The sequence below is a fragment of the Meles meles genome, chromosome 7, assembly GCF_922984935.1.
Source record: "Meles meles chromosome 7, mMelMel3.1 paternal haplotype, whole genome shotgun sequence".
Taxonomy (NCBI): Eukaryota; Metazoa; Chordata; class Mammalia; order Carnivora; family Mustelidae; genus Meles; species Meles meles.
Window position 1 is genome coordinate 127,889,149 of NC_060072.1, and position 144,179 is coordinate 128,033,327.

At 40.1% G+C, this 144,179-nt stretch overlaps 1 protein-coding gene across 3 annotated transcripts; it reads left to right on the forward strand.

Annotated features, from left to right (window-relative positions):
• The first annotated feature begins 3,068 nt into the window (after window positions 1-3,068).
• Window positions 3,069-82,338, forward strand: SLC39A12 (solute carrier family 39 member 12). Of its 3 annotated transcripts, none has more exons than XM_046012776.1 (13): window positions 3,069-3,155; window positions 4,094-4,436; window positions 12,591-12,872; window positions 16,660-16,867; window positions 32,362-32,534; window positions 36,042-36,213; window positions 40,459-40,631; window positions 43,419-43,571; window positions 46,534-46,644; window positions 49,178-49,244; window positions 53,523-53,681; window positions 55,183-55,370; window positions 81,805-82,338. In XM_046012776.1, exons 2-13 carry the CDS (start codon window positions 4,179-4,181, stop codon window positions 81,931-81,933), a joined length of 2,073 nt encoding a protein of 690 aa, XP_045868732.1. In that variant the 5' UTR covers window positions 3,069-3,155; window positions 4,094-4,178; the 3' UTR covers window positions 81,934-82,338. The 3 variants fall into 3 exon arrangements, with proteins under 3 accessions (XP_045868732.1, XP_045868734.1, XP_045868733.1); XM_046012778.1 differs by having other exon boundaries at window positions 55,183-55,244; XM_046012777.1 differs by lacking the exon at window positions 46,534-46,644.
• Window positions 82,339-144,179: the final 61,841 nt, after the last annotated feature.

Consider the following 144,179-nt stretch of genomic DNA (forward strand, 5'->3'; position numbering starts at 1 on the left):
AGGCCCAGAGGCAGCTCAGAAAGGTAAGACCTCCTATTACTGCCAGAGCTGGTCCCACAGTGGGTAGGCAAGATGCTGGAGAAGAAGGGCAGAAACAAAAAAAAGCCAAAATTTGTTGGCTTTTTCCACCAGAAACAAAGCCAAAATATGCTGGAAAATTGTTGAAATAAATATAGAAATCTGTGATGATTATGGAAGTGAATGATGATCCTTAAAGTTGTGCAATGCCCAACCTTCAGAACTGTACAGGGCAGCCCTGAACTAGACCCACAAGATGGCTTTACTCTGGTGTCAGTCTCTTAAGTCGCTGTCATTTATTTCACGTTTCCTGATGGGCCTCTTTAAATTCTTTCTAGTTCAAGGCAGGGTAGACATGTAAATATATTATAAGGCCTAAAGAAGAAGTTTGAAACACAGGCCATACCAAAAAGAAAAGACTCAGAACTGAAGGAAAGACTGGTCAAGTACCACCTTCTCTCCCACTTCCTGTCTGCTACATCTTCCTGTGAGAATGCAAAGTGTCTGTATATCAAGACACTTTGCATCAGGTAAGTGTGGTCTCAAATGGGGCCAAATGCCTCGTAACTATCAATCAGGAGTAAATTAGCTCCTTCTTTGTGCAGCGGGCTAGCTAACATCTGAAACTCATTACCCCTAGAGGTTGGTTTGGATTGCAAATACAAGCTTTTTTTTTTTTTTTTAAGATTTTTATTTATTTATTTGACAGACAGAGATCACAAGTAGGCAGAGAGGCAGGCAGAGAGAGGAGGAAGCAGGCTCCCTGCTCGATCCCAGGACCCTGGGATCATGACCTGAGCTGAAGGCAGAGGCTTTAACCCACTGAGCCACCCAGGCACCCCCAAATACAAGCATGTTTAAGGAAAGTTGGTTTCAGGCAGGCTGCACTCAGGCAGTTAAAGCTACAACCCGGAGTCAGGTCAGAAGTTCAAGCCACTGGGTTCTGCTAAGTGTTCTGTTCCTTTATGACTCCGGCTTTTCTCTTGCTGGCCCTCCGCAGCTTGGCCTTACTTAGCGACTACATCTTGGGCTTCTGCCTGCCCCACCTGAACGCCGTGTCCCCAGACAGGGACAGGACCGTGGCTGGGGGTCGACTGTGGGGTGCTGCAACCCCTGGGGACAAACAGGCTTGGCCATGTGACATTGGGAGGCAGTTGTTTATCCAGTGGGGAAGTTGTGCGGTGCTGGGTAGGCTGGCGCAGGTAGTGGGAACAGCTGAGAGCTATTAGGAGGGCATCTGTAGCCTTGGAGAGCCTGAGACAAGATAACGCACAGAGGAATCGGGAAAAGTCCCAGAGGCTCAGAAGGGCCACTGTCCTGGGACCCTAGGTTAGAGCAAGTCGAGACCAGGTTCTTCTGTATCCCACAGGTCACTCGGTAAGATTTGGGCAGGGAGCACAGATTTTAGGACCTACTAATTAGTGCAGGGCGGAGAACCGCCAGCTTAATTCCAGAAACAAGGTCATGCGGAGGTACTGAAAGGTAGCACGTGCTGGGAGGCCCGTCATGTTTTGGACTTTGCCGTAGACACCAATCCCTGAGACAGATAAGGCTGAGGTGGTTCCCCAGTGGGGGTGGCCACAGGCCAAGAGCCTGAGCTGCTGGGAGCTTTGTCCGTGCTCCTCTGCCCCAAGTCCACTCCCTTCTCTGCACTGACTCAGGGCCCCAGCTGGGGAGCCCTGACCACCTCCTCACTCCTCTCCCTGCTGGACTGATGATTCTCTCTCTCTCTCTCTCTCTCTTTTTTTTTTAAAGATTTTATGTATTTATCAGAGTATAAGCAGGGGAGCACCAGGCAGAGGGAGAAACAGGCTCCCTTCTGAGCAAGGAGTCTGATGCAGGACTGGATCCCAGGACCCGGAATCATGACCTGAGCCAAAGGCAGACGCTTAACCAACTGAGCCACTCAGGCACCCCCGGACTGATGATCCTGGACACTGACTCCTGCTCAGCTCACCAGAGGGCTCAGGAGAAACAAGCCAAGTCTCTTCCCTTGACAGTTGAGGTAAATCCACCTGCTCTGGGATGTGTGTCACTGGAGAGAAGCTGGGCATTTCTAGGAGCTTTTGCCCTCCGTTTCCATAAGGGTCACAGCATTCTCTCAGGTTGTCTCCTGCTGTTGCTCCCAGCTCTCACATCGTTAGTGATGGAGAAGACTTTCTCCATCATTTCCTTTCTCTTTTCATTTCCTCTGCCCCCATGCCAAGAAGCCCCACTCCCTCCGCACCCTCCTCACCCCGACCCCGGAACTGAACTCAGGACCTCGTCCCTTCCCTGCATCCTTCGGCATCACGTGGTGTTTCATGTACCGTGGGCCCCATACACGTACTTTGTCCATTTTGAAATCGTAGATTTAACCTTCTCTTACCTCCTCCACAATTTAGCACTTTGTTCTCTCAGTCGTTGCTTTGCTAATAATTTGTCTGGAACGTGTTTCACAGGGTCTTGGGATCCTTACATCATCGCTTCTACTGCAGACTCTGGGATCAGAACATATATAGGCTAATTCAAGTTCCCCACTCACTTCCTAGGTAAGAACTTTATGCCTCCAACAAATACTTTTCTTCTTGCTGGAAGAGCTCTTTTTACGGATTTTCAAGTGCCTTAAGTCTTTTTAAACCCCTGCACCTTATGTAATGAAGGGCTTTATAGAGCTTATCTTTTCAACAAATCTTTGGCTTGAGTGTGGCTAAAACAGTTACAGAATCAACTGGAAAGGAAAAAAAAAAAGATCTTGATCTAACACTAAAGCCTTTCCATTCTGCAAGGTGAAATCCTTTGACCTAGATCTGTCCCTTAAAAGGCAAGGGACTGGTAAGAAATTCTAAGTTTTTCTTTGACTTTTAAGAGCATTCGTAAATACTGATATAAAAAGTCAGGTTCACCAGCCAGTTTTATTTGATTTTCCTGAAAATCTGCCAGACAGAAAGTTCTCATTTTTATCCACCTTCATTGTTACCCCCAGAGCAGCTCTCTCCATAGCAACTGAAAACCTCTCTGGGTTGAAATAATCCTCTCCAGCTCCCAGTGCACAGTCAAGGAATTTTAAAAACAGGACTTTGTAACCACAAAGTACTCTCCAAGATTTAAAAGGCCACGGAGCTCCAGATAAATAATCATTTATCTTTCTCCTAACGGTAAGCACCACATTTAGAAATGTTTGTCTCATTCTCTGTCATTTTTTAAATGCTAACATAAGAATCTTAAACTCTCTGTTTTCTTAACCATAGAAGTAATCCCAATATCCCCTCTACTACCCCACAGTCATTATTACCTCATCTCTGGGCTGAGATCTGACATGAGATGCTGTTAACATTTTGCATTCCTTAGGCAATTGGGTGAAAGGATTATTATTATTTTCTTTTTTCTTTCTTTCTTTTTTTTTTTTTTTGTAGAAAGCTGATTGGCTCTCAAGTTGTCCCTCATGCCTTTAGTGACCATTAAGTTTGTGGATTTATGACGGCTCTTGAGGTCTTGAAACCCTGGGCTTTTTCTGCTAGTTGGTACTTTTAATAAACTAAAACCTAAAAAACTACCAGCGTCTAAAAAATGAAAAATGAACAGTGAATGTTTTCTTCTAGTATCCTTCCTTAACAAAAACCGTCCCATTCCATGTGATATGGGTAATTTATGGAAATGTATTTTCTGTTTGTTTTTTATTTACTTACTTGAGCGATGAGGACCACCCAGCCATGAGAGTTCTACTCTAGGATGGGAAAAAAAAAAACAAAACAAAACAGCGAATTTCCTGTCTGGGTCCTAGGACTGGTACCACCTGCAGGATGAAGAGAGAAACTTCTTCCTAATTCAGTTCCTCTGCTGAGTTGAGAGAGGCAATCGCACAAACTTCTTGGCTGTTCTACAGTTTGAACTAAGTGCACAGCCCTGAGCCCTGCCTGCTGTTTGCAGTTACAAATGACCTACAGACACCCCCCACCAACCTCCCTACCCCCGCCCCCCGCTGCTGTTCAGAACCGGCTGACCACTGCAAATCAGCTTAGCCGCCCCCTTAATGAATCCTTTCAAACACGTTGCAGGCGGAATAATTAAAGCCTTAATTTTTTCCCTTTACCAGAGAAATTCCTCCCATTACAAGTTTACACCGACAGCAAGCCACCCGACTCCATCACACAGGGTCTCCAGGTAAAGGAAGGGTGGAAATGTTCTGGACAAAGCTTCCAATATTGGGGGTGCCCGTGTTCCTTTTCCTCGGCCTTGTTCCCTCTACTGAGACGGAAAGACCCTCCACGCAGGACAGCGGCGGCCCCTGGAGCCCCGACCATCTGACGGAAGTACTACGAGCTCTGTCTGCTGGTGACCCCCCACCCCAGAACCATTCGAGAAGCCTCATCAAAACCTTGCTGGAGAAAACTGGCTGCCCGCGGAGGAGAAATGGAATGCAAGGAGATTGCAGCCTGGTTAGTGCAATAGGATACGGGGTCAGGTACCGGTGCGTGTTCCAAAGAGAGCCATGGCTTCTCCGGCCCTTTACTTCGCTAAAGGAAAATCAAGACGTGGTACCCAGGTGGGCGGCGCGCTGCGGTGTGATAAAGCCCGCAGCTAGGGTACTGCGAGTCACTCACTCAGCATCCTCCATACAGCAATTCAAAACACGGGGATTTTCGTTTATTAAAACAGTAAAGTTTCAGGGGCGCCTGGGTGGCTCGGTGGGTTAAAACAGTAAAGTTTCTTGAAGCCTTTCTGCAACCCTCCAGCATGTGGAGGGGTATTTAGCTGCAAGTTGGAGCTTTTAGTTCTCTCTTCTTTCTGATTTACTGTTTTATTTTATTTTATTTTACTTTACTTTACATTACTTTATTTTACTTATTTTATTTTATTTATGTTATGTTATGTTATGTTATGTTATGCTATGTTATTTATTTTTTGTCGTTGTGGGGAACTTGTCCTTCACTGGTTAGACACTCTTTGTTTGGGGGAGCAGGATGATAGTGATAAGATATTTTTCTAATGCTGAATTTTTGAAGTACTTCATCCTGGGTGTTGATTGGTGTTTTCTAGAATGTTGCATGGTGGGTCGTTCATGAATTGGATAATCATCCTCTCAAAAATGACACATCTGACTGGCGCCTGCGTGAGGCAGTCGGTTGAGTCTCGGTTTCTTGGTCTCAGCTCAGGTCTTGATCTCAGTGTCATCGGATCGAGCCCCATGTCAGGCTTGGCGTTGAGGTGCGGAGTTTGCTTGAAATTCCTTCTTCCTCTGCCCTTCCTGCTTGTTCTGTCTTTCTCTCTAAAATAAGTAATTTTTTTTTTAATGACACATCTAACCTGGGGAAGAGAAGTACTGTACATGGAGCTAAAATGAAGCCTGTGGCTCGCAGAGCTGGGCTCCCAGCTTTCCCCTGGTCTGCCCCATGGCCCTCAAGCTCTGTCCGCTCCTCAGCATTGTCTGGGCAGCTTTCCCCAAACATCATGCTGGGGCTTCTTCCTCCCTCCGTGAAAGAGATTTAACTTGCCTGGAATGGAATTTTTAAAAAATCCTCTGCAGGCTGCTTTCATGTAAAATCCACCTTAATGGAAAGTCAGCATTTAACGTAAAATCAGAAAGTCTCCATCAAGGAGTAGGGACCCACAGAGTTAGGAGCCAATATTGTCAGAGGATAGCAAACAAGAACAAACAAAAACACCATTCACCATCCCTTTCCTGATTGATGAGATTTTTTCCCCCAGAATGAACCTACAAATAAATAAATAAATAAGCAAATAACTGCCTCCAGCCAAAAAAAAAAAAAAAAAAAAAGAGAGAGAGAGAGAGAGAGAGAAAGAAAAAAATTTGGCAGACTTTCTCAATCATGCTTCATTCTAGGGGAAACATTTCCTGGCCAAGTGTTTTGTTTTTTGTTTTGTGTGTGTGTATATGTGTTTGTTTTTCTTTTTCTTTTTTTTTTCATGACAGAGGGTCTTACTAATAGAATTTTTTCTCTGCTCTGTGCAAACAATAAATAATTTGATAATTAGTGAAACTCCCAAAGGCTCCCAGAGAAAACATGTGTTAAAATAGGCAACTCATCTGTAATGACATTAATTTATATATATAGCAACATAAGACTTCCCCATGGAAATAACTCGGAGTCATATCTTATTAATGTCCTCTGAGAATTTGCTTCAGGGAAATGTTCTCCTCTAATGACATAAAGTGCCTTATTAAGGCTGGTTGAATATTCGTCTTGCTAGGGCGAATGTAAACACGCAAAATTGTTCTCCTGTTTTTTTTGAGGGGCGGAGAAATTGTTTTGCACTTTTTGTTTTCTGTGACATTACCAAGCATTTGACCAATTTAGCTTCTGTTTGAGCTATTTCCTTTCCTAGGAAGTGAAACCCTTGTCTTGAATAGCCCTCTTGCTGCAGCTCTTTCTCTGTGGAAAAGACGGAGGTTAAAAAAAAAAGAAAGAAAGAAAAGAAAAAGAAAAAAGAAAGAAAGGAAAGACAAAAAAGAAAGAAAGAAAAAAAGGGGCAAATTTCCACTTGACCTGCTCACAAAGCTACACTTCACCTGAGCTCCCCATAAGATCCCATGAAATCTCTCCTTGTCATTCATAAAAAAGCCAGGGAGAAACAGTGCCCTGTTGGTTTGACAAACAGTCACATTTTGGCACAAGCCACAGGGCTTCAGCTCGTTCTTGAATCTTGTATGTCTTTTTGGAGACTTTGTCCATTTAGAGGCAGCATTTGTATTAGAAATTCTTTGGTAAATAAAATCTTAAAAAAGAAAAGAAAGAAATTCTGTGGTAAAAAGAGGGCAAGGGGGTAAGTTCATATCCTTAAATGTCTGGGGAAAAAAGAGGGAAGTAGGTTTCTTAAATTTGTGAGGAGAAAAAAAATGTCCCCAAATTTATTTCATGCTTAGATAAAAACTGAATGTGTGTGTGTGTGTGTGTGTGTGTGTGTGTGTGAATCTGCAGTGTCTGAAAACACTGTGCATTTAAAAATAAATTCATTCAAGCTTTAGCCTTTGAAAATGGATAGTCTTGCCTGATCATGGCCTTTTTAGCTTCTTTTAATGAGAAGGTTAGAATGGAGTTTTAATGAATTTAATGAGGGATTAAGTAACTCTAAGCGAATAAATTCCACTTCAGTTATGGTGGGAACCATGACCCTACACGGATTCCAGACATGGTGAAGGGATAAGAACCCAGTGTCTGGGGTCAGCCGGCACTGGGCCCAAATCCTTGTTCTGGTACCTTCTAGTTGTTAGGACATGTTGAACCTCAGCTCCCTCATCTATAAGACCCCAGTGCTGGTTATCTCCTCAGGGAGCTGTGTGTGAGGACCACATGGCCATGAGCTGGGGCACAACAGCTCAAGCTCTTTCTGTCCCCTCACATTTCCTGTGCATCATGGATATGTCCATCCTCTTTTCCCAGGGACCCTGGAGTGGTGCTGGTGAGAAATGAGATAATCCTCAGCACCCCCCTCCTGCCCTGTCCCCAGACTTCCCCCGCCCTCCGTCCCAGGGGCTTGGGGGTTTTATCCAAGATCTCTAGAAGATTCTCAGACACCTTCAAGGTAGAGAACCACAGGTTTAAGGTCCTGCATTTAATTCAGTGCCCCCTCCCCCATTTGTCATTTCTGTCCCAGGATAAACAGGGAAAAGCTCAAACTCTATCTTATTGATCTAACAGGTTTTTCTTATCTCAGGAAGACTTATCTCTGTCAGTCAGAAATATCACAGAATCTGGTATAGACCCACAAAAAGCCAGTACCTGCCATCAGCCAACATTCTTCCAACTCTTGGTTTGGCAGGAAAAAGAAGAAATATAATTTCCCTCTTAGAGTCTATTATAAGCCCCCCCCTCCAAAAAAGAGACCTTATAAAAATCTAAGAACTTGAAAAAGGCCAGTGGATTTATCTGTAACAATAATCAAACTTAAACACCTTTGGATCTAAAATCTTTGAAGTTTATCTACAAGTATGACAACTGCCCTGTTAATGCAGAAGAAAGATTTCCTAATGTTTCTATCACTGAGGCTTTTCTAGCATCAGCAACCAACAAAACTAAATGAGGCGGCTGGGGAAGGTGATCTGATTTGCCTATAGGAATCCAGAACCTGTTTATTTTCCCTTTGAAACCTGATTGCTTCCACCTGACAAGAAACCAAAGGGAAATTGACAGATTATTCCTGAATGAGTCCATTCTTCTTTAACAAAGAATCACTTCACCCGAGTTAACTCCTTAGACGGATCTTGTTGCCTATGAGGTGGAAGTATTTGCAAATTTTTACTAGACATCATTTCCCAAACACAACCCAGCCACTGCTAAAAGCTCTAACAACAGATCTAGTGATGATGAATTAGAAAGTCCAGTCTCCCATGCACGCCGGTAGAGCTTTCTGTCCTGTCCGTGTCTGTTAGATCTCCTGATGTTCCCAAGAGTAGTCTTTCCTCAAGTCACTGCCCTCCATATACAGGTAACTTCTTAAAAGTCCAATATCATAAAAAAGCAAAACGTTGTCAGTCCACGGTCGCTGGGTTCCCCACTGAGCTTTATTCAAGCAGGCGTCAGAAAATTAAAGCAAGGTTAGGGAACTTCTGTTCATTCGAGATGAAGGAAATCTCTCATCAGACAGAATGAGCTGTTCCACTACTATTTCGACATTTTCAGTCAGAAATCAATTTACGTTCCCCATTCTATGCTTTTCACAAACCATATCTCACCCTCATCTCTGCTGCCCCAGGCCACATCCCTCCTCTTCCTTTTTTTCTTTTTCTTTTTTTGTTTTTAGATTTTATTTCTTTATTTGACACAGAGAGAGATCACAAGTAGGCAGAGCAGCAAGCAGAAGGGGGAGGGAAGCAGGCTCCCTGCTGAGCAAAGAGCCCAATGTAGGGCTCGATCCCAGGACCCTGAGATCATGACCCGAGCGGAAGGCAGAGGCTTAACCCACTGAGCCACCCAGGCACCCCATCCCTCCTCTTCCTATCCTAGAGGGTACATTGAGGAGGAGCCATGAATGGAGAAGGGTCTTGGGCACCCTGGATGGGAGATGGGACGAAGTGTGGCCATGTACTCTGCTATGTGCTGTCAACCAAACCCTGGCCATGTGTGCCTGGTCCTGTGGCCTCATGGAAGTGCTATTTCTTGTTCCACTGGCACTTTGTCCGACATACAGACTCATCAAACAACCGGAACAGCACTTGACAGTCTGTCAGCAAGAAATCATTCAGTCTTCTTGTGGTGCTATGTCCTTATTGATTTATATCTTTCTATCTATATATATCAATATATATATTTATATATATATCAATATATATTTTTATATATATTGTTTATACCTCCCTTGGTATTCTTTTTTTTTAAGATCTTATTTATTTATTTGAGAGAGAGAGCACAAGCAGGGGAAGGGACAGAGGGAGAGGGAGAACAGAGGGCTCCCCACTGAGCTGGAAGCCATACATGGGACTCGATCCCAGGACCTCAGAATCATGATCTGAGCCAAAGGCGGATGCTTAACCCACTGAACCACCAATCCATTGGTCTCCTAATTGACCTTTTTTTCTATCAAACAGGAGGGAGAGGAAATTACTGGTCAAAAGGGCTGCACATGAAGTACTTGGTGGGTCTACAGCTTATGTTCTTCATGGCACAAAACCAAGGAATAAGAGAATAAAGCCTATCCTTGGCAGAGGGGGAATTAAGATTGGGCAGTATTAGCTCTGTGACCTCAGGTACATTGCTTAGACTTTCTTAGACTTGGTTCTCACATATTCTATAGTTATACCTTCCTTGTAGAAGAAAGACATAACTCACGCTGGATTCTGTGCATTGCCCTTGCGTACTGCACAGAAATGTACCCATTATTACCCATTACCCATATAGTAATGTACCCATTATTCACTGTGAGTTAATTGGGTAAGTGGTATTTTCAGTGCTTAACATTATGCAGAAATATTTGGTGGGTTATCAAATGGGCTGGAGACATTTTGTTTTTCCATTTAAAATAGTGGAATAATATTCTCACCATCAAAAAACAGATTATCTGACTTTTTTTTTCCCAGAACCAATTAGATTTGGGTTTTTTTCTCTAGACTTTATTTATTTGACAGACACAGAGCACAAGCAGGGGGAGCAGCAGGCAGAGGAAGAAGTAGACTCACCACTTAGCAGGGAGCCTGATACGGAGCTCAGTTCCACGACCCTGGGATCATGACCTGAGCCAAAGGCAGATGCTTAACTGACTGAGCCACCCAGGCACCTACCAGCTAGAAACATGTACTGGGGAATGCTTGAATACCTAAGGTGCTTAGCAGTGTCCTGGGCACATGGCTTGATTACACTTTTGTTTCAACTGATTCACCTCCTTGAGTCTTGGTGTCGGCTCCGCCAACAGCTACCAACCCATGAACTTTTCTTGTGGGCTGATCAAGAAACAGAAAAGGGCTGGGTTGGTTTCAGTGGTGAAGCTTTATGGCCACATCGAGTTGGTCTTGTTGGGAAGCCTGTTTGCTGAGTTCTTATCCCGGGGTAGCTGAGCTGGGGCGAGGACGGAATCTGCATGGCTCGTGAAGAATGTGACGAATGCTTTGCTTTAGAAACAGACGACATGTTTCTTCTTGACTCAGACGGTATGTCCCAGAAGTTCCCCGGTGGGACACCCAGCACACATGGAATTAGGACGCCTGAAGCTTCCACCTCAGAGAGTAGATTAAAAGATATTCTCGTAAACTGTCCTGCCGTGGGAAAAAAAAAAAATCCCTCTGGGACTCAGGACAGGCATCCCTCCATGGCTTGACTCTGAGGCTGAGGCTATGCCATGGGCTGCTTCTGGTATCCTAGGAGAATTCTTTTTTTTTTTTTTTCAAGATTATATTTATTTATTTGACAGAGAGAGATCACAAGTAGGCAGAGAGGCAGGCAGAGAGAGAGGGGGAAGCAGGAGAGCCTGATGCGGGGCTCGATCCCAGGACCCTGAGATCATGACCTGAGCCGAAGGCAGAAGCTTTAACCCACTGAGCCACCCAGGCGCTCCCTCCTAGGAGAATTCTTAAGAGTGCCTCACTGTCTTTGAAGTAAGGCAGCTCCTATCTTGTCAGGAGAGTTTCCCTTCCACAACTCTGTGTGTATCTTTTTTTCTCATCGTCCCATCGCATTACCCAAAACACCTTCTGCCACGTAAACTTCCCAGATGAGCTGAGCCGGGCGTCGGGCTGTGTGTGTGAAACAAAGAAATCATCGTGGAGGTATTTTTAAGCCATTCTCTTAGGTAGGGTAAAGGCGAGGCAGATGGCGTTCATCATGGCTTTTCACACCTCCTAAGAGCCAGGCATTGTGCTCGATGCTGAGGACAGAACTGCACACAGACAAAACTTGGCCCAATGGACCACGTGTTCTCGGGGGAAGAGAGAAAATAAACATGGAGAGAAAGCAGTTTTAGAATACTAGGGCCACAAAGAAAATAAACCTGTTCTATGCTAAGGCTGCCACTAGCCCCACGTGACTGTTGGCCATTTGATACGTGGTTCATCTGAATTGAGACCTGCTGGGAGGTGTAAAGTGCACACCAGATTTTGAAGACTTAAGCCCGACAAAAAGAATGTCAGACCTGTACCCCTGGGGATAAAAATACATTATATGTTTATTAAAAAAAAAAATTTGGAAGGGGAGGCGAACCATAAAAGACTATGGACTCTGGAAAACAACCTGAGGGTTTTGAAGGGTCAGGGGTGGGAGGTTGGGGGAACAGGTGGTGGGTAATGGGGAGGGCACATTTTGCATGGAGCACTGGGTGTTGTGCAAAAACAATGAATACTGTTACGCTGAAAAAATAAATAAAAGGGGAAAAAATAAATAAAAAAAAAGAATGTCAAATAGCTCATGGATAATTTTTAAAAATTTGGATGGCATGTCGAAGTAATCTTACTTTGCATGTATATTTCAAAAAGGGACGGTATTAGATACGTTATTAAAGTTAATTTGCTTTCTCAAAAGTGGCTACTAGAAAGTTTAAAGTGACGTGTGGCTCACCTCTGTGGCTTGGGTCCTGTTTCCATTGAATGGCGCCACACTGGAGAACGTGGGGCAGGGTTTGGGATTTCCTATTCTAGAGAGGGTGTTCAGGAAAGCATCCCCAAGGGGGTGTCACTTTAAGCTAGATCCGAGAAATGAGGGGGAAGAAGACCTGATGCGTGGTGGGACTGATGGAAAATCACAGGGGCAGAAAGTTAACGAGAGGTGGGAAGAGGCTAAGGGAAGGGAAGGGAGGGAGGAAGGCAAGAGCCAGACCGATGAGAAAGTTGTGTAGAGCTTGGATGTCATTCTAAGTGCAATGGACATTCCTTTAAAAGCCAAAGAATCAACTGCTTTTACTCCAGGCAGCATATGGAGAACTGGAGATAGAACGACTCCTCCCCGAGAGTAAGGGCTCCCCAGGAGGGCATCCTTGATATATGAAAGTCCAACCTGGATTATCTCATTTGAAGCTGACTATTGGGGCTGCCCACCTTCCCTTCCTGTTCATAAAATAATAAGCAGGGGAGATCCAGTGGTCGTTAGAGTTCTAGGACTATTCACTAAGCTTTGTTTCTACTTGTGTTTTATTTTGTGTTTTTGAAACAGTGCTTTGAACCAGATGCCCTGTTGCTAATAGCTGGGGGAGATTTCGAGGAGCAGCTCCGAGAGGAAGTGGTCCAGAGAGCTTCCCTTCTCCTCCTCTATTACATTATTCATCAGGAAGAGATCTGTTCTTCCAAGCTCAATATGAGTAATCGAGAGTATAAATTTTACCTACACAGCCTCCTCAGCCTCAGGCAGGACGAAGACTCCTATTTCCTTTCACAGAACGAGACAGAAGATATCTTGGCATTCACCAGGCAGTACTTTGACACTTCTCGAAGCCAGGTAAGAAGGGCCAAGGTGCCAGCTGGCTTTGCTCCTGAGATACAGTCCCTGAGCCTTGTTTCCTGTCACTTATTTATCCCCAAGACAGTCAAGGACTCTTAAGAGAAGGCTTTGTGGCTTTTAGTTATGGGATGTTAAGTGATGTCATTTAAAATTCTGAGTATAAAAGGGGGAGATGGGATGACTAATGATTGTAAAATGAGTTCTAGCCAGAAGGTGGGTGGGTGGGTCGGTGGGTGGGCAGGAAAGCCAGGTGACCGGGCAGCGCTCTTCTCCTGAACATGAAAGTGGGTGATTCACAGCTCCTGATCAGTCTCCAAGCACTGACCCACGTCAGGGAGGGCACCGTGCCTATTTGCCTTGCCTTCTGGCCAGGGAAAAAGAAGGCGGAACCATCTGAGGGAGAGGAATTTATCATTAGTTACTTCACCGGAGAAACAGCTTGCAAAAAGCATTATTCATGACCATCAGCCCAGACCATATCTCTTCTGCAGCTTTTGATTACTGCTGCTTCTGTTCAAGGGGTCTCGGGAAGTGGTTTTCTCCTCTCAGGGGTCCCGCTATGAGGAACAAAGCTCTTGGTCCCTTCTGGCCTTCATTACTGTTCCAGCAAAAGCTGGCCTTTCAATTACCTTTATCAGCTTTGCAGTGGGAAGTCTGAGTGGATAAAGTGCTCTGAATATAAAAAAAAAGAAAAAAAAATTTAAGCCACATTTTCTTGAAGAATTGTGCAACCACCTGTGCAGTTTGAAGAGAGTTGTGAATCATTTTTTTTTTCCTCTTGAATTTTTCATTGACGTGTGTCTTTGAGCTGCTGTAACAAAAATATAATAGACTGGGTAGCTTCTACACAATAGAAATTTACTTCTCACAGTTGTGGAGTCGGGCGCGAGTCCCCATCCTGGTTCAAAAGATACCATCTCCTCATATAGCGGAAGGAGTAGAGAAGCCCTCTGAGGTCTCTCTTATAAGGGCACTAATCCCATTCATGATGGCTTCGCCCTCATGACCCAGTCAACTCCCAAAGGCCCCACCTCCTAATACCCTCACAGTAGGTGGTAGGATTTCAACATATGAATTTGGATGAGGGGGACGCAGTCATTCAGTCTACAGGGAAGTATGTAGGTATATTTGATTTTGGACCTCAATTCTGGCTCCTGGGAGCCCAGAGGTTTCTGTGCAATCATGCTGTGGCCTAACGACCAGCAAACATATCCTCCAGTTTGTTGTAAAAATGTTTAATTCTCGTGTGATTGGCACACAGATGGAAAGACTGCTTCTTAAAGACTGTGTGGGCATCACTCTGGTAACTCTCATCTCATGAATCTCAAAATAGGGCCATATTTTTGTTTCCACTTCCAATTGAGAAAATGGGTTCCTTTCTGGAATTCAGTTTCTGCTTAAATAAGGAAATAGGCCCACATATAATTTCTTCAGTGCAACATCTATATGATACAAGATCAGTTCAAATTAGCCACTAGGATTTTAGTCATCCCATCTGTTACTGCCTTTTGATGCAGATAAAGTGGGAATGAAAACCCAGCACTTAAAAGCAGATGGTGTGTATATGTTCAACGCAGATTTCTTGTTATCCAACAGATACTGCAAATTCCTGGGCTTCCAAGTGCATGTGAGATTAAACATTCCTAGAGCAGAATAAAATAATTCAGTATTATGTGTAGGCCTACTTTCTCCATCTCTTCAGTCAAGAAGAATTAAGAGCTCTTGTTGAGTTGTTAGGCATTTAGAGCTTTTGTCTCCTGGAGGATGGCAATGTCATCCTTTAACCCATTCACTTGGGCTGGAATTCCCTCAGGAATCCTTAGTCAAGTCAACCGAGATTTTACAGGAGGCCAGTTGGCCTCTCACTGGAGGATTCCACTGTATCCAACTAGAGAGTATGAGGTCACAGAAGGTGCTGGTAGACCATGCCCACCACTGCCAGCAGGTAGGTCTTGATCTACACAGGATTGGGCCTCCATAGGTGAAGCCACTAACAGGTGCTCTAGGTGGGCCTTCACCAGCTCATCAACAAACAGCTCTGCACTGGAGGACCCTAATGTAGCCACCCTCCCTAGTGGCCCAGAACGTTAATATCCCTCCAGTCCTTCATTCTCTTTTGTCCAACTACCGTTGATCTCCTTGACTTAATCTCTTGCTCCCACCTCTCTCTGTTCTTTCTACTGTTGGCTATTTCCATGATGAATAAACAGGGATCTGTACAGACTTCTCCACTAGCCCTGACTCTTCCATGAGGGAATAGTGGAAAGTATTACCATACTACATTTGACAAACCCAGAAACCTGAGCCATTTTTAACTCTTCGGACTCCTTCACATTTTCTTCCAAATCCTTTGTAACATTCCTCAAATACATCCATTTTCCCATCTCTAGTGCTATCATCTGAGGTCAAGAAATACCTTGGGTTAATCAATAACTTCTTAACTATACTCCTGCTCTTAAATTCCAGCCCTGGCAATTTATTCACTACTTTGCCACCAGAGCGACATTTCTATAACATACCTTATTGTATAATTCTTTTGTTTCTAATATTGACAGCTTCCATGGAGTCTTTAGGGGAAAAGTTTTCATAGCACTGGGTATAAGATTCTTGTCACCTTCTTCAGCTTACTGTCTATCCGATGCACAGCTAGACACTGGGTCCAACAATAATAGTAACGAAGACTAGCTGACTGTGTCCTATGTAGCAACTACTATATTAAGAATTTCTCATGCGTTAGCTCATCTAATCTTAATAACTTTTGTGGTGGGCAGCATTGTCCTTTTTTACCAATAAGAGTATGAAGGTTGGCAAAGTTAATCATTTTGCCCAAGGTCACTCAGTTACAAATAACAGAGATAATATTAAAGCCTTATCTGTCTATCCCAAGCACTATGCTATGGAACTCACTTTAATGATATGAAAGTCCCCTCATCATCCTTGGTTTCCATTTATTTCTAGTATAAGAGGAAGAGTATTTAAGAGCTTAGGCTATGGAGTCCTATCTGAATGTACAGTGGGACTCAGTTATTAGCCCAGTGATCTGTGTAAAGAGTATCCACTGCACAGAACTCTGGGAGAACGTAGAGAGAGCATAATGTAATGGACTTAGCATAGTGTCTGGCACACAATAGGCACTCAATAAATGTTTAAATGAGTGAATGGGTATTCTAGTGGAATGCAAGGCAAGAGCCTTGCCTTTCAGACACTCATCGTTTCATTGAAGAAAATTGATGTACACATGGAAAAGATCCTAAGTCCAATGGAATTTTAAAAAACACAGACTGTGATAACTTTGATTTGTACTTAGCACTCATTGAATTTAAAACCAAAGGCAAAGGTGAAAAGAGAAGTTTCCTATGATGACACAATGCAACTGAGCCAGTATGAAGTCAGGGTCAGGAATATATATTTGAAAGTCATTCCCCTGCAGGCTCTACTTGAAGTTGGAGAGAAACAATTCCCCAACTGGAAGGGTGTGAACACTAAGAACAAGGGATCTTCTTGGAGAAAACCCATCTCTGAAGGAATAATGAGAAAGGTTAGGTAAATAAGACCAGTAGGATGGTAGTTAGAAATTCCAGTGTCAGGATGAATAAAAGAAACAAGAATTTTCCAAACAGAATTCTGAGACGAGAGAATGAGGGTAGTCATGTTCCTACAAGCAGTTCAGACCTCTATAAGGTAAAGAACTATTTCTTGTCTTTTGGGGGAAATCCTAGAGATATTTTAATCAAAGTAACTTCAGAGGTTCAAACTTTTCTTTTTACTGTGTATCTGATTTCAGTGTATGGAAACCAAAATGCTGCAGGAAAAATCTGGAATATTGAGCAGTGACGGTGCTGATGAAAATACACTTCCTCAGTTAGCAGCGACAATCATCGCTCTGTCCCTCCAAGGTGTTTGTCTGGGGCAAAGAAACTTGCCTTCCCCAGACTATTTTACAGAATATATTTTCAGTTTTTTGAATAGTACAAATACTCTCCACCTCTCAGGTGAGGATGCGTTTCATGAATTTAACTACTAAGTCATACCTACTTAATGAATTGTGCCTAAAAGAAAGACTGATGCTTTTTGAAGACTAAATTTGTTCAGGTATGTTCTAAACACCATTTCATTTTACCATGCAGTAAGACAGCTCAGACCTTTTCAAGGCAAACATGCTATTGTCTTCATGTGGTGATGGAGAAAAAATAGGGACTTGACCCATTTATTGATGATATTATGGATATAAAACCAAGGGAGATTTTTTTATGACCTGCTGTAAGTACTAAGGAACACTTTTCTACTTGGTACATAGTCCTGAGCCAGGGGACGCATAATATTGTGAAGAGTGATGAAAGGGTATGCCGAATGATGCAAGAACCCTGGTAGTGTTTCCTTATAACCATAACAGTAAACTATTTAATTTTAAGTAAAAATAATGTGAACTATCCAATCTGGCTACATTCATGACTGGCAGCTTTTTTGAGCTCTAAGATAAAACAGGATGTTAGGAATGGACTCAGAATGTTTGTCTCGCACATTTCTTTGTCCTTGACAAGATATTAAAAATGAAATGAGTTTTATTCATTAAATTGTATTCATTAAAAATGAAATGAATTTTAATTTTTTAAAATTATTTTTATTAACATACAGTGTATTATTTGCCCCAGGGGTACAGGTCTATGAATCATCAGGCTTACACATTTCACAGCCCTCACCATAGCACATACGCTCTGCAATGTCCATAACCCAAACACACTATCCCTACCCCCCCAGCAACCCTGTTTGTTTTGTAAGCTTAAGAGTCTTTTATGATTTGTCTCCCTCCCAATCCCATCTTGTTTCATTTTTTCCTCCCCAACCCCCCACAACCTCTGCACTGCCTCTCAAATTCCTCACATCAATGAGATCATATGATAATTGTCTTTCTCTGATGGACTTACTTCACTCAGCATAATATCCTCTAGTTCCATCCATGTTGTTTCAAATGGCAAGATTTCATTTCTTTTGATGGGTTCATAGTATTCTGGTGTGTGTGTGTGTGTCTCTGTGTGTGTGTGTGTGTCTGTGTGTGTGTGTTTATCTTCTTTATCCCATTCATCTGTTGATGGATATCTAAGTTCTTTCCATAGTTTGGCTATTGTAGACATTGCTGCTATAAACATTTGGGTGCATGTGCACCTTTAGATCACTACATTTGTATCTTTACGGTAAATAACCAGTAGTGCAATTGCTGGGTCGTAGGGTAGCTCTATTTTCAACTTTTTGAGGAAGCTCCATGCTGTTTTCCAGAGTGGCTGCACCAGCTTGCATTCCCATCAACAGTGTAGGAAGGTTCCCCTTTCTCTGCATCTTCTCCAACATCTGTCATTTCCTGACTTGTTAGTTTTAGCCATTCTGACTGGTGTGAGGTGGGATCTCATTGTGGTTTTGATTTGTAATTCCCTTATGGTGAGTGATGTGGAGCACTTTTTCATGTGTCTGTTGGCCATCTGGATGTCTTCTTTGCATAAATGTCTGTTCATGTCCTCTGCCCATTTCTTGATGGATTATTTGTTCTTTGGGTGTTGAGTTTGATAAGTTCTTTATAGATTTTATATACTAGCCCTTTATCTGATATATCATTTGTGAATATCTTCTCCCTTTCTGTCAGTTGGGTTTGTTGACTGTTTCCTTCACTGTGCAAAAGCTTTTGATCTTGATGAAATCCCAATAGTTCAATTTTTCCCCTAGCATCCCTTGCCTTTGGTGATGTTTCTAGGAAGAAGTTGCTGCAGCTGAGGTTGAAGACATTGATGGCTGTGTTCTCCTCAAGGATTTTGATGGATTCCTTTCTCACATTGAGGTCCTTCATCCATTTTGAGTCTATTTGTGTGTGTGGTGTAAGGAAATGGTCCAGTTTCACTCTTCTGCATGTGGCTATCCGATATTCCCAACACCATTTGTTGAAGAGACTGTCTTTTTTCCATTAGACATTCTTTCCTGCTTTGTCAAAGATTAGTTGACCATAGAGTTGAGGGTCTATTTCTGGGCTCTCTATTCTGTTCCATTGATCTATGTGCCTGTGTCTGTGCCAGTACCATACTGTCTTGATGATTACAGATTTGTAATAAATTTTGAAGTCTTGAATTCTGAGGCCACCAACTTTGGCTCTCTTTTTCAAAATTCTTCTGGCTATTCAGGGCCTTTTCTGGTTCCATATAAATTTTGGGATTATCTGTTCCATTTCTTTGAAAAAAATGGATGGTATTTTGATAAGGATTACATTAAATGTATAGATTGTTTTAGGTAGCATAGATATTTTCATAATACTTGCTCTTCCAAACCATGAGCATGGAACATTTTTCCATTTTTTGTGTCTTCCTCAATTTCTTTCATGAGTACTTTATAGTTTTCTGAGTATAAATTCTTTGCCTCTTTTGTTAGGTTTACTCCTAAGTATCTTATGGTTTTGGGTGCAGTTGTAAATGGGATCAACTCCTTAATTTCTCTTTCTTCTGTCTTGCTGTTGGTGTATAGAAATGCAACTGATTTCTGTGCATTGATTTTGTATCCTGACACTTTACTGAATTCCTGTATGAGTTCTAGCAGATTTGGAGTGGAGTCTTTCAGGTTTTCCATGTAAAGTATCATATCATCTTCAAAGAGTGGGAGTTTGACTTCTTTGCCGATTTGGATGCCTTTAATTTCTTTTTGTTGTCTGATTGCTGAGTCTAGGACTTTTAGTACTATGTTGAACAGCAGTGGTGATAGTGGACAGTGGATACTGACCTTAGGGGAAAAGCTCTGTTTTTCTCCATTGAGAATGATATTCACTGTGGGTTTTTCATAGGTGGTTTTTGTGATATTGAGGTATGTAACCTCTATCCCTACACTTTGAAGAGTTTTGATCAGGAAAGGATGCTGTACTTTGTCAAATGCTTTTTCAGCATCTATTGAGAGTATCACAGGGTCCTAGTTTTTGTTAATTTCTTCTACTATTCTTTTGGTTTCTATTTCATTGTTTTCTGCTCTGATCTTTATTTCTCTTCTGCTGCTGGGTTTAGGCTTCCTTTGCTGTTCTTTCTCCAGCTCCTTTAGGTGTAGGGTTAGATTGTGTACTTGAGACTTTTCTTGTTTCCTGAGAAAGGCTTGTATCACTATATACTTTCCTCTCATGACCACCTTTGCTGGGTCCCAAAGATTTTGAACCATTGTGTTTTCATTTTTATTTGTTTCCATGAATTTTTTTAAATTCTTCTTTAATTTCCTGGTTGACCCGTTCATTCTTTAGTAGGATGCTCTTTAGTCTCCATGTATTTGAGTTCTTTCCAACTTTCCTCTTGTGGTTGAGTTCTAGTTTCAGAGCATTGTGGTCTGAAAATGTGCAAGGAAGGATCCCAGTATTTTGGTAATGGTTGAGACCTGACTTGTGACCCAGGATGTGATCTATTCTGGAGAATGTTCCATGTGCACTAGAGAAGAATGTGTATTCTGTTGCTTTGGGATGGAATATATCTGTGATAGCCATCTGGTCCAGTGTGTCACTTAAAGCCTTTATTTCCTTGTTGATCATTTGCTTATATGATCTGTCCATTTCAGCGAGGGGGTTGTTAAAGTCCCCTACTATTATTGTATTATTGTCGATGTGTTTCTTTGATTTTGTTATTAATTGGTTTATATAATTTGCTGCTCCCATGTTAGGGGCATAGACATTTAAATTTGTTTGATCTTATCAGACATACCCTTTAAGTATGATATAGTATCCTTCCTCATCTCTTATTCTAGTCTTAGGTTTAAAATCTAATTTATCTGATACAAGATTGCCACTCAGGTTTCTTTTGATGTCCATTAGCATGGTAAATTTTTTCCCTCCCCCACACTTTAAATCTGGAGGTGTCTTTGGGTCTAAAATGAGTTTCTTGCAGACAGCATATCTATGGGTCTTGTTTGTTTGTTGTTGTTGTTGTTGTTGTTGTTGTTTTTTAATCCATTCTTATACCCTGTGTCTTTTGATTGGGGCATTTAGCCCATTTACATTCGGGGTAACTATTGAAAGAGATGAATTTAGTACCATTGTATTGCCTGTAAGGTGACCATTACTGTAATTTGTCTCTCTTCCTTTCTGGTCTATTACTTTTAGGCTCTCTCTTTGCTTAGAGGTCCCCTTTCAATGTTTCCTGTAGGGCTGGTTTGGTGTTTGCAAATTCTTTTAATTTTTGTTTGTCCTGGAAGCTTATTATATCTGCTTCTATTTTCAATGACAGCCTAGCTGGATATAGTATTCTTGGCTGCATATTTTTCTCATTTAATGTTCTAAATATATCATGCCAGTCCTTTCTGGCCTGCCAGATCTCTGTGGATAGGTCTGTGGCCAATCTAATATTTCTACTATTGTATGCTACAGCCCTCCTGTCTCGAGCTGCTTTCAGGATTTTCTCTAAGACTTGTAAGTTTTAATATTAGATGATGGGTTGTGGACCAATTTTTATTGATCTTGAGGGGGGTTCTCTGTACCACCTAGATTTTGATGCTTGTTTTCTTTGCCATCTTAGGGAAATTCTCTGCTATAATTTTGTCTAACATACCTTCTTCCCCCCCTCTCTTTCTTATTCTGGGGTCCCAATTATTCTAATATTGTTTTATCTTACAGTATCAGTTATCTCTTGAATTCTCCACTCATGGTCCAATAGTTGTTTGTCTCTCTCTTTTGCTCAGCTTCTTTATTCTCTTTCATTTGGTCTTAAATATCACTAATATTCTGTTATGCCTCATTATGCTTGAAGAACAGTGGCCCAACTGTGCTTCAGATCACAGTTGAAGGTAACTCCTAGCTGAATACCCCTCCTTGGCTCTGTCTCTGCCACCAGCTTATCGGCTCTGATACCTGAGGGCTCTGCCACACTCAGGCACCCCTGGTCTTTCTGTGACCCTGCAGGTCCTGAGATCACACTGTCCCCACGAGGGTACCACCCCTCACTTAACCTCTGGAGCAATGTACCTCAGTAGAGCAGACTTCTAAAAGTTCTGATTTTGTGCTCCACTGCTCTCTCACTTGCCAGGAGCCGCTCCTCCCCATCTGTCTTCCCGTATGTTGCCTCAGATTCACTTCTCCACATATCCTACCTTCCAGAAAGTGGTCGCTTTTCTATTCCTAGAATTGCTACTCTTCTTTTCTATCTCCTTTTGAGTTTGCAGGGGTTAGGAATGGTTTGATAACTATATAGCTGAACTCCTGGGACCTAATGGTATTTCAGTCCTTTACTCCTCCAGCATCTTGCTTACCTCTGAATTTTAATTTTTTTAAAGACGCATTTGTTTATTTTAGCAAGTGAGAAAGAGAGTGAGTGGGGAGGGGGTCAGAGAGAGAATGTCAGTCATACTACCTGCTGAGCATGGAGTCTGACTTGGGACTTGATCCCACAACCCATGAGATCATGGGCAACTGAACCATCCAGGTGCCCCAGAAATGACATTTTAAAAATCTGTATCAAATTTTTACACCAGGGGCATCTGGAATGTTACAAAAGAGCTGGTGCTCCTTCCAATACACTTCCTCTTGGGAAGTCACAACATAAAGGGAGATGTGAATTTACCAAGGGACCAACAATACCTGTGATTTGAGTAAGCCTCCCAACTCTGAAGGAAGGGCTCGAGAGCTGGAACCATACAGTTCAGTATTGAACTTTCCTTGGACATGTTTGCCCAACAATTTGAATGATAGATATGGTTTTCTACAGTTCACTTGCACTTTTTGTGAAAAGTCAAAATATAATTAAATCATGCTACCCAGCTTTCATGCATAGGAAATAAGCCAGGGAAAGACATATTGAGCAGAGAATCAGTTTGAGGTGGGAAGTAGGAGTTGGGAAATTTTAACAGTGTAGTTCCTGTTGCTGCTGGAGGAGTGCAAATGATTCCATTTTTCAAATGATGCAAAAATGTACACCATTTGAAGTCTTGACCACTCTAAGAAACAGGAGACTGTCAGACCACAATACAGAAGACAGAGGCAAGTTGTGTGAATATTGATCATTGTGGATCTTGGTTAAAAAAACCAAGTAACTGTTCATGAGAGCTGTGTAGTATCAACTATTTGAACAAAAACCAGCCACTTCAGTGTTTGAGCAGTCAGAGTTCAACTTCAGACTGCCATTCCATCTCAGTTCCATTAGGCAGTTTAGAAGCCATGAGGCATTTTCTCTCACAGCTGTCCCTGAGCTAGGGCACTGTAGCTACTGATTATATCTTGGGTGGGAACAAAGTATGCTAGTTTCAAGTGTTTTTTGTTTGTTTGTTTGTTTTTTCATTTAAAATCCAGCATAGTGAACACAACAGTGTTATATTAGTTTCTGTGTGCAATATAGTGATTCCATTCTATGCATTACTCAGGGCTCACCATGATAAATACATTCTTCATTCGTTTCAACTATTTCACCCATCCCCCCACCCACCTCCCCTCTGGTAACCATCTATTTGCTCTTTACAGTTAAGAGTCTGTTTTTTGGTTTGTCTACTTCTCTCTCTCTCTCTCCCCCCCTCTTTTTCTCCTTTACTTATTTGTTTTGTTTCTTAAATTCCGCTTATGAGTGAAATCAAATGGTATTTGTCTTTCTTTGACTGACTTCATTTTGCATTATATTCTCTAGCTTCATCCAGACTGTTGCAAATAGCAAGATTTTGTTTTCTTATGGCTGAGTAATATTCCATTTTATATATACTATATCTCTTTTATCCATTCATCTACCAGTGGACACTTGGGCAGTTTCCATAGTTTGGGTATTATAAATAATACTGCAATAAACATAGGAGTACATATAACCTTTTGAATTAATGTTTTCAAAGTCTTTGGATAAATATCCAGGAGTGTGATTACTGGATTTTATGGCAGTCCTGTTTTTAATTTTTTGAGGAATCTGCATACTGTTTTCCAGAGTGGCTGCACCAATCTGCATTCCTACCAACAGTGCACAAGGGCTCCCTTTTTCTCTATATCCTTGCCAACATTTGCTATTTCTTGTATTTTTATTTTAGCCATTCTGACCCATGTGAGGTGTTACCTTATTATGGTTTTGATTGCGTTTCCCTGATATGAGTGATGTTGAGCATCTTTTCATGTGTCTATTGGCCATCTGGATGTCTTCTGTGGAGAAATATCTGTTTACTTATTCTGCCCATTTTTATTTAGATTATTTGGGGTTTTTTGGTGTCAAGTTGTATAAAGTCTTCATGTATTTTGGACACTAATCATTTTTGGATTTTCATTTACAAATATCTTCTTCTATTCAGTAGGTTGTCTTTTAGTTTTGTTGATTGTTACTTTTGCTATGCAGGAGCTTTTTATTTTGATGTAGTCCCAATAGTTCACTTTTGTTTTTCTTTCCCTTGCTCCAGGAGACATTTCTAGGAAAATGCTGCTATGACCAATGTCAGAGAAATTACTACCTGTGCTCTCTGTTAGGATTTTTATGATTTTAGATCTCACCTTTATGTCCTTAATCAATTTTGAGTTTATTATTGTTCATGGTATAAGGAAGTGGTCCAATTTCATTCTTTTGCATATAACTGGCCAGTTTTCTCAAGACCATTTGTTGAGGAAACTATTTCCCATTGCATATTCAAACCTCCTTTGTTGATTAGTTGACCATTACCATACTCTTCTGAATATTGCAGCTTTGTAACTATAACTTGAAATATGGAAATGTGATGCCTCCAGTTCTCTTGTTCTTTTTCAAGATTGCTTTGGCTATCAGGGTGTTTGGTGGTTCCATACACATTTTAGGATTGCTTTTTCCAGTTCTGTGAAAAATGCTCTTGATATTTTGATAGGGATTGCATTAAATCTATAAATCGCTTTGGCTAGTATAGACATTTGAACAATATTTTGTCTTCTAATCCATGAGCATGGAGTATCTTTCCATTTGTTTGTGTCATGTTCAGTTTTTTTCACCAATATTTTATAGTTTTCAGAACATAGGTCTTTTATTGGTTAAATTTTTTCCTAGGTTATTTGGTTAAATTTATTCCTAGGTATTTTATTATTTTTGGTGCAATTGTAGGATTATTATCTTAATTTCTCTTTCTGCTGTTTTATTACTAGTGTACAGAAATGCAACAGATTTCTGTATATTGATTTTGTATCCTGCAAACTTGCTGAATTCATATCAGTTCTAGGAGTTTTTTGGTGGAGTCTTTAAGGTTTCTATATATAGCATCATCTCATCTTCAAAGAGTGAAAGTTTTACTTCTTCCTTACCAATTTAGATACCATTTTTCCTTTATCTTCTCTTATAGTGCTTGAATAAATGTTGAATAAAAGTGGTGGGAGTGAGCATCTTTATCTTCTTCTTGACCTGAGAGGAAAAGCTCTCAGTTTTTCCCTCATTGAGGATGATGTCAGCTGTGGGTTTTTTATATATGACCTTTATTATGTTGAGGTATGTTCCCTCTAAACCTACTTTGTTGATCATTTTTATATGAGTGTGTATTTTGCTTTTTTCAAATGCTTTCTCTGCATCTGTTGGACAGATCATATGGTTTTTATCCTTCTTCTTGTTGATGTGATATATAACATTTGAACCACCCATGCATCCCAGGAATAAATCCTATTTGATCATGGTGAATGATTTTTTAAATATTTCTTTATCTGAAAGAGAGAAAGAGTGTGTGTGGGGGGGGAGGGATGAGGAAGAGGGAGAGAGTCTCAAGCAGACTCTCCACTGAGCGTGGAGCCTGACATAGGAGTCAGTCTCATGACCATGAGATCATGAACTGCGCCAAAACCAAGAGTCAGATGCTCAAACAACTGAGCCACCCAGACACCCCAGGAAATGATTTTTTAAATGTACTGTTGGAATCAGTGTGCTAATATTTTGTTGAGAAGTTTTGCATCTATGTTCATCAGAGATACTGATCTGTAGTTCTCTTTTTTGTGGTGTCTTTATTTGGCTTTAGTAACAGGATAATGCTGGCCTCATAGAGTGTATTTGGAAGCTTCTCTTTCTTTTCTAGTTTTGAGAATATTCTTTGAGAAGAATAGATATTAACTCTTCTTTAAATGTTTGGTAGAATTCACCTGTGAGGTTCTCTGGTCTTAGACTTTCATTTGTTGGATGTTGTTTTATTTTGAGGGAGAGAGAGAGGTAGGGGCAGAGGGAAAGGAAGAGAGAGAGTCTTAAGCAGGCCATGGAGCCTGGTATGGGGCTTGATCTTACAACTCTGAGATTATCACCTGAGCTGAAATCTAGTTGGACACTCAACCAACTGAGCCAACCAGTCCCTGGGAAGTTTTTTGAATATTGATTCAATTTCAGTGCTAGTAATCAATCTGTTCAAATTTTCAATTTCTTCCTGATTCCATTTTGTTAGGTTATATGTTTCTAGGAATTTATCCTTTTTTTTTTTTAAAGATTTTATTTATTTATTTGACAGAGAGAGAGATCACAAGTAGGCAGAGAGGCAGGCAGAGAGAGAGGAGGAAGCAGGCTCCCTGTGGAGCAGAGAGCCCGATGCGGGGCTCGATCCCAGGACCCTGAGATCATGACCTGAGCCGAAGGCAGCAGCTTAATCCACTGAGCCACCCAGGCGCCCCGAATTTATCCATTTTTTTCTAGGTTATCCAATTTTTTGCTATATGATTTTTCATAATATTCTCTTATAATCTTTCATATGTCTGTGGCGTCAATTGTTATTTCTATTCTTTCATTTCTGATTTTTTAAATTTGAGTCCTCTTTTTCTTTTTTCAAGAGTCTCACAAAAGGTTTACCAGTTTTGTTGATATTTTCAAAGAACCAGCTTCTGGTTTCATTGATCTGTTCTGTTGGTTTTTTAATTTCTATTTTGCTTATTTCTGCCTTAATCTTTATTATTTCCTTCCTTCTCCTGGTTTTGGGTTTTGTTTATTTTTCTTTTTCTTGTGTCATTAAGTGTAAGGTTTAGCTATTTATATGAGATTTTTTTCATGCTTCTTGAGGTAGGCCTATATTGTTATAAAATTCCCCCTTAGAACAGCTTTTGTTGCATCTCAGAGATTTTCGACCATCCTGTTTTCATTTTTAGCTGCTTTCATGTATTTTTTAAATTTCTTCTTTGATTTCTTGGTTGATCTATTCACTGTGTGGTAGTGTGTTATTTAATTTCCATGCATTTTTGCTTTTTCTAGATTTCTTATGGTGACTGATTTCTAGTTTCATAGCATTGTGTTCAGAAAATATGCATGGTATGACTTGTATCTTTTTTAATTTGCTGAGACTTCTTTAGTGATTATATGTAATCCACTCTACAGAATGTTCCATGTGCACTTGCAAATACTATGTGTTCTGCTATTTTAGCATAGAATGTTCTGAATAGACGTTAGAACCTGCTGGTTCAGTATGTCAAACTAAGTCACTATTTCCTTGTTGATTTTCTGTTTGGACCATCTGTCCATTAGGTAAGTAGGGTGTTAAAGTCCCCTACTATTTTTGTATTACAATCAATTACTTCCTTTACGCTTATTATTAATAATTTTATGTATTTGGGTGCTACCATGTCAGGTGGATAATACTTACAATTCTTATATCATCTTGTTGGATTGCCCCTTAATGATTCTTCAGTGTCCTTTGTCTTTTGTCACAGTCTCTGTTTTAAAGTCATTTTAGGACAGCTCGATGGCTCAGTCAGTTAAACTTCTGCCTTCAGCTCAGGTCATGATCTCAGGGTCCCGCATTGGGCTCCCTGCTCCGCGGGGAGTCTGTTTTATCCTCTGCCCTTCCTCCCACTCATTCTCTTTGTCCCTCAAATAAGTAAATAAAATCTTTTTAAAAAATAAAATAAAGTAATTTTATCTGAAATAAGTATTGCTCCCTAGACTTTTTTTTTTTTCAAATCCATTCACATGATAAATGTTTCTTCATTCCTTCACTTTCAATCTGCTTGTGTTCTTTAGGTCTGAAATGACTCTCTCATAGGCAGCATATAGATGGGTCTTGCTTTTTCATTCATTCTGTCATCCTGCCTTTCAACTGCAGCATTTTGTCCATTTACATTCAAAGTAATTATTGATATGTGTATTTATAGCCATTTTGTTACTCATTTTATGGTTGTTTTTGTAGTTCTTCTCTGTTCTTCTTTTCTCTTACTCTCTTCTCACATTTAGTTGGCTTTCTGTAGCAATAAGATTTCTTTCCCTTCATTCTTTGCATATCTATTACTGATTTTTGATTTGTGGTTACCATTCATTTTGTATATAACATGTTCTATATATAACAGTCTATATTAAGCTGATGGTTGATCAAGTTTGAGCCCTTTCTTTACTCTTCTCCCTGCCCTCACATTTTAGGTATATGGTGTCTTACTTTATATCCTTTTATTTTGTGAGTCCTTTGAATGATTTTTATAGATATACTTATTTTTATTGCTTTTGTGCTTCCTAGTTTTCTTACTATTACTTATGGTTTTTCCTTGCCAAGCAGAGAGTCCCCTTTAACATTTCTGGTAATACTGGTTTAGTGGTCATGGATTCCTTTAATTTTTGTATGATGGGGAAACTTTATCTCTCTTTCTATTCTGAATGATAACCTTGCTGGATAGAGTATTTTTGGTTGCAGTTTTTTTTTTTTTCTTTCAGCATTTTGAATATGTCACTTTCTTCTGGCCTACAAAGTTTCTGCTGAAAAATTAACTAATAGCCTTTTTGGTTTCCTCTGTATGTAACTGTTTTCTTATTTCTTGTTGGTCTTCAAATTCTCTCTTTACCACTACTTTTTGCTATATCAGTTACTGTGGACCTCCCTGAGTTGATTTTGTTGGGGGGTCCTTGTGCCTCCTGGGTTTAGATTTCTTTTTCCTTCCCCACATTTGAGAATTTTTCAGTAATTATTTCTCCAAATAAGTTTTCTTCTCCCCTTTCTTTCTCTTCTCCTTCTGAAAGCCTTATGATGCAAATGTTATTACATTGGATGATGTTGCTGAGTTCCCTAAGTATGTTTTCATCTTGAAAAAAAATTTTTTTCCTCTCAGCTATTGAACTTGATTGCATTACCCTGTCTTCCAGGTCAGTAATCCATTCTCTCTTTTCTCAGTCTACTATTAACCCCACCTGGTGTGGTTTTAATTTCATTTATTGATTTCTTCATCTATCTTCTTTTCTCTTTTGAGAGGGAGAGAGAGAAGGAGGGGAGGGGCAGAGGGGAATTGAGAGAGAGAATCTAAAGCAGGCTCCACACCTAACTCAGAGACTGACACAGGACTTGATCTTACAACCCTCAGATCATGACCTGACCTGAAATCAAGAGTCAGACCCTTAACCAACTGAGCCACCCAGGTGCCCCTCTGATGGGTTCTTTTATGTTTTCTATCTCTTTCTTAAGGGTCACACTGATGTCCTTCACTCTTTTCTCAAGTCCTTTGAGTGTCTTTATGACTACTACTTTAAATTCTCTATCAGGCATATTACTTATCTCCATTTTGCTTAGGTCTCTTGTTGTGATTTTGTCCTCTAGGTTATAGAGGTAGTCATCCATATTTTCTTCCAATATTTGTACGTTATAATTTCTGATTCATTTTGGATTAATTATGGTGTATGCTGTGAGGAATAAATCTTTATTTTTTCTATATGGCCACACATTTTTTAAAATACTTCTTATTTTAAATGCAGTGGAAATTATTTCCTCCACTGATCTGAGATTCCTCTTCTATATAATACATTGACAAATGTAATAAAATATATTTCTATTTCCTATTCTGTTGGTCAACTTATCTATTTATGTGCCAGTATCATACTCTCTTACTTACAGTTTTATTAATTAGTATATTAGTATATAATATTTAAAATATTAGTATATTTTAATGTCTGGTAGAGCTAGCTTTCTTCATTGCTCTTCTCTTCAGCATATTCCTGGCTTTTTTTTTCCTTCCTAACAGACATCACCAAAATGTCAAGCTGGAAAGAAAAACATTGTGATAATTTATTGTGATGTATATACACACACACATATAAAATAACTTAGGGAGAAAATGACACTTATAAGATATTACATCTTTATATCTATGAATATATGTCTCCATTGCTCATGTCTACAGGTGTGTTTTTTTGGAGTTCTTTATTATTTTACTCATAGGTTTTAGACATTTTCTATTATATTTGTATTTAGGTGTTTAGCTTTCTTTTGGCTGTCTTAAATGGGGTATTTTCTTAAATTATATTTTCTAACTTGTCTTTGTGTATACAAAGGGTTTTATTTCTATGGACTAATTTTATAACCTGTTCCATCATTAAATCTTTTGTTTTATTTTTGCATTTTTTAGAGTTTTCAGGTATATATAACCATATCATCTTTAAATAGCTGTAGTTTTGCCTCTTGCTTTCCAATTCTTGTGTCTACTTTCTTATCTAGTTACATTGGTTGTTAATAACCCCAATATAATGGTAAATAGTACCGAGGACAGTCTGCATCCTTATCATGTTTCTTACTTTGAAAGAAAAGTCTGTAGTGTTTCCCCCATTGAGTTTAGAGAATAAATGAGAAAAATATAAATTGGTCTTTTATATTAGCCCACATACTTATATTTCTAGTGCTCTTCATTTCTTCCTATACAGATTCAACTTACTGTTTAAATAATATCTTTTCAGCCTGAAGAACTTCACTTAGTGTTTCTTATAAGGCAAGTCTTCTCTCAATGAATTCTCCCATTTATTGTTTATCTGGGAATTATTTTATTTCACCATCATGTCTGAAGAGTTGTTTTACTGGATATAGAATTCTTGGTTGACAGTTTTTTCTTTTAGCACGTTGAGTATAACATTTCACTACTTTCTGGCCTCTGTTGTTCAGATGGGAAGTCAAGTACTATTTGTACTGATAATTCCTTATATGTGATAAGTCATTTCTCTGTTGCTGCTTTCAAGATTTATCTTTTTCTTTGACTTTCATCCATTTTGCCTCAATGTGTCCGGGTATGGATCTTTTTGTATTTATCCTACTTGATGTCTGCTAAACTTCTTGAACATGTAGATTAAGGTTTTATGTCAAATTTGAGTAATTTTGATGTTTTTCCCCCAATATTTTCTACATCTTTCTCTTCTGTGATTGTCATTACATGTAAATTGGTATGCTTGCTCTTGTCCCATAGGTTTCTGAATTTATTCTTTTTAAAAATCTTTTCTCGGGGCGCCTGGGTGGCTCAGTGGGTTGAAGCCTCTGCCTTTGGCTCAGGTCATGATCCCAGGGTCCTGGGATCGAGCCCCACATCGGGCGCTCTGCTCCGCAGGGAGCCTGCTTCCTCCTCTCTCTCTGCCTGCCTCTCTGCCTAGTCATGATTTCTCTCTGTCAAATAAATAAAATATTTTTTAAAAAAAATCTTTTCTCCCCTCATTCTTCAGTCTGGATTGTTTCTATTAATCTATCTCTACTCTCAGTAATTCTTCCTTTTATCATTTCAAATATCATCCAAATTGAGCTCCATTCATGATTTTTTCATTTCACTTATTGTATTCAACACCAGAATTTCAATCTGGACTTTTATGTAATTTTGAATTTCTTATTTCTTCTATTCATTGACTTCTTATTGTCACACTTTAATTCTTTAAATATGAGTTTCTTTAGTTCTTTAAGCCTGCTTATAATACCTGCTTTGAAGTCTTTTTCTGTTAAATCCAACATCTGGGAATACTCAGAGACCTTTCTGTTGACTGCTTTCCTCTCTGATTCTGAATCACACTTTCCCATTTTTTTGGCAAGTCTTCTATTTTTTTTTTCACTGAAAGCCAGTCATTTAAAATGAAATATTATAGTAACTCAAGTTTGTAATTTCTCTTATTATTCAGGAAAATACTAGGGACATTGTTTTCACAAGCAAGAAGATGGATAAATAAAAAAAATTAACCATTGTATTTAATTATTCTCTGTATCAATCAGTTTTTTAGAAGTCTAGAGCTCTACTAAGGGAAACTAAACTGTAATCTGTAAACTGGCAACCATACCACAGTAGCATTAGCAAACAAAGTCAGCTTGTCTCTACAATCTCAGATCCCTTTTATTTCCTTTATTATTTCTTCATGAACAAACCCTTAAAAAGAAAATATTTTTCTTAACTTAATCAAAGGAAATAGTTATATATAGTTGTAGTTAATCTACTAAGGATGCCTGTAGCACCTCAAAAAAATAAATTTCGTAAGGACTAGTCCAGTTCTATCTTTTGTTTGCATTTTTATAGAGGTCATCTAGAAAAAGAAATAGTTTGCTCAAGAGAAGGTATCTCTTTGGAGGAATGGCCTTTTTTATCATCCCTGGGAGATAAAAATGGTAGGAACTTCTTTGTAAGGCTGATTTAGCTCCACAGCTTAGTGTAAATCTTGTGAGGCAATCAATACTCACATGAAGTATAAATATTCTTTTATTATTGTCCAGAGTAATATCTTGACTTTTCATTGGAACCAAATTTATTTAGCAAAATTTCTGTACTTTGGCCATAAGAAATTGTGATGATCCTGAGATTGACTTATCTTTATTCTATGTGACACCAGATTTTGTGTGAAATTTCTAGAACTAGACCATCTCCTCAACATTCTCTGGACCAAAAGTACCTGTATCAGGAAAGGTAAAATCCATCAACTTCAAAGGACACAAACCAACCTAACAATCTATGATTGGGGCCATCCTAATCTATCTGTATCCATGGGCCAAGAGTCAAATGGTGGTTCAGCTTCCTGGGATGAGGTATGGTCATTATTCTTACACCATCCAATGCTACTGTCAAAGTTGTGAAAGTTCTGTAAGAGTTGTGGAAAATTTAAAGGATAATATGTATTTCCTTAAATGTAAAAAATTCTATTTCTACAGAGTGGCCATGGGTTTTTTTCTTCTATAAATAGATCTCTATGGACATAAACATGAGGCCAAGATATGCAGGAAAAACATATATAGTGTATGTGTGTGTATATCTGCATTGTCATACACACACACACACACACACAGACACACACATATATATATATAATGACTCTTTTCTCCTTTGTGTCTATATTAAATGAATGAGTAATTAATTCAGCAAACATACTGAGCATTTACTACCTGCCAGTCACCATCACAGGCATTAGGGATACAAGGCTGAACAAAAATAGGCACAATTCCTTTGTCACTTACGGGATATTAGGAGGATACAGACATTACATATATACTTACAATGATACATGAATGCTTTAAATGTAGTTTAGGTTATGAAGAGATTACTTTGAGCCACGAGTAACAGAAATATTTGTATAAAAAAGAGAAATATTTGTACAGTAAGTTGTGAAATACATATTTCTCTTTTTGAGAAAAGGTGATATATAAGTTTATAAGCCTATTTATATCTGTTATTTCTTTAAGTTGTGCTCTAAAAAACATTCGCTAGCCTATCTTAATGTTCCTTGAAAAGGGGTGCTATGGTCCAATTGCTTTGGGAAATACTAGATATACATATTGCCTTGTAGCATATTAAGTTATATGGGGAGGTCCTTTAGCAAATAAACTTCTTTTATCTAATTGAATCCAACATTTCTCAAACTTTGACTATAGCATTCTTCACCCTAACCATTTAAAATTCTGATAAATTGATGTTCCACAAACATGGCTTATGTTTATTGAGTATGTACTTTGTATTACACATGGCACTACTTCACCTGCATTGCCTCATTTCATTATTATCACAAGTATATGAGGTTAGATGTATAGATGAAGAGGTGGAGACATGGAACTAACAAAGATTGCTTCAGTTCACAGAAACTAGGATATGCACATAGGTTGTCTAATAACATATTCTGTGCTCTTAACAGGTGTGCTATTGTTTGGGAAATGTTGATTTAAATAAAACTACTTTTGTTATTTGTATATTAAGTGAGCAAGGTACAGTCTGTACCTTAAAAGGGCAAGATCCCTTACAGATTCTTCACAATGCAGAATGTTGTTCCTGTGAGTTACAGATACATGATGGGGTGGTATCATATATTCCCCTCCCCCTCCCCCTCTCCCCGGGAGTTTGTATCATGAGCCACTGCTTTAGAATATGTTTGTAAAGTTATCATAGAAGTCTGATGATATCAAAGCAAGGATACCCATATATTGAAGTTTTATGCAAAGGAATAAAGATATTTTAAAAGTTATTGGCTGGATAATCTAAATTTTCATTTGATTTTGTTCTTTATTAAAAAACATTTGGGGTTTCAGATTTATGGAATATAATGAATCACCATTAAGGACATTTGTGTTAGTGATTTCAGAAGAAATGTAAAACAAACAAATGACCTAAAGAGCACAGGAATGGCACATAAAGATCAAGGGCACAGAAGCTTATAACAGAATATCCTTACTCTCGGAGAAGGTAGTCTAAGACCAGAATGATTCAATTTCTTGGCAGTGAACGGGTGAAAGATGCGTGTCATTCTGTTCATGTTTGTCTCTGCACTGCTTTACTGACCAATTCAGCACTCCCCAATGAGAATGCTCATTCCAAAGGATTCATCATCGAAAGTCTGTGGCCAGTTTCCCTTTGTTGTTGTCAGTACATCCAATGGTGAAGCAATTATATTCTCTTAGTAACACGGTGCAAAAGAGAAGTTGTCTTTGGCACAAATTACTTTGACAAAGGAAAAAGAAAAACCAAAGTTTAGTTTTCTGTTGTTGCTTTCCCTAGTAGAAACCTTTTGGAGTTTGGCCCAGTCCTTTTCTGAGAAATGTCTTCCTCACCCACAGGCGTGAGGCTGGCGGCCATGTCTGGACAGTCTGATCCCACCTCCTATCCTGTGGGCAAAACTGATTGAACCAGAGGGATGCCCGAGCCCAGAAAGCACATCTGTGGCTTTGCTGAAGCAATCAGATCTAGTCAGGACTTGCAGACTCAACTCAGTCTTGGGTTTGTGGGCTGAGAGGTCACTTCAGAGTTGGGATTTATATGGTCGTGTGTTTACTAAAGGAGAGAACACTGGACCGTGAAAGGAAATAGATACATGCAGCGGGAAACAGAAAGGAGAAAACACTTGGCCCCAATGAGACAGAGACAGAAACATCTTTGGTTCTCATCTTATAGCTTCAAGTTGAGTTCTGCCTGAGTTCTACCTGTTCAATCTCTGAGCTACTCAGCCTCTTGCCAATACAACCTCCCCTTGGTTCTCACTGATTTGACTTGCAACCACACATTTCCTGATCAAGAAAAACATTTTTTATTCATGGACTCATCCCCCCAAAAATGTATGTGGGGTAAACTCAGCAACTATGTCATCATTTTCTGATCAGCAGTGTGTCTTTGTTAAAAACCCCTACATTCTCCAGCAGGGCAAATCCCACAAGCCTCGCAAAAAGCTCTGGTTTTCTTCAGAGACCTTACTGATTGTGACTAAAGCTCACAAAGTCATTGCACTAGGGTTTGATTTCACCATCTGTGCTGGTGGAAATACATACACATTAAAATTTTAAATGCAATTTTTGATATACAAAATGCAATTTTTGATACACAAAATCATCTGAAATGCACAAAATCCCTCTAGCAATTTTGAGAGACCTGTTGGATAGGTTGTTTACCTATAATCCTTATCTGTCAATGAATATGTCTACATTTGCTGTAGAAAAACAGCAAAGATAGAGATAAGCAGCAGCAGCAGGGAATCATAGTGATTTCAATTGATTTTGTGGGGAAGGGAGGTCAGTTCCAAAGGTATCCATATTATTTAGTGTTTACACTCCCAATGTTGACACAGCATTCACCTTTTAAAATATTTACTTTTATTACTTTTGAAAATACATGTTGCCTACACAGGCTTTTTCAATCAGAGAATATTAAAGACAATGATCTCGTTCCGTCAGAGCTCCTGTTTATCACATGAAATCTTGACTGTTGAGACAAAGCCACCATCCACACTGAGAAGCAAAAAAAAGCATCAGCGTTTTTAAGCTGCTGGTTACAAAACCATTTGACATATTATAAAATCCAGTGCATGTTTCCAGGAGAGAAAAAAGGGTGCAAAACTCATACTACATCGTACTCAAAATGAAAGTGAGATACAGCTGACTTTGATCAGAGGTTGAAAATAATCCTTGCAAATTATGTACGCACAAAAAGATTGCAGGGGGGAAGATGCAGTCATGGCTTCTTGTGTCCTTTTTACCCATTCTGTTGAGCTCTGACTTCTCAGGAATGACAACTGATGGGAAATTTGTTTGTCAAGATTTCTAACGATGTTCTCTCCGTAGTCTTGCTTCTCTGCAGGGCAGCTGGCAGAGATATTTGTACAGAACAGGCTTTCACCCATTTCCAAGGAAGACTTCCAACGAATGAGTCCGGGAATCATCCAGCAGCTACTCAGCTGCTCCTGCCAGCTGCCTGAGGACCAAGCAGCAAAGTTGCCACCGACCACTCTGGAGAGTAAGTTGTGACTCTTTCCTGAGAAAAGTTAGTGCACGTAATGTAGCGACCATAGGATACGTACTACATACCAGGCGCTGCTCTCAGCATTTTACCTTTCTCAGCTCACTCGATCCTCACGACACAATGAGCTAGATACTGTTATTATCCCCATTTTACAGATAAAGGAACAGGCACCTAGAAGTTAAGTGACTTGACCAAGGACACACACTGGGGTGAGTGACGGAGTTGGATGTAAACCGGAGCAAGCTGGTCCCAGCACTCTCATTATCAGCCACTGGGCTATGTTACCTTTCCTTGAATAATTTCTATATTGTATGTAAGTTACAGAAATTGATTTATTCTCTCTATATGACTCAGGCACAGACGAACTTCAAAGTTCCTAGTTGAGAAGTGCCATGGTATAAGAGAAAGAACACAAGTGATGGGATCAGAGATGCAAAGTTGAGTCCTACCTTCTAGCTGGAGTCAACTCCATGATCTTAAGCCCTCTCTTTATTTCCCCAAGCCTGTCTTCTTTTTTTTTCCCTGCACTGTGGGAAAGCAGTGACACCACACAGCTTCCCATCCTTTCACACATCATGACACACATAAAAAACAAAGGCTCGCTGGGGTAAACCAAGAAGCTCCTCTGGGATAGAAGTGACCTTGGAGAGAGTTGCCAGCCTCGGGATCAGGCTGGCATCCCCAGGAAGTAAAGGCTAGATATTTGCACTCACCTGTATCCCACTGGATCACCACAGTAAGTGAGCTCCACGATAAGGCTTCCTAGGGTAGCTGTAAGTTTCAAATGGGACAATGTGTACAAAAATGTGTTCTGCACCCGAAAGCCACTGTATATTTAAAAGAAAAAGAAATTGTGGCCAAAAACATCCATGATGGGTAGCAAAAATGTGACAGTTAACATATGCATGCTTTAAGTATTACCAGTGATCAGAGGGCCTTATGTAGACTTTTTTAGAGTGTTTTCTTTCTCTTTGAGATAGTCTTGCAACGTCCATCAGGGGTGAACTGTCTAGCTACACACTTCTAACACAGTGTGAATTTTGCACCTTCAAGTGGCTCTTTTGAAGATTTTATGTGAACAAAAACCTGCCAGACCGAAATATCTAAGACTCCACATTCTCTGAAAGGAAAAAAAAAGCAAATTAAACCTAAACAATGAAATAATTCAGCACCTGCTGGTCAGCGTTGGCTCAGAAACGGAGAAGGGGGACAGACCATGGAGACCTAGGAGCCTCGCTGAGCATATTTACATGCCCACCCCTGTCCCCTTATCTGCTGCATAGGGGCCACTGTGAAACAGCTTTGTGAGCTGAAGATCTGTGAGAAATGTTTCTTTCTAATGAACACCTAGACCCTTCTGCGGAATGGTCCTCCTGAGAACAATTCAGAGAAATCACACTGACTATAGGACCCAGGAAAGCATTACTGTGTTCAACTTGAAATGCTACATTATGTAACTTAAGGGAAAGGTGTAAATAACAGAAAATGTGGGCTGAAGACAGAGGCAGGGGGGGATATTAGGAAGAACAGTGTTTGTTGTGCTGGAATCTGACCCCTAAGCACCACCTGCATGTGAGGTTCCAGGAAAGTGTGTTACAGCCCCCCCCCCCCCCAATCGGGTTTCAGACCTATTCAAGGGAGCTGCTCAAGAATGGCTAGGAATTTAGTGATTAGGTCAAGTTCCTTTTTTTTTAAATTTATTTATATATTTTTTCAGCAAAACAGTATTCATTGTTTTTGCACAACACCCAGTGCTCCATGCAATATGTGCCCTCCCTACTACCCACCACCTGGTTCCCCCAACCTCCCACCCCCGCCCCTTCAAAACCCTCAGGTTGTTTTTCAGAGTCCATAGTCTCTTATGGTTCGCCTCCCCTTCCATGATTAGGTCAAGTTCTATATAATGATGGGAAACATTTCTATAGAATCTGTCTGCAGGCTGCCTGACTCCAGTCAAGACTCCATGACATCTCTGTAAGGACCTGGGGTGATTAGCAGAGTCCCGTGGCCACAAAAGACAGATTTTAGGGTTTTCAGGCTGTCTTTGCCTCATGAGAGCAGGTGAAATCTGATTCACAGAAGACCGAAACAGATTTCTAAGCTTTCAAGTTAGGGAGGGTCCAAGACCCCATTGTAGTTGCCCTCAGGACAAAGGGGAGAGGAGTAGAAGAATCAAAGGACTGGGGACTTTGCCCTTTACCTGGGAAATGCCACATTCTAATTTATCCTTGTGAATTCTCAACATTTGCTGATCTTTTGTAGCCTGAATGACCCTGGAATCACATAAAAATGTGGCAACTTTGAACTTTATTAGACATCCTTTGAATGTCTTTAATTTATGTATTCAATGATAAGAATGACATTCCCACATAAGGTCTATTTGTGGAAGCATGAGATATGAATCTTGGTTACGTATCTCCAGGGATGTTTTTATAACATAGGTATTTTTATTAAGTCAGAACAAAATAAAACTTCTGAGTGTATGACTGATCCAAACCATTTTTATTATTTAAAAAAAATTTTAATTGTGGTAAAAAACTGAAATTGAGATGAAATTTAACCATTCTTAAGTGTATAGCTCAGCAGTATTTTCACATTATTGTGCGATAAATTTCTAGAACTTTCTCATCTTGCAAAACTGTAACTCTGTATCCATTGAACAACAACTGTCTTGTAGAGGTTCCCTAGAAGTGAAGGGGTGGTGGTAAGGGTGGGAAAATTAAAATTTGAAAGTTTTTTGCTTCTTTTGAGTACACTGCCAACACTATTTTAATATTAGACTCCTGTATGACTTAGAACTTATAATTCCATAAAAGTCCTCTTAAAAGCAAAGACTATTATCATGTTACCAGCTAGTACAAGAATGACAAGTACAGAAAAGTGGAAGAATGTTAAGACCAGAATATTTTCTATCTTAACAAATTTTAAGATGGCAGTTTCTTAAAATCTACAATGGGTTTTAATTCATAATGATAACTAAAGTATTTGATTTAACTTCTTATCTGTAGTCACTAAAGGAAATGATGGTTTAATTTTATAATTACCTTCCTTCATTGTTTACAAATCAATTTGTCATGGCTTATTAGTAATTTCTAAATAAGTAGAAGACAGAGTATTTGCTCTGAATATTTGCCACCAAGGAAAATGGTGGCCTGGAAAACTCTTTATCCCCAAATCATTTATACAGCTGACTCTTGAACAACACAGGTTTAAATGGCACAAATCCACTTATATGCAGATTTTTAATACATATACAGTATTGTACTGTAAATGTATTTTCTCTTATGATTTTATTTTCCTTTCTGTTTTTAATTTTTAAGTAGTCTCCATGCCCAGCATGGGGCTTGAACTCATGACCCTGGAATCAAGAGTCGTTCAACCAACCGAGCCAGCCAGGCACCCCTCCTATGATTTTCTTAATGACATTTTCTTTTTTCTAACTTGACATTGTTCAAGGATCAACTGTGCTTGACACTGAATGCCATTTTTTCCCCTCTCTTTTCATCTTTTTTTCTTTCCTTCTTTGCTTCTTTTTCCTTCATGCATATTTCCTTCTGTTTGAATAATCTTAAAAATTGTACTTCCTGAATATTTTTTGAAAATTTAGAAACCTATTTTTTGATAATTTTAGAGGTTATAAAAAATGATTGCACTAATTTAAAATGTAGGCTATCCTGAATTTATACTCCCAACCATTACACATTCATTGATCAGTTCTTACTAAGGCAAGCACTCATTTTAGGCCCTGGAATAATAAACACTTTGGACGTTATGAATAATTTCGAGAACTTTGGGAAGAAAGTACTCACCTTGTACAGAAACCTAGGTCTTTGATGGTCCCGAACTGTGTGCTCCCTCTATAACTCTGCTTTCTTGACTTCAGAAGGTTTAAATGAGATTGGAAGGAAATCATGACCAGTGGATGGCAGTTGATGTTGTGGTTTAAAGTGAGCGAAGTTCATTTCTTTGGCAGGGGGGAGGTAAGCTAGGTCCTTGCTTGCTGTGGTGATTTTAGTAAGAGGTAGTTGGGGTCACTTCAAACCAACCAGGTTAATGGTGAAAGTCTTTTCATCCTTTTCCTTAAAGATGAAGAAGTTTTACACACGAGAACGCTCATATAACAATTCCATATCCCCACCCGCTGTATTGTGAGATGGTTTTTTTCTGGAATTTTTGTGGGCTGGGAACATCACTACAGGTGATGAGCACTGACCCCTTTGTACTCTCCGTTTGGCTTAGAATATGGCTACAGCACAGCAGCCGTGGCCCTGCTCACGCTGGGTTCCATGCTGGGGACGACGCTGATTCTGTTCCACAGCTGTGAGGAGAACTACAGGCTGATTTTACAGCTGTTTGTGGGTCTGGCCGTCGGGACACTTTCTGGGGATGCTCTGCTCCATCTTATCCCTCAGGTAACTCTTTTCCATTTTCCATGGAGCGTTGCTAATTTCCATTTCCATTGAGTCCCTGGCGGTGTTGATGCAACATTTCACAGGGACTTGGCCAGTGTCTTCCTTGGGATTAAGTATCATTTCCCCAAAGCACTTACAGGGGAGAAGAGAGAGCCAATCCTTAGGCTCGCCACTTGTTACTCTTATTTTTGAAATAAACCAAAAAAGGTCATCAGAGGCAGATTCTTCTTAAGAGACATTCAGGAAGTATCCACTCATTATCTGTTAAATAAAAATGAATGAGCTGCAAGTTGACTGTGCTGAGTTTTCTTCAGTTGTCCCTGATGCTTACCGGATCCCTTCTCTGCCTTCTCTGCTGTTCTTTTCCTGCCCCAGAAGATTGTGCCTCCTCCACTTCCTTGCGGGCTGAACTGTTGTTTGGATTCAGCCAACGGGAGGCGCAGCAGAAAAGCCAAGCAGGAGGAGAGAGTGGCAGGGGTATTTCTTCCCCGCGCCTCCTGGCTCTGCACTTGGCTCTAGAAGCAGCGGGTTACCTACAATACTCCAGCTCCCGTGGGACGCCTCCTCCCCCGCAACACCAACCTCCCCTTAAGCTGCAGAAACATGAGTTCCAACCTTTGCCCTTTCTGCCCTAAGAGTGAGAATGGTTTCACGGGGTTGCTAACTTCAGGACATTTCATTATCCTTGTTCTTCCCCTTGCTGCCTGCACCTGTCTTGCATCATCAATAAACTGTCTCCATTTGAACCATCAAAATGAATTTCTTTTTTGCCTAATAACATCTAGATTTTCCTTAAGCAAAATATAAACACCAGGAAGCTGCCTCTTTGCTGAATTCTTGTGAGGCTCTTTATTTGTCAGAAATGACAGGGCAAAGACCCGAGATGCAAGAGTTAAGGCAGAAGGGGCTCGAGATGAGGCTATTTCTTCCCTTCGAAATCTCTTGGGATGGATAATGATGGGCAAATGAGCCCCCCTCTTGCAAAGCCGGAGATGTTAAAAATTTCCACAGGCCTCTGGCAATTTCCTACAGGGTCACTCTTGTTGCTCAGAGGCTCAAAAATGATTAGATGTTCTGAAAAATCACAAAGTGAGCCTTGGAAAATGAAACAAACCATTATTTGTTTTAATTTCCCTTGTAATCTAATTTTCTGGAAATATTTCAGGGCTTATTGGCTGGAGGCAGTGGCCGAGGCCTTTTCCTAGGTCCCTTTAGTTGTTGCAGAGCTACTTACTGCCCAGGATTCTGCAAAAACAGCAAAAGCTTCCTGTCCCTCCCCCAAAGAGGGGCATGAGGCTCCTGACAGCAGGCGTGGACTTAGGCGGATTGAGGGGCAGTGCGTCAGCTCGTACTGCAGAGACATGTTCCAGAGAGGAGATTAAAAGATCAGCTAGGTCTCCTGAAGATTGGAAGGGAACTGTTTTTTTTTTTTTAAAGATTTTATTTATTTATTTGACAGAGAGAGAGATCACAAGTAGGCAGAGAGGCAGGCAGAGAGAGAGGAGGAAGCAGGCTTCCTGCAGAGCAGAGAGCCCAATGTGGGGCTCGATCCCAGGACCCTGAGATCATGACCTGAGCCGAAGGCAGCAGCTTAATCCACTGAGCCACCCAGGCGCCCCTGGAAGGGAACTGTTTTACTTGAGGGAAGACCCATGGATAAAGGTTACTGGGGAAAGGAAGGAGAAGGTGCAGTACAAGTGTTTGGGAAGCTACAAAAATCAGTGGCCACACAGAAACAAGAAAAACACACTACTGTCATGATTTCCTCTTCTCAACTAGCAAAATGCATTCAACGTAAAGGTCTATGTTTTATTCTGAGCTTGTGGGGTTTCCTTCTGTTTTGTTTTGTAACCTTGCCGTGCCCATTATTTTAGGATATAACGTCATCATCAATATGAGATGGGTGTCCTTTAATATCTTTACCAGAGGGAAAAGTTGAGTAACGTATACTGGTTTCTAGTTACGTTCATAAATTCAGTGTATATATACTCAGACGCATATTCACGCTTACACATGTACCCATATGCGTATGTGCGTAAGCACCTCCACGTGCACGAGTATGTATGAACACATCTATGTACAGTATGGATGCGTGGAATTTCTTTTTTTCTTTTCTTACTTGGGTGGTCAGTAACATCCTATATGTAGAAACCACTGAGCTGTTTCCCAAACTGCCTTCTTGGGAGGGAATATGATACATACTGATTGACCAACTCACAAGAAATCATGAGGTCAACCAATGGGATGAGTCAACTAGAAGAAAATTCCTAATGTGTTTCTTGTATCCTTTTGTTTCCCAGAAAGCTGACGGTATTGCTGGGTATATAGTGCACACTCCGTGGAAGACGCCATTCAGGCAGATTTCTCGTTTATCTGAATATTTCTTAAATTTTCTTTAATTGCAGTGGGCATGGGCCAATAAACCTTGGATGAAATATATCTTTCTCTTTCTTTGGGATATAAAATGCATTGATCTGTTATAAAGACTTGCCGGGCACATAGATACGGATTGAACTATTGGGAACTAATGGAGGGGAGACTGAGAATATATGAAAATTTGGTTCTCCTTTCTTTTCTCTTGTACACATGTTGTTTGACCCTGAGCAAATCAGATAGTGGAAGTACGTGTACAGCTAAGAACAGACTGGGCTTTGAATGATTCCAGCAGTTTCATGGGGTTCCCCAGAAGGAAAGGTGAATATATTTAATAATGGACCCTTTAATTAATATGTAAGTCATCAAAAGTTATTTCTTTGTGTCTCCCCCCACCCCCTTTTTTCAATAAAGGTTCTTGGTTTACATAAGCAGGAAGGCTCAGAGTTTGGACATTTCCATGAAAGCAAAGGCCATCTTTGGAAACTATTAGGATTAATTGGAGGCATCTATGGATTTTTCTTGATAGAAAAATGTTTCATTCTTCTGGTGTCACCAAATACTGAGGTATATTTTACATTTTATTTATCTTTTGCTTTAGAGCTTCATAATACTCATCTTTCATTTCAAAAGTCCTTGTTGAAAAGCAATTGACATCTTCAGAAGGTTCTCTAGGTAAGGGTCGGGGCTCTAATTTCCAGAATATGCAGATTATTCTGACTGGCAGCTTTCCTGTAAGCATGGTTATTAATATTTTTAAACATCCACTGCTGGCCTGTCAAGGTACTTGTTAAAACCCGCTATTTGACCTCTGTAGCTAGTTCAGAAACAGGAGACTATTTCATGTCTGGGAATGAAGGGACCCGAAGGCCTAGCTACTAATCAGCATTTGGATGTCTTTCCTAACCCAAAACAAATAAACATGCAGACAAAAACTTAGAAAATTCACAAAATTACCCATCATTTTCTATCCTAAAAGCATTTAGAATTATAAAAACAAGAAGCTCAGAAATGGGATTTGTGGCAGATCTCCTTTTTTTTTTTCCAGCTGAATAATTGCATCCATTGTGTATATATTTGATCAATTTCTGTGTCTGTGATGAAACACAAAATGCAGTATGGTTTTTTAATGGATTTGTTTTGCTCTTACACGTTATCCCATCAGCCAATAGATTAACTGGTGGGATGGTTAAAAAGGTAAATGTGTGCAAACAGCTCTAGGAGACTAAAATAAAGCAAATTCTCTTTACAAGGTCCTGGGCTTCTATTGTCCCACGTGGTTTTCCACTTATTTTCTGGCCTTCTCCTTATTCACATAATTTATAACGTCTCTTTAGTCTTTTAAAATATCAAACACTTGTTTATTATTATCCCTAAATTTGTCTGAGATTCAGATTCTGTGCCTCAAAAAATAAGATGGTTTTATGAGTAAACAGAGGGATGATAGATGGTAACACGCTTGTAGTCTGATGTTAAGGATCTCCTGAGTGAGTTTCTGAGTGATCACATTACGGTTCTTTCAGCTTTTCTATTTGAAACTTATCACAGTAAATAAAATACTGTTGAAATGGTCTTTTTTTTTTTTTTTTTTTTTTTAATGAAGCAGGGTTTTTCTTTGTCCTGGAGCCCAAGCGAAGATGCTATAATAATTCAGAAATTAGGAATGCTAGTTTTGATCACAGTCCCGACCCTTGTATGTTCAACAACTTAACCTCCACAGAAGAGGTTCTCATCTCAATAAGCACAAAAGACAATAATAGATCCTCTTTGTCCACAACAGATTAGCATTGTCAGCCTGGGAAAATTAAATGACAAAGTCAACATATTAACCTGTGTGTAATAATTAGAAATTTAACCAGGATAGAAATGAGTGCAATAAACTCTGGCCATCCAAAAATGTTTAGAACTTATTCAGATTGTCCTGAGAACAGTCAATGAGTTTTAAGAACAGAATTTCGGGGCACCTAGGTGGCTCAGTGGGTTAAAGCCTCTGCCTTCAGCTCAGGTCATGATCCCAGGGTCCTGGGATCAAGCCCCACATTGGGCTCTCTGCTCAGCGGCGAGCCTGCTACCCCCAACCCCACTGCGTCTCTGCCTACTTGTGATCTTTGTCTGTCAAATAAATAAATAAAATCTTAAAAAAAAAAGAACAGAATTTTAAGACTCATTATATTGAGTAAAATAAAAAAGAATGCAAATGTTTCAGAAGGTACAGTGCTTTAGTGGATGAATACATTTCTGAAGATATTAATTTCATAGTTACAGTGTAATATAGTTTCAGTTATCATTCTGTGGTATCCCCATCAGAAAGAATGCAAAATTTAATTTTGTAGTAAATATGATTTGGGGGTAAATTCAAAAGGCAATATAAAAATTACCACTCAAGTCTTTTAAAATCATAACTAGACCTTTAAAGTTTCATTCTTAAGGTATTTGGAATATGAATGATGTTTCAGAGCAGTCCTGTGCTTCTCCAAGGTGAGACATTTTAGCAACTATTTATCAGGATGAAATTCTCTTAGTGCTTTTTTTTTAATTAATTAATTAATTTTTTTCAACATAACAGTATTTATTGTTTTTGCACAACACCCAGTGCTCCATGCATTACGTGCCCTCCCTATTACCCACCACCTGGTTCCCCCAACCTCCCACCCCCGCCCCTTCAAAACCCTCAGGTTGTTTTTCAGAGTCCATAGTCTCTCATGGTTCACCTCCCCTTCCAATTTCCCTCAACTTCCTTCTCCTCTCCATCTCCCAATGTCCTCCATGTCATTTGTTATGCTCCACAAATAAGTGAAACCATATGATACTTGACTCTCTCTGCTTGACTTATTTCATTCAGCATAATCTCTTCCAGTCCCATCCACGTTGCTACAAAAGTTGGGTATTCATCCTTTCTGATGGAGGCATAATACTCCATTGTGTATATGGACCACATCTTCCTTATCCACTCATCCGTTGAAGGGCATCTTGGTTCTTTCCACAGTTTGGCGACTTTTAGTGCTTTTAAAAAAAAAAGGGGAGGGGCGCCTGCGTGGCTCAGTGGGTTAAAGCCTCTGCCTTCGACTCAGGTCATGATCTCAGGGTCCTGGGATCGAGCCCCGAGTTGGGTTCTCTGCTCAGCAGGGAGCCTGCTTCCTCCTCTCTCTCTCTGACTGCCTCTCTGCCTACTTGTGATCTCTGTCTGTCAAAAAAAAAAAAAAAAAAAAAAAAAACTTAAAAAAAAAAGATTTTATTTATTTATTAAAGAGAGCAAGCACGCAAGCAAGGACAGTCAGAGGGAGAAGCAGACTCCCCGAGGACCAGAGAGTCTGATGTGGGGCTCGATCCTAGGACACTGAGATCATGACCTGAGCTGAAGGCAGACGCTTGACCAACTGAGCCATGCAGGCTCCCCTCCCAGTGTTTTTTTGTGTGCCACCCTCCATTTTGGCCAATAAGCACAGTATTAAATAGAACCATGAAATTGACAGAGGCTGCACCTGTGTTCTTCTGGCGTCAGCACTAATTTTAAACCATCCTCATCCAGCAGGGCGTGTCGTTGGTTAATGGGCATATGGGACATTCCCACCATCTTTCGCTAAACTCTGAATTAAGTGACCAGTCAGGCAGAGGCAAATCTGCTTCAACTATCCAATTGGTAGGTTACTGATCTGAGGTATTCTACTGATTTGATTACCTTCTTTCCTTTATTCTTTGATGAACAGCTGAAAATCAGTAGGATAGATAAAAAAATTCACTCCTGATTTGTCTTTCTTAACCATAAGTAGCTTGGAAAACTCTGCTAAGGACTTAAAAGCTGTTTTAAAGAGGAAAAAGCCTTTCCACAAATTCAAATCCTTGCTATCTACACCACTCTGAAACACATATGATCAGATAGACATAATATGGATCCCAATCATTTTGTTTACAAGTTTTCATAAACAAGTTGACCTTAAGGTTTTCCATCCTGCATCATCCTAATCCATGACTAGATGGGGCCAAATAAATGTTGAACAAGGACTTAGAGCATCTAAGAGTGGGGTGATCATTTTATATTGCAGCGAAGAATGGATTCTGTCCCCTAAGATGTTTTATAGTAAGTGGTCTCTGTTACATTGAGTTTTCCAGGACAACACAACCTCCAATTAGGTTTAAAACAATGTTCCCACTCTTGTTCTCAAAGTAACAAGTAAAGGGACAGGAAAAAAATATGAAAGTAACAAATAGTAGAAAACTTGCCTCCTCTGACCATGGCCTTGGGGGAAGTGTTTACAGTTCAAGGATAGATTCCTAACCTAGAGATAAGGATGCTGAACCTGAGACGTTGCTACAGCAAAGGGAAGTCTGCCGGGAGATAACAGATCTAGAGCTAACTCAAATATGAACGAAACCATCCCCTTAAACAAGCAATTTTTAAAAGTCTTATTATGTTTGTTGTGTAAATACGTCACAGGTGGCTTGGAAGAAGATAATTTCAGGCTGAGATTAGTTTTAAAATCACTTTCAGGCTGACTTTATTCCTTCTGTCTCAGTGAAGGGTTTCAGAATCCCAAGATGCATTTGAGCAAATCTCCGATGCTAACTTAGTGAGTTTTAAACTCTTTAAATAAGCTAGCTCACTAAGAAGATATTCGTTTTGTTATTTTAGCTGCAGGATCGCCCTTAACTGAATAAAAATAGTATGAGCTTTTAGGATTGTTTGGTTCAATTTCCCGGTTTTTCAGGAAGGAGGGGAGCTCATAATTCTCACCAATCAAGGAGTCCTGGATGCTTGCCTCTAAATTCCTTTACATAGTATATGGCCTTTTGGGGAAAAAATTTCTAGAATAAATATTTGAACTCTTGTCTTTTAGTAGAACTATAGAACTTTTTTTAATCTGGATTTTGATACAATGTAAAAAAAAGAACGTGGTCGATAGACAGATGCAGGTTTCCCTCCCTATCCAAAAAAAAAAAAAAAAGAACATTCCTATGAAAACTTTTGTAAGTCAAAATGGTATAAAGAAGCAATTATCATTAATTTATATGGAAGAATGTGTGAGCATTTCCAGACACAAAATAAATAATAACCTTTTTGGGACCTTTTGACACCTTAGGACACATTTTGCTATCAGGTGTTCACAATAAATCGAGATAAAGCACAGATGTTCACAGATCAAAGATCACAGATCACAGATCAAGCCTCTGGTGGCTTGATGCTGAGATACTGAGTGCAGTTCCCGGGGAAAGCGCTTAGTGGCGCCACTCTAGGCTGGGGGGCGCACTGCCGCTTTTGCCTTGCCATGAAACGGATGCCGAATGCTATTGGTTCTTTTGACTTTTTTCCGTAAAAGCAAAAATCCCCTTCTGATTTCTTTCAGTTTGTGAAAACAGGTCCTAGTGTAGGTTTTTTGTAAACGCAAATGGGGTGTAACATGAGCTTAAGAAAAATACTATGAAAAATATTACGAAAAATATTCTTTCACATCATAGAATGAGAAATCCAAGGCCCTGGGAAGGGAAATGACTTTGCCGAAATTGATCGATGAGTCAATCTCTGAAATAAAGTTACGTCATCTTAACTCACAGAAGTCAATTTCAAAATCTTAGTTCTCTGTCCTACGAAAGAATTTTTAAGAAGCGAAAAATCTCTATCTTTTGTAAGTCTGTTGTACTGTCTTCTTCAGTGAGATTTTTCTACTCTTGGACAAAGCCCCCGGAACAGAGTATTATGCTCTCAGGAATAATGGGAGGCATTGCATAATTTTGTTCCCTATCCACAATACACAATGTGCTTTAGGATCAGAAAAGGAATCCTAGACCCACAGTCCATCATACAAAAGAAGTGTCAGACTAGGTCAAGAATCCAGAATCATTTTCTTTTTTCTACAGCTTTTGGGTTTCATAAAGGTTTACATAATTTAAGAGCCTGAGTTACAGACTGTCTCGGTAGCCTCTAGCTCTGTGTGGAAGGGTCTGATGTACGTAAGAAAGTTATTTTCGTCTAAAGGTACACAGGAAAAAAGCTTGCTTCCAGCCCTTTGGCTTTACCATCTACGCTTGCCTATGAAATTTCCAAGTTCTGATACATCCCAGAATATTCAAATGTTTAAAAATCATCATAACACTCCAGGTGTTTCAGTTTTACACCAAAATGATGAGCACTGCTAATCTTTCATGAGTTATTATTATTTTTTTTTAATTTAAAATAGAAAGGCCCAGAAGATTCACAGGCAGCTGAAATTCCTGTAGGCAGTCTGACGGCCTCCGACAGAAAATGTGAGTACCAATTTTCAACAGTTAAACGTTAAATATAGAAAGTACCACAGAACAGGGTTATGTCTGTTTGAAAATAATGTGAGGAAATCATGTAGATTTCTTCCTGGGTTTGCATTTCACTATTATAGTCGTTATGAGAAAATATTTAATACTCAATCCTATCAGTCTTTCACACGCACTGAGCATTGACATCAGTTGTACTCCATTCTTTAAAAATGATGTTTTCCTAAACTGTTGAAAACTGATCCTCTGGGAATGACAATTGCTGTAAATCCATATGTAGTTATCAAGGCTCCTTTAAAAGCCTGAGCACAGCGTATAGTATGGACTTGCAGAATCACTATGTTCTGTGTCTGAAACTAATGTAATATGTGTCAACTAAATATCAATTTAAAAAAATTCATGTTTACATGATAATTGAGCCTTTTACTTCTTTCTCTGTGAAGCCTGGAGACTTCTGTCACAGTCTACTGAAATTTGGTACAAACGTCTGTCTCATGCGTGGTGTTGTCCCCGGAACGGTGGAGGTCAAATCAGAGATAATTCATCATTTGAATCTTATTCTACAACTCACTTGTTCATACAAATTTCAACCAACCTTTTTTCTTTCTGTGCTTACCCCTATTTCTGAATGTAACGTACCAATTTTATAGACCACTTTATTCCTTTTGGCTTATGTTTCTGTAATTTTCTGAATTCTTTTGGTCTCTTTCAGTTTTCATCTGTTGTTTCCAAATCTGCCTAGTGGTTCTTACTGATAGTACCCTTTTGTGACACAAGCTTCTCGGTGTTTTAGTGTTAAATTGTCATGAGTAGTTACTCCCATTCTATTGTAATAGATTAGTTACCTCGTAATAGAAATAGCTAACATTATAGGCCAGGCTATATAACATTATATAGTGCTCCACACATCATGGATTATCTTATTTAATATTCCTATGACTGAATAAAGTAAGAACAATTATTATCCCAGTAAAATAAGTGTAGAAACAAGCTGTTTGAGAGGGTAAGTTACTTCCCAGGATTTCATAGCTAGTAAGCTCCAGTACTGAAACTTACAAATGCTAATAGACCAACAATTTCATGATGGTCATTTATTCATTCATTCATGCATCTGTGTCTTCTTACATTCTTTCATTCATTCAAGAAATGTTTGACGTTGTGCTGTGTTTTGGGCACCAATGTGTGCACTGGGGAGAAAAATAATGGTCTTTATCCCTAGTTTGCAATGTGGTTGGGATATAGATGGTAAAGGATCAAACACGATTGTAACGATCACTTTTAAATGTGTTATATGTATTAACCTCTGTAATTTATTTATTTGATTAAAAGTATGTGATTATGTAGTCTGTCTAAGTCTGCTTTTAGGACATGGCTAGTAATATTTTTCCTTCTAAATCTTTAGTTCCAGAAGAAAGTCTAGAATGCCTGGCACCTAGTAGGTCTGCAGTGGGCATTTCTTCACTATCATTTTTGAAAGAAGGGAAGCAGGGAGAAGGATACGCCCCATCACAGTAGGAGTGAGTTGGCAGATACTAGATCAGGGACTAGTGATGGTCCTATTCAAGGATTTTGGAAGCCTCCTCTCTTTCCACCTCAGATATCAAGCTTGGCATACAGAATGCACAAGAAACAAATCCAAATTTGATTACTCAACTGCCCTTTTGCCAGGGACCTATTGAATTAGCTTCAAATATTTGATTACTTGTTTCACATTACCTCATTGGTGGAACTCGGCTTGTGTTTCAAAAGACAGGATGTGAACATCCTACCCACGGTCTGATTTAAATAAACAAAAAGTAACATGATACAAGGTCCAGCCCTGTTTCACCATGTGAAACCTCAGATAAGTTAGAAATGTGGAAATGAATATGACTGCCAGGTACATAAGCAAAGATAAAATATTATTGATAATTCTGTAATAAGTACATTAGATTACCAATGGATGCTGGTCTTATCTTCCACTGAATCGTGTGTAAATTACCTTAAACATGATATACAGTGTGCTTATGGGGTTTCCATTACAAATATGTATTTGCCTGGGGCTTGTTACATGTCTGTGATCTGACATTTAGAAACCCGTAATTAGAGGTAATCAAATAATAGAAAACAAAAATAGCCATACTGTTTCTTAGCAGAGTATAAATTGAGTAAAAATTTTCCATTTGAAGATATGCTACTTGTATCAAAACTACACTAAAGTACATGGAAATCACAGTGTATTTGCATGCTGCAATGTTGCCAAATGTATTATTTTAAATTGTTTTATTTCTACAAAGAAAATCTTTATATCTGAAAACTGGCAGGGACGGCAAAGCGACCTGGTAGGATTATTAGATTCCGAGAGTTTTCGGGCCATGCCAGTAAGAACTCCCCGAATTCGATCATTTGATATTTATTCTGTGTTTATGTGACCATTACCTGAAATTTTCTCATTTTTGATAAAGAATAAAATGTATTAGTAAACCACAAGAAGGATGTAAGTTCATCTTACAGGGATAGGTCTAAATAAATATGAATTTCAGAATGAAATACCTGGGACATGTTTTCAGGGTGGTCACTACATCTGTCTCCTGGCTGATAGCCTGGGTTCTATCTGCCGTTTACTCAACTGAGGCTACTTAGTTTATGGTGTGGGGTGTGAAATGAGTGGAACTGTATTGTCCAGACAAAGTGGAAAACCATATTATAGCCCAGTGCCCCCATAGTCTTGGACCACATAACAGAAACCAGGAGGTATCCTCTTTCTAGTTTTACTGAGTGTATAATTATTAGAATACTGGGTTCAGTTCTTTTTTTTTTTTTTTTTTTGAAGATTTTATTTATCTATTAGGGAGAGATCACAAGTAGGCAGAGACAGGCAGAGAGAGAGAGGGGAGCAGGCCTCCCGCTGAGCAGAGAGCTTGATGCGGGGCTTGACCCCAGGACTCTGGGATCATGACCTGAGCCCAAGGCAGAGGCTTTAACCCACTGAGCCACCCAGGCGCTCCTGGGTTCACTTCTAACAGCAATAACAGCTACTACCTATACTGGTCAAACAGCGCATTAATTAAACAGTAATTAAACAGTAATTAGTAAAGTTTGGACAATAGAAATGGATTTGAATAGCTATTCTTACCAAATGTCATCCCTAGGTGGTTTACTGTGAAAATAAGTGTTATCCTAGGAATACTTTTTGAATGTATTAGTTGTCCAACTCCATGAGGAGGTTATACCAATATACAGTTTTAGGTTTTCAAAAGCAGAAATTTTGTCCATTAAAACCTTGGGCCCAATTTATGATTGAAAATATGATAGTAATTATTTCTGGGACTCTGTACTAATCAGATAATGTATATTACGTAATGGAATCCCATGAAAACAGCTTCTCTTTACTTTGTTCGATATCTGCCTGTTCTAGTCCTGAAGGTTATTTTTTGGAAAGACAAGAACACTAATTGTTCCAAAGCTGATTTGGGGGCCAGCAGAGTTGTCCATGGTTTTGGGCTGGTCACACCTGGGGCATGAGCAAGATACTTGGGGAAGTCCATGAGTGCCAAACAGAAAGGGAAACTCAATGAGCAGAAAACAGGCAGAAGTGTAGCCCAGCCAGCTAACACCAAGGACAGCCTGACCCAGAGGAGAGAGTGTTGGAAAACAGCCTCGATTTTAACAACATCCTACGGGGAGGGTCTTAAATTATTTTAAAGTGCTTTACAAAAGATGCACGTGCAGAGGTCATTGGTGGTATTTTGGAAGGTTATAACAATATTATTTTTAATTTTTTTTCTTTTGGGAGAGCTGAACAAAGTGACAGGATAGTGAATGTCATGCATGATTTTTCTCGTTACAAGTCAGATCCGTTAGGAAAACAATGATCGTGCAGCCGAATGTGTCAATTACCACATTTGCATCTCCAGTCCTGACTTATTTGAAAAGCTGAACCAAAGCGGGGTTGCTTAATTTGACGCGATGTAAGAATGTCGAGAGAAGGGGCGCCTGGGTAGCTCAGTGGGTTATGCCGCTGCCTTCGGCTCAGGTCATGATCTCGGGGTCCTGGGATCGAGTCCCGCATCGGGCTCTCTGCTCAGCAGGGAGCCTGCCTCCCTCTCTCTCTCTCTCTCTGCCTGCCTCTCTATCTACTTGTGATCTCTCTCTGTCAAATAAATAAAAAATAAAATCTTTAAAAAAAAAAAAAAGAAGAATGTCGAGAGAAAATGGGGGAGTTGGTTGTGTGTGAAGGGTTCCGTGTCACGTCTAGGGCCCTGTTAACGCTTCTCACGTTATTGGGTTCTTTAGGCAAAACCATTAGCCTGTTAGCAATAATGATACTGGTTGGGGACAGCCTGCATAATTTTGCGGATGGCCTGGTGATAGGAGCGGCCTTCTCATCTTCATCCGAGTCAGGAGCGACCACCACGCTTGCCATCTTGTGTCACGAAATTCCACATGAAATGGGTAAGTCAGACGGTAGCGTGGCTATCTCCCACTTGTTGAGAAAGCTAGAGGGTATTTCTAGCTATGGTCTGTAGGCGTCTTTTTCCAACACACAATTGAAAGTTGAATCCTTTCCATTCATAATCTATTTAAACGGCAAGAAGAAGACAACAGGCGGGGTGGGGGGGAGCTTCTGTACCTTGGGATAAAATTCACTCTTTATGATGTTTCCCCAGGGCCAGAAGTCACTTGTTTTGGATTCTGGAGAGTTCCAAATGTGAGAAAATCATTTAGAGAAACCTCATTTTAAAGAACTTCGGCAAAGACTTTAAAATCTGCTTCTTATATGTGGGAAAAACATTAAGAGGGGAACTTTCCCCATTATGTCAGCAAACAGGCCAATGAGATAAAATAACATTTAAATTAAAGCCAAACCATGGTTTCATCAACTTGATTTATATAAAATGTCTAAGACCAAGCATAAAATTGAAATGACAGGCATCTGCTAACAGATGCGCGTAAGACTCTTTTTCTGGATAATCTTAATAGCCCTTGTAATTCAAATTCTGCCTCCCAGGAAACAAGAGAAGGCAAAATAGACATTTCCGAAAGAGGCCCAGAAAGAGCTGGGGGCTCCAGGCACACGCATGCCCTAGAGAGGGGGCTCTGGGCACTCTCACACCACCCACCCCCCACTGCCAGGTCTACACTGCCTCCTTTGAGCCACCCCAACCTCGGTGTTCAGTGTCTACTGCTTGAAATCCTGTTACCAACTCATCACCCATCCTTCTTAGGGCAGTTCATCCAAGGACCTTCCTGAGTCCATTAAAATGTACCTGGTCTGGGGCCACACACTCTGGCCTTGCCTTTAGCTATTATAATAAAACCACAGAGGAGTGTGACAGAGTGTGACAGGCCAGCGAAGATGTTTTAAGACCTGTCCTAGGACCTGTTATAAGTAACTGCATTGCCAGGCTGTCTCTGGACTGAATTTCAGCCCTTCCCCATCTCCCAAAAAGAGACTCTCAGATCAAAAGGTCATTCTTCCTAGGAGGAAAGGTGTGGAGAGAACAAGGTCAGTTTTGGCAATGATTTTAAAATCTATTAAGTAGTTCTCTGTGCACAGGAGTTCTCGCAGAAGTAAATAATAAAGGTCAACGTAACGTGTTTTCGTCTGGCAAGTTGCCAGGCAAAAAGGTTTAAAAACTCTGGAACAACAAGGGCTTTATTCTGCATTTATCTAGGTCACAGGGTGCCAGGAACTAAAGAATAGGTCAGTCCTCTCGGCATAGATTAGCGTCAGGACTAGGAAAAGGAAGACAGCTCATGAGATGTAACTTCCTAATAGTACAATGGGAATCCTAGAGAGATATAAGAAAATGTTTAGTGACTGGTCAGTCAACTTTCTTTGCAAAATTGGTCCCAGTTGCTGAAATTTGAAGCAACCTAATAGCACATTACTCCAGGAAAGCTATCGTCAATTACACAATGATTATTGTTTTCATTTTCCCTTCAATTTCAGGAGACTTCGCCGTGCTCTTAAGCTCTGGACTTCCTATTAAGATTGCCATCCTTATGAATTTTGTAAGTGCTCTCACTGCCTTCGTAGGACTCTACATTGGCCTCTCAGTATCAGCTGATCCGTGTGTTCAAAACTGGATCTTAACAGTTACTGCGGGAATGTTCTTGTATTTATCCCTGGTGGAAATGGTAAGCTCTGTGGCTTTTCTATGTTGTGTTTCTAAACTCTGAAAATGTAAAACAGAGACAAAGCCGTAAGATGGAAGGATAGATGAGGAGAATACATTTAATAACATAAAAGACTAAGGAAATATTCTGTGTAATCCGAGAAAGTAAGTTGTAGGCAGAAGAAACATAATTTGAGATACAGAAAATATTGACATCCTTTAAGCGAATTTAAGTGGAATGAGTGAAACCTGTCAAATTGCCAAAAAAGTGATCATCAGTTCATTCTGCTCAGGCTTTGCATCTCTATATGATACATATCGTTCTAGCTAAAAAATGGAAAGTTCTGTAAAATAGCCACCTGTTTTGTTTATGCACTGGGCAATAGTTCAACCGAACTTTTCATTAATCAGCTGTTTGAATTCATTAACCAACTGTATTTTTTAAAATAATGATTTCATCTTTATTTCAGTTTTACTCGCCAAAGGGCTATCATGCTGGTGAAAAGAGAAAGATGACATAGTATGGCGCCTCTCACATTACAACATTTATTTCCTAAAGATATCCTCACTGACATGACTGGGAACCCAGTTATCTACCGTCATCCTCTCTAATCTGATGAAGGAATACAAGCTGGGAATTTTACTTTTTTCTTTTCCTCTAAATTCCAGAATCTGAAAAATAAACCAGTCTTTTTAAGGTCACCTTCTATAAGACTTGGCATGACTTGGATGTGTTGAGGTAGAAAGTCTGCATAACTATCTTTTCTCATGCATTGGAATTATGCAAATAAAATAATATAAATGATTGAAAGGAATATTGAACAGTGAAAAGCAGTAGAAAGCCAGTCCAAATGGAAGTAAGATATGCGATTACATGTATCCTAGAGCAGAAAAGTAAAATAAGCAATTTTGAAGGTCATATGTGGAACAGGAAACAATGACTTGTGAAATGGCAGAACCTTGCTATTGCCCCAGAAGTAAGTGAAGAGAAATGTTTCATGAGGAAAAAAATCTGAAAGGCAGGAACCTTTACTGAAACAACCAGTTAACAGGAGGTAGAATCCATAAGGGGACTCTTGAAATTAACACAACCATTTTAAACCCTGGTCTACATACTTTTGACTTTTTGGTGGTTTCTCTTAATTCTTGTGGGATTTAGATAGCTGAGGTAAACACCAAAAGGTACTTCTGTGTTTAGAAATGTTCTCAGATATTATTTACGATACTCGGGGAATTTCCTAAACTTGATAGGAAGGACAATACTAGGGGGGCAAGTTCAACACAGCTCTTCTGAACCTCATTCCTCAAACCAAGGTCACTTTCACAAAATTCTGTGAGGCTTCCAGTTTGAACAATCTGGATTGCTAACCTCTCCTAGTGGCTTCAAAAGAACCGTGTCACTCATCACTGAATGTTGCGAGCTACCTTCTGTTTAAAATGTCTGTATGTCAGTCCTCCGATTTTCACTCCGAAGTCTCCTGATTTTCAGTTTTCTGCTTCCAACTTCCTTTCTCTTTATGACTCAGTTGGGGGGAGGGAGGCAGTTGCTATATTCTTTTAAAGTGTATTCTGTTTTTGTTTTTTTTAAGTCTGGATCTCTCTTTGATGATGATGGATGTCTATTTATCTAGTTAATGCTTTTTCTTTATTAGAGAGTCTGATCTCCAAAAATGGACCTGAGGATATTATCAAGAACCATTTGTCATGGAGAACCCTAAGCTAAATACGTCATTTCCCCCTCAGTGTTTCTCCCCCTGGCTTTGTAAGTGAAAGCAATTGCTTGTACGAAATGTGGCAGACATCCTATGAGATTCCAACTAGAATGAATCTTGACCTTGCTGTAAATTACTATTGGTCAAGGAAAAACTGGCATCCTGGCAAAAAGACAGGAAAGAAAATACTCTCGAGTTTCCTGGGGCTACTTCCTATAATCCAGGTCTCTTGCTCTCACGGCCTTTGGAGTAACTTCTAAATAAATGGGAGTCTTTCACATAGCAGCAACTTTAACTGTTGCTGTGCTCTGGGGCTGTGCCAGAGAAAATAGTTTTTTGTCATTGAAAGGGAAGAAAACAAGTCTTCAAGACTCTGTAAAACAGCAAAGAAAATAAATAACAGTAACAAAAGGGTAAGAGGGGGCGGGGGATACTTTCACGCACTGGTTATTTACTAAATGTTGGAAATTTACCAGGCACCTTCTGAGCAGGGCTAATGTGAAAAGATTAGCTACATTTTTGCCTTGCTTGTTTGTTTGAAAGTAATTGGGCATGTTATGTCAAACTCCCAGAAGAAGAAGAAAAAAAAAAAAAATACTAGGAGCAAAAACGGGGCCATTAGTAATGAAGTCAGCAAAGCAGAAAGGCTTCACTAGGAAAATCTGCCAGCCTAAATTCTCCAAAGTGGTATTGCCTTCTTCAAGCATACTAACTCTCAGAGGCATTGATTGGTTTCTAAAGAAAGTTAAGAATGAAGCAGGCCTAGGAGGAAATTCATTCTGTTATAAAGATCAGTGTGCTAGGATGGGTTTATCCCAAGCAGAGGTTAATAAGACAAAGGCATTTGTGAAGGCAGGAATGGAGGGCAGGTGGAATGGAGCAGAAAATGATGGAAAATCAAGAAAATGGTGTGTTTTTGTTAAGTCGATCTCCACTATGGGTGATCCACCACACAGGACCTTCTGGGAGAAGGTTCCCATCTCTATTGTTCAGAGTTAGCTCCACAAACATACCCCCCCAACACACACACACACCCCTTTCAGGTTATGCATGCTTGAGCACCAAGGGAGTTCCCACCGCAGTCCCACAGAGAAGCCCAAGGCAAGAGAAGGACGAATACAGTGTGGGCTGAAGCAAACTTCTGTGCAAAACTAATCAACACGCCCTTGGAAATGGTCTCTGCAGCAATGGCTGATCATCAGAGGTGGAGAATACGAGGAGCCCCTTCAAGGGCAAGAGCCAACCAAACACTCAGGAAAAGACTCAATGCATGACAGTTAGTGGAACACGCTCTCCTCTAGCACCCAACTTTGATTCTCCTCACCTTCAGGCAACACTTTGGCTGACCCAGATTTCTTTCCTAGAAGAGCAGCCAGGTCTTCCCTGAGGGGTCTGCTTTGTCCTGGCCGGTCATGTTTCCTCTGATTCCCTGTTCCCCATTGTCATCAGACATGGGAGCTGCAAGAGATGCTTCAGGGAACTCCTGGTTTCTGGATACGTTCCTTGCTTCCTGCACTGTGTAACCATAACCCTAATTCCTCACGGTAGCCAGTGGCAATGACTCTCACCAGTTTCATAACATGTATCTCTGCTGGTTCATCAGTTGAAAGGAGGAGCGCAAATGTACTTAAAGGTTCAAGTTCCACGGAAATGTTCCCTGGTGTATTTTTCAAAAACAATAGTCCATGATAGGACAGTGCTAAACTTTGCAGGAGCAGGAAGCACAAATTCTACCAAAGTGAGAGCTGGCAAGGATGGTGTTCCATTGTTTCATGAGTTTCTCTCGTTTCTGCCATCTCTATGATTCCCTTCCTTCTATTCACTTTGCATTAATATTCTGCTTCTTTTCTTCCTTTGTGAAGTGGAATGACGTATCATTGATTTTAAAGCTTTCCTTCTTTTCTAATCCAAGCACTGAAAGCTATAAATTTCCCTCCAGGCACTACTTTGCTGGATCCCATGAATTTTAATCTATTGTGTGTTCAACATGGATCCCTCTGAAATGTCTTTAAATGTCTCATCTAACTTTTTTCTTGTGGAAGGATGGTGCCTAATTGCTCGAGGTTTATAACTTTTATAGGTAGCTCTTAGTTATTTTAATTTCTTCATTGTCAGAGAATATACATGTATTATTTTCGTCCTTTGAGATATTTTAAGGCGTGTTCTAGGCGCAGGGTGTGGTCCATCTTGGGAGACACCCTCCTACGTGTTTGGAAAGTCCATGAATACTGCATTTCTTGGGTGTAAAGTTCTGTGAGTGTCCGTTAAGTCCGGCTGCTTGATGGTTGTAGTTGTATTTTCACATTCCACACTGATCTTTTTCTCCATGTGATCTGCTAATTATGAAGGAGCGATGCTGAAATATATACCGATGTTTGTGGGTTTACCTATTTCTTTCTTGGTTTTATTAGTTTTGCTTCATGCAGTGTAAGCTCTATCGTTAGACGCATGCATGTTTAGGGCTGTCCTGTCCTCTTGATTGAATTGATGCTTCTATCACGTGGAAGGATCCCTCTTTACCTCTGAGAAAACTCTTTGTCTTGAAGCTTCCTTTGTCTGTTATCGATACATAGAATAGAATAGAGGCACATCGGCTTTTCTGCTTACTATTTGCACAGAATATCCTGGCCATTGCTTTGTCTTGCCCTGTCTATAGAAAGTAAGAGGTGAGGTTTTTTGTTTTCTTTTAAAGATTTTATTTATTTATTTGACAGAGACAGAGACCACAAGTAGGCAGAGAGGCAGGCAGAGAGAGAGGAGGAAGCAGGCTCCCTGCTGAGCAGAGAGCCTGATGTGGAACTCGATCCCATGACCCTGGGATCATGACCTGAGCCAAAGGCAGAGGCTTTAACCCACTGAGCCACCCAGACGCCCCAGGGGTGAGGTCTTGATAGAGTGAAGTGTCATGTAACAGAAGTGTCTGATACAGTTAACAATGCCTGGAATTAACAGGTTAGAATCCGGGGCGCCTCAGTGGCTCAGTGGGTTAAAGCCTCTGCCTTCGGCTCAGGTCATGATCCCGGGGTCCTGGGATCGAGCCCCACATCAGGCTCTCTGCTCGGCAGGAAGCCTGCTTCCTCCTCTCTCTCTGCCTGCCTCTCTGCCTACTTGTGATCTCCGTCTGTCAGATAAAAAAGTAAAATCTTTAAAAAAAAAAAAACAGGTTAGAATCCATTTATCTTGTCTATTTACTTCCTCCATATTGTATTTATAACTGGATCTATTGGTTTGGTATATTTTTTGTACTCCCATGTTTGTTACGAAGATTTCATGAGACGTGTTCTGTAGAGAATGCTCCCCTCGCCAAGATATCCCTGTCCTCTTCTTGGGGATCTGTGACTATGTTATCTTACATATCAAAAGAGACTTTGAGGATGTGATTAAGCTTTAGGACTGTGAGAATGGGGAGATTAGCCTGGATTATCTGAGTGGCCATGTTCTCATCCCAAGAGTCCTTAAAAATGGGAAATCTTCCCCAGCTATAGTCAGAAAGAGATGTGATGGCAGAAAGAGGGTCAGAAAGATTTGGTTCTCTGACTGACAGGATGGAGGAGAGGGGTTGAGAGTCAAGGAATCCCAGCTACCTCTAGAAGATGGAAAAGGCAAGGAAACAGATTCTCCCTGGGAACCTCCAAAAGAAACCCAGCTCTGCTGAAGCGTTGATTTTAGCCTTGTGAGACCCTTGCTGGATTTCTGACCTCTTGAACTATTAGATAACAGATTATATTGTTTTAAGCCACTTGATAAATGGTAATTTGTTAACAACAACCAGAGAAAATGAACATATCCCTACTACTCCTCCCTAACTACTAACCCTGGTTTAGATGTGTTTGGGACCAGAGGCCGCTACAGCCTCATTCTGCTTGAAAACTGCGAGTTCCGGGGCACCTGGGTGGCTCAGTGGGTTAAAGCCTCTGCCTTCGGCTCAGGTCATGATCCCAGGGTCCTGGGATCAAGCCCCACATCGGGCTCTCTGCTCAGAAGGAGCCTGCTTCCCCCTCTCTCTCTGCCTGCCTCTCTGCCTACTTATGATCTCTCTCTCTGTCAAATGAATAGAAATAAAATCTTAAAAAAAAAAAAAGAAAAGAAAACTGCAAGTTCCTTCTAAGAAAATTCTCAGAACTAAAAGAGTCCAGAGGATTTCTCATATTCACCTTCCCTAAGTTTACAAACTTTGTAAACTAGAAGGAAGAGACAGACCCTGGAAGTATTATTTTTCAGCAGTTTAGGTAGGAAAGACTTTATTTTTAATAAATATGATTTATTATGTAAAGAGTAAATTAACTCATTTTAAAGAACAGAAGAGGTTATGGCAAGGGAAGGTTTATTTTGGATCGGAAACAAGTTTCAGAACTTTAGGCACTTTTCCTAAGGTTTTAGATCCTACAAAACTGTTTCCATAACAACGAGCCTATAGAAACCTCAAGGGGCTGTCACCACAGATAGCATTAGAGATGTCCCTAGAACTGGTGGAACTGGACAGCTGCCCAGGACCCCAGTGCATGACTAGCAGCCACGCTGATAGTGCAGAAGCTGTAACTCTGAGAGGAAGGCGGTAGAGAAGGAGGAGTGCTGAGTTCACTAGTTCATGCCAAAACAACGAAACAAAGTTCAGGTGCCCCTCCAGGGACATCAAGGCCATCTAGTTGAGAATAGACCCTCTTTCCAGTCCCCTCCTCAACCAATCTCCCTAACTACTTAGTTCCTCCAGATCTCTTTCTCTCCCCTCTGTGCTTTTTTTGTTGGTTTGTTTATTTGAAGGGATGTTCTTTTAAAACATCTCTTTCTCTTCCAGATGATTACAAATGTTCCTTCAGTCTTGATTTCATTTACATAACGGAGTGGAAACCACAAGGTTGAAGGGCAGTGAGTCAGAGTACCTTGCTTATCAGTCCCCTCTAAAAAGGGTCTCCTCCCAAACCATAAATGACTCTTAATCTCACAAAACAAACTGGGGGTTGCTGGGGGGAGGTGGGATTGGGAGAGGGGGAGTGGGCTATGGACATTGGGGAGGGGAGGCGAACCATAAGAGACTATGGACTCTGAAAAACAACCAGAGGGTTTTGAAGGGTCAGGGGTGGGAGGTTGGGGGAACAGGTGGTGGGTAATGGGGAGGGCACGTTTTGCATGGAGCACTGGGTGTTGTGCAAAAAGAATGAATACTGTTACGCTGAAAAAATAAATAAAATGGAAAAAAAAAAATAAAAAAAAAATAAAAAGGGTCTCCTCCAAGTAATATCACAGCCAGACTTTTGCCTGGACCATTTTCCAATGTCCAAATAATGTTCCTTGAGCAAAAGGCAGGGCAAGAGTATTTGGATTTCGAACTTAAGATCCTCGCTTTGAAAATAAATCCACACACGCAAAAGTAAGACTTGTGTATAAAAAGGATTATCAGCAGTCAGATGAAGAGCATGCATTGGCTTCTTGATGTTTATTTTAATTCAGTGAATTTAGTAGTTTCTGGATAGTGAATTGGGTGAAAATAACATAAATTGACAAAACAGCTGAATTTCTAGTGAGGCTTCTCAGTTTTTCATAATCGCATGACTACAGAATTAAACTAAAATAGAATTCTCTGCTTTTAGGATATTGATCCTATTTGCATTTCTCTGTTATTGTTTATTTCCAATTTATTGATTTTGATGGACTCATGCTTTCTCAGAGAAAGCTAGATATGCCCAATGCAATTCAGTCAATAATCACCAAGTTGATTCTGGTAAAAGAGCCTTTTCTCCCTCCCAAAAACTAGTAAGCTACCTCTTCTTTGAAGTTTGACAATACCTCGGTGTGATATCCTTTAAAAAAATATGCATCCATAAAAGGAGACATTTTATTTGAAAGACATACAAAATAACCTTAATATACATATTTGCTTTCAACAAACATTGTACTTGAAATCAAAGAGTGCAACTCACATTACTTAAAATACTCTTCTTCTATGGAAAACAATGACAAGAATTTGAAAACCATTTCAGGCAGCAAAATTAATATGACTTAATATGCACAGTTACTTCACAAAAGCAAGAAGTATGAATCATTCTTATCAACAATTTTAAAAGATTTTTATTCTTTATCAATCAGTCAAACTCTATGCTTAGATATTTTCTACTGAGAAAATGACTGATAAACCCAATTTTGGTAAATGTTGTGCTCTGTGATTTTTAAAAATTGATCACCAGAAACATTTGTATTTTTCTGCCCCTTGTATTTTTTTTTTTTTTTTTTTTTTTTTGCTTCTAGCCAGCCTCTCAAGACATGTAAACACATCTTGCAAAGTAATCCATTTCTTAGGAAAATACGAGAGACGACTAATGACTCTCTTTCCTGAGCTATACAATATACAAGAATTTGTCTAGCTGAATCACTTCCCCCAAGGAAAAAATGGAGACGTGAGCTATTAAATAGAGGTTAAAAGAGCTAATATATTTGTCTCTCTGAATCATATGTGGTCTTTGTCTTACAACTCAGTTTTTGAAAGAGGAGATTTATTTTCTAATGTAAACTGCTTCATAAATTCCCTTAGGAAGATAAGATCAGGAAATTAGAAGTCTATAGTATCCTGTGTTTGAATTTAAAAAAAAAGATATTGTTTACTTATTTGTCAGAGAGATAGATAGAACACAAGCAGGAAGAGGGGCAGGCAAGGGGAGAAGAAAGCTCCCTGCTGAGCCGAGAGCCCAGTGTGGGACTTGATCCCAGGACCCTGGGGTTATGACCTGAGCTGAAGGCAGGCACTTAACCCACTGAGCCACCCAGGCATCCCTGTGTTTGAATTTTTAAATAAAGTACCTAGTGCTGAATTTTAAAAAATAACCTTAAGATAAGCCCCCTCTTTGGTACATTCACCTGGGTGAACCCTGTGAAAGCTGTAGTCCTTGCTTTTTTGCTTGCAAAGGAAAATTAAAACTGCTGTATTAAGTTGTTTTGTGAAGAGAGCTACTAATTTAAAAAGACTTGAATTGGAAACAGGACATGTGTCAGTGGGAACAAATCTCCCAATTTTAGGATATTGTGGAGTCAACATAGTGATCTGTGTTCAGGGTGTTACTATTAGTAATCAAATATGATGCTGAAATTGAATGCACTTCTCTTTTTTGTCATATAGAATCTGTGAATTTTATTTCAAGACAATATTATTCCACAACTGCTTTTCCACCCATGGAATTTTTAATTCTGTTAAAATGAACATACAGGGGTGCCTGGGTGGCTCAGTGGGTTAAAGCCTCTGTCTTCGGCTCAGCAGGGAGCCTACTTCCCTTCCTCTCTCTCTCTGCCTGCCTCTCTGCCTAGTTGTGATCTCTGTCTGTCAAATGAATAAAAAAAATATTTTTTTTAAAAAATGAACATACAACGTTCTATCGGTTTCCAACATACAATAGAGTGATTTAACAATTCTGTATGTCACCCAGTGCTCACCTTGATAAGTGTGATTTTTAATTCCCCTCGCCTATTTCACCCATCCCCTCCAGTAACTGTTGGTTTGTTCTCTCTCTTTCAGAGTCTGGTTTTTTTCTTTGTCTCTCTTTTTTTTGTTGTTCATTTGCTTTATTTCTTAAATGTCACATATGAGTGAAATCATATGGTATTTGTCTCTGGCTGATTTATTTCACTCAGCATTATACCCTCCACGATCCATCCATGGTGCTGGAAATGGCAAGATTTCATCTGTTCTATGGCTGAGTGATATTCCATTGTATGCATATACCACATCTTCTTTATCCATTCATCTTTGGATGAATTTGGCTATTATAAATAATACTGCAATAAACATAGGGGTGCATATATCTTTTCAAATTAGTGTTTTCATATTCTTCGGGTAAATACCCAGGAGTGGAATTACTGGATCATATGTTCATTCTATTTTTAATTTTTTGAGGAATTTCCATACTGTCTTCCAGAGTGGCTGCAATAGTTTGCATTTCCACCAACACAAGGGATCCTTTTTCTTCACAGCCTCACCAACAATTGTTGTTTCTTGTGTTTTTGATTTTGATTTTTTGACCTGTCATTCTGACAGGTGTGAGATGATACCTCACTGTGGTTTTGATTTGCATTTCCCTGGTAATTAGTGGCGTTGAGCATCTTTTCATGTGTTTGTTGGCCTTCTGGATGTCTTCTTCAGAAATTCAGAAAAATGATGGTTCATGTCTTCTGCCCATAAAACAGAACATACCTCCTTTACATTGTTGTCAAAAGAAATTGCTGTCAAAAGAAATGACTAAGAAAATGAATTCAATAAAACAAAAAAGAAAATATATCATAGACAAAAGGGTAGATGAGGTTGGAAACCATACCTAAACTTTTATTGAATTTAAGTCTTAGGAGATTGTTAGAGGCAAGAATTGATAAAATATTTTTCAGCAAATATTCCAAAGAAAATTTTCACCTTCCAGAATATTGAAGAAAGAGAAATCCAGCAGAGCCTTTCTGAGATTTTATAGTTGGTGAAACCTCTTTCTGTAGAGAGGAAACCTTCCCCAGCCAATCTGCAGCCAGGGAATCAGCCAGATTCCTTCAAGGAAAAGAGACATAGACTTGCCTCCATCATGTAATAGCCGACAATCATAAAGAAATTCAAAGTAGTCCACACTGTAGACTATGAAAAAAAGGGGGATTCTAATCCTCTAAAAATGGATTATTTTATGAGTTAATTTCTTGATGCATTTGGGCTGCTATAATTAAAAAAAAAAAAAAACAACCTACACTGGGTGGCTTGAACAAACATTTCTTCTCACAGTTCTGGAGCCTGGGAAATCCAAGATCTTGGGTGCTGGCAGATTTGGTATCTGGTGAGGACCTGCTTCCTGGTTTGCAGATGTGTGTCCTGCTGTGTCCTCACATGGCAGAGTACAGGGAGAAGAAAGGTCTCTCAGAATTCTGTTAAATATATTCACATTGTAGTTCAACCATCATTTATAGAATTCTTTTTGCCTTCCCAAGCTGAAACTCCATACCCATTAAACAAACACTAACACCTGATTATCCCTGCCCCTACTTTCTAGCAACCACCTGTTTACTTTCTGTCTCTATGAATTTGACTATTCTAGGTACCTCATTTGATTGGAATCATACAGTATTGGGCTTTTTGTGACTGGTTTATTTTACTTAGCATGAAATCGTCAAGGTTGATCATTGTCAGCATGTGTCAGAATTTCTTTCCTTTTTTTTTTTAAAGATTTTTTATTTATTTGACAGAGAGAGATCACAAGTAGGCAGAGAGGCAGGCAGAGAGAGGAGGAAGCAGGCTCCCTGCGGAGCAGAGAGCCCGATGCGGGACTTGATCCCAGGACCCCGAGATCATGACCTGAGCCGAAGGCAGCGGCTTAATCCACTGAGCCACCCAGGCGCCCCCAGAATTTCTTTCCTTTTTAATGCTGAGCGATATTCCATTGTATGTTCACACAACATTTGGCTTGTGCATTTATCCATCAATGGACATTGAGTTGCTTTCTTGGCTACTGTGACTAATGCTGCTGTGAATGTGGGTATACAAATAGATCTTGAAGTCCCTGCTTTCAATTCCTTGATGTATATATCCAGAAGCGGAGTTGCTGAATCATATGGTAATTCTAATTTTAATTATTTGTTTTCCATAGTGGCTGCATCATTGTACCCTCCCAGTATCTCTGTAACTTCACCAACACTTGTTATATTCTGCCATTTTGAAAATAACAATACCAGTGGATGTGAAGTGGTATCTCATTGTTTTCGTTTGTATTTCCTGAATGAGTAGTGATGTTCTTTATCATCATTTCATGTACTTATTGGCCATTTTTGCATTTTCTTTGGAAAAGATATGTATTCAAGTCCTTTGATCATTTTGTTTAGATATTTGTGTGAATGTGAGTTGTAGGAGTATCTTATTTTAGATATTAATCTCTTAGCAGATGTGTGATTCACAGATACTTCCTCCTATTCCATGTGTTGCCTTTTCTCTCTGTTTATAATGTCCTTGGATGCATGAAAGTTCTTCGTGTTGGTAAAATCAAATTTTTTTCTAATGTTTTCTTCCCTGAGCTTCTAATGACATATCCAAGAAATCATTGCCAAATCCAATGTTATGGAGATGTTTGCACGTTTTCTTCTAAAGGTTTTATAGTTTTAGGTCTTACATTTAGGTCTTTGATCCATATTGAGTGAATTTTTATATATGGTGTAAGGTAAGAGTCCAATTTCATTCTCTTGTATGTGGATACCCAGTTTTCCAATTCCTTACATTGAAAGGGCTGTTCTTTCCTTATGGATTGTCTCTCAGCACTCTTGTCAAAATCAATTGCCTGTGTTTGCAAGAACTCATTTCTGTGCTCTTTATTGTATTCCATTGGTCTGTGTGTCTGTCTTTATGCCAGGACGCACTCTTAATTATTGTAGTTGTATGATTAATTTTGAAACCAGAAAATGTGAGACCTTGAACTTTGTTCTTTTGCAAGATTGCTTTGGCTATTGAGGGTCCCTTGAGATATTTTAAAATTAATTTTAAGATAGATTTTTCCATTTCTGTAAAAATATCATTAAGAATTTGATAGGAATTGCATTAAATTTGTAGATCACTTTACCTAGTATTGCTATCCAAGCAATATTAAGTCTTCCAATCCATGAACATGGGATGTCTTTCCCTTTATTTGTACTTTTTGGTTAAGTTAATTCCTAAGTGTTATTCTTTTTGTTGTTATTACAGATGAAATAGTTTTCTTAATATCTTTCCTTCTCAAAGTGTTCATTATTTGTGTATGGAAACACAACAGATTTTTGTGTTGATATGTATCATACAACTGCTAAATTTTTAATCATGTAACATCTCAGAAATAAAAAAGGTATTGGCGCTGAGCAACAAAGTTTTATTTATCAGAAGGACATGTTTTATAAGCAGTAATTTTTAAAAGATTTTATTTATTTATTTGACAGAGAGAGAGATCACAAGTAGGCAGAAAGAGAGGAGGAAGCAGGCTCCCTACCAAGTAGAGAGCCCAATGCAGGGCTCAATCCCAGGACCCTGAGATCATGACCTGAGCCGAAGGGAGAGGCTCAACCCACAGCCACCCAGCTGCCCCTATAAACAGTAATTTTTAAATATAACACTATAGTGAATACAGTTTTTTAAATTAAAGACATTTATAAGTCAGAAGATTTCCATCATTAATCTCATGAGGTCATTTCTCTTGTTTTTTTAACTCACTAGAAACAGAAGTCTGCCCCAATTTTATCCATGTTTTTCTCTTTTCCCTCAATTATTGTTATATGAATAGGTAAGCATGCATTGATGAGAATATGTGAATCGAAGAAATCTTTTTTTTCTGAAAGTTAGAAGGGAGGATGTTAAATTCTTATTGAATACTGTATGACAGATTTGATCCTTGCATGATTTTTCCTTTAGTAGAGCAACTTACTTGTTAAACTTATGAAGTCCATGAGAGTGAATGCCAGATACAATCTTGTTTACTCATTAGGACTAACATAGGTTGTTTACAATTCAGTTCATCTAATGGTTATTGAATGCATGAGATGATTACTGCTATGAAGAAATAGCGTATGTATGGCTGAATGTTGTCAACAGTCTAGGAGAAAAGGAAAAAGGTCATGTGATTGTTTCTGTGGTTGAATACTTACTAAAACAAGTAAGTTGGTCAGCTGACAGATGAGAGAAGAAAGACAAACAAAAATCAGTCTATCTATTTTTATTGGGTATATAAAGGCCAACAGTCTTTCTAATTTATCAATTTTTCAGCAAGTTGTGATCTCATGGATGACTTCCTCAGAAAATTTTCTTGGAGACAGCATATGTATAAAGGATCATATCGACTGAGTGTTCGGTTTTGCAAACATTGGATGAACTTGTGGGTATCATTAAGAACCATAATAAACCTTTCTACCTATCTATTTAATGGTAGAACTCCTACATGTCTCTTTGTGATCATTTCTAGATAACATGTTATTAATTAACAACTATCAAATAACCCTTCAAAATCAAAAGAAAGTAACAAAAAAACCCTTCAAGATCAAAAGAAAAATTGATTGCCTTATTAACATTATCATAAATATGTGGATGAGTGAATATGCAAAGCTCATTTTTTTTCTCATGCATTTGACAATATACAGATGTTCCAGTGCCTCTTTGTAGCAATAATGATCATTTGAAAAAGAATCTAGATATAGTAGTGGTATAAAACTGGAAAATATTTGGCCAAAAAAAATCCTTCTGTCCTGAGTATAAATAGAAGACTTTGAAATGACACTATCTAGTTTGACCTAAGCCACTAAATAGTCCAGTAACTCAAAATATGCTTTAGTTTTTCCTTCTTTTCCTATTTTTAGATTAATAAGAATGAGTGGGTAGAACAGAAGAAATATAAAATGATCCATAACCATTATAATTCTTCTCCCAGTGGGCCTATACTTCCTTCTAAGAGTGTTTCTTTAATTTATATAGTGACAGGGGTGCCTGGATGGTGCAGTCAGTTAAGCATCTGACTTTGGCTCAGAGCATGATCTCAGGTCCTGGGATTGAGCCCTACTTTGAGCTCCCTGCTCAGTGTGGAGCTGGCTTCTCCTTCTGTCCCTCCCCACATCGTGCGTGCTCTCTCTCTCTGTCAAATAAATAAAACCTTTAAAAAATTTATCTGGTGACTTAGATAATCAGCTTTCTTTCTTTATTTCTTTCTAATTTTTTGGTCTGTACTATCTGCAACAGCGGTCACTCCCCACATACGGCTGTCTCATCAAGCACTTGAAGTGTGGTTAGTGTAACTGGGAAATGGATTTTCTTTTAATTAAAAAACTTAATTTCTTTTAGAGCAGTTGGAGGTTCATGACAAAACTGAGTAGAAAGTACAAAGAGTTCCCAAATAACATCTGACCTATACATGCATACTTTCCCCCACTCTCAGCATCCCACACCACAGAGGTATATTTATGATAATTGATGAAACTACATTGACGTGTTCTTATCACCCAAAGTCTGTAGTTTACATTTGGATTCATGCGTGGTGGTGTATATTCTAAGGGTTTTGACAAATAACAAATGACCCTTGTAATATCATATAGAATACTTCCCCTGCCCTAAAAATCCTCTGTATTCTGCCTCTTCATCCCTCTCTTTCCTTGAAACCACTAATCTTTTTTTTTTATCTCCGTAGTTTTGCCTTTTCCAAATATAATGTAGTTGAAATCATACAATATGTACCTTTTGAAATTGGCTTCTTTACTTAGTACTATGTTTTACGTTTCCTCACAGGTTGTTCCCTGGCTTCATAGCTCATTTCTTTTTAGCACTAAATAATATTGTCTGGATGTACCACAGTGCATTTATCCATTCTCCTACCAAGAACATCTTGGTTGCTTCCAGGTTTTGGCAACTATGAATAAAGCTGCTATAAATATCCATGTGCAGGTTTTTGTATGAACCTAAGTTTTCTGTATACTTAGGAAGATACCAAAGACTGTAATCATTGAATCATATGATAAGAATATGTCTAGTTTTGTAATAGATTTCCAAGGCGATTGTACCATTTTGCATTCCTATCAGTAATAAATGAGTGTTACATTTTGCTCCAGATCCTTGTCAGCACTTAGTGTTGTCAATTTTTGGATTTTGGCCATGCTAGTAGTTGTGTAGTGATATCTCATTGCTGTTTTCCCTTGAAATTTTCTAGTGACATATGATGTTGAACACCTTTTCATGTGCTCATTTGCCATCTGTGTACCTTCCTTGGGGAAGTGTCTGTCTATTCAAGTCTTTCAATCATTTTTTTAAAAAACCGGGTTGTTTCTTATTTATGTGTTTTAAGAGTTCTTTGTATGTTTTGGATAGCAGTCTTTTATCAGATGTGTCTTCTGCAAAAAAAATGTTTCCAGTCTCTGGTTTATCTTTTCATTTTCTTGACATTGTCTTTCACAGAGAAGAAAATTTAATTTTAATGAAATCAACTTATCAATTATTTCTTTCATGAATCATGTCTCTGGTATTACATTTAAGAAGGCATCACTATACCCAAGATCATCTATGTTTTCTCCTTTGTTATCTTCTAGGACTTTCATGGTTTTGTGTTTTCCACTTAGACCTGTAAGTCATCTTGACTTAATTTTTGTGAAAGGTGGAAGTTCTGCATACAGATTCATTATAGGGTTTTTTATTTTTTCACATGTGGCTGTCTGATAATTCCAACACCCATTTGTTGACAAGACTATCTTTGTTCCATTTTATCATTCTTGATCCTTTGTCAAAGACACGTTGACTATATTTACGTGGTTGTATTTCTGGCCTCTTTATTCTCTTCCATTGATCTGTTTTTCTGTTCTTTCACCAGTTCCACACTGTTTTGATAGTTTTTATAGCAAATCTGAAGACGAATAATGTCAACTCTCCAACTTCATTCTTCTTCAATATTATGGTGGCCATTAATGGTTCTCTTGCATCTTCATATAAATTCTGGAATCAGTTTGTCAATATCCATGAAATAGTTTGCTGAGATTTTGAATGGGATTGTGTTGAATCTATAGTAAGAGCTGACATCTTGACAATATTGAGTTTTCCTGCCCAGGGACATGGAATATCTCTAGATTTATTTAGTTTGTCCTTGATGTCTTTTACTAGAATTTTATACTTTTCCTCATATAGATTTATACATAGATATAGCACTATTTTTGGTACGAATATAAATGGTATTGAGTTTTTAAGATTTTTTTTATTTATTTGTCAGAGAGAGAGAGAGAGCGAGTGAGAGAGCGAGCACGAGCGCACGCACACAAGCAGGCAGAGTGTCAGGCAGAGGCAGTGAGAGAAGCAGGTTCCCTGCCGAGCAAGGAGCCCGATGCGGGACTTGATCCCAGAACCCTGGGATCATGACCCGAGCCAAAGGCAGTGGCTTAATCAACTGAGCCACCCAGCCATCCTGGTATTGAATTTTTAATTTGAATTCCACTTTTCATTTTCTTCATATGTAAGAATTGACTTTTGTGTATTAACATTGTATCATGCAACCTTGCAATATGCACTTATTCTAGGAGGGTTTTTTTTAATGATTCTTTTGGATTTTATACATAGATGGCATTTTGGGGGTATTCTTTTATTTCCTTTTATTCTCTTATTGCACTCACTAGGAATCCCAATCTGATGTTAAAAAACAGGGGTGGGAGGGGATGTCCTTGCCTTGTCCCTGATCTTAGCAGTAAATTTTCTGCATGATGTTACCTGTAGAAGTTATAGAAGTTTTGTTTTAGAAGTTCATTATGATTTTGAGGAAGTTGCTCTCTCTTCCTAATTTGCTGGGAGTTTTTATCATAAATAGATGTTCAATTTTGCCAATGCTTTTAATGCATCTATTGATATCTTCTTAACCTGTTGATGTTGCAATGTAGATCACAGTAATTGATTGTGGAATGTTGAACCAGCCTTGTATAATTGAATAAATCCCACTTGATTGTGGTGTATAATTCTTTTTATATATTGTTGGGTTCAATTTTCTAATATTTTGTTGAGAAGTTTTGCATCTCTGTTCATAAGAAGTATTGCCCTATAGGAGCACCTGGGTGGCTCAGTGGATTGGGCCTCTGCCTTCGGCTCAGGTCATGATCTCAGGGTCCTGGGATCAAGACCCGCATCGGGCTCTCTGCTCAGCCGGAAGCCTGCTTCCCCCTCTCTCTGCCTACTTGTGACCTCTCTCTCTCTCTGTCAAATAAATAAAATTAAAAAAAAAAAAAAGAAGAAATATTGCCCTATAGTTGTTCTGTAATGTCATTGGTTTCCATATTAAGATACTGGTAGTCTCATAGAATGTGTTGGGAAGTATTCTTTCTGCTTCTATCTTCCAGAAAAGATTGTAGAGAATTGGTATGATTTCTTCCTTAAATGTTTGGTTGAATTCACTGGTGAATAACCTTTTGGAAGATTATTAATTATTGATTCAATTTTTAAAATAGATACAGGCCTATTCCAATTGTGTATTTCTTTTTGTGTGAGTTTTGGCAGCTATGTTTTTCAAGGAATTGGTGTTTCCTCTAGATGATCAAACTTGTGGATATTGAGTTATTCATAATATTCCTTTATTATGCTTTTATTATCCTTAGTATTTGTAGTGATATCTCTTTGATTTCTGATATTAGCAATGTGTGTTTTCTTTTTTTTTCTTAGCCCGTGTAGAGGCTTACTGGTTTTGTTGAATTTTCTCTACTGATTTCCTATTTTCAATTTTATTGATATCTACTCTAATGTTGTTATTTGCTTTTTTTCTCCTTACTTTGTATTTAACTTGCTATTCTTCTAGTGTCCTAAATTGGAAGTCTGCATGATTGATTATAGATTTTTGTTCTTTTCTAATCTATGCATTCAATGCTACAATTTTGCTTTACACACTTCTTTCACTCTGAGCCCCACAAATTTTGATAACTTGTATTTCTATTTTCTTTTAGTTCAGATACTTTAAAATTTTTCTTGAGATTTCTTTGTTGACCTTTGTGTTGTTTAGAATGATGTTATTTAATTTCCATGTATTTGGGGATTATTCAGCTACTTTTCTGTCACTGATATCTTGTTTAATTCCATTGTTAGCTGAAGTAGACATTGTATGATTTCTATTCTTTAAAATTTATTATGAGGTGTTTAATGGCTGAGAATGTGGTCTATCTTGGTGCATATTCCATGTGAGCTTGCAAAAGTATGTGTATTCTTCTGTTGTTGGATGAAGTAGTTTACAGATGTCAGTAATATCCAGTGGATCGATGGTGCTCTTTAGTTCAACTGTGATCTTAATGATTTTCTTTTGCTATATCTGCCCATTTCTGAGAGAGTGGTGTTAAAGTCTCCAATCAAACAGTGGATCCTTCTCTTTCTCTTTGCTGTTCTGTCCATTTTTGTTTCACATATTTTAATACTCTGTTGTTAGGTACACACATAATAAGGATTGGTATGTCTTTTTGGAGTATTGAGTCTTTTTTCTTTATCTAATGGCCATCTTTATACTTAACACCATTCTTTGCTCTGAAGTCTGCTCTGTTTGAAATTAACATAGGTATTTTGCTTTCTTTTGGTTGGCATTATGTGATATATCTTCCATCCCTTTACTTTTTAATCTGTATGTTTCTTTATATTTAGAGTGGACTTCTTGTAGACAGCATATGGTTGGGTCTTATTTTTGATCCACTCTGAAAATCCCTGTCTTTTTTCAGTGTATTTATCCCACTGGCATTTAGAGTGATTATTGATATAGTTGGATTAATAGCTACCATATTCGTTACTGTTTTGTAATTGTTGCCTATTATTCTTTGTTTCTACTTTTATCTTCCACACTTTTTCTGCCTTGTGATTTTAATTGAACATTTTATACAATTCCATTTTGACTCACTTATTAGCACATTAATTATATTTCTTTTCTAGTATTTTAAGTGGTTACATTTATTTATTTATACAATTACAAGTAATCCAGTTCCACTTTCAACACTACTTCATGGGTAATAGAAGTACCTTATAATATTTTGGGGGTTGTTTGTTTGTTTGTTTGTTTTTAAAGATTTTATTTATTTATTTGTCAGAAAGAGAAAGAATGTGTGTGTACAAACAGGCAGAGGCAGAGAGAGAAGCAGGCTCCCTGCTGAGCAAGGAGCCTGATGTGGGACTCGATCCTAGGACCCTGGGAATCATGACCTGAGTGGAAGGCAGACACTTAACTGACTGAGCCACCCAGGTATCCCTGGATATTGTGTTTTGAAGGTTTTTTTTTTTTTTTTTTAAAGTCTTTCTTCTCTCTGCTTTTCAATTTTGGAAGTTTCTACTGTCATATCTTCAAATTCAGAGCTTTTCCTCTTGCCATGTGCAATCTACTAATGAGCGCTTTATTCTTCATTTCTCTTGCGGCATTTTTTATCTCTAACATCTCTTTTTTTTTATTTCTTAAAATTTCCATCTCTCTGTTGATATTATTTTTGATTGTTTATGTTGTCTCCTTTTCCCATTTAAAGCCTTTTCCATATCATAGTCTTTTGTTTTGTTTTGTTTTCTCTTTTTAAGCTCCTGACCTGATAATGCCAACTTTCCTGCTATATCTGACTCTGGTTCTCATGGTTGTTCAGTCTCTTCAAACTGTGTTTTTTTTGGTTTTCATGTAATTTGTGTTACTTTTGTTGAAAGGAAGACATAATGTACTGGGTAAAAGGAACTGTGGCAAATAGTCCTTTAATAATATAGGAGTAGGGTATGGGGAGAGGGGAAGCATTATATAGGCCTTTGGGTCTTGGTATTTTGGTGAGCTGGTGCTCTCAGATGGTGAACTTCTTGTCTCCTTCCTCTTTAGGTGGAAGAGAATGGCAAGAGGGGGGTGAAATTGAGTATTTCTCTTTAGTAGGTAGGATAATAAAACTCTAATAAAACCCCAACAGGTTAGGCTCTGATAAAATAGTTTCTCTTAAGAAAAGTCCTTGTTAAGATGAGAATTCTTTGGCATATTTCAAAATGGCTCCTTTATCTTCCTCCTAATAAAAGCATGAAGGGATTTTCCTCCCAATAATCACTGTGAGAATTCAGTAGAGCTCCTGGCAGAAAAATTCCACAGAAGTGAGGATTAAGACTAAGGCAGGGTCTTCCTAGATTTTTTTTACTTTTAGGCTTATCTACACTGAATCTCTAGTAATTTGCCCATTACAGTTTATTTCTCTGCCCTGGCACTGGTTTCTGGTTATAGGTTTCTGCTCAGGTAACCTGGATTCTCTATATACACTCTTCTTTCTCTCCAATGTTTGGGCCAGCCATTTGATCTCGCTTTTCTGTCATATCTGAGGAGAGTTGTTGATTTTTCAGTTTCTTCATCTTTTTTACTTGTTGCTGGGTAAATTGGTGACTTCTAATCTTCTATGACATACCAGAAACCAGAAGTTTTGTTATTAAATTTTTAAGTGTATAGTTTGCAAATGCAAACAGATAGTTGCAGATTTGCAAGCCAAACCATGACTTTCATTAACAAATTTCCATCTTATTCTCAGATGTGAGTCTTCTGCAAGGACACAATTAAGTTCATTACAGATGTGACAGTAAGAGCAGTCCATGGAATATGTGCCCCTAGAGAGATTAAGCTTTACTAGGACAGCCTACAAAATAAGTTTCTGAGATTTTCTCTCATCATATTTCTAGGAACAAGAATGGCTCCTCTTAGCAAATGCAAATGGATATATAACTCAGTGTGCACAAAGGATTTTAGGAATCTTCTGAAAAGAAGATGGTATAAGTCAGTTTTCAAGGGAGCTTCATGAAAGGAGGAACAAATCATTTCTCTTGAAAGTTGATAATGCCAAAACCTATGCCTTCCTGAGAGAGGAAAAATATATGAATGACAATCTTACCTGCAAAGGAGACATCCACTGAATGTCTTCAGCAAGTGAATGTTGAATACTTATACTTAAACTGTAAATTTTTCATGGTGAAAGACTTCGGGTTTGTTGGGGTTTTTTTTAGCGTTTATTAGAAGCATCGGATACAGAGCTTTCTTTTTCAGTATGTACATTTATGATTCATACTGAAAGCAATGTTGAAATATCTAGTGAGAGATCTTTAACACCAACAAGAAACCAGTTTCAGATTACAGATGGAAGGAGACAGAGAAGGGTTTGCATGGCAAGATTCTGAAGCTTAGATGTGTAAGGAGAAACCAAAAACCTAATTTCTAGAGAATGTTTTATAGATCGTCCTCCTTTGTGACATCTTCCCTAGTATATAATTAATTGCGTAGCACAAGACATTAGAATTTATCCAGTTTCTTTCCTGCTGGGTTCTAACACTCTCCATGAGCATTGCTTTTAAAACTTCAGCTTGACTATGAATACAGTTATGGGAACTGCCTCGAGTATAAATTATTTACTTAATATCACTTTCTAAAATGTTCAGAAATTCTAATTACCGATTGGCTGTAATACCTATAATGCCTACATCTGCAGACAAGTCAGTCACCATGTAGACTTGCTGTATCTCAGGGAATTTCTCTCCTGTGTCTGATTCAAATTTTAAAACAAAATAAAACAATGGCATGATAAAGGACTAACTTTTAGTTAAAGATTATCTTTTTTTTTCCCTCTCTCTCTCTCTCTCTTTTTTTTTTTTTTTTTGGCCAGAAAATTACAATTCCTTGACTGCCAAGTTTAGGCATCTACTGACTTGAGTTGGGGAACTTGCTAGATATTGCAGGTAAAAAAGAAAATTATTTTCTACCTCAAGGCTTCCAAGTTTCTGGCAGAAATCTAAAAAATATATATCTCTTGGCTCTATCTCTGGGCAAAGGTGTTTTGCTAACATTTCTCTTTTTTCCTGACCTTTTTCTTCAGTTAACATACTCTATCCATCATTTCACCCCCTCTAGTCTTAGGGTATAAATCAAGATCTATAAAATTGTTCAATAAAATAATTTTATTGCCCAGGAGGAAAAGGAGGCTTTCCTCTCTTGAAATCCTGGGGAAAAATGGGGGCAATAAAACTGACATCAGGAATTTCTTTAAAAGAAAAAAACTATATACCCTTGAAAATTAGTTCATATGGATCTTTATTTTCCTTCAAAATTTACTTACTGAAATGATAAAAAAAATGTGGGTAGATTCAAAGTAAGTGAAATGCTGTAATCAGACATGGTTGAGATTTGGCATTTTACATTTGTATCTTTTGGAAAGACTTTTTGTAAGACTCTCTGGTATTTTGGTGTATATCCAAGAGATATTATGATTTATATGTTCATCCATAATCATTCAAAATAGAGCCAAGTATTGTCTCAAAAGCAGGCTTAGCTGGATTTTCTTACCAAGCCCATTTGTGTACAGACATGAGAAGTTCAGATAGACCACCCAAATTAAGATGATCCGTATCAGAATGAGACTCTCCCTAAACTTTTTTTTGAAATGCTGATTTTCATTGTTTGTCCATTTTTATAGGCTCACAAAGTTAGTCTTTTTTTAAATAGCTTTTTCAAGTACACATTGTCTGCCTTAAAAACAGAATCAATAGCATAATATCTTTTATAACAAAAGTAGCATGATATCTATATGTTGCATAATATATTTTCATTATGTGTTCATTACATGCAGTGACTTTTATGTTTATTTGAACATTGTTAGCTTTGATATTTCCACTTTTTTCTAATTAGGTGGAAGCACGTTGGTCATAATAGAGATGAATTTCAGGCAGAGAGCTGGTCTTTATAGTTCTTTAGAAGGTGGAAGAGAGACAGTAAAGTATCCCCCAAACCAAGAAAGCATGGTGAGAACAGAAAATGAAGCAGACCACTCCATATAGTTTACACAGAATTTTATTCGGGATAATTTACTGATTGGGGGAGGGGGGATTGGGCAGGCAATGATATGTGGCAGCAGCATAGTTACTCTCTGCAAAATCCAGACCTTAGTGTAGAGCTTAGTGCACCGATTATATAGAGGGAAAACACAGAAGTTCATTGTCATGAGATCAAAGTGTTCACATGCACCTCCAAGGGCTTGGATGCCCCTAATTGACAGCTAAGCTTTAATTAGATCTTGGGCATCACCCGTGCATCAGGAAGGAGAAAGACTATCTTATCTCTAACAGAATCATGGGAAACCAAAACAAGTTTCCCCCAATCTCAGCCTCAGTGGGCATGTCTAAGGCATGTATATTAATCTCCAAGAGGGCCAGAACATGTAGCCCTAAGAGAGCTCACTGAACAAACATGAACACAATGGAGGGCCAAAGATGGAGTCGGTGTTGTCTGCATTCCTGCAGTCCTCTACAGTAATGAGATGAACTGGCTTCTTGTCCTCATTCTGATGTCACATCTATGTGACTGAGTAAGTCATTATCCTCCTTGAGCTATTGTTTCCTCCTAAATAAAAGGAGTTTAATAATTTAGTAGTAAATGGGGGTGCAGGACTTAAGATAGGGCATGACAAAATGGAGGTCAATGAAAGTAAGTGCTGCATAAAACCTTCAGCCAGAGCATCCTGAAGGAGTTCAAGGAAAAGATGAGCTGCTAGAAGTCCCACCTACATGGATGGTGAGATCGTAGAGGCAGCCATTTTGATTAAAAAGTAAAAAGCAGGGACCCTGATGCAAAACTTCCAGAAGACATTGCATTCATGTGACTGGTGGATCCTGGAGCTGTAAAAATCCTCGTGGTGTTTTCTTGTGGATAATGCCATTTACGTACTCAGAATCAAGGATTCTTGGTTTTCTTACTAGGAGTGGGGTCACAGACAGAGCCTGGAAAGTCTTCTAAACACATTTATTCGGTTTTATTGTGGGTCACACACTATAAGCCAATAGCTGGTCTATAAACTTAGGCTGGTGAGAAAAACAATAGGCCCAAAAATCATTTTTAAAAATTGTGGCATTTTGGGATTTAGTTGGGACAGAAACTGATGGAGATTATGAAGGAAGTCCTAAGACGCTAATTTAATCTCTGCAGTTTTGTATCTTAAACATTTTGGCTATTAAGACCTACATCTTTCCAACCACAGACCCTGAGTAGATGCTTGCAGCAAAGATGGGACTTCAAAATTGAGCTTTCTAAAATGTAGCTTAAGACATAGGTGGTTTGAAAAATGCATCTCAAGTTCTATGTTTGGAACTAGAACTGTTTTCACCAGCATGCTCTGTATCTTGGCTGAAGTATTTTCTCAACAATACGCTAAAAAGAATCATGATGGTTCATCCAATTATTCATATTATAGGAGTATTTGCCCCAAAAAATCTTTCTAGAAATTACTTCTACTTCATCAGAGAGGAACAACAGTCAGATGGCACCAGACATAGTAGACATAAGACAAGTTGTTAATTCATCCACATCTTGAGGATGAATATTAATTACCTTGCTTGAAAAACAAGGAGAAGGAATTGCACAATGTCTTAGTATATTTGGAAATAAGGTTAATCAAAGTTTAAGCCTTTTTTGACCAGAGATGGCATAATTATGTCTCACAGATGATCTGAGAGACAAATTATTGAGATAGAAGGAAACTGGTCACCTATGCTGTCTGGCCTTGAAGTAAACACTTGGAAATTACTTACAAACTCCCGAGAATCAGCTGTTTTGGAAACTTCATTGCATGTATCTTCTTAATCCCTCAAGAGAACCATCAATTGCCAGCCCTTTGGGAATGGTCTATGGATTTTCAGAATGTCATTTTATATTTATAATAGATAATGAACCATACATACATACTTTTTACTATAAAGTAGTATGGGTAAGCTTATGTTTAAACATGGCAGAAAAAGACCAAAAGGACACATAATCTGTTTAAGGTCATACATCCAGGACAGCACTTCTGGATCCTACTTTACCTTTTGGTCCACTGCTCCATGTGAGGGTGTGAGATAGCAGATCACAATAACCCTCATCCTCATCCTGTCAATTTCTCTAATTAAAAGGGAGAAACAACCATCTCAAGCATACCCAAAGAGAACATTCAGGATGCTCTTGGACAGATATTAAAAAAACAAGTCAACCTAGAAAAAGAATACATCAACTTTTTATTGCCATAAATCTAAGACCCTTGCATATTTTACAAGTTTTACCTTTTTCTTGCTGTAAATAACCTGGTAGTTCTCAAACAGAGGTGATTTTTTTTTAACCCCCCTGGGAACATGGGACAACATCTGGAGACATTTGTGGTTGTCACAACTAGGGTCAGAGGTAACCGCTGACATCTGTCAGGTAGAAGCCAGGGATGCTGCTGAACATCCTTTAACCCACACAAGAGCCCCCATAACAAAGAATTATCCAACCCAAAATGTCAATAATGTCATGGTCCAGTGAGGTTTTTCCCTCCATGTTGACTTAAGCCGGTTTCCCAATAGAAATGACTATGTCACACAAGAGATACGTCACTCTCTCCTTCACATAATGAGGGATTCAAAGGAATATGAGACAGAAACATCGCGGGGATGAAAAAGCTACAGCATAGAGAATATGGTCACTGGTATTCTAGCCTTGTAAGGGGGCAGACCGTCGCTACATCTGCGGTGAGCACAGTATAACATACAGAGATGTGAAATCACTATGTTGTACCCTCAACACTAAGGTAATAATGTGTGTCAAGTGCACTTCATTTAAAAAAAAAAAATGAGTCGTGGAAAATGACACCAAAAACTAATAATGTACTGTATGGTGACTAACATAATGAAAAAAAATAAAAAAATAAATAAACATAAAGAGATTTAAAAAAAAAAAAAAAAAAGGAACACTTTGAGCTGCTTTTCCCCCAGACTCTCACAAGAACATTTTCTTCCACGTGGTGTTAAAGCCATTCCACTGAAAAAACAGCTGCCACTTGCCTCTCTGGGAGTAAAATACAGCTTTAGGGCATGATGTCTTTATTGTTCTGAAGGTCAGGAAGACCTTGGTGATCTCTTTGAAAGGAAACAAATATGTGCTTCGTAACAACCAGTACATGTAGCGGCTTCATAAACCTAAAAGAAGAGTCAAAAATAATACTTTATTATCTATTTCACATTTAAGCACTCTCAGAAAACCAAAGTAAGAAGGATTGGGTTTGCTTTAGGCTGATAACTATGTCATTTTAAGACTTCTGGCAACGCTATGATCCTTCTAACCACAGTTGAATGACTTAATTTATCTTACATTTTTAAATTTTGGTCAAGAGTAGGTATCAAGCATTTTGTAACTGTTTTGGGAATTTGAAAGGTTATTAAGTTCTGAATAACAGAGTCTCTCATGTTTTCCCACCAAACTTTTCCCAGCAGTGAGTATATCTGGATCTTATTCTGGTTTTTTATTCTTTTTTTAGCTTCCTGAAATGACTCATGTTCAAACACGGCGACCCTGGTTGATGTTTCTCCTGCAGAACTTTGGGCTGACCCTAGGTTGGCTTTCTCTCTTACTGTTGGCTATATATGAACAAAATATTAAAATATAAGCTGAGAGTCTCAAAATCCTTCAAAAATGAATTTATACAGCTTCATTTTGTTTCTTGTACTCCAGAGTGCTCGTAAATTAAGCATTTTTATCTTCAAGAAAGGCTATGTGTCTTTTAGATCATTAACTTATTAATTTTATGATGCACTTTTGTTTTGGGATATAAATGTCAGGTTGTCCTCAACTGAAATTTTGGCGTCAGTGCCCAGCACCATGATGGAACGCCTATCGTTTTTTAGTAATTAGCCAATTCTAAATTAATGCTGGTAAACTTTCAAACCATATTGTTTTGCCAACAAAGAATGTTTGTAGTATTTGAAGTGGACAGACGCCTGCTGGGATCAAGTCAGGTTGCAACTTCTTTGATGTCAATAATATTCTTCTGCTTGTAAGACATTAAGCCATAAGCAAAATAAATTACAAACAAATGTAATAAAGTCTAGTGTTGATGTGATGATTTGTATGACCTTCTGTTACTGGGTGTCAGATTCTGAGTCAGTTCTTGCAAAACCAATATAATGCGGTTCACCTGGAAGCATTATTCACTGGCTCATAAATGCATAAAAATCAGCAAACTCCGGAACCCTAAAGGATAATAGATCAGCATTCTAGCTAACCACCAAATGAAATCTGTTCTAGGTAAGGAGAAATGGAAACAAAAAGGGAGGTGAAGAATTTTTTTAAGTCATAAAATTGGAGTTGGGCAGTAAGTCAATGCATAAACTCTCACAGATTTAACAGACTGTGCCTACGGATATAATATTACTGATGATGCAATAGAGTTTATATTGCATAAATCAATGCATAAACTCACATACATCAATTTATGCATTAATCAATGCATAAACTTTCACAGATTTAACAGATATATACCTACGGATATAATATTACTGATGATGCAATATAGTTTATATTTTTTTGAGGAACCCTAAACATCATTTCAGTAGGTAAGTTCTAGAAACGTGTAAGCCGCATTACAGATAACCCAGCAAAATTATGAAAATAGAAAATAACCCTGGCTTTAGTTATTTTTCTTGGAAAACAGAGGCCTAATATTTTTCTTATTTTTTTAATGATATATCTTGACAAGGGAAAAAGCCCATTTTCCTGCCAAAATGACTCGTGGCACTCGATCAAATACATCTCTTCTGCTTCTTTCTTACCGGTAGGCAAATACCCCTCGCCATGTCCCACCCAAGTCCCATGTCTTTTAACCACCTTTATTTGATTTCAATATGAGACTGGTTTCTTCTTCAGTGGTCTTTAGAGCTTGATTTAAGGGGACCTCATGATAAAGTGCGGTCGTTCAGAGGTGTGGGCCTACGTCGGCATCAGCCAGAGGATGTATCCAAACACGGAACATCCACCCCCGTCCCGAGAGTTTCTGATCCTGAATGTCTGGGCAGATTTTGAGCTCTGATCTTGAACGACGTCCAGGTGATACCCATGCTGCTGGTAACCCCCCACCCACACCCTGCTTTGACCTCTGCTGGTTGGGTAGAAGTCTGCACACCTGGCTTCAAGAAAAAAACAGGAACACAGCCCTGTTGCCCGAGAGCTGTGTGATTCTGGTGAAGCTGATTAAGGCTGCAGAACACGCGGGACCAGCGTTGCCTCCTCGCCTGGGAGCATTGGAACGGTGACAGAGGTCCGGGGATGACGAGTCCACAGAGAGGAACTTTTGTTTAGATTTGCCTTGAAGGTAAGCAGACCTGACACATCGAGTTTTGACCCTCTTTTGTTAAGGAACCGAGCGATTTGTAACCGAACAGAAATGCCTTTTGTACAGGTCACGGCATACGGGCTGCACACGAGAAGCCCCTGGCACCGTCTGTGTTATGGTTTCTGTGACCAAGTTCTGATGTTGACATTAAGCCTTAATTTATGCCAATTTAATTAGGAAAGCTCTGATGGATGACTGTACTCCAGGTTCAAGTTTAGAGTGGTTTGGGGCGGACTAAATTAAAACGTTCCATGTGAGCTACTCCGTAATCCTCAAGTTAGAGGGAGTTTCGTCTGACCTCTAGGATGAGGTCGTGGGCACAGAATGGAGCAGCTTGAAGGGAGCCACATGTTGGAATGAGTGGAGGGACATCCCCACTGAGCATTTTGCAAGCCTACAACTAGTGCCCTCGTGGTAAGCCATCAGTCCTGGCCATCAGAGGTCACTTGTAGGTAATGTAATCACTTCCGAGGGCACCTTTCTAGGCTTACCACTTCTTACTTCTGCTCCCTTAGCTGGCTCTGCTAATTCACGGAGTAACCTGACAGCCTGGGATGGACCTCCAGCCACAGACAATCTTAGAATTGCTAGAAATTCTCTTTGTCCTCAAAGTTGAATGGTAATGATAAAACTATTATGACAACTATTTGCCTTGTAAATACGGACAGAGCCTGAATTTGGGGCGACTGCACTTTGTCATCCCAGTAAATCGTCTACATCATGTGTTACTCACGAGAGTTGGCATCTGTGGTGTTTTCCTTGAAGCCAGATTTCTCAATAATGTTGGAGTATTTCTGTTTGCCAGGCCTAAATTTAGGATTCCACTGTATTTCTACTTGGTGACTGATTTGTTTTGTAGTCACTGAGCTAGAAGTGGTCCACGAGCAGAATCAAAGAGAAAATCACACAGAAATCTTACTTGGATAGCCATCGCCCAAAGACAGCCATCTCTAGGGGAAGGGGAAGTGGTACTGTGTCGCTGTGATGCTAAGTACTGGGCCTAGGAAGATGGGCCCAGTGCTGCGTACTTACCAGGATGAGCGTGTTCTATGTATGAGGCTATAAATTGTGGCCGATACCACTCCTCCCGGAACACACGCTTCGGGGGTAAGACTGTGACTCTTTTTGTAAGATGCATCTGTCAGGACACTGCACGTTTACCCTTTCCTTTCTCCTTCAGAGCTGGAGGGGAAGGGTTATATCATGAGGCTGTGCATCACTAGGATAGACTGGACTAATCAGGTTGGCGCTCTTGTGTGGTCACTAAAAAATCAGGCTTTACACTGGAATCTTGGTTCAAATCCCAGCGCTGCCATTTCGTAGCCTTATCACTTCTTCAAACAACGATCTCTTCTCGTGTAAAATAAGGCTGAGACTGGAACCTAACTCATAGGATGGTGATGAGGTCCGTATGAGATATTTACTGCTCATGAAGCACTTAACACCGTGCCTGGAGAACAGAAATGGCTCCATAAAGATGAAATTACCATCAGGACCCCCTTTGTTGTCAATTTCACAGTTCACCTCTCCAAGCTGTACTTTGGGTCAAGGAAATGTCTTGTCTTGGTGGAGAATGGAGATCAAGGATTTTTATGTAATGTCTGCAGTCCTCTAGTGACTCCTCCAAGCCAGTCCCCAATAGTCCTTCAAAGCTGTCCGTAGGCTTCTGGAGCCAGAGAGGTGGGTCTCCTCCGGTCGACCCCACCTCTCAATACCCAACTGAAACCATAGAGAGTTTGAGAAGCTAAAAAGACATTCCCAAATTCAAAGTGCTCCCACACACATTGCTTCTTTGAAGGGCGTACCTATGAAATGTATTTGCACAACCTGAGGGCACCAACCCACCCTCCTTGCCCTGCCCCCATGACAACAGCCACCTCTCAGAGGTGGAAATGTGTCATACAGGCCTTCCTCCTGCAAACTCAAAGCCCCACCCCCAACACACACACTCCTTAACCTATTTTTCAAAGCCTCTTGTTTCTCAGAATTTTCTTTCATTCTATAACTTTCTCCACATCCCTAATCACACTAAACAACATCAAAAACTTTCCCTCTTCCTCTGCCCACAGAGAAAGATGCTTTGTCCAACTGTAACTTACCTGGGCTCCCACCCACTCCCATCTGTACCCTTGGCTTCGTTCAAAATTTTGGAAAGTATCTTCGACTTCCGTTTTCTGTGTTAGGTTGTCTCATGGACTCAGCATTTCCTGAAACATCAAGCGAAGTCATGGTCTCAGCCTACGGGATCCCGTAATGCTGGTACTGGAACCAAAGTCAAACATTTAACTCAGCTCTTTGACTTTCTAGTAGTGGCATAATGGCAAACATATTTACAGCACTGTGTGCAGGACACTATTAAAAGTGCTTTGTGGTCCACAACAAAGAACACGGAGGACATGGGGAGATGGAGAGGAGAAGGGAGTTGTGGGAAATTGGAAGGGGAGATGAACCATGAGAGATTATGGACTCTGAAAAACAACCTGAGGGTTTTGAAGGGGTGGGGGGTGGGTGGTTGGGGAACCAGGTGGAGGGTAATAGAGAGGGCACGTATTACATGGAGCACTGGGTGTGGTGCAAAAACAATGAGTACTGTTACGCTGAAAATAAATAAATAAATTTAAAATAAAAACACACACACACAAAATCTCTCGCACTTTTAAGTAAAAAAAAAAGTGCTTTGTGGGAGTCTTTGAATTCTCTTAAGAACTCTGAGAATGTAGACCTAATACTATTTTCGTGCCCCCCTTTTACAGATGAACAAACTGAGGCCCGGAGAGGTCATTTAACTTGCCCAAGCTTACCGTAGCCTGGCTCTGGAATCTGTGATCTTAATCCCTACATCACATGGCCTCTGCAGAGGGGAAACTGAGGTTGGGAGAGTCTAAATGATTGCCTGAGCTCTTATCTTCTGTAAAGGAGTTGATGTTGGACTTAATGCAGACCCCTGACTCTAGTCCCGCCATCTTAACAATCTCCAGCCCTCCTTGGTCCTGCCCAATCAAACACTTCACCTGCAAGACCTCAGCCATTTGAGGTTGCTTTTACTACCTAATTCATGTTAGTTTCTTCCCATGAGGATTTAGAGTCTCTACAGCAAGGTTTGTTTTTTTTTAACTGAGATATAGTTGACATATAACATTATATTTCAGATGTACAACAAAATGACTCGATATTTGTATGTATCATGAAATGTTTGCCATGGTGAGTCTAGTTCACACCCATCACCACACATAGTTGCAAATTTCTTTTCTTGTGAGAAGAGCTTCTAAGATCTACTCTGAGCTGCTTTCAGATATACAACACAGTATTATTGATTATAGTCACCATGTCCTATGTTATATCCCATGATTTATTGATTTCATAACTTGAAGTTTAGGACTTTTGACGCCTTCGTGTGTGTCTCCCACCCCCTTCCCCCCGTCTCTGGCAACCATCAGTCTGGTCTCTGAACATATATGTTTCTTTTGGGATTTTTTTTGTTTTGTTTTTAAGATTCCACTTATTAGTGAGAATATAAGTAAGATGTCAGAACTAGAACTCAGAATAATGATTATAAAGATAATAGTTGGGCTTGAAACTCCTCTCACTTGGCTTAATGTCCTCAAGATCCACCCATCTTGTCAAAAACGGCAGCATCTGGGGTGCCTGTGTGGCTCAGTCACTTAAGCATCTGCCTTTGGCTCAGGTCATAATCTCAGGGTCCTGTGATCAAGCCCTGTGTGGGGCTTTCTGCTCAGCGCGGAGCCTGCTTCTCCCTCTCCCTCTGCCTGCCACTCTGCCTGCTTGTGCTTTCTATCTCTCTCAGTGTCAAATAAATAAATAAAATCTTTTTTTAAATGGCAGGATTTCCTTCTATTTATGGCTGCATAATATTCCATTGTGTGTGTGTGTATAATGGAATATTATATGGAATATTAATATATGTGTGGAGTATATATATTATATATAAAGGAATACTGATATATATGTGGTGATGTATACACCTCTTATCATCACATATATATTGATATTCCTTTATAGATACAACTAATATATAATACATATCATATGTATAGATATATATATGAAAATATGGATATCACCACATATGTATCACCATATATATGTATAAATATAAGTAATAAATCTCAAATTTTCCTTATCCATTCATCCACTGATGGAAGCTTAGGTTTCCATTTCTTGGCTATTATAAATAATGTTGCAACAAAAATGGGGGTGCTGATATCTTTTTGAGTTAGTGTTTTCATTTCTTCAGATAAATACCCAGAAGTGAATTGCTGGATCAACAGGTAATTCTATTTTGGGGGAATCTCCGTACTCTTTTCCACAGTGGCTGTACCAATTACATCCCTACCAGTAGATCCTTTTTTTCTCCACATCCTCACCAACCCTTGTTATTTCTTCTCTTTTTGATACTAGCCATTCCGATATACATGAGGTAATAGCTCATTGCAGTTTCAATTTATATTTCCTGGTTGATTAATGATGTTGAGCATCTTGTCATACATCTATTGGCCATTTGGAAGTCTTACTTGGAAAAATGTCTATTCAGGTCCTCTGTCCATTATTTAATTGGATTTGGGGGGGTTGTCATTGAGTTATACGAGTTCTTCATCTACTTTGGATATTAACCTCTTAACAGATATCTGATTTGCAAGTATTTTCTCCCATTTGGGAAGCTCCCTTTCCACTTTGCTGATGGTCTCCTTTGTTGTGTAGAGCTGCTTAGTTTGATAAAGTCCCACTTACTCATTTTTGCTATTTTTATCTGGACTTTTGGTGTCAAGTCTAAAAAGTCCTCACCAGACTGATGTCAGTCTATGTTTTCTTCTAAGAGTTTTAAGATTTCAGGTCTTATTTTCAAGTCTTTAATCCATTTCAAGTTGGTTTTTGTGTATGGTATGATGAAACAGTTGTCCAGTTTCATTCTTCAGCATGTAGCTGTCATTTTCTCAAGACTTTAATGAAGAGACTGTCTTTCCCCCATTGTGTATTCTTGCCGCCTTTGTCATCAATTAATTGACCAAACATGCGTGGTATACTTCTGGCCTTCTGTTTTGTTCTTTTGATCTATTTTTCTGTTTTTATGCCAGTATTATACTGCTTTGATTACTCTATCTTTGTAAGAGTTTGAAATCAGGGAGCATGATGTCTCCATGGTTCTTCTTCCTAAGGATGGCTTTGGCTATTTGGGGTCTTTGTGTCTTCATACAAATTTTAGGATTATTTGTTCTATTTCTGTGAAAAATGCCATTGGAATTTTCATGAGGATAGCACTGAATCTGTAGATTGTTTTGAGTAACATGGACATTTTAGCAATATTAGTTCTTCCAATCCATGAGCATGGAGTATCTTTCAACTTACCTGTGCCCTCTTCCATTTCAGTCATCAGTGTCTTATAGTTTTCAGTGTACAGGCCTTTCACATCCTTGGCTAAATTCATTATTAGTATTTTATTCTTTTTGATGCAGTCAGAAATGGATTGTTTTCTTAGTTTATCTGATAGTTCATTACTAGTGTATAGAAATGCAACAGATTTTTGTATATTGTGTTGCTGTATATTTCCCTGTTTAGGTCTGTTAATGTTTGCTTTCTATACTTAAGTGCTGCTATGTTGTGTGGTTAAATATTTATAAGTGTTATGTCCTTCTCTTGAACTGACCCTTTTTACTTATGTAATGACCTTCTTTGTCTCTTGTTACCGTTTTTGTCTTAGAGTCTGTTTTGTCTGTTGTAGGGTAGGTATAGCTACCCTAGCTTTCTTTTGGTTTCTATCTGTATGGAATGTCTTTTCCATCACTTCATTTTCAGTCTGTGTGTGTCCTTCCTTCTGAAGTGAGTCTCTTATAGTCAATATATAAATGGATTTTTTAAAACCCATTCAGCCATCCTATGTCCACTAATTGGAGCATTTAGTCTATTTACATTTAAATAATTACTGATAGCTGCACACTTACTGTCATTTTGTTAATTGTTTTCTGGTTGTCTTGTAATTTCAGTTTTCTTTCTTCTCTTGCTCTTTTTCTTGGTAATTTGATTATTTTGTAGAGATCTTTGATTACTTTCTCTTTCTCGGATCTACTATAGGCTTTTTCTTTCTGTTACCATGAGGCTTACATCTTAAAAAAAAAAAAAAAACCACTTACATTTATAACAATTTATTTTAAGATAGTAACAACTTAATGCATCTAAATTTCTACATTTTTACATTCCCTCCCAACATTTTATTTTTGATATCACAACTTGCATCTTTTTATCTCATGCACCCATTAACAAATTATTGCAGTTTTAGTAATTTACATTTGTCTTTAGCTTTCATATGCCTTTATAAGTGATTAATCTATCACCTTTACATTAGATTATTCTAATTTTACCATACATTTACCTTTACCAATGAAATTGAAACTGCCACGTTTTCCCTTCACTAATTAGTACCATTTTGTTCGGCTTAAAGAAGTCCCTTGAAAATTTCTTATAAGGTCAGTCAGATGATAATAAACTTCCTTAGTTTTTATTTGTCTAGAACTCTTTATCTGTCCTTCAGTTCTGAAAGAAATTTTTGCCCAGTAGAGTATTCTTAATTGGCAAGTTTTTTTTCTTTCAGCACTTGGAATATATGGTGCCACTTTCTTCTGACCTGCAAAATTTCTGCTGAAAAATATGCTGATAATCTTATGGGGATTCCCTTCTTCTTGCCAAATTATTTTTCTCTTGCTGCTTTGAAGATTTTTTCCTAGTCTTTGAATCTGACTCTTTATAATATGTTTCTTGGTGTGGATTTCTTTCAGTTTCTCTAACTTGGATCTCTCGCAATTCCTGAATTGTATGTATGTGTCCTTCCCCAGGTTAGGCAAGTTCTCAGTTATGGTTTCTTCAAATAAATTTTCTGATCATTTCACTTTCTCTTTTCTGTCTTGGACACCTATAATGCAAATGGTTTGTTGGTTTGTCTGATGATGTCCCATCAGGCTGTTAAGCTATATTCTTTCTTTTCTCTCTCTCTTTTTTTTTTTTTTAAGATTTTTATTTATTTATTTATTTACTTGACAGAGAGAGAGAGGGATCACAAGTAGGAAGAGAGACAGGCAGAGAGAGAGGGAGAAGCAGGCTTCCCGCTGAGCAGTGAGCCCAATGTGGGGCTCAATCCCAAGACTCCGAGATCATGACCTGAGCTGAAGGCAGAGGCTTAACCACTGAGCCACCCAGGCACCCCAATTCTTCTTTCTTTTGATGCTTTGAGTGGGTTAGTTCCACTGTCCTGTATTTGCATTCATTTATCTTTTCTTCTGCTTCATCTGATATGCTCTTGAAACTTTCTTGTATTTTGTAGTTGAATTATTGTGTTCTTCAGCTCTGGGACTTCTGTTTGGTACTTCCTTATATTTTCTCTATCTTTGTTAAAATTCTCAGTTTGTTCATCCATTCTTCTCCCAAGCTCAGTGAGCATCTTTATAACCTTTATTTTGAACTCATTTTCAGGTAAATCACTTATCTCTGTCTCCTTTAAGGCCCTTTCCCAAGGTTTCATCTTATTCTTTCATTTGGAACATTTTCCTCTATTTCTTCATTTTCTTTGACTCACTATGTTGGTTTTTGTGCATTAGATAAAACATTCATCTCTCCCAGTCTTGAAAGATTGAACTCATGCAGGAGAAGAGCCTTATTGTTCAACCCTGCCCTACCTCTTGGTTGTCTCTCAAACTTTTGTGATTGTGCAAGAAGGCTTCTTCACCTTAGTGGCTCCCAATAGTTGAGGGTGCCATACCTGTCACTGCCCCAAAGGGGAGGATCTCAGTCAACACCTAGATGTAGGCTGATTGAATGTTAGATCCTCAAGTAGTAACTTCTAAAATGCACAAATTTATCTCCTTCAAAAGAAGACTGGAATGCAGGTGTTTCTGTCTGCTCCTTCTGCACTGAGCCCTGATCTGAGAACCATTTGGTTTTTTGCCCATGATCCCACTGAACCCATGGACACCAGCCACACTGGCCATCACAGTTAAGTTATCAGAGGATGTGCCTCAGTGTGGCAGATGCAAAAGCTGGGGCAACAGACATAAAAACTGAGTCTCCAGATGTGTGCACAAGCTCCCGTCTGGGATATCCCAGTGCTCTCAAGCTCAGCAGAGGGAGAGCACACTGATATCACTCATGCTCTGAGGTCTCTGAAGAGGATTACTGTCAACCCTTATGTGTGTATTTAATGAGAAGCCTGCCCTCAGGCCACAGCTATGAAGACAAGCTAATAGGTTTCTTTTTTTTTTTAATATTTTATTTATTTGACAGAGAGAAATCACAACTAGGCAGAGAGACAGGCAGAGAGAGAGGAGGAAGCAGGCTCCCTGTGGAGCAGAGAGCCCGATGCGGGGCTCAATTCCAGGACCCTGAGATCATGACCTGAGCCTAAGGCAGAGGCTTAACCCACTGAGCCACCCAGGCGCCCCCTAATAGGTTTCTTGAACAGCAAGACTGGTTGCCTCAACCTGTTGCCTCTCTCTGTGCTCTGTGCATTGGACCTGGTTACGAACTCTTTTTCTGTTTGCTACAGTCCTGTGGGACCCACTACCATAAGCTACACTGGCTACCAGAGCCAGGTAATCCAGACGTTTGTCCTGGGCAGAGACTGTAAAAATCAGGACACCAGATAAATATAGAAGCTCCTTTCTGGGAGATACAAGTGCTGGAATGAGGCAGAGGGAGAACACTAAAATGGTACCTGCCAGCCTATGTCTTTGAAAAATATTTCCCTAGCCCCCTAGCTGTGTGTTAAATTGGATGCCTACCCTTCAGGCTGATGCTTTAAAATAAGGAAACAAGTGTCTTTCACAAAATGTCTGGGCACTTTTCATTCAGCTTCCTCCGCCCTGAACCCTGGCATGGGTGAGGATTTGTGTAAGCTGTTTAAGAACTGTTTCTTAGATCACTGTTGTCTTGCCAGGGCAGGGGTGAAGCAAGCCCCATTAACTTCTAAAAATAGATGTTTTGAGGGCTCATCTGCCTAGAGTTCTTAAAGTTGAGATGCCAGATGTGGGGTTCAAACCCTTCTTTCCTCAGGAAGAAGTTTGGGACTTTGAGTACCCTCTCCATTGTAGGTTGTCATGCTGGGGTGAGGTTTATGGTAAAATTGTGTTTCAGACTCTCCATCCCACCTCAGTGGTTTGTTTTGTTGTTTTTTTTTTTTCTCATTTATGAGAAAATTTACAGAGGAATCCTCCAGCTAATTTTGGGACTTTCTTTTCAGAAGAAATTATTCCTTATGTAGCTGTAGATTTGTCTGTGGGAAGAGGTAAGCTCCGGATCCTTCTATGTCCACATCTTGAACCAGAAGCTGTTTATTTTTCTTGTGATTTGGAGCAGTAGAGTAAGCAGATGCCAAATGTTTGATGTGCAAGGTCACCTAATGTATTTACTGTGGGTTAGAAAAATGGTCTCATTTCGAGTTTTAAATGCATTGCCCTTTAAAAAAAAATGCACAGAGAAACACCTGGCTCTCAGGCCAACCTGGAAAAGACAGAGGCTCTTTGGCTACTAAGTTACCAGATTAGCAGTCACAATAAATGAATAGATAGGAAAAGATGTCAGAAATTGCCTATGTATTTTTTCTGCTCAAGAGAGATGGTATTCTGTGATAGTATTATGTCTGATGAACCCAGGTAATGAATACAATATTGAGACCAACACTTAGAGTTTACGGAAGTACGTTTTGCCCTTTTTTTTTAAATGAAGTGAGGACAGAGGGTATATCCAGAATTATACTTTAATAATAATAATAACAATAGCTGTTATTTATTGAACTTCCTTATACAAGGCACTTGCTTATTGCTTTACCTGTAATATTTCTCTCATCATTTAAACCCCATATTAAACCATATTGGAGATGAGGGGCTTGAGTCAGAAAGTTTAAGTACATTAATGAGGACCACGCGGCTCATAAATAGCAGAGCTATTGTGATTCCAGGGTCTCAGGTCTCGGGTCTTTCCCATTACACACACTGTCTCAGACAAGGAGATCAAAAGACAGCACTAGAAGAGGTCATTCGGAAGTGCTCTGTGGGAATCCCCTTTCTTACACATTTTCTTCCAACAGTGGAACAAGCTGCGGGGGTTCCCCAGTTGGGAAAGGCCATCGAATTAAATAACTGAAGCACCCCCAACCACCACCACCTCCAAGACTGGGAGCAGACAGCCCGGCAAAGGCAAACGTTTGTTGGAAGGAATGGAAACTGACAACATATTTGTGTTACAGACTCAAACTTCATAGTATGAACAACTCAGGGAAGAGAAGCATTTTCCCAGCTATTTTTGGAGCTATTTTAGCTTTGCCAACTATATCTGAGGGTTCTTTTTTCAAATATCCAGGTCACTATCATAGCACTCACCCAAAATTTTGAAGTTAACTCTTTCCTAATCTGTGCTTTCCACTAGACTTTCAGTTCTTCCAGGGTAAAATGATCTCTCTCATTCATGTTTACGCTCTGAGAACCTAGCATTCTGCCCCAAAGGTGCTAAATAATGAACTGTCTAAAAAACAAATCAGAGCACGTCATTCCCCTATTCAAAATATTTTGTTTCTCCCCATTGCCTTCAGGAAAATGTCCAAGTTACTTAATATGGAGTTACTTAACAAGTCCATGAACTGTCCTCTTTCTGCTTCTCCTGTTGGATTTTCATTCCCTCCTTCTTTGTGTTTTACATTACAACAAATTCAGACTGCTCATATATTTTCTTCATAGTATCGCTGCTTCTCACCTCCATGAGTTTGCAGCATGGTTCCCTCTACTTAGCGTGCCTTGGCCATGACTTCCTTCAGAAGTTCTTCCCTTATTCTTCTTCCTAGGTCTCACCAAATCCAGTGGGATTCAATCACTATCTTTTCTCCTTCCATTAAATCTCTATCATGATATCCACGGCTCTGGTATATCACTCATCAGACAATGCTCTCTCCCACCAGAAGGCAATCTTCTTGAGAACAAATACTACATTTTGTTTATCCTGATATTTACAGAACCGTTGGCCCGTGGAGGGCATTTAGTAACTATGCGATGAATAACTGAATAAATCAATTAAAGTGCTTTGGCAATTGAATTGAAAATTCAACCAATATTTCAGTTTTTAAAATGTTTTCAAAGTCTATTTGAAAACAAACAGAAAACCTCACAGAGATGCCAAATTGCTTTGTCTTCACAAATAAGAAGCAGATTTAATTTACCTAAATGGCACTAAAAGGAAGAAACCATCCCCCATTTGCTTCATATGAGCTGATTATCTGGTTACTTCATAGATTCATAAGTTAGCTGAGATGTGTCTAGAAATACGGCACTACTTTGCTTTACATGGCTATTTATGGTGACAGATGTTAATCCCTGGTGGAGTTGTGCAAATCTTTAGGCTGCAAAGAATTGCTTTGTACAAGTTTGTGTGTGTGTGTGTGTGTGTGTATAATGGTATATAATTATTTTTTCAGTGTTATTTTAATGCAAGGTTTTTAGGAGGTTTTGATTATCCAGAGATCATGATGATCTCTTAAATTCTTCTCCTAGAATAAAATATGTAACTCACCTCCATCTCTGAAACCTGTTGAGTTGAAAAGATGAGATTAATCTAATGGGATGCCAGCCTAATCTTTTGGATGGGGTCACAAGTAGGATATTCAAAATATTCACCCATTATGATACAAGTATTAGTCTGGTGTTTTTGTAAATTATTATTTTTTTTAAGATTTTTTTCATTTATTCTAGGGAGAGAGAGGGTATGTGTGGAAGGGCAGAGGGAGACAGAGAAAGAATCCCAAGCAGACTCTGTGCTGAGTGCAGAGCCTCACGTGGGACTTGACCTCATGACCCTGAGATCACAACCCGAGCAGAAACCAAGAGTTGGGCCCTTAACTGACTGCACCAGCCAGACACCCCTTTTGGGGTTTTTTCATAAATTATTAAAAAAACCTTTTCGTTATTATGCTAATAGCATCACAAGGTGGATAAAACTGCCTTGTGCTATCAACTAAATATCCCCCAAATTCAAGTGTTGAAATTCTAATCCCCAACGATAGCATTTGTGGATGTGGCCACTGGGAGAGGATTTCAAGAGAGTGGACCCCTCATGAATGGGGTTAGTGTCCTTATAAAATGGACCCCACAGAACTCCCTTCACCACCACCATGTCAGGGCGCAGCAAGAAGAGAGCCATCTACGAGCCAGGAAGTAAACCTTCACCAGACACTGAATCTGCCTGGGGCTGTTCAAAGCCTCCAGAACTATGAGAAATAAAATTCTGGTAGTTCGCACTACCCAGTTTAAGGCTTTTTGCTACAGCAGCCCAGCAGACTAAGACACTTTGGTTTTCAGGAAACGTGATGCCAGGGAGTCATTGATAGACTCTTTTGCAAACTCAGAGGCTACAGCTGGCTCCAGAGCTCAACAGCTGGGGTACCACTGCTCAGAAGTTTCCTTTGTGACTAATATTGGAAAGTTAGGTAAAACATGTGATAGGATCTCTGGTTATCTTTTTTTTTTTTTAAGATAAGAATTTTAGAGACGAGGGTAGGTAAGCAGACCACATCTCTACCATATGACATAATGAGAACATCTGTCATACTACCACCATGCCGTGACCACCGTCTTCATTGGTAAAGCACTGACTGTGTACCAGGCACTGTTCTAGGTACTATAAGGACCGCCTTCTTTGACCCTTAGTACCACTTTGAGATGGTTATTCTTATGTGAGTACCTTGATGTTTGTAAGAAATTGGTGGAGGAGTTAACACGTATCTTTTAGGGTTCGTGTAAGAAGTAGAGGAGAAAGCGCATTTGAGAATATTTGCAAACAGTAAATATCTAAACAAATAGTAGATTATTTCATTCTGGACAATTTATTTAAAGAGGAGACACACTCAAATTTGAGCTCATGTCATAGTGTTTGTCTGACTGTCCCGTTATGTCCTGCATTGGTAAGGCAGTACCTTAAAAGTGAAACAGAATTCTTCTCTGAAATAGACATGTGATATGAATATATACAACTTCATGTAGAGAATCAGAGAAAATGCTTGGCCTGGAAGGAAACTTCGATGGCTTCCAGCTCAATCCTTTATTTTACAAAGGTGGAACTTAAAATACCAGGATGCTGATACAATGTGGTATGATCAGAACTATGTTGGGGAAATGTGGGTTCTGGATGACAAAAGGCTGGCCGCAAAGAGGGCTACTGGAAGAGGTTTGGAGAAACTGATTTGGCACTGGGGATGAGGATTTGGGAGAAGGAGAGAAAGCTGCCTAGACACAATGTTGAAAGGGGTGCCATAGTCTCGATCCTAATTCCAGACTAGTTCTAGAAGCGTTCTTTCCATTTAGCATCAAAGAATCCAGACGGCCGAGTCAGATAGGCTGGGTTTGGAGGCTCTGCCCAGGATGATGGACAGGTCACAGCATCTTCGATAAGACCAGTCTGTCTGAATTTCAACAGCACGCCCAAGTCTCACTCTATTATTGGCTCATCAGAGGATTCAGGAATCCAGGAAATGGAAGTTGGGGAATCACATGGATTCTGGCCAAGGTGTTGCAGTTGGTGAGTGGCAGAGCTGAGCCCAGAACCCAAGCTCCCCTGACTCGTCCTCTATCCTCCACACTGCCTGTCTGCTGTGAGTCTGTGTTCTGCTATGGTCTTCCTTCTGGGACATCTGCTGTCTCTTTCTTCACCAAGAACTTCCCTTGCAAAAGGATTAACAATATTCTTTTTTTTTTTTAAGATTTTATTTATTTATTTGACAGAGACGACGAGAGGGAATACAAGCAGGGGGAGTGGGAGAGGGAAAAGCAGGCTTCCCGTGAGCAGCGAACCTGATGCGGGGCTTGATCTCAGGACCCTGGGATCATGACCTGAGCTGAAGGCAGATGCCCAACGACTGAGCCACCCAGGTGCCCCAGATTAACAATATTCTTGACGTCACCCTATAACTGAAAGAGTGAGAGGTTTGGGGGATCATTCACGTAGTAGGAATAGCTGCCCCTGTACCAGTACCAGCCCTGGGACCACATCCCCTTCATTTGTGAAGCACGGAAGTGTGCCAGGCATGCAAAGGGTATCTACTACTTGGAAATAGTTGAATTCTTATGTGAGTTCACTGATGTTTAGGGAACATACATAGCCACATATGGGTATCATCAGACAGTTCAAATGAATTTACTTCTTTCTGTGGTCTGTTCAGTGATCATGGAATTTATTTATTAGTTCTGGCTTTCATAGCCTGGCCTATTGGAAGAGCATGGGTTCTGAAGCCTGCTTCTGACACTATTTGTTGTGTTAACTGGAGAAAATTCCTTAACCACTCTGAACCTCCATTCCTATCTGAGGCAGATGTAACACTTTCTGTCTTGCAGGGTTGCTATGACATGTGTAAGCAACAGAACATAGTCCTCTGCATATAATAAGCAGTCCATAAACGATAGCCATCATTATATTGTTCCTTCCGTTAAGAATATTTTGATCTGGGGCACCTGGGTGGCTCAGTGGGTTAAGCCTCTGCCTTTGGCTCAGGTCATGATCTCAGGGTCCTGGAATTGAGCCCCGCATCAGGCTCTCTGTTCGGCATGGAGCCTGCTTCCCCCCCTCTCTCTGCCTGCCTGCTTGTGATCTCTCACTCTCTCTGTGTCAAAAAAATAAATAAAATCTAAAAAAAAAAAAAGAATATTTCGATCAGTCCAGCTATAAGAAAATAAGTAAAGATTAAATTGAGTTCATTCAAAGGCAATAGGCATATTAACATTAGTACCATTTGCTAATGGTTTATAAATAATGACCTGGATTATGTCATGTAATCCTCACAACGACCTTTACTCCCTAAAGTTCATTATGGAATCAGGGAGTCCATACTTGTAAGTAGTTGAGCGTAGTGACTGGCATATAATGAGCTGTGCGTTCATTAAAACCAAAAGATAACTACTATCATTTTCCTCACTTATCAGTTAGGGATATTGATTCACAGAGCATGTGACTTGGCTGAAGTCACACAGCTGGCAGGAAGTGAAGCTGGGACCCAATCTTGGCAAACACTGAGGTGTCACAGCAAATAGTACTGGTATTTTCCATAGAGTAGAAGTTGTACCCCATGACAGAAATGATGGTTCTCTTCTGTAGACTGGCGGAGTGGTCTTCCATGTTGCCTCTTTCTTTCATTTCCTTAGATAATGACTCTTTCCAAGCCCCTGACATCCAGGTCTCTCTCAGTCTTCATCTGCTTGAGTGGTCCTTTGTCTCTCAGAAAACAACTCAGCCACACAGATCCCTTTACTCTTTCTGCTCCCACAGGGACCATGAAAAGTCACCCCCCTCTCAAAAGACATGCAGTTTTAAAACAGTGCCTTTTCCGTCCATGTCCACACTGTATCTTGCCGGTCAGAAATCCATATGCCTGTTTGTTCCCTTCTCGGAGTTTTTCTAGAATGTTCCTAATTCCCCTTTTGCACGAATCTCTATATCCTTTGCTCAAAGTCTCATGAAACACATTCCTAAAAATGTGCATTAGTGTTCAGGAGAAGTGTGGGGACATTTTACCTCCCAGTTGCCTGGGTCCAGGCAGCCAGCCCTGCGACTGAATGTACGCTCTTTGTTAGTACAATCATTTTTACCTTTTCTTCTGCCCAACCTATATTGCCTGCGCTTGCACAGAAAGCCTCGTTTGTATTCCAAGTCTGTTATTTTGATCTGCACGATAAGACAATCACTGTCATTTGAATCCATAGCTTGCGGCGGCCTCCTTTGCTTTTCAAGTACGATAAGTTCTTAAACACAAGCCAGATGAAAAACATATTGCGCTTCCCTCGGGGACTATTTAAAATGTAAAATATAAATATTTCTCCTTTGAATGTACTTAACTTAGCAAGCCTGTGTCTGGTTTGTGTCCTTTCAGTCATCACACTGATGCTGTGTTTGCTCTTCCTTCATTTAGCTGAGTCGAAATGAGCTGGAGAAGCGAAAATCAGCACTAGGGCCTCCTCTGCGTGGCCGGGCGCAGGCAAGCTCGCCAAATCTCCCTTGATCACATAATGCCTTTCAGATAAGGTTAACTCCACAGTAGGCCTGGCCTCGTGTTCCTGCTTTATGGTGACAGATAGGCTGGCGCAGGGTCTCCTGTTGCAATGAATCCAGTGTGAGGCAAAGGTAAGAGGGCAGTCAGCCATCTGGGGGGGCAGGGGGGTGGGGGCATGCCGCACGCGACCTCGTGGACCTCCGCACCTGGGGCTCATGGTCTTGGTGAAGATAGGGGACGCTTAGTCCTCCAGGGACAGCACCCCCGGGAGAAAGTGGCTTCTCAGTCTCCCAGTCGCTGAAACGTTTCTTCAGGCACATTCTCATGAGGAAGCCCCATGAGGATGAGCATTTGGGGGAGGCAGGGGTGTGAAATATAGTTAGTATAAAATTTGCCATTTTTCACCATTTTTAGGCAACCGATGCCGTGGCATAATGACATTCACAGTACGTGCTCCTGTCCTCACGTTCTCATCACACTTCTTCCACCACCAGAAGCTCTACGGCCATCACGCAATAACTCTCCATGCCTGCCACAGCTTGGGCAACCTCCAGTCTACCTTCTCTCTGGTTGACTTGCCTATTCTAGATACTTCATGTAATTATACAATATTTGTCTTTTTGTCTCTGGCTTATTCCACTCAGCATGTTTTCAAGGTTCATCCAAGTTGTAGCAGGCATGAGGACTTCAGTCCTTTTTTTTTTTTTTTCAATTGAAATATAATGAACATACCATGCGATATTAGTTTCAGGTATACAATATCATGATTTGACAACCCTATGCATTTCTCAGTCCTCGTCATGGTCAAGTGTGTTGTGAATCCCTCTGATCTCTTTTGTCCCTTTCATCTATTTCTTTTTCTGATGAAATAATATTCCATTGTATGGGTAGACCCTACTTTGTTTATCCACCTACCTGCCGATGGACACTTGGGTTGCTTCCACAGTTGGCCTATTGTATATGATGCTGCAATGAATATTCTCATACATGTGTCTGTTTGAGTCTCTACTTTCAGTTGTTTGGTGTGTACACTAGGAGTGCAGTTGCTGGGTCATTTGGGAATTCTATGTTTACCTTTTTTGAAGAACCATCAAACTGTTTTCCACAGGAGTTGTTCCATTTTACATTCCCACCAGCAATGTGGGGGTTTTAGTATCTCCACATCCTGGACAACACTTAACCATTTTCTATGTTTCATCGTCATCATCATCATCATCACCATTATCGCTATCTTAGAAGGTATGAATCTCATCACTGTTTTCATCCACATTTCCATAATGACTAAAGAAGCTGAGCATCTTCTCATGTGTTTATTGGTTATTTGTGTATCTTCCTTGTAGAAATATCTATTCCAGTCTTTTGCTTTTTCGAAATCATGATTCGAAATCACGTTGTTTGTGTTGAGATCTAGGATCTCTTTATCTATTCTAGAAATAGGATCGGGTATATACCAGATATATACTTTGTAAATATCTTCTCCCATTCTGCCAGTTGTCTTTTCACTTTCTTGATAATGTCTTTTGATGCACAAAAGTTTTTAATTTTGCTGAAGTCCAGTTGATTTACTTTATCTTTAGTTGCTTGTGTTTTTGGTGTCATATCCCAGCGTCCATAGCCAAATCCCAGATTACGAAAATTTACCCCATGTTGTCTTTAACTTTTTTGAAGACTTATTACATCTCAAGCACCTTTCACATATAATCGTATGTAATCCTGGTAGTGAACTTAAATGGTATTATTGTCCCCTTTGACTGATGAAGATATTTAAGCTTAAAATAATAATTTGCCCAAGATTGTGCAACTAGCGAAATGATAGTGCAGGAATTTGAACAGTGCTTCCAAATTCCTAACAGTTACTAATTTGGGGGTTCAGGAATGACATAGCATCATTTACAAGATTTCTCAGGAATTCCCCGAAATTGTAATTTATTCTTCAAGTACTTTCAGCATTCTTCATGCACTTTACTCATTATTATGGACATCTAAAATTTTGTGTTTAATAAATAAGAAATACTAAGGTTAGTAGTGTTTATAAAGTATGGTGAATGTTCAAACATTGGAAAAAGCCAGCAAACAGCATTGGTTAGTATTCAAATAATGTAACATTTAGAGCTCTTAACAAGATTAACAGAACTGCAAAAAAAAATTTTTTTGTATAGAAATTGCCAATTTAAGGATTTCTTTGCCTCTTAGTCTTGTTATTTCTTAAAACAACATCCACAGGATTTAAATAAAGCATACAATGTGTATCAACTTATTAATATTTATTTTCTGTGCCAGAATGACTCATGATTAGCAGCAGGTAGAGCCAGAAGCTCGTACTTATAAACAGCTCCAAGTAAGACTGATTGATTAGATCATAAATATTCCCCTTCTATGGTAAATGTTAAGCTTTCATTTTCGCTAGAGAATTACGTTTTCCCCTTTCCCCAATTTCCCAACTGATTTCTTTCTCAGGAGGTAGAAAAACATATAAATTTTCTGAGAAATGACAAAAAAGAATTCTTGTGTGGAAACACTAGTTAGAAGCACATCTGGATTTTCCCCCTCAAAACCCATATTTTTCCTGTGGCTCAGTGGGGCAGCCTCCCAAGCAAGGGAGGCTAAGAAGGAAGGGGAAAAGGAAGAGACCACTGGGCGTTACGACTAGGAGGTCTTCCCATCTAACAGGTCCGGAGGGTTTATTGAATGTATTTGTTTCCTATTGCTGTTCTTAGGAGTTACCACAAATGTAGCACTTTAAATTAAGGCAAATTTATTCCCTTACAGTTCTGGAGGTCAGAACCTCAGAATCGGCATCACTGGGTTGAAGACAAGGTGTCCACAGGGCCAGCTCCTTCTGAAGGCTCCCATGTTTTCGTGCATTTTCCGGCTTCTGGCGGCCACCTACATTCCTTGCCTTGTGGCCCGTTCCTGATCATCAAAGCAGATCACTCTAGTCTCTGTTTCCACGTCAGCTCATCTTCTCCTCTTATTCTAACTCCTTCATCATTGGTCTTTAAGGACTGTTGTGATTACATTGGATAATGCGGGATAATCTCCCTCTTCTAAAGATCTTTCAATTAAATCACAGCTTCCAGGCCTCCTTTGCCTTAGAAGGCAACATTCAAGGTCCCAAGAGGTGGAGGAGAACTCAGCTCAAGAACCATTACTCAGCCTCCTGCGTTGGGCATCGTGGTCTACTCTTCAAGTAAGAGTAAAAGGCAGATGGGGTTCCAGGACCTGACAACAGGTGAGCCACCTCTAGCAGGGCGATGACGAATGTCCCCAGGTACCAGCAAGGCTTCACTGTACTAGGACAAATTCAAGGTCTAACAGAACTCAACAACCTCCTACCCCAATCAAAGTCAAGAGCTCTTGAGCGGTCTTAGCCAAATACAAAGGGTTCATGAGGGAAGAAAGGAAGCAGGGGTCCAGACGGCTGATGCTCTGAAGTTTAAGTGAGCAGCCATCAAAGGGAAGCTGTCCATAGATCCAGAGATCCTGCTTCAGCTCAGATTTAAAAGATCTAGTCTCTTAGAAGGCAGAGAAGAATCAAGTGTTCTTCAGGGCTCGCAGGAGAACCTGTTTAGGCCTACCCTGGGAATTCAGAATGTGGAACGGAGCAAAAGCATAGTCTTTTGACCTGAGTGTGTTAGGAGAGTGTAGATTTTAGAATCTTGTTATCCCAACCTGGTTGGGTGAGTTCTGTGTGGGTACTTGAGACAAGTATGTGGTTCTCTGTGGTTAGAACTAGGAAGAGGTTCAGGCAAATCACATTTGCAGAAACAAAGATTTACTTATTCCCAAGGCTGATGAGCATTTATACGTGGCAGGCATGCGTGTGTGCACACACTGGGGCGTGTGAATTTCAGAAAGTATGTACATTTTATTGGTCCACTCTCCCAGGTGATACGTAGCAAGAGTCCCTGTCGCTTCCTGGGGCCAAAAACAATATCGCAATAATTAGACTCAGATACTTCGCCTTGCAGACCCATGTGAGGATTTCTTTGACAGCATGCCTGCGACAGGATTCCTGGGTTATAGGCTCCGCGTAAGGGCAGGGGCGCTCTCTGGAAGGACACAGGAGGATTCTGATCTCCCCACATCCCTGTCAACCTTCGTTATTTTCCAGCTTTCTAATTTTGCCAGTATATTAGGTGGTGTGACCTGCCTCTGATCACCTACCGCATCAATGTTTCTTATGCCTTAGAGTCATGTGACTTTGCCCTGCCATACGTTGCCTTTTCATTTCCTTTGTTGACTTGCCTGTTGGAAGTGCTACCTTTCCCTTTGTTGATAGGAAAATGTCTCTTGTATTCTCCAATAGTAATCTTTTGTTGGTTCTAGCCATTACGGATCACTTTTCCGTTCTGTGAGTCTATTAATTTTGTCCACAGTGTTCTTCACTGAACAGACATTTTTCAGTTCCATGTAATTGAACATGTCAAGTGTGAGCTTTATTGTTTGAGGTTTCATTTAAAATTCTTCCTCTTTCCCCAACTGAATAAGAAGAAATCAGAGAGGGAGACGAACCATGAGAGACTCTTAACTAGAGGGAACAAACTGAAGGTGGCTGGAGGGGAAGAGGGCAAGGGGATGAGGTAACTGGGTGATGGGCATTAAGGAGGGCATGTGATGTAATGAGCACTGGGGTGTTATACATGCCTGATAAATTACTGAACTCTACTCTGAAACTAATGATGTACTATATTGAATATATATTAAATTTAAATTAAAAAAAAAATTTCCCCCCATTGAAAGTCACAAAATTATTCCTCTACATTTTCAAGTAACTTTAGGTCTTTAATCCTTTTGGAGTTCACCTGTCTGGTGCTAGTTAATGATTCAGGTTTACTTCTTCCAATAGTAGTCCATTTTCCTAACACTAGCTACTACAGAATCTATTCTTTCTCCATTGATTTGTGATGCCACGTGACTAGGAAGTTCCCCTGGGCACGTGGATCTGCCACCGACCTTTGTTTTCTGTTTCATCAGTCTACTTTGATGCCAGACTATACTGTTTATTACCGTGCCTATGATAAGTCTTAATAATTGATATTGTCCTGCTTATAGATTTTTCTTTGAAGAGTAACTTAACTCTCAGAAACCTTCATTCTTTTTTTAAAATTGAGATAAAATTCACCTATGGTAAAATGGGCCCTTATAAGATGTATAATCCAGTGGTTTTTAGTGTGTTTGTAACCATCACTATATGCTAAGCAGGACCTTTTTCTCACCCAAAAAAAGGAACTTTGTACCCACTAGGAGTGACCACTTTTCCCCTTCCCCAAGCCCCTGGTAACTTCTCACCTACTTTCTATCTATGTGGATTTACCTATTCTCGACATTTCACTTACATGGACTCATGCAATATGTGATCTTCTGTGACTAGCTTCACTTACGTTGCATGACATTTTCAAGGTTCATCCATCCATCTAGTATGTATCAGTAGTATTGAGTATTTGTATTGCCCAGTATTATTTCACGGTATGGATCGACCACATTTTGTTTATCCATTCATCAGCCGATGGATATTGGAGTTCTTCCTGCTTTTTACTCTCATAAATCATGCTGCTATGAACATTTGTGTACATGTTTTTGAGTGAATATAGTTTTCAGTTCCCTTGGATGGATACCAACGAGTCACATTGCTGGGTCATATGGCAGCTTTATGGGTAACTCTTTGAGGAACTACCAAACTTTTTTCCAAAGTGGCTGCACATTCTACATTCCCATGAGCCATGTGCGTGGGCTCCAATTTCTCCACATTCTTGTTTACTGTCAGTTTTTTTGACTGTAGCCATTACACTGAGTATAAAATATTACCTCATTTGGTTTTGATTGCCATGTTTCTAATGACTCATGATGTTGAGCTCCTTTCCATGTACTTGTTGGCCATTTGTATAACTTTCCTGAAAAGGGTCTATTCAAATCCTTTGTCCATTTTTTAATTGTGTTACTTATTTTTCTACTGATGAATTATAAGAGTTCTTTATATATTCTGGATACTAGACCATTACTAGATCTATGTTGTGAATATTCTCTTCCGTTCTGTGGTCTGTGTTTTCACTTTCTTTAGGGGCCTTTGGAATGTTCCCATTGCTGTTAGAGGCTCCTGTATGTTTTCACTGTTCAGGCCAAAAAATGTAGACTCATTCTTGACTCTTCTCCTTCTCTTTTAACCTACATCCAATCTATACAGCAGTCCTATTGCTCTGCCTTGGAACCGTGAACAGACTCTGACCCCTTCTCACCATATCCAACCTTACTCCCAGTAGTGCTCCTGTCTTTATGTGGATCGTTTCTTAGGATCCCAGCTCTTTTCCCTACTTCTACAGCAACCCTCCAACTGTCTCTTCTAAGTACAGTACCAGAAAGATCCAGTTAGTTTAACTCAGATTGATATCACTCCTGTGATCAAATCTTCCTCAAATCACTAAGAGTAAAAGTCAAACTCCTCCTGATGGCTCAGGACACCTGCAAGTTCTTCCGCTCACCCCTCACTCAGCTCTGCCCCAGGAACACTGACCCCTGGGCCTTTGCACGTGCCCTCCTCTTACCCTGAGGTATTTCAAGTGACCCCAGGATTCTGATTTTTCAGATGTTCTCTTTAATGTCATCCTTCATGAGGATGTCCCTGTTTACTATATGTAAAAATCACATATTCTCCTCACCACTGCTGCCGTGGCCCTCCCTTTCCTATTCCCTAGTTTATTCTTCTCCCTAGCACTAGTCTCCTTCTAATTACTCTCTTTGGGGCTTGTTTTTGTTGCTGTCCATCTCTCGGCACTGCCACTTTAGAAAGTAAGTTCCATGAAGGCAGGGATTCAAAAGACATTAAGAGGCACAAGAACCACTCAGGATTTTGTGAAACTTTTCAGTTTGGAAATCAGTAGAGCAGCAATTCAAAGCAGCCATCTTTCCTGCTTGGTGGGGACTTGGGTGGTCTTTCCCGATCCTCTGGGCAGGGCTCCTTCCCTACTAGAGCTGTAACTTCTGCAAGGCTAAGTTCATGGCTCATTTGTCTTTGTGTGTTTGCTTTGTAAAACTAAGAAGTGGATAGGTATTTTGAGTAAGAAATGGAATCACAGAGTCCTTCCGAAGTCCTTCTCTCCTTTGTCTCTCTAGAAGATTCCTGATCCAAGTCTGGCTTCCCTACCCTGCCTAGAACACTCAACCACCACTTAGCAGCTTCTCATGCTCCTGGGAACCCAGAAAGTGAGGCGTCCTAGAGCATCAGCTTCAGGAGAAGTTGGCCTCTGCTGCCCAGCAGTCCTGCTTCCTCCAATGAGACCATTCCCTGATGCTCACTCTCTGCATTTAGTGTCTTTTGTAATTTATTAATGTAGCGTGCATACCAAAAGCACACAAATTTTAAGTGCGCAGCTCAATGACTTTTCAAAGGGGGACACATCCATACAACCAGCACTCAAATAAGAAATCAGAAGACCTCCCCGCACCTCCCAGCTGGATTTGTTGCACTTTTAGCTGATGGAGGAGGCCAGGGCAAGAAAACAAACAGATGGACCATAGAATAACACATTTTGTAGCTTTAAAACAAGACCATAGTTTTCAAAACGAGCTCCCACTGAATGTGCCTGATGTTCCTGAATTTCCGAAATGAGCACATCTGATCTCCGTGCACATATCTGGTATACAATTTATACTAGTATTGTAGCTTTTCTCTTATTTTAAAAATAAACTTAATGTCATATTGAGTGGGACCTCATTTTGAATGGATGTGGTCAGTCTGTCTCTTGATACTGCAAGTAGACAGCTCCCAAGGAAGTGCAGCAAGGTGCCATCCCACTTTCCTCTGAGATAACAACACTCTCAAAATCTTGTCACCCCCGTCCTCCAAGCCTTGCCTGGGATCCAGGCTCTCCCTGCAGTAAGCAAAGTGGACAAATATCAATGCTCTGGAAGTACGAAAGAGAAAGTCTCAAGTTCAAAGTATCCCCCTGGGTCATTAAATTCAGCTTCCCTAAGTTTTACTTTTGTTATCTACAACCTAGTCCTAGAGTCCGAAGGCTCCGTAAGATGGAAATAATCATAGTCCTGAGGTGGTGGGAATTAAATAATATATTTGCAGTAGGCAGAATAATGCCCCCCCCCCAAGAGCCCCACACCCTGCTCCCAGGAATCTGTGAATATGCTACCTTTGATGTCAGAAGGCACTTTGTGGTTGATCATAATTAAGGACCTTGGGATGGGAAAATGGCAAAGGGGAATTAAGTCTACAGGTAGAATTAAGGGTATAAATCAATTGCCTTAAAATAGGGAAATTATCCTGAATTATCTGTGTGGGTCCAAGTGCCGTTAGAAGGACACGTAAAAGTGGGAGAGGGAGGCAGAAGAGAAGGTCAGAGGGATGTAAAGAACTTGGCCCATCGAAGCACCTGGGTGTCTCAGTGGGTTAAAGCCTCTGCCTTCGGCTCAGGTCATGATCTCAGGGTCCTGGGGTCGAGCCTCACATCGGGCTCTCTGCTCAGCAGGGAGGCTGCTTCCCTTCCTCTCTCTCTGCCTGTCTCTCTGCCTACTTGTGATCTCGGTCAAATGAATAAATAAAATCTTAAAAAAAAAAAAAAAAAGAACTTGACCCACCATTGCCATCTTTCAAGGGGCGGGTGTGGCCCTGAGCCAAGGAATATAGGCAGCCTCCAGAACCTGAAAAAGGCAAGGAAATAAATTCTCATCTAGAGACTCTAGGAAGAGACAGAGCCCTGCCAAAACCTTGATTTCAGCCCCATGAAAATGTCAGGTTTCTAATCTTCAGAAGGGTAGGATAATAAATTTGTATTATTTCAAGCCACTGAATCAGTGGTGATTTGTTATCACAGCCATAGGAAATTAATATTTAAAGATCCTAATGAAGGGCCAGGTACATAATAAATTATCCATAAATATGTGTTAGTTCTGTAGGGTAAACAGGGAAAAGGAAGGCTGAATGCTTCTAACAGCTTTACTATTTCACCATTTTGTCCAGGGTTGACTCTGTATATGTTATCAAAGTCCTGTTCCTAACTCACGTAGAGAGTCACAGAGCTGGGTTTAGAAATTAACATAGTTTTTCCTCTTTTTTATGGTCAGAGCCAGAGTTGTCGTGTCTAAAGTCACCCCTGACAGTCACTGCAACTGTTCAATAGCCACGTGTGGTTAGCAGCTGCCATACTGGAGAGTATGGACAGGGAAGGTTTCCATTATCGTAGAGAGTTCTAGAGGTCAGGGCTGATCTAGAACACAGTAAGTGATCCATAAATACTTGAGGAGAAAAGAAAGAAAGAAGAAAGAAAGAAAGAAAGAAAGAAAGAAAGAAAGAAAGAAAGAAAGAAAGAAAATGATGGGAAAGAGGAAGAGAGGAAGGTGGGGAAGATAAATAAAATTCCAAAAGGATATCAGGAGAAATGATCCAAAACTTCGAAGAGGGGAAAAGAGCTTACCAAGCGTCTTTTTATTTATTTTTTATTTTTTTTTTTTTAAAGATTTTATTTATTTATTTGACAGAGAGAAATCACAAGAGAGGCAGGCAGAGAGAGAGGAAGGGAAGCAGGCTCTCCGCTGAGCAGAGATCCCGATGCGGGACTCCATCCCAGGATCCTGAGATCATGACCTGAGCTGAAGGCAGCGGCTTAACCCACTGAGCCACCCAGGCGCCCCCAAGCGTCTTTTTAGAAAAGGCCTGGTGAGTCCTTTGGAGATTATCTGATTCTGTAGCTTTGAGAACCTCTGATTGACTTTTTATTATCTAGGCAAGTCTATATCTCTATGAGGGAGGAACTTAGCTTGCTGAAAACTGATAGCAATGCAAATGATTCTTGTCCAGGACAATGCAACTAAATGTTATTTCGCTAGAGAAACAATTCACTTCCTCCTGGTATAAAAGACAATCTCAAGCGTTCCATCTGATTGCGGCAGGGCAGATGATGCTAACACACTGTACTTCTATTAACAACTTCGTTTCAGCTTTGGTAACTGACGAGGGATCTCTCCTTTCTTCAGTCTCTTTTGAAATAGCTTTAGTATCTTACGGGTGCTTTCACTGATTATTGAGTTGGTTAAAATCTCAGACATGTTTTTGTTTTGTTTTGTTTTGAGATTTTCTTTTTAAGCGATGTCTGCGCCCAACGTGGGGTTCAAACTCCCAACCCCAAGATAGAAAGTCACCTGTTCCACGGATTGAGCCAGCCAGGTGCTCCAATGTTCATATATACATGAGATGTAGGTTTCTAACATTTAAAAAAATGACACCCTGTGAATATTGGAGGCTGTGGTGCCATACCCAAGTGGGCTCCACATGGAGCCTGGTAAAATGCACCACTCGGGGAGTGCACCTTAGGGGCTGTGGAAGCCCAACCTTGCCTTTTTTCTTTCTTTCTTTCTTTTTTTTTTTTTTTTTTTGGCTCTGAGAGTGAATAACTCTCTGAGCCAACTACTCAGAGCTTCAACTTTGCTGACTCTCTGTTCTTTAGGTTCTTTCGTCCTCTGTAATGTTTTTGGGTTTTGGAGTGTGCGTACGTGGTTTCTGATTCTATTCTAGTTCATGCAGACCCACGATGTCACTTCCCGTTAGTTGCAGCCATGAGGAGGGGGTTAGTTTTGGGGGCTACTTGGCGATTCTTCCCAGACGGATGAGGAAGAGCAATGGGAGCCATGGTTTACAATTTTTTTTTTGAAAATTAGACTCTAGCAGGGCAAAATGAGTGACAAAGAAAGAGATACTCCTTTGCTGGAGGTCCTTTCTGATATACTGGTCCCTGTACATGTTATTAAAGAAAATCAGAGGGGTATCTGAGTGGCTCTGTCAGTTTGGCATCTGACCCTTGATTTCAGCTTAGGTCATGATCTCAGGGTCATGAGTTTGAGCCCCCTGTTGGGCTCCAATGCTCAGCACGGAGTCTGCTTGAGATTCTCTCTCTCTCTCCCTGTCTTCCTGTCTTCCTCTCTTGCCCTCCCACTCCTCGTGCATGCTCACTCTCTCTTTCTCAAATAAATAATCTAAAAAAAAAAAGAAAAGAAAAGAAAATCAGAACCTAACAGTAAAGTGGAAAAATGAGATTTTATTCAAGGATGAATGCAATAAAACTGGGCTGGGTTCCAAAGACAGCATAGACACACGTGCAAGAGAAGATTAATGGCCGAGGAGCAGTGTGGGAGTCCCTGCATGGAGCGTTACTCAGGAAACAGAGGGATAAGGGGGATTCTGGCTGACTCAACTTGACAGAATTTTGCTAAAGACGAGCTGTGTCATTAGACATCACCTGGCAGAAGTTGGGAGATAAAGAAAATGATCAGACGTCAAAATGATCAGTTATTGAGAGTGTGAGAATTCCTCTATCCTGACATAGCAGGATTTTTGCTGAAAATAGGCAATGCATAGATGGACCCAGAAGTCCAAAGGTTGGGGACTAATGGAGAAGAGGGTCCAGACTGTGTGGTTCAAGTTTGCTCAAAGACAGAGTCTTCCTTCACCGGAACAAAGATGAGAGTTTGGGGTGGCCTTTGGAAAGAAAAGAGTTGCTTTGCCAAAATACAAGAACTGAGAGAAAGTAATAAGGGCAGGGACTAAAAAGTGGAAACCTTTTGAGTTTATTTTTTTGTTTGTTTGTTTGTTTGAGATGTTAACAGGAAGGGAGAGTCTTTTAAAAGAGCCCCATGTAGTCAAGATAGGAGTTTTTTTTTTTTAATTTTGTTTGTTTGTTACTTTTATATTTTGAAATGTTAAAAGAGGCAAGAAGCAATAGGAAATAAAGAGAATATAGCCAGAACAAAGACTTTCTTTAATGGGTATAAAGTGAAATAGAAATAAATGCCATGGTGTCAGAGAGGAAAGTCTAACCTCTACCCTCTTACACTGACAGCCCGGGGTGCTGCCAATTAAACTAAGAAAAGACAGATTTGTAAGAGACAAGGCACACAATTTTTATTAATATTTACAGGCATGGGTGTTCCTAGAAAGAAGTAAAACTCAAAGAAGTGGTTAGACTCAGGCGTTATGGGCTTCAAGCTACGAGACACATTGGGGAAGTAATAGGAAATATGTGGGAGAACCACGGAAGAGAAAGGTGATTTTAATAAGACTGGTTTATGCAAGTAATCTTGATGTTGGCTCCCTGTCTCTGAGGATGTGAGCAGCTCTTCTATTTTTGGGTGGGTTGAGGAAGACAGGGAGAGAGCAGGGAAGGAGGGGGTACCTTTGCACTTTCAGGCAGAGAAAGGAAGGGCAGAGAACTCCAACATCTTTTGATTCAGAATTGTCTTCAGCTCAAAATAATCTTTATGCCGGGGTGCCTGGGTGGCTCAGTGGGTTAAACCTCTGCCTTTGGCTCAGGTCATGCTCTCAGGGTCCTGGGATCAAGCCCCGCATCGGGCTCTCTGCTCAGTGGGGAGCCTGCTTCTCCCTCTCTCTCTCTGCCTGCCTCTCTGCCTACTTGTGATCTCTCTCTGTCAAATAAATAAATAAAATCTTTAAAAAAAAATGACTCTTAATCTCACAAAACAAACTGGGGGTTGCTGGGGGGAGGTGGGATTGGGAGAGGGGGAGCGGGCTATGGACATTGGGGAGGGGAGGCGAACCATAAGAGACTATGGACTCTGAAAAACAACCTGAGGGTTTTGAAGGGTCAGGGGTGGGAGGTTGGGGCAACCTGAGGGTTTTGAAGGGTCAGGGGTGAGAGGTTGGGGGAACAGGTGGTGGGTAATGGGGAGGGCACGTTTTGCATGGAGCACTGGGTGTTGTGCAAAAAGAATGAATACTGTTACACTGAAAAAATAAATAAAATGGAAAAAAAGGAAAAAAAAATAAATAAATAAGCTTTATGCCAAGGTGGTGTATTTCAGGACGACATATTCTGATTCCCTTCCGTGGCTTTCTAAAACTGCATTAAGTATAGATGGGCGAAGGTTAATAAAAATTGAAGAAAACAATTATCCATTCATTTATTCCTTCATTCAATACATTTTTATTGAAGGCAATTGCTGTGCCAAGCACTTGGCCAGGAGCTAAACATAGAAGGATGATGTTCTCTGCTCTTTAAGGCTTTTGCACAAGCAGAACACAGATACGGAAGAAAATTAGGTGAACTGCAATGCCGTAGGTACTGCTTGATACGAAAGGAATACAATAGGATTAATGGTCTATTTTGGTCTGAGGAAACATATCAAACAATACAGGAAAAGATGAATATTGCACTTATTTTCCACAGCTTCCGACAGGCCCTGAGTGCAATTTGAAATCAGTCACTCGGTGACTGAGTAATGACTATTGTCAAGCGGCAGATTAGCTAGCAAATTAGAATTCACCGGAAGCCATGTTCAATAAACAATTCATTTTCAGATGTTATGTTGGTTGAAAATGCATGTCTTTGAACATTTTACTAGTTGCTTATTTTCTTCAAAGGAAAGTAAACCAACAAAATGGTAGTTAATTGTACTCATATCCAGTCGTATATTACCGTAAAAATATATACAATCGGGAGCTTAGGGGATCCTGTGGCATCTCCGAAGTCTCCTTCAGACTGTCTGTTCCACGAATGTATATCCCAAATACCTGTAAATCTGACTTCTAACCCAGTCTGGGGAACTTTGGAGAAAATGTTTTTGAATTGAATTTTATGTAGCGACATCTGTTCCCTGGGTAAGAATGCATTAGCCAGATTTGTTTACTTATTTCTATGCCTCCAGTTAATCTTTTTCTTAGAAGTTACCAATAGTTTGCATGCAAATTCTCACAAGAACTCAAACTTAGATAATAGGCTCTTCTCAGCTAGCTAAACTTATCTGAAGTCTGCCACTATTTTCCCAAATGCTTGATATCCCTCTGCATACCTATTATAACCCATTCCCAAATCTATACACAAAGATAAACTCAAAATGGATAAAAGACCTCAACATGAGGCAGGAATCTATCAAAATCCTAGAGGAGAACATAGGCAGTAACTTCTTCAACACTGGCCACAGCAAATTCTTTCAAGACACGTACCCAAAGGCAAAGGAAACAAAAGCGAACATGAACTTTTGGGACTTCATCAAGATCAAAAGCTTCTGCGCAGCAAAGGAAACAGTCAACAAAGAGGCAATCCATGGAATGGGAGAAGATATTCGCAAATGACACTGCAAAGGGCTGATAATCCAAGATCTATAAAGAACTTCTCAAACTCAACACACACAAAATAGATAATCACATCAAAAAATGGGCAGAAGACATGAACAGACACTTCTCCAAAGAAGACATACAAATGGCTATCAGACACATGAAAAAACGTTCATCATCACTAGCCATCAAGGATCACTAGCCATCAAACCACATTGAGATACCACCTTACACCAGTTAGAATGGCCAAAATTAACAAGACAGTAAATAACAAGTGTTGGAGAGGATGTGGAGAAAGGGGAGCCCTCTTAGACTGTTTGTGGGAATGCAAGTTGGTGCAGCCACTTTGGAAAACAGTATGGAGATTCCTTAAGAAATTAAAAATAGAGCTTCCCTATGACCCCACAATTGCACTACTGGGTATTTACCCCAAGGATACTGCTGTAGTAAAAAGAAGGGCCATCTGTAGCCCAATGTTCATAGCAGCAATGGCCACAGTTGCCAAACTGTGGAAAGAGCCGAGATGCCCTTGAAGGGACAAATGGATAAAGAAGATATGGTCCATATATACAATGGAGTATTATGCCTCCATCAGAAAGGATGAATACCCAACTTTTGTATCCACATGGACAGACCTGGAGGAGATTATGCTGAGTGAAATCAGTCAAGCAGAGAGAGTCAATTGTCATATGGTTTCACTTATTTTTGGAGCATAACAAAGAACATGGAGGACATTGGGAGATGGAGAGGAAAAGTGAGTTGGGGGAAATCGGAGGGGGAGACAAACCATGAGAGACTGTAGACTCTGAGTAACAAACTGAGGGTTTTCGAGGGGAGAAGGTGGGGGGTTGGTTGAGCCTGGTGGTGGGTATTAAGGAGGGCAGGCGTTGCATGGAGCACTGGGTGTGGTGCCTAAACAATGAATTTTGGAACACACACACAAAAATTAAATTTTAAAAAATATTATTAAAAAATCTAGTACCAATAAATTTCACCTTTCTTCAGCTGTCAATCAACAGGCAGGATCTCTTTGAATTAAATCAGTTGCCCGGGGCAACAGTGAAGTGCTACATATTTCAAGGCAATCAGCATGACTCTGAAGTGCAAAAGGGTGATCTTCCATTCCTTGTGCCACTACAAAAATCAAACCTTGGTGCGCCACTGATATTAAATGCATTGATCTTCAATCAGAGTCCGACTCAATGGCCAGAAGAAAGGTTCTTTTGTATGAAAATTCTTTGTGTCTTTGACCATCTTAGTGCACATGTGGGCAGTCGGGAAGGCCGGGCAGGTGGCCCTATTAGGCGATGACAGCTGTAAATGGCCATTTATTCGGAAAGCCAAGCCGCTCACTTCCGTTTGCGGAGAACACAGCAGTTATTTGAAATCACTTCTCAAAAATCTTATCTCTGGCTTCATGAATTTCTCTTGTAAAAGCTAAGTTCATGTTAGCCTATGCAATTTACAAAAGGATTTCCAGAATTAGTTTTTGTCTGGTGCCACTTTTTCTTGGTGGATGTTTCTGTCAGGCTCCTCTGCCGATCCCTTTGAGCATCGCGTCCTCGCTCCCACACACCCGCCATTTTACAGACCAGGGAACACACCCTGATGGCTTCGAGTCCCCAGAACTGGCAGAGTTGAGAAGAGGGCCCAGGGGTTCTAATTACAACTCCCATATGAAGTGGGCCTAAGTATACCTTCTAGAGCATTTTGTTTAATCAGCTGTACCCAAAAACTTGTTGCCACATGCCATAGATCTGAAGAGGATCCTTGAAGCCTAAATATATATATGTATTATGTGGTTGACATTTAAGGACACGATTTCCTCTCCCTCAGGCTCTACCTCCAATGAGCTATGAGGAGACAATGAGCCTTCCTTCCTTCTCTCAAAACCTTCCCATTCTTCTATCCCTTCCCTTCTGGTCCTTCAGCCTGTTCGCCTTCCCCTGGAGCTGTTGGGATGGCCCCAGAAGTAGAGCCGCCTGCAATTTTCCCCCTACCCAGGTCACCCTACCCAGAGCCAAGCAAGAAATAACCTAACCAGGTTCACTCCTCAGGCTCCCCATCCCTAAAACTGGAGTCCACGGCCTTGGAGGGGTTTGGTGACAACCTCTTAGGGATCTCTTACATTCTCTATGAACAATGAAAAATTCTGGTCACTATGCTGATGACAAGATTGAAAATTAAAATAAGTATTGAATCACCTGGGTGCCTATAACGGAGGATTGACAAATTCACCATCTGTATTTGTCTGTGTTTACTTGTCCCCTATAGAGCTGGTCAAAAAAAAAAAAAAAAAAAAAAGGCAATTTTTCTTTAACTTGGGTGAGAACTATAAGGGACTTCAGATGGAGTTAAATAGTGAAGTGGGATTTTTTTTTTTTTTTTTTTAGAAAGGCCATTTAGACCCAAAATGGCAATTTTCAAAATTGAGGCACATTGTACAAATTTTTCAAGGATTGAACGTAATCACGCTCAGCGGTAGATGATTCTTTTGGAATTGCCTCCACCGTTAAAAGCCTCCATCCGATGGGTGTTTATCATATTTGCATCTCACAGTACGACATGGATCTTTCTGCTTTCTCCCGTCAGTTGGTTTTCTGGCTTCCTGGCTGCCCAAGAGGCGAGTTTCCGAGCTGAGCGCTCCGCACCTCGGGGCTGCGGAGTTTTAGGAGACGTTTCCCACTGCGGAGCCTCAGCCCAGGCTCCCACGCTCTTACCTGTTCATAGAGTCCCGTGCCCAAGTTTTTTTGAATTGTTAGGGGCACTTTAGCCATTAGCTGGCTCCTCGTGGCTGCTGCAGATCCCTGTCCTTCCCCTCTGATTTCCTTCTGCTTTTAAGCTTTTTGATGCTTTTGTGTCTTCCTTCCTAGGAGCCAGAAAAGTTTGGGGAGGGGAGGGACTGGGAGCATGTTTGGTTCTTTGGTGGGGGCGGGGCGGGGGCATGCATTATTGACTTGTTCATCCGGTAAAAGCCTTCTCATTTGTGATTTCTCCTATTGTTCCTTCTTGCCTTCTAATACCTCCTCTCTGTCTCTGTCACACGCATGCGTGTGCTCATTGTGTCCAAAAAATCATGTAAATTACTTTTGACTCCTGATTCCTCTCCTATAAGACAGCGCCTTGAGAAAAAAAATGAAAGCAATTGTACAACATGTGAACTGGGTCAGGTTCTCTGCAGTTAAATTTCCCACATTGTGTCTGTGACACCTTGAAGGAAGCCACCTTTGCCACTTAGGCAAGAGGGACTATCTTGGCTCTTATCTACAGATTAGCTCCATTTCTCTCAAATAAATAAATAAATAAATAAATAAATAAATAAATAAATAAATAATAGGGGCACCTGGGTGTCTCAGTAGGTTAAAGTCTCTGCCTTCAGCTCAGGTCATGATCCCAGAGTCCTGGGATTGAGTCCCGCATCGGGCTCTCTGCTTAGAGAGCAGAGGGGAGCCTGCTTCCCCCTCTCTGCCTACCTCTCTGCCTACTTGTGATCACTGTCAAATAAACAAATAAAATCTTAAATAATAATAATAATAACCCTAATCCCTTTTGCATTTTGCATCTCAGGATTTCAGTCCTGGGAGGGAGACGAACCATACTCATTCTGGTTGGAATGCAAGATGCTGGAGGGTGGCATGTTGGCTTCACCTGGGCCAGGTGCCCATCCTGGAACTAATCAGCTGGGCCCAGGGACAGGCATAACTTCTTAATGTGGCAGCTCTCATATGGCCCCAGGGAAGGACCTGCAGCAGGGAGAAGGAAGGAGAGGCTACCAAGCAAATCCTCTTAGGATCCATGACCCATATGGCATAGTATATGAAAATCTCAGCGATCACAGGAAGTCAATATTGCTGTTCCCATTTTACAAATAATGGAAGATTCTGGGAGGCATTAAGCCACACAGGTGAGAAATGCGTGGTCAGATTGACTTCTGCATCAGAATTTACCCCATTTCCACTATGACGTGACACACAGTAATATTCAGTTGGAGACGAACATTGAGTTTCTTTAGTAAAAGAAAGGAGTTTTTAACCAATTGTTACATAGTATCACTCACTGAACCTCACACAAAGTCATCATTTTCTTAGTTATGGATCCTATTATCCCAATAATATGATGTTAGAGCTACAAGGGACTACAGTCCTTTCTGCCTAAAACCCTGCTGGAATTCCAGCTGCCTTCAAACTCCATGTAAGCAGCCTTACTCCCTACGCTCCCCTCTCCCAGTTCTTGGGTCACCTGAGCTCCGACAACCTCCTTCTCTCACTCCACTCTCCTCACCAGACCCCAGAGATCAGACCCCTCCAGCTGGCTTCTTTGTAAAATCTTAAATCCAAACCTTGCACTCTCCGACTACACCTTCCCCTCAGGCATTCCCACCACACCTGCCATTGTCTCCATGAGGTATCCAATCCCTTTGCCCCAGTTTCCCTCCTGCCTCCATCTCCTCCCGCATCCCCTTACCTCCCATCCATCCAAAATAGATGCTTCCTCATGTCAACTGGTCTCGACCGCTTTGCTCTAGCCAAAGCTAGAGCATGGTCTTTACATCATGCTTTGGATCAACCTTGGACCAATGGAATTTTTTATGTTCTCCCCTCATTTGAGCACTTCGGGACAAAAATCACCAAAAGCACAGACTGGCATCACGAGGCATTAATCCCTGGGCACCCACTGTCCCATTCTCCACAGTGGCTATTTCAAGACTTCACTGCTTTTCTCATTTTTTCTACCCAATAGCGCTCTCATGCTTAGCCAGTGACCTTGCCTGCTGCTTCTGATGGAAAATTGAAGCCTTTTCAGTGATAATCCTCTCACCTTCCAACCTGGGAACAAACCTGTGACCTTTAGTAAATATTTTATCATGACGGAAGACCTGACCCCCTCTCTCTGGCCTCCGGGGGCCAGCGCTCCTTCCTCTCAGAGAGCAGATCTCCTTCCTACTTTCCTGAATCTTCCATATCTCCCTATCTGTAGCTCCTTTCTCCCAGAAGTCAAATATACTTAGTTCAACCCATCGAAACAAAACAAAAAATATAACTTCCTTCTTTAGACTGCTTCTGGTCTCTCACCAGTAGAGTACAAACTCCTTGACAAGAAAGAGGATCTTTCCTCAGCATAATCCCTGCTCTTATTAGTAATATTTATTAATATGGGACACCTGGGTGGCTCAGTTGGTTAAGTAACTGACTTCAGCTCAGGTCATAATCTAAGGGTCTTGGGATCAAGCCCTGAGTGAGGCTCTCCCATCAGCAGGGAGTCTAGTCTGCTTGTCTCCCTGTCCCTCTCCCTGCTCGTTCTTTCTCTCTTCTCAAATAAATAAATCTTTTTTTTTAAGAAATAGTTATTAGTAAATATTTGATAAAATGAATGAATGAATGTACTAGTTCAAATGTCTCAATTTTTAATTAAAGAAATCGAGGTCAGCTCATTGTCCGGATTTCCATAAAGCCAAACCAGCTTTTATGGGATATTTGTAAATGATAGATAGGTATTTAGTGTTTCCAACACTTTAGTCAACTTGTATAAGAATAGATATTCAAATACAAAGTATATAACATGATTTATACCTAGTCTGGGATGCTTTTGAGATACTCCTTCTGGAGTTACTAAAGAAGAACATCATGTGTGTGCAGAGTAAGCTGATTTGGGATTTTCTAGACTGAAGCAACCGCTCACATGTACTAGTTCCTAAGGAAAGACTCTTGTCACCACAGCAGCCAGAAACTTTTCCAGTCTATGTCAGATCATGACACTTCTCTACTCAAAGTCCTCTGTCGCGTCCCACCTCACTCAGAATAAAAACCCAAGCCTTGACCGTCACATCCAGGGCTTTCCAAAATCTGACCTTCCTTCTCCAGCCTGATCTCTCCATTCCTCCTGGCTCCCTGAGCCTGCCAAGCTTGCTTCCTCCAGATCCCCTGCCCTCCTTCCCTTGCCTGGAAAGCCCATGCTCCGGGGACCCACCTGATACACACTCCCTGACCTTCCTTTGCTCAAAAGTCATCTTTTCAGTGAACTTCAGGAAGCTCTATATCAGTCGACAGAATGTAAAGGGTGAAGTTCTCCTCGTAGAGAAAACCATCTGGGAAGACATCTTCCTGCTGTGTTATGGGGCGAGATGACAGCCACCAGGGGCATAGGAAAATTTCAGACAGGCTCTGCCCTGAAATGGTTCATCTCCCCTTCTGCCTCTGAATGCCCCCTTTTTCCCTTCCCAGAAGAAAGGAAGCCGGTGTGCTGACGCTCCTCTGGGACTAGTCAAAGCCTCAGCATTCGGCCCTCACATTCCATTTCCAGAAACGCCTTCTCATTTTCCTCTTTCCCTTCCACACCCTCCCCTCAAAACCTCCTTTTCCTCAGAACAACTGAATTTGTGGGGTGCCCTATATTCGTGGGCACTACAGATAAAAAGTCCGCTATGTTTATTCTCCACGGAGGTTGTTTGCTTCTTAAAAGCTGAGCATATTAATTCCAACAAAATAGGGAATTGGTAGATGATATAGGGAAGCTATTTTTGACGAAGAACCATCCTCTGGGGACCTGGACCTCCTTTGAGGATAGAGTCTGACACAGGGACAAAATAGCAGCAGCAAGGGGATGCCTTACTTCTAGAGCTGATCAACCACTGAGAAGTGAGGAATTGGTTTTGAAGTTTCCAAAAAGTGTAAGTCATTGCTATACTGAGATTTTAATAGCAATATGCCCTAACTAATATCATTCAGTTTGGCATTTCACATATATGTATAATTTTTTCATGTTGTCTTTTTTTTTTCTTTTTTGGTAAAGCAAATACTACAGCATTGGAACCAGGACCAATAGTCCTGCATTATTTTTGGCTGAAACCACTCATTAATTTCACAGGGTAGTACTTGGTGATCACGACCTTAAGGATGTGTTCTGTTTTTAAAGGAAATGTTTGACCACGGAGCAGGACAACTTATCACAGGCACTTAATTTAACATGGAACCCAGCTGTTCCTTTCTCTGGAAGTCTTGGTTAACTGTTAAGGAAGGTAAAGTGGGAGAATTGGAACCCGAACCCTGGTTCATGGGCCAAAACTGTTTTCAGGAAAAAAAAAAAAAAAAAAAAAAGACCTCCAGTTGGCTAAAAAGAGAGCTCTACACACAATGGACACCCCCAGAATCAGAAGCCAGAATTCTCCGAGCACCTCAGACAACCACAGCCCCGCCTCCTTGAGCTGTCCTTGCTTGGCCGGTGGCCAGAGGAAGAATTGCGGAACTCCTGGGAAGCGTGCCCAAGGCAGAGTTCAAAGCTCCTCTTTTGAACAGATTCTGAGTACCAGTAGATAAAAGGCTGTCATCGTTTTAGAAAAGACTGAAAGGGTGCTTCGCTTTGTGGCCTGATCTCCAAATATTTCAGAACGTGCTGGTCTCCCTGTACCCAGTATATCCCTATTGGCCTTTAATCAGCGGCTTTACCCAGGCTGTATTTTGAGGGTGGGTTTCACAAAATATCATAGCTTTAGAAATTACAGAGTAGTTAGAACAAAGGCTTTATGTAGAAAGACGCAATTGTATATAGATTCCCATAATGTAATTTTCCCCCAAATGATAGGATTCCAACTTGGGACATATGCAGATTTCAGATTGGATGACTGGTTTTTTGAAATGTTGGGAGGGGGCAGCCTGAAATTCCTTCCTTCAAATTTTAGCCTGATAGCTTCAGAGATTCCCTTGCCACCATTCTTTAAAGATAAACAAGATATAATAATTAATTATCTATTTTCACTGATTGGCTTTAAATTTATGAGCTACTTTGGGGTAGTATTTGAAGGGATCGGAATGATTCTTTGTGTTCCAATGAGGATTAAGGAAAATAATAAGACAATCGAAAACTTATCCTTCAATAGGTATGGTATTAGCTCCTTGAGGAAAATTACTATGTCTTACTGAATGGTTTCCCTAGAGCCTAGCACAGTGCCTGGCAGGTTGTAAGTGCTCAGTAAGTATGTGTTGAATGAACAAGTGAATGAATGAATGAATGAATGAATGAGCAAAGGACTGAGCAAACACTGGGGATTCATTTTTTAGAAAGTATAATCTTTGGGGGTTTATAAGAGGAAAACCTTCCAATATTTTAAAACAATATTGGGAAGTCTATATGTTTAGGATGCTCAGATAAGTCACTTATGGAGAAACTGGTAAACCTCTGAGCAGTGAGAACTGATCGTGCATAGAGGAGAGACAGAACACAATAAAGCTTGAGTCAAAGCCCATTTAGGTCACCCACAAATGGGAAACTGGATAGGTTGAGAGTGGTCACACGGGGTCTTCTGACAGTTGGGTAAATATCGAGAGTTCCTAAGTAAAGGCAGCTAGGACAAGGTGAATATGATTGTACGGTCTGCCCTGCCAAAAGCACGTGGGAATGCACATTAGGGCCTAGGTCAACACCTCTTTGAGTTTCAAGGTCCTAGCTAAGGGTTCCCCTGGAATCCCTGGGAAATGAGCCTGGGCAGATTTGCAATTTGCATTCTCTCTTGCTTTTTTCATATGTTGACTGTCTGAACTGGCAGCATCAACTCTTTGAGCTCTTCTAAGAAGACCTTAACTCGGGCAGCCTAGCCTGGGTCTCCATCCAGCAGGTGCTGGATTGCTTCCCAAATGTCCCATCTGCCACTTTGGATGAGTCCCTCATGGAATCAGTGACAAACAAGTTCAGGTCTGCATGCTTCATTTCTCATCTGTTGTCTACCATACATGTGACGGTCGCAGGCCCGTCATCATCCAGGTTTAGTGGGTTGGTGGTACCTGTGAGGGGGGTGGGAACTCTGAGGAGGACAGTGGGACTGGGAGGGTGCAGAGCGATTCTGAAGAAGCTCTAACTGTTGTGAGAAGCAATATTGTAAAGGAGAATTTATTAAGATGTTTTGATACTGATATCCTTGAGATTTGGTCAGAGGCTCCAAAATCATTTTCAAATACTGTTGCATTTGATCAACACTGGGAGCACCTTTTAAATTTCTTTTCCTTCCCCTGTATCCTTCACACAAGGCACTTAGTTACTTTTCAAAGCCCGTTTGGCCTCTGTCACTAGTCTGACATTAATGAATGAGTCCATTGACCTGTATTGACCTCTTGTCGTGAGGTCAGCACTGTGCTGGCCCTGTGAAGACCTTGCTACCTGCCCCGTCTTGAGACTTGGTCACTTCAAAGAGATTATCACCTACATAAAGAAATAGAACTAATATGGCAGAGCACAAAATACAAAGGAAATCAGGGAAGAGGGGAGGCTTTGAGGGATGGGACAGTCTGAGATGGCTGTGGGGGAAGCTGGAGCTTGGGTAGGGTAGAAGGAGGAATTGGAAAGAGAACAAAAGCAGAGCCTTGGGGAGGACAGCCCAGTCATAGAGGCGAGTAGTGTGTGGGCGTTGGTGGGTCATGAAGTCTTGAGGCGTGTTGGTTGAGTCCTGGAGCCCAGGGAGAAGTTGCTACAGCATTTCAGGCATGTGGTGATGATGGCTTGGGCAAGGGTGTTAACAATGAGAACAGAGAGTAGCTCGGGTCATTGAAACACATGAAAGGAAACAAAATAGGAAATCCTTTATATTGATTGGATGTCAGAACTGGTTATTATTTCTTGTTTTTTCTTCTCCCTACAATTTTATGCTCTAAATATTCTTAAACATAATGTTTTCTGAATTCCCGAGTACATTGTTAACCAATCTTAACCAATCTTCTAGCTGTAGCATATAATAGAAAATAGAATAGAATGAGGGTATATGGTGTCAGATCACAGGAGCCTGTATTCCAGCCTGGGCTCTGAGTGGTGTGACCTTGGACAGGATAGTGAACTTTTCACCATCTCCAAATTGATGATAGGAATGTTCGCTAGGACAGGTGTGAAGACTAAAGGTGATGATTCCTAGCATATAGCACCCCTTTCTTTTTCTTCCTTCAGAAAGCTCATGAAAATCTGGAGAGCACCTGGCCTGTTTAGTCCCAAGTTGTAGACCATAGATTTGCCAAATACCAGCCGTCGACTTTATAGGACACACTTGCCCTTCACCTTGCAATGCCATTCATACCAGTGTTTACACAATATTCTGTCTGGAGCCCCACTTTACATACTTAAATTTTTGCCTCTCCCTCTACCCCAATAGATATTAGAGTTTACAACCTTTAAAAAAAAAAAAGAAAGAAAAGAAAAGAAAAAGAAAAAAAGAAGAAGACACACACTTTTGTAACATAGAAGCAAATATTATCCTTGGTTCCCAGTGGGTCTTCTTACCAGGCTTCAGTTTGGACTTCCCTATCAAGAATGTCTCTGTATTTGGGGCACCTGGATGGCTCAGTGGGTTAAAGCCTCTGCCCTTGGCTCGCGTTATGATCCCAGTGTCCTGGGATCGAGCCCCGCATCAGGCTCTCTGCTCGGCAGGAAGCCGGCTTCCTCCTCTCTCTATGCCTGCTTCTCTGCCTACTTGTGATCTCTGTCAAATAAATAAATAAAATCTTTTTTTAATTAAAAGAATGTCTCTGTATTTGCTACAATTCTCTTGTAAATGAACTCATCTTTCCCTAAGTGGGTGCCTTTTTTTTTTTAAGTACAGAAATAGAAAGCATAACTTCTTCTATAACAGAGTTGAGTGTTAAGCTTATTACATTCTGGAAATACACCAGATAGCAATGATGTAAAGAACAAGAGACAAGCATTGTGTTTGAATTATATTTTAGCCTTCGGATTATTTCAAATTATGAGCCAGGTTTCATGTGTAACTCTTACCCACCACCCACAGGTTAGGCGGGGAGGGCAGGCTGCTGAAAGGGTACTTGAGATGGGAAGAGATCATCTTTTTCACATTAATCAAGAGTGAGTTCTCCTCGCTAAGAATAACATACCCTCCATAAGACTTTGAGTCACGAGCCAGATCAGATTTTGACGTGCAAAGCTGATATCTCGAGTGTAAGGAAAGAGGGATTGAGTTCAGAGTCAACTCTTTTGGTTCAGTCTACCTAAATTGTAAAACAACAGGCTTTTTATTGAAGACCCACTGTGTGCTAAGTGCTGAAGATTCCAAGGATGTTCCCAAAGAGTCTAAGGGCTTGTGTAAGTGGGAGAAAAATGCTCTTATTGTCAAAGCCAGTGGAGTTTGGGACAGACTACCCTAGAAGGACAGAACACTGCTTAAGTGGGAAAATGGCCTTTATATGGGAAAACACCTAACAGGCCATTAGAGTCTACAAATAAATGCTAGTCCAGATGGGAGAAAGAGAGAGACTGGCCTCCAGTAGTTAAGGGAAATTATCTGGATAGAGAGACTAGCGAAGGTTTGTGAGGATGACCTTTCTGCAAAGAGAAGGATGGTCACCAAGAACATCCCTGTGCTACAAATGACTTGGGCGGTAACAGTGACACCCAGTATTCAATTCCAAGTTATCTCCTGGTTTTCTATGTTGTGCTGTTGTTCATTATTGTCCCAGTTTTCAATAAGCCTGAACTACAATAAATACATGTTTGGAATCACTTTCTTTGGAGAATGAAGGAGGAAAAGATATCTAGAAGAACTGTGAAAGAATTCATAGTGGAAAAAATTGCTCAGTATCCAGAGCACCCTTCTGCATGACCTCCAGCTGTCATTGTCTCTCGGGCTATTTTACAACTCCAGAAGGCAGAAGAGCAGTAGTGATACAAGTGATTCTGTTCATAAAAATGCGAATTATGTAGGGGTACCTGGGCAGCCCAGTCAGTTAAATATCAGACTCTTGGTTTCAGCTCAGGTTGTGATCTCAGGGTCAGGAGATTGAGCCCCACCCAGGGATGGGGCTCTGTGCTCAGCAGGGAGTCTGCTCCAGATTCTCTCTCCCTCTCCCCTCTACCCATCCCCCTACGTGTGTGCATGCAAGTTCTCTCTCTGTAAAATAAATAAAATATTTTTAAAGGCAAATTATTTAGGAAGGCTGTTGATTATTACCATCTGTATTGACCACTTTTACTTTGATCTGTAAATTTCTTTTGGAATCTATGTATATATTTTTAAACATCTTACTGGGCGCCTTATTAATAAATAAAATCTTTGGAAAGTGACAATTGCACATTTGTACAACCATCACAGTTTAACTTTCAATTTTTAATTTTAAAAATTTTTAAGGGGCTCCTGGCTGGCTCAGTAGCTCTGCCTTCGGCTCAGGTCATGATCTCAGGGTCCTGGGATTGAGCCCCGCATTGGGTTCTCTGCTCAGCGGGAAGCCTGCTTCCTCCTCTCTCTCTCTCTGCCTGACTCTCTGCCTACTTGTGATCTCTGTCTGCCAAACAAATAAATAAAAATCTTTAAAAATAAAAAAAATAAAATTTAAAAATTTTAACTTTTAATGTTAAATATAGTTGGTATATAGCGTTATATTCATTTCAGGTGTACAACATAGCTGTGATTCAACATCTATATGCATTTTGAAATGCTCACTGTAAGTGTAGTTACCATCTATCATCATACAGAGATATATATGTATATATATATGTATATGTATATATACATATATATGACTATTAGATATCGATATCGATATCGATATAGATATATATGACTATTAGATATAGATATAGATATCGATATCTCACATCTTTCTTATCCATTCATCTCTGAGTGGACACAAGTTGCTTCCATATCTTGGCTATTGTAAATAATGCTACAATGAACAGAGGGATGGGTGCATATATCTTTTCAAGTTGGTGTTTTGTTTTCTTCATGTCAATGCCCAGAATTACCGGACTGTGTGGCATTTCTATTTTTAAGTTTTTGAGAAATATCCATACTTTCTTTCTTTTTTTTTAAGATTTTATTTATTTATTTGTCAGAGAGACAGAGAGAGAGAGAGAGAGAGACAGCAAGAGAGGGAACACAAGCAGGGGGAGTAGGAGAGGGAGAAGCAGGCTTCCCTCGGAGCAGGGAGCCCAATGCAGGGCTCAATCCCAGGACCGAGGGATCATGACCTGAGCAGAAGGCAGACGCTTAACTGACTTGGCACACCCTCAAGTTTTTATTTAGATTTCTATTAGTGTTTGAAAGTTAATCAAATTTTCAGGACTAAAATAAAAAAAAATCAATATCCATCTACATCTGTCTATTCATTTATCTGTCCATCTATCTAACCATCCGCCCATCCATCCATCCATCTTTCTGTCTTTCTTTGGGGACTCTTCTTATCAGAATAAGTCCTGCCACAGATGGACGGACCGACCACTCACTTCTTTCCAGCCAGGGTCCAACATTGTCAGAGTAACTGAGAATCCTTTACTTATCTAATATGAAAAGTTTCTCTTTTTTTAATTTTTAAAAAATTGTTTATATTTATTTGAGAGAGAGAGAGAGCACAAGCAGAGGAAAGGACAGAGAGAGAGGGAAAGCAGATTCCCTGCAGAGCAGGGAGCTTGACACAGGGTTCAGTCCCAAGACCCTGGGTTGTGACCTGAGTTGATGTCAAACGCTTAACTGACTGAGCCACCCAGGTACCCCTAAAGCTTTCTCTCTCTCTCTCTTTTTTTTTTTTTAAGATTTATTTATTCATCTGAGAGAGAGAGAGAGAACTCATGTGGGTGGTTGGGGGGGTGGCTGGGTTGGACAGAGGGAGAGAAAGAGGATCTCAAGCAGACTCCCAGCTGATGCGGGACCTCCTCCCACGCCCCTGAGATGGTCTGAGCTAAAACCAGAGTCAGATGCCCAACCGACTGAACCACCCAGGCGCCCCCCAAAATTTCTTTTTGAAACAAATGAACAATGTCATGCCTCTGGGAGGAAAGGGAGGAAAGATATTCAGAAAGGGAGGCAAGGGTGATGTGGTTCTCCAAGGAGCCTCTGTCCCCTGAGGAGCGTCAGTGAGGGCAGCGCCAAAGAGGCAGAGGTGAGGGCATTACTCTGCATAGGAAAACCTCAGGCTTTTTTCTGACTCTTCGTAATCATCTCCTTTTCTTGGTGCAGCCCTCACCCAATCTGCCCTGGGAATTACCCCCGCAAATCGGCGTTGCCCTAGGGACAAGTGTATGAAGCCCTTATGAGAAGAATCTCAGCCACAAATACCAGAGTCGGGGGTGACCTTGTAGGAGGATAAAAGTGATAAACGTGAGGTCACATGGACTTGACTCTTCGTCCAAGCTCCCTCTTCTTCAAAATGTAGTAAATTCTTAACCCCCCTAGAGATTTCTCGAAAATGATATGCTGAGACGGCAATGCTCACCTTAGAGGCTTCTGAGTGGTATGTAGGCAGGGAAACAAAGATAATTTCTAGAACTTGGCATAGGGTGGATAGTCAGTGTGATTTCCCTTTTCTCTGAGGCAGGCAGCTCGAGACTGAACTAGATCTGACAGGGTACAGAAACATTTTAGAAAAAGCAAAGATCAGATTTCCAAGCAGTTGTTTTTTTAGGGACGTAATGAAGATGATAAAGGATTCGGGGCTTGGGTTTCCCTTTCTTTCTTTAGTTAGGTTTGCGCCCGTCCAGGGACAGATGTGTGATTAGTTCTAAGGATCAACAGACTTGGTTTCCTGTTCTCTAACCACTTTTGACCCTATCACAGTGACAGCAGAATCCTGTCTCTCAGAAGACTGCCAGCAGTCTGTCCTCCATTGGTTATTAGCCAACTCTCCGACAAAGATGCCAGGCTTCTGGAATCATAACCATCTATGTTAAAGGGTCACAACAATTGGGGCTCCTGGGTGGCTCAGTCGTTAAGCCTCTGCCTTTGGCTCAGGTCATGATCCCAGAGTCCTGGGATCGAGCCCCACATCGGGCTCCCTACTCAGCAAGAAACCTGCTTCTTCCTCTCCCACTCCCCCTGCCTGTGTTCCCTCTTTCTCTGTGTCTCTCTGTCAAATAAATAAAATCTTAAATAAAAAAAAAAGAATCATGACAACGGGGGAGTAAGGGCTGTCTATTGTGCTCATTCTTCAATACCAGTACATTCTGGATTTGTTTGTGGCAGGTAGACTCAGCCTCAAGGCTCTGTCACCCCCCACAACCAGTCATCTGGTTGACTCCTACCCACAAAACAGCCTGTGGGTGGGAATAATGCCTCCTCCTCATCAGTGAGGATGACTCAGTGTGAGCTTTTCATCCCTAATCATTTTCCTGTAATTTTGACTTATCTAGCCTAACGCCATGGCTCTGGTAACATTCCTCTTCTCTTCACAGTACTATCTGCAAACACATTGCTCTGTCACAGAGTGGCATCAAAGCCAAGGCCGGGAAAAGAATTTCCAGAATGTTCAACGAGCAGGTCACATTTTAAAAGGATTCTCAGGCATGACCCAGAGCCCACAGTATTTCAATTCCATTCATCTTTCACTTCAACACTTCTTGCAAGGTCACCCTACCGCCTGATTTGGGATGGTATAAAGCAGCTCAGCCCGCTGGCGCTGTGGGGGCCCCTGATTGTCCATCCATCAGACACTCTCAAACTGTGATATGAATTGACTCTGCGTACTACTCATTTATCTGCGTATACATGAGTGACTTGTGGTCACGGGCGTATGCTGGATAGGGTTGCTTTAGAAAGAAGAGAGAAGGAAATGGAATGTTAAGTCAGATTTTTATGGGAGGAGTCACCAAAAAGGTCAGTCCAAGCCCAAGACGGAGTGCTTTCTGGCTTTGGAGGACAGGTGACAGAAGTTGCTCTGTCCCATTTAAAGAGCTGACAGTCTTTTGTCTGTGCCCTGAAATAATATTTCAGGTTGCTTCGATTCAAACAGTTGCTATAGGCAACATAATGCTCAAACTATGAAACTCAGGAGGGAGGTAAAGATGGCAGAAATTCACCTCAATGTTCTCCTTTGCAAAAACAGGAGTTCTATCCTCATACCTGTTTTACAGGAATATTATTATTTAGTTTTGTAAAATACTTCGAGTTCTTCAGAGAGAGCAGCTCAGAGATACTAAATTATTTTTTAACATATTTGTAAAATACTCTTTCCGTTCAACCATATTTGCACATGTGGATTTTCTCCGACTTTAAGGCCTTACTCTTTTGGTTCTGATCCATTCCCTTGAAGTGACTGTTGATGATTATAGTAGTTTGTGCAAATCGAAAACCAGCAAAACCAAGTCGTGAATAGGACTGCTCTTTTGCTACAGCTGACAGATGGAAACAGAATAATTGAGTCCCCTCGATATATGGAATTCATAATTGAGTTCCATAAGCTCCTGTAAGTCACCCATGTTACTTTCAGATTTCTTAGTTCCTTAGAACTTTAAGGAAACCACACCTTGGTCCTTTCTCCAATGACTAGTACTTCTATTGTAATAACTAAGTGAATCCCTAGGGTGCAAAGCACAGACAAACATTCTCTTTTGACTCATCCCCCGTTCTACCAGAATTCCATTTGAAAGTTCCTAGGGTCCTGTAGAAAAGAGAGTGCGCCCAGGATCTCATGTTTTGTGGATCATCAGACGTGTGAAGATTAACTACCATGTGCTTCTTTCAGAGGCGACTAAGTTGGCTTAGACTTATCTGCACGTACCTGCACAGAGTCTATAGGAATATTTCCTCTGCCAGATAGAGAACTGTTGTTATTTTTCTTGGCACTTAGTTGTCAAAACTATAATAATAATAATAATAATAATAATAATAATGTAATAATAATAGCAGCCACCATTTCTTGAGAACTTGGCAGCACCATGAGTAAGACTTCACGTGTTATCTCCTTTAATCCTGACCATAACTTGTGAAGCAAATACTATCTCCATTTCACAAATGAAGAAAAAACTTAGAGCGAAAATAATTTGCTCAGGACACACATCCAGAAAGTGGCAGAGTTGGACGGCATTTATGCAAATAATTAGGTGCTATTGTTTTTTTTTGTTTTGTTTTGTTCCATTTTTAGCAATCCCACATAAAAGGTTAGAGTAAAATGTCTGTAGGTTTTCTGCATATGTTGTCTCTGATCAGCCAGGGGACCACAAATCAAGTCAAGAATATCAACACACAGAAGAGGAGTCAAGATGGCGGAGAAGTAGCAGCCTGAGACTACATCAGGTAGCAGGAGATCAGCTCGATAGCTTATCTAAACATTGCAAACACCTACAAATCCAACGGGAGAGCGAAGAGAAGAAGAACAGCAACTCTAGAAACAGAAAATCAACCACTTTCTGAAAGGTAGGACTGGCGGAGAAGTGAATCTAAAACAACGGGAAGATAGACCGCGGGGGGAGGGGCCGGCTCCCGGCAAGCGGCGGAGGAACGGAGCACAAAATCAGGACTTTTAAAAGTCTGTTCCACTGAGGGACATTGCTCCAGGGGCTAAACCGGGGTGAAGCCCACGCGGGGTCAGCGTGGCCCCAGGCCCCGCAGGGTCACAGAAGGATCGGGGGTGTCGGAGTGTCGGAGAGCTCGCAGCTATTAGAACGGAGAAGCCGGCTGCCAAGACAGAGCCGAGGACTGAACTCTCAGCTCGGGGTTACCTTGAACTGGTCGCGGGCTGGGTGAGCTCCGAGCGCGGCTAGAGGCTGGGGATACGGGAGTGATTGGGTGCTGTCCTCTGGGGGCGCACTGAGGAGTGGGGCCCCAGGCTCTCGGCTCCTCCGGGCCGGAGACTGGGAGGTCGCCATTTTCATTCCCGTCCTCCGGAACTCTACGGAAAGCGTTCAGGGAACAGAAGCTCTCAAAAGCGAACCCGAGCCGATTACTTAGTCCGGCCGCCGGTAAGGGCGGTGCAATCCCGCCTCGGGCAAAGACACTTGAGAGTCACTACAACAGGCCCCTCCCCCAGAAGATCAACAAAATATCCAGCCAGAACGAATTTCATCTATCAAGGAGAAAGCAGATTCAATTCCTAAGACAGCAGAGCAATTCCAGAGGAGGAGAAAGCAAAGCACAGAACTCATGGCTTTCTCCCCATGATTCTTTAGTCTTGCGGCTACTTCAATTTTTTTTTTCTTTTTTCATTTTTTTTTCTTTTTTCAATTTTTTTTTCTTTTTTCTTTTTTCTTCTTCTGCTAAATTTTTTAAAACTTTTACCCTTTTCTTTTTTAACATTTTTTGACTAGTTCATCTAAATATATATATTTTTTCTTTCTTTTTTGTATTTTTTTATTTGTTTTATTTTTTAAATTTTTTTCTTTCTTTTTTTTTTTTCTTTTTTTTTCAGAAGCTGTTTTATCCCCTTTCTCCCCCCCACAATTTGGGGTCTCTTCTCATTTGGTTACAGCGCATTTTTCCGGGGTCTTTGCCACCCTTTTAGTAGTTTATTTGCTCCTTCATATCCTCTTATCTGGACAAAATGACAAGGCGGAAAAAATCACCACAAACAAAAGAACAAGAGACAGTACCGAAGGCTAGGGACCTAATCAACACAGACATGGGTAATATGTCAGATCAAGAGTTCAGAATGACGATTCTGAACATTCTAGCCGGGCTCGAAAAAGGCATGGAAGATATTAGAGAAACCCTCTCTGGAGATATTAAAGCCCTTTCTGGAGAAATTAAAGAACTAAAATCTAACCAAGTTGAAATCAAAAAAGCTATTAATGAGGTGCAATCAAAAATGGAGGCTCTCACTGCTAGGATAAATGAGGCAGAAGAAAGAATTAGTGATATAGAAGACCAAATGACAGAGAATAAGGAAGCCGAGCAAAAGAGGGACAAACAGCTACTGGACCATGAGGGGAGAATTCGAGAGATAAGTGACACCATAAGACGAAACAACATTAGAATAATTGGGATTCCAGAAGAAGAAGAAAGAGAGAGGGGAGCAGAAGGTCTATTGGAGAGAATCATTGGAGAGAATTTCCCTAATATGGCAAAGGGAACAAGCATCAAAATCCAGGAGATGCAGAGAACCCCCCTCAAAGTCAACAAGAATAGGTCCACACCCCGTCACCTAATAGTAAAATTTACAAGTCTTAGTGACAAAGAGAAAATCCTGAAAGCAGCCCGAGAAAAGAAGTCTGTAACATACAATGGTAAAAATATTAGATTGGCGGCAGACTTATCCACAGAGACCTGGCAGGCCAGAAAGAGCTGGCATGATATATTCAGAGCACTCAACGAGAAAAACATGCAGCCAAGAATACTCTATCCAGCTAGGCTATCATTGAAAATAGAAGGAGAGATCAAAAGCTTCGAGGACAAACAAAAACTGAAAGAATTTGCAAACACCAAACCAGCTCTACAGGAAATATTGAAAGGGGTCCTCTAAGCAAAGAGAGAGCCTAAAAGTAGTAGATCAGAAAGGTACAGAGACAATATACAGTAACAGTCACCTTACAGGCTAATAATGGCACTAAATTCATATCTCTCAATAGTTACCCTGAATGTTAATGGGCTAAATGCCCCAATCAAAAGACACAGGGTATCAGAATGGATAAAAAAACAAAACCCATCAGTATGTTGCCTACAAGAAACTCATTTTAGACGCGAAGACACCTCCAGATTTAAAGTGAGGGGGTGGAAAACAATTTACCATGCTAATGGGCATCAGAAGAAAGCTGGAGTGGCAATCCTTATATCAGATCAATTAGATTTTAAGCCAAAGACTATAATAAGAGATGAGGAAGGACACTATATCCTACTCAAAGGGTCTGTCCAACAAGAAGATCTAACCATTTTAAATATCTATGCCCCTAACGTGGGAGCAGCCAACTATATCAACCAATTAATAACAAAATCAAAGAAACACATCAATAATAATACAATAATAGTAGGGGACTTGAACACTCCCCTCACTGAAATGGACAGATCATCCAAGCAAAAGATCAACAAGGAAATAAAGGCCTTAAATGACACACTGGACCAGATGGACATCACAGATATATTCAGAACATTTCATCCCAAAGCAACAGAATACACATTCTTCTCTAGTGCACATGGAACCTTCTCCAGAATAGATCACATCCTGGGTCACAAATCAGGTCTCAACCGGTATCAAAAGATTAGGATCATTCCCTGCATATTTTCAGACCACAATGCTCTGAAGCTAGAACTCAATCACAAGAGGAAAGCTGGAAAGAACCCAAATACATGGAGACTAAACAGCATCCTTCTAAAGAATGAATGGGTTAACCAGGAAATTAAAGAAGAATTGAAAAAATTCATGGAAACAAATGATAATGAAAACACAACAGTTCAAATTCTGTGGGACACAGCAAAGGCAGTCCTGAGAGGAAAATATATAGCGGTACAAGCCTTTCTCAAGAAACAAGAAAGGTCTCAAGTACACAACCTAACCCTACACGTAAAGGAGCTGGAGAAAGAACAAGAAAGAAACCCTAAACCCAGCAGGAGAAGAGAAATCATAAAGATCAGAGCAGAAATCAATGAAATAGAAACCAAAAAAACAATAGAAAAAATCAATGAAACTAGGAGCTGGTTCTTTGAAAGAATCAATAAGATTGATAAACCCCTGGCCAGACTCATCAAAAAAAAAAGAGAAAGGACCCAAATCAATAAAATCATGAATGAAAGAGGAGAGATCACAACTAACACCAAAGAAATACAGACAATTATAAGAACATACTATGAGCAACTTTACGCCAACAAATTGGACAATCTGGAAGAAATGGATGCATTCCTAGAGACATATAAACGACCACAACTGAACCAGGAAGAAATAGAAAACCTGAACAGGCCCATAACCAGTAAGGAGATTGAAACAGTCATCAAAAATCTCCAAACAAACAAAAGCCCAGGGCCAGACGGCTTCCCAGGGGAATTCTACCAAACATTTAAAGAAGAACTCATTCCTATTCTCCTGAAACTGTTCCAAAAAATAGAAATGGAAGGAAAACTTCCAAACTCATTTTATGAGGCCAGCATCACCTTGATCCCCAAACCAGACAAGGATCCCACCAAAAAAGAGAACTACAGACCAATATCCTTGATGAACACAGACGCAAAAATTCTCGCCAAAATACTAGCCAATAGGATTCAACAGTACATTAAAAGGATTATTCACCACGATCAAGTGGGATTTATTCCAGGGCTGCAGGGTTGGTTCAACATCCGCAAATCAATCAATGTGATAGAACACATTAATAAAAGAAAGAACAAGAACCATATGATACTCTCAATAGATGCTGAAAAAGCATTTGACAAAGTATAGCATCCCTTCCTGATCAAAACTCTTCAAAGTGTAGGGATAGAGGGCACATACCTCAATATTATCAAAGCCATCTATGAAAAACCCACCGCAAATATCATTCTCAATGGAGAAAAACTGAAAGCTTTTCCGTTAAGGTCAGGAACACGGCAGGGATGTCCATTATCACCACTGCTATTCAACATAGTACTAGAAGTCCTAGCCTCAGCAATCAGACAACAAAAAGAAATTAAAGGCATCCAAATTGGTAAAGAAGAAGTCAAACTATCACTCTTCGCAGATGATATGATACTATATGTGGAAAACCCAAAAGACTCCACTCCAAAACTGCTAGAACTTGTTCAGGAATTCAGTAAAGTGCCAGGATATAAAATCAATGCACAGAAATCAGTTGCATTTCTGTACACCAACAACAAGACTGAAGAAAGAGAAATTAAGGAGTCAATCCCATTTACAATTGTACCCAAAACTATAAGATACCTAGGAATAAACCTAACCAAAGAGACTAAGAATCTATACACAGAAAATTATAAAGTACTCATGAAAGAAATTGAGGAAGACACAAAAAAATGGAAAAATGTTCCATGCTCCTGGATTGGAAGAATAAATATTGTGAAAATGTCTATGCTACCTAAAGCAATCTACACATTTAATGCAATCCCTATCAAAATACCATCCATTTTTTTCAAAGAAATGGAACAAATAATCCTAAAATTTATATGGAACCAGAAAAGACCTCGAATAGCCAAAGGAATATTGAAGAACAAAGCCAAAGTTGGTGGCATTACAATTCCGGACTTCAAGCTCTATTACAAAGCTGTCATCATCAAGACAGCATGGTACTGGCACAAAAACAGACACATAGATCAGTGGAACAGAATAGAGAGCCCAGAAATCGACCCTCAACTCTATGGTCAACTAATCTTCGACAAAGCAGGAAAGAATGTCCAATGGAAAAAAGACAGCCTCTTCAATAAATGGTGCTGGGAAAATTGGACAGCCACATGCAGAAAAATGAAATTGGACCACTTCCTTACACCACACACAAAAATAGACTCCAAATGGATGAAGGACCTCAATGTGAGAAAGGAATCCATCAAAATCCTTGAGGAGAATGCAGGCAGCAACCTCTTCGACCTCAGCCGTAGCAACATCTTCCTAGGAACAACGGCAAAGGCAAGGGAAGCAAGGGCAAAAATGAACTGTTGGGATTTCATCAAGATCAAAAGCTTTTGCACAGCAAAGGAAACAGTTAACAAAACCAAAAGACAACTGACAGAATGGGAGAAGATATTTGCAAACGACATATCAGATAAAGGGCTAGTATCCAAAATCTATAAGGAACTTAGCAAACTCAACACCCAAAGAACAAACAATCCAATCAAGAAATGGGCAGAGGACATGAACAGACATTTCTGCAAAGAAGACATCCAGATGGCCAACAGACACATGAAAAAGTGCTCCACGTCACTCGCCATCAGGGAAATACAAATCAAAACCACAATGAGATATCACCTCACACCAGTCAGAATGGCTAAAATTAACAAGTCAGGAAATGACAGATGCTGGAGAGGATGTGGAGAAAGGGGAACCCTCCTCCACTGTTGGTGGGAATGCAAGCTGGTGCAACCACTCTGGAAAACAGCATGGAGGTTCCTCAAAATGTTGAAAATAGAACTACCCTATGACCCAGCAATTGCACTACTGGGTATTTACCCTAAAGATACAAACATAGTGATCCGAAGGGGCACGTGTACCCGAATGTTTATAGCAGCAATGTCTACAATAGCCAGACTATGGAAAGAACCTAGATGTCCATCAACAGATGAATGGATAAAGAAGATGTGGTATATATACACAATGGAATACTATGCAGCCATCAAAAGAAATGAAATCTTGCCATTTGCGACGACGTGGATGGAACTAGAGGGTATCATGCTTAGTGAAATAAGTCAATCGGAGAAAGACAACTATCATATGATCTCCCTGATATGAGGACATGGAGAAGCAACATGGGGGGGTAGGAGATAGGAGAAGAATAAATGAAACAAGATGGGATTGGGAGGGAGACAAACCATAAATGACTCTTAATCTCACAAAACAAACTGGGGGTTGCTGCGGGGAGGTGGGATTGGGGGAGGGGGAGCGGGCTATGGACATTGGGGAGGGGAAGCGAACCATAAGAGACTATGGACTCTGAAAAACAACCTGAGGGTTTTGAAGGGTCAGGGGTGGGAGGTTGGGGCAACCTGAGGGTTTTGAAGGGTCAGGGGTGGGAGGTTGGGGGAACAGGTGGTGGGTAATGGAGAGGGCACGTTTTGCATGGAGCACTGGGTGTTGTGCAAAAAGAATGAATACTGTTACGCTGAAAAAATAAATAAAATGAGAAAAAAAAAAAAAAGAATATCAACACACATTTGTGTTCTGTGACCTTGCCTTACTGATACACGGAAGTCTAATGGACCAGGTGATACCATGATTGGTTCACTCAACAATTGTTTCTTGTACAAGTCTTCGGATTTATTTATCCTCAAGCCCCTGCTCTAATCTTCCTCTTCCACAAAGCCTTCCTCGGTTTATCTTTATCTGTTTGTCCTTATACCCACTTAATTGTTATCCCTTTGTTCCTAAAATGTGAAATGTGGACCACAGGGGAGGTATGAGGTGGTTCTAAGGGACATACAGACAAAATTTTTAACAGTTTTAGTTTTCTGTTTCTCATTACAAAAAATCTAACCAGCACATTAAATCTGTGATTTCACAAATATTATTGTTTATGACAAAGCTAAATTTCTTTGTCAAGTAAAGACACCAAGTACTTGACCTTAGCTTTGGAAATGCAGCTTGTGACTTCTGAAGTTAAGGCGATATTGGGGAACACCATATATAATGCCAGATTATTATATTTTATAATGTCTAATTTTCACTGTATTTAAGTCTTATTTTGTAAGCATGGTTGTTTACGAACTCTTCTGAAAACTTGCTACATGTCCATTTCTATACTAAACACATAGATACATTACTTCAGTTCTTTCTTGTAACAACTCTGTGAGGCATGTACTATCATAAACCCATTGTACAGAAGAGGAAACTGAGGGTCACAGACATTAAGAAGCCTGCTCAAGAGCACATAGTAAACAATAGTGTTAAAATCCAGGTCTATCTGGGGCGCCTGGGTGGCTCAGTGGTTTAAGCCGCTGCCTTCGGCTCAGGTCATCATCTCAGGGTCCTGGGATCGAGTCCCGCATCGGGCTCTCTGCTCGGCAGGGAGCCTGCTTCCCTCTCACTCTCTCTGCCTACTTGTATCTCTCTCTGTCAAATAAATAAATAAAATCTTAAAAAAAAAAATCCAGGTCTATCTAATGCCAGAACTCATCTTACCACCACCTATATGGTGTCCTTTCTGTTCATATATTCCTCAAGTTAGAAATTGTTGGAGAGTATCCTAGTGTCTGAAATTATTGCTAGAGTACTTTGACTTTACCAGAAAAGTTTAGAAAGCTAGAATATCTCAGAAGAAAGGATAATTTTTTTTAAAATAATAAAGATTTGTCTCTTCTAAAAGAACATAAAATAAGCATCAGGAACTGGAATAACATTGTGTCCTTTCCAGGAATAAGCAGAGTGAATGTAAGTGCTAAGATATTTATGTGTCTTTAGTGATTCTTTAGGGATACTCCTGGATGAAAAAGAAAAGAAAAAAAAAAAAAACAATACATTTGCTTCAGCATACCCCCCCCCCCCCACACACACACTGTCCTTTAGATGTCAAGCCAAAGTTCTGTTCCAGGCAACCTGATGGGTGTGGTGGGGGGGGGGGGCAGGATAGAACAGACTTGGGGCAGGGCATAGTCAACTCTGGGAACATAAGCAAATTTTGTGGAGTACATTCACTCTGCCAATTTTCCTACTCCACTGCTTGAACTAAGATCCAATCCTCTCTATACTAAACAAAAAGATAAGACCATCAACCTGTTAAAAATCTGTGCTGGTTTAAAAACCAAAAAGAGGGGCACCTGTGTGGCTCAGTGGGTTAAAGCCTCTGCGTTCAGCTCAGGTCATGGTCCCAGGATCCTGGGATCGAGCCCCACATCAGGCTCTCTGCTCAGCAGGGAGCCTGCTTCCTCCTCTCTCTGCCTGCCTCTCTGCCTACTTATGATCTCTGTCTGTCAAATAAATAAAATCTTTTATAAAAAAAAATAAATAAAAACCAAAAGGAAACAAACTGCTAAAGCCAGATTGACTTCCTTTCAAATCCTTTTATTTTTTAATAGAGAAAAATCTCTTTTATATTTTATTGATGAACCCTGGAGATATATTTGGGTTTTTGGTACATGGCATTCTCAATTATTAAAGTAAGTTCATTATGGTTATTACGGGAAGAAAACTTCATCCTATTCTCCCCAAGTCATTCCCTTGATCAATTTCCATCTAACATTGGAATGCTGAGTTCCCCAGGTTGGTAGTGAATGGGTCACTTCTCCAGTCTGGGCCTAGTATATGTATTAGTCAGGGTTCTCCAGAGAAAGAGAACCAATAGCATATATGTTTATTTGCATACATAGAAGGGTGTGGTATTTATCATAAGGAATTGACTCATGTGATTATGAAAACAGGTATATCCCAAGATCTGCAAGGTGAGTGAGCAAGCTGAAAACCTAGGAAAGTCAATAGTGCAATTCTAGTCCAAAAGTCAGCAGGGTTGAGACTCCAAAAGAGCCAATATTTCGGTGTAAACCCAAAGGCAGGAAAAAAGGTGGGGTGGGGGGGGATGATGTCCTCCCTCAAAGGCAGTCAGGCAGGAGGAGCTCCCTCTTTTTTTTTTTTTTTTAAAGATTTTATTTATTTATTTGACAGAGAGAAATCACAAGAGAGGCAGGCAGAGAGAGAGGAAGGGAAGCAGGCTCTCCACTGAGCAGAGAGCCCGACGCGGGACTCGATCCCAGGACCCCGAGACCATGACCCGAGCCGAAGGCAGCGGCTCAACCCACTGATTTTATTTATTTTTTTGAGAGAGTGACAGAGTGAGAGAGAGCATGAGAGGGGAGAAGGTCTGCGGGAGAAGAAGACTCCCCACAGAGCCGGGAGCCCAACATGAGACTCAATCCCGGCCGGGATCATGACCTGAGCTGAAGGCAATGGCTCAACCAACTGAGCCACCCAGGCTCCCCAAGTTCCCTCTAATTCAGGGAAGAGTCAGCCCTTTTGTTCTATTCATGTCTTCAACTGATTTGATGAGGCCCACCCACATTAGGGAGGGCAATCTTCTTCTTACTCAGTCCACGGATTCAAATGGTAGTCTCATCCAGAAACAGCCTTGCAGACACACCCAGAATAATGTTTGACCATATCCATGTGGCCCAGTCAAGTTGACATATAAAGTATACCATCACAATGTGCTCCACATTGTGGTAGAACATCTTCAGACAGGACCTTCTAACTCTTAGCCCCCAATTTTGCAGAATTTCCCTAAGGCTGAACAATTCCAATCTTCTATGCACTTCCCAATGCCAGACCCTTAGTAAAGAATCTATAAGTGTTGAAATTACTTTTTTTAAGTGCCAGGGACAATCAGAGCTTGAGAGAGGAAGAAGGTGATAGTGGACTCCATCAGCTAAACTTCTCTTTTCTGTACACTCAATCTTGGTGTTAAGAAAATAGAATTCCTTGAAGGCAGTAACAAATGAGACTGAGTGTGTTGCATGCTGTAGATAAGAAATAAATGTTTATGGTATTGAGGGTGCTAAGGAGCATTCTCAAAAGTACATTGTCTCCAACAAGCCATATTTTTAACATTTCCCTAATTATTAAAATGAGATTTCAAAATTATTAAAGTGTTGCTTTCAGAATCACCTTTGGTACTTCGCTCCAAGAAGAATGGTCAAAATACTTCCACATGTTCTAGAAAATGAATGGGCATGCAGGGTTTGGGGATGAACTATGACAATGATTTGCATTTTCTTCCTCCTTGCCAAAAATAATGTTAGTGTCTTCTGGTGTTCGTGGCAGGCAAAATAAATGCCCTTTGTCTTTCCCCTTGTCAGAAACACACTAAATCATTCAGGATTGTTTGAAGTAACTTCTTCTATTTTTGGTCCTGTTTTCATGAGCATGAAATCTCTCTTTAGAACCTGGGGAATGCTTTCTGTTAAAAAGCCATATAACAATATGTTGATCGGTCATGGCTCTTTGTATGTGCATCTCATGGTCTTGAGCAAACCAAGTCACTTTGGGAAAGTGATGCCCTCTCCTTGACTTGGGCATTCAGCCAGAAACCAGGGGTTCTCTCTTTCCTGAACCCCCTACTGGTCATACAAAAGCATGCTAGCATCCTGTGTCAAACTATTTTTCAAGAAAGAGGAGTGATGGTAATATCCCGCACCAGGCAGATGACAATAACCTGGAGGTTTCAGACACCAACCACCTCTTGCTCACTCACGGTCTTTAATCATTATGTCCTCCATGAAACCCGTTCCATAGTTTGTCACACTGCCCTCTGCTGGCCTGGCCTGTACTTGCTGGTAGACAAAATGCAAGGATTTTTGGAAGGAGAACTTCAACATCCTTCCTGGGCTCTGACCACTGAATATAGCTCTTCCAATGTAATCCATAAATCCATCCCAAAAATGCCACTTCTCTAACACCCAAGGATCGCTTACTCTTTTCCAGGCAATATAGGCACTGAGAATGTGACAATGAACAAATCATAGACTCTGCTCTAAAGATGGTCTGGTAAACCAGTAATTATGGCAAGAGGTGAAAATGTCCACAAGTGGGTTAATGACGATGTTAGCTGGTCCTCTTGATCATGACTGTAGATCATACTCTCTCTGTTGGTATGAGAAGATCATACCCCAGTCTTGATGTACTTATCACAAATGTTTGGCGTTTTGGATTTGCGACACTTCGTATTACCTTAAGGTGTAGGCCTTTTCGTTGTTTGTCTGCAAGACTAATGCTTAAGGATGACTGTCCAACAGTTTGGATATGTAGATAAAATGCAGTGAATGATTAGGCCCAATGTTTTAGTCCACAGTTACAGAGACATTCTAAATCATTCAGATGTATCTAGAACAGCAACGCAGTTTCTAATACCTTTGGTATTTTGTACTTTCTGACCAATATTCCTCAGTGAACAAACTACACTAGATCTATGATTTGGTTGGTTAAAGTGTAAAGGATAACAAAAAAGTCATTTGCAATTAGAGCAAAAGCATGACCATAATTTAACTCAGAGGCTTTTGAGGTAAATCTAAGGGTACAGGTGATCCATGTGGGGTTGGAGTAAGGGTCGTGACTCTGAAGGTGAGCAAATGTCTACGATGGTGACTGAGAGAGGAACCTTCACCTTTAACTACACTTTACTGGTTTGGGACTGCAAGATTATCCCAGGGGCTGGTTATCTCACTTTTCTGAAGTTAGGGTATCTGCTGTTTGGATCTTCATCCAAAGGCATCTGAGTCAAAGAAATCCCACAATTTTCCATTCTGTTGTCCTTATTCTATGATAATAGAATTCAATTAAAAAATTTTTTTCAGGGTGCCTGGGTGGTTCAGTCAGTTAAGCATCCAACCCTTGATTTCAGCTCATGTCATGATCTCTGGGTCTTGGGATCAAGCCCCAAGGTAGACTTCGTTCTCAGTGGGGAGTCTACTTGATTCCCTTTCCCTCTCCCCTGGCTTTCTCTCTCCCTCTGTCTTAAATAAATAAATCTTAAAATTCTTTTCAACTTAAAAACTCTCTATAAACTATTTATGAAACAATTTAAAGCAAGTCTAAAAGAATGTAGTAGCTAGGTATCTTTTCTCACTGATCACCAGCTGATGTTCACCACTGCTTAGTTCAACCTGGTTTTCTTTTGTACTTGGGTAGAATGTGCTCACCTAACTCACCCTGGTTTTTTGATTTTGTTCTATCTTGTTTTAGCATGTCCATGGCTTTGAGATCACTATAGCTACCTTTTCATAAGAATTTTATATTGGAATTTTTCTTCTTGTCTGGATTTTACTTAAGTTAAAACAATAGTTTCCAACTTAATGAGAAAAGCTACTACGGTGCCGGCTCAACACTCATAATTAGTCCTCTGAGTTCTATAATTTTGTCATGTTCTCTGTGACAGCCATTCTTGTCCTCCCTACTCTAGAAGATAAGTAACTAAAACTATCAGGAAAAGCAGGAATGGAAGAAAAAAATGCAATGTGCTTGTGGTAACCTAAAGTATTCATTTCATTATTGATTTTTACAATTAGAGAAAGGTTTCCACTGGGATATAGTAGTACTCCTTTTGCTGTTTGTCAGCAATTGAGGTCAGATACTGGGGGGATCTGCCATCGAAGGGGAGGCTGAGACAGAAACAAGGCTTACTCTGTGTAGGAGAAGTTGTGTTTGGATAGAGGTCGACCAGCAGCCAACTCAAACTTATCACTGACTTCTAGCACTGTACTTGAGGTATAGTGGGTGAATGTTTGTTGAAGGAATGGTTAAATGGATAAGTACATTTCTTTCTGTGCCTTGTAGAACCAAGGGCTATTACTCGTGCAAGGACACATGATAACACATTGAGCAAGTCCAGAAACGAAACCCAATTTCTTGATTTCCAGCAAATGTGCCCCCCATTTTAGCACCCACCCTCATTGACAAGGACCAGATGTCACTCAGCCCTCCTTTTATCTGCTTTCACAGTCAGAGTTGACTGATAGAGTGCAGGGGTGGGGGGTGGCCTTTTCTCCATTCTTTTTTTGGATTTTTCAAAGTGCATCTTTCAGAGTTGTTGTTATCTGTTAACGGTTTTGTAAGAAAGTAAAGAGTGGAAAAGGTCGACATGCAGAGAGTCAGACATTTGAAAATTAGCCAAACTACCTCAATCTATTTCTTAGATGGGTTTCTATTTGACGAGAAACTAAAATATTATCATATCATATTTTCTACATCATAAATAGTTGAACCATTTCTAGATATCTTGTGATCTGGAAAATAGAGGATTTTATAATTACTGGCCTTCCCACCACTCACTGTATGACCCCATCAGGTTGGTGATACTCAGTAACAAATTTAGTATATTTAAGGATAACCCATAAATTCACAACTCAATCTAGTTTTGAAAGGTAAAACCTTATAAATAGAGTGAAGTTTGGGTCCTGAAAAAAAAAAAACAAAAAAAAACCCCTCAGAATCTTTAATAACAAATGAAGTTAAATTGCTCTTAATTTATTTAAGCTGAAAAATGTTCTTCTAAAAACAGACTTACATCATGGGACCCACAAGGAACGTATCTGAAGATTCCGCTATCAGAAATAGCCAGCATAACACAGGAAATGTGATCCTTTTTTGGGCATGAAGTGAAGGCTTAAGCACAGGTACTTGGACATTCTCTGATAAAGTAAAA

Bases quoted from the DNA above. Each gene is read 5' to 3' on its own strand.
- SLC39A12 (XM_046012776.1), top strand. From the start codon at position 4,179: ATGTTCTGGACAAAGCTTCCAATATTGGGGGTGCCCGTGTTCCTTTTC. The intron at 12,873-16,659 runs GTAAGAAGGGCC...ATCTGATTTCAG, and splicing joins TTGACACTTCTCGAAGCCAG to TGTATGGAAACCAAAATGCT. The intron at 49,245-53,522 runs GTGAGTACCAAT...TGGGTTCTTTAG, and splicing joins GACGGCCTCCGACAGAAAAT to GCAAAACCATTAGCCTGTTA.